A 136,007-nucleotide genomic window follows, 5' to 3' on the forward strand; every position below is an offset into this window, starting at 1 on the left:
AAATGATTTGACCTTTGTGACATGGTGCATTATCCTGCTGGAAGTAGCCATCAGAGAATGGGTACATGGTGGTCATAAAGCGATGGACATGGTCAGAAACAATGCTCAGGTAGGCCGTGGCATTTAAACGATGCCCAATTGGCACTAAGGGGCCTAAAGTGTGCCAAGAAAACATCCCCCACACCATTACACCACCACCACCAGCCTGCACAGTGGTAACAAGGCATGATGGATCCATGTTCTCATTCTGTTTACGCCAAATTCTGACTCTACCATCTGAATGTCTCAACAGAAATCGAGACTCATCAGACCAGGCAACATTTTTCCAGTCTTCAACTGTCCAATTTTGGTGAGCTTGTACAAATTGTAGCCTCTTTTTCCTATTTGTAGTGGAGATGAGTGGTACCCGGTGGGGTCTTCTGCTGTTGTAGCCCATCCGCCTCAAGGTTGTACGTGTTGTGGCTTCACAAATGCTTTGCTGCATACCTCGGTTGTAACGAGTGGTTATTTCAGTCAAAGTTGCTCTTCTATCAGCTTGAATCAGTCGGCCCATTCTCCTCTGACCTCTAGCATCAACAAGGCATTTTCGCCCACAGGACTGCCGCATACTGGATGTTTTTCCCTTTTCACACCATTCTTTGTAAACCCTAGAAATGGTTGTGCGTGAAAATCCCAGTAACTGAGCAGATTGTGAAATACTCAGACCGGCCTGTCTGGCACCAACAACCATGCCACGCTCAAAATTGCTTAAATCACCTTTCTTTCCCATTCAGACATTCAGTTTGGAGTTCAGGAGATTGTCTTGACCAGGACCACACCCCTAAATGCATTCAAGCAACTGCCATGTGATTGGTTGGTTAGATAATTGCATTAATGAGAAATTGAACAGGTGTTCCTAATAATCCTTTAGGTGAGTGTATATATATATATATATATATATATAGGGCCAGAGAAGTTGAGTGGTTTACCCCTGATTAGTATCCTGGAAACTAATACCCAGATTAAATATCCACCTCCAGAAAATTACAATCCAATAAATTATGACAGCTTTTTAATATAGGCTTCCTCTTCTCAACTGAAACCCACAATTTCATGGTTATTGCATTTCTGTTTAAGTTTTAATTTAATCTAGGCCTAAACCACATCCCATCCTTCCAGCCCAGTCCAAATCCAATCCCTGGTCACCAGTTCCTAATTTGACACAATCTGAATGAGTTGACGACACACACTTTCTGTGTGTCTGTTGGCCAGAGACTTCTTGCGTCTACCTAATGGAAAGATGTCGAAGTGTTTGCGTTATGACTTTGGGATTTGCAGATAGAGCCAAAAATAGCCATAGATCTTTGACAGAGGAATTTAGATGACTCATAGTATTCTATGATGTTCAAAAACAGAAAGTAGTGCACAGAGAGGTGGTGGGTGTGTGGGGGGTGGGGTGGAGTTTCCTGCTGACTATTATTTACTATGCTGGAAACTGCTTGCTTTCAACTGACTGCCTCTTAGTGGGCTACAGAGGATAGGATGAATATGCATGACTTGAGACCTGGCGCAGGTATCTTAACCACAAGGGAGATTCAGAAGTCATTTATTCCCCTGTGTTGGCCACTTGCTGGAGTAAATCAAACATCCCTTACAGGTTAGAAGACTCGAGATGAGTGTGCCATAGACATTCTGAAAGAGTAAGGAGTTTATAGCATTAACTATGACTCGGGTTCTTTAAAAAAGGAAAGGAGCGATCATATTCAACCTTTGGAGAAAATACAAAAAAGTCCTGAGAGACGTGATGCTACAGGGTGACATGTCATTCATTTTCCTGCATCTCAATATCGGAAAGATTCTATCATTCCATTTTTGTCAACTGTGTGGTTACAGAGAGCAATGCAGAAGATACTAGTGGCTTTGGAATCTGATTATGGTTCATAGTTTAAAATTTACTGCTGAGTTAAAATGTTTAAAACTGAAATGGTTTTGTGTGCGGGTGAGAGATTGACTCTTGCTGGTTTAGAAGCACAAGATAAACTGGAATGGGGAAGAATTGTGTTTAGGGGATCCCTTCCAATTACATTATGAATTAAGCATAATTTATGGGTATTTAGGATTCATTACACGTGAAAGTAAACATAAAAATACATGAGAAAGAAGGAGATGGCAAGACAATGTTCATATATTGTAAGTTGTTGTAATGTTGTGACTCACTTTTGTTGTGGTCTCACTTAGGTAGTTTATGTTTAAGCGTGAATAACGGTGCTGTTGTGTGGGAGTGTGTGTGGCTATAACACACCATAACAATACCGTTCTGATTCTGCAACCAGGGTGTATGTGTTTTCTTTCCTTTCTTTGGCCTATTACATTGGAGACAAGGATGGAAATTTTCACAAGAACCCAGTTTAACTCATCAATCATTTTAAAAACAATGTGTTAGAAGGTGCCTATGATGCAAGCATTCACACTCCAAGGCTTTCCCCAGTTTAATATCAACTGTAAACCTAGCTCAATAAGCACAAGATGAGGAAAAGGTCTTACAGCCAAGGTATATGACCAATGGGGATTGCGTCTACAAACCAGGTAACGCAATCCTGCAGATTATGTGTCAAGACCCACTGCCTGACTTGTCCCACCAACACGGTGGCTGAAGAATACATTTATTTCCACACAGTACGTAAGACACAACACGACAAGACCTTCAAAGAGAAGCGGCAGCTAACCCTACACTTCAACTACTAATGTGAATCACAAATACTAGACCCAACCATGTCCACAGTAGACCAGAACCTACTCCAGATATCAAGTGGTGGAATTGGTGACCTCCACTTTATCCAAAACTGTAATTCCTCTACTGAACAAGATCTTCCCCTCCTTTGGCATCCCACAAGAACTCAAACATGATAATACCCCACCCTTCACTACTGACTAATTTAAGCAGGTGGGGTTTGGATTCTCATGATGTTTGTGATCTAAGAACGTTTCCGGATATTTTTAGAAAAATGGCCCCTGCAGAGAACGTGAGGCTGTACTCAAACAAGTAACTTCTGCTAGAGTAGCAAGGTAAGATCATGGCTTTATTATACATTCTTGCAAAGTGGTTTGCAAGTTTTATATAATTGTTCATTTAATTATTTAATTAATTATAAAGTGATTTTATTTGGTGCTGTAATAAATTAATACTTGTACTTTGAATCATTCTGAGGTTTGGGAACTTGGGAGGGTAGTTGTAGGTGTTCATTGTGGGATTTGAAATAGAAATATTAAATAGTGAATTTTCTCATTTGTATTCTAAAGGATGCCATCAAAGTATTTTGTATCGAAAATATGCATTTCAAAGGAGTTTGTTTTACTCAAATACATCTAGGTAGTTTTACATTGAAATATCGATTTCAAATTCAAAACATAATGTCACTGAAAATAAAATAAAAGCCTTAATTTCTTAGCATTAATTTTAATTTCTTAATTTGTTTAGATGTATGTTGTTACAATGCATGCCGATAAGGTAGGGTTTAATATGCCTAATTCTGCCATGTGTGTTGATTAGAACTGAGTACTCAATATAGATCACATTATCATTAGATCAGAGCTCACGTTGAAAATACACTGTTGACAATTTGAGAGCCACTCTTCTTCAATTATGCCATCTACTGTCCATAATCTGCAACTTAAATAAAGTTCATATGCTTTATTCTTTGTGGGTTTTTTTATCTAGTGTGGACGTATGCAACATTTCCATAAAGTCATTACCCATATGACTCAGAGCAGAGTATAAATGAACCCCCTAGCACATTCTTGCAAAAGTAGTTCACTAAGATCCAAGCTGGTCATTTATCAGCAACACATAGGTACATCAAAAAACTTTGGGCATTGTATTTATGAAGTCAACAGCAGGTAATTAATATGCATTTCAATTTTGTATTTATGTTTTTAGAACCTTTAACAAGCTTTATCAAAAGTATCTTGTAAATGTATTTTATTGTTTGTTTATTTACTTATTTCTTATGAATGCCTTGGTTGAAGGAGTTTAAGCAGGTACCAATTATTTCTGTATATGCGATTGTCACTGACCTAAAGGTACATTTATCAAGGCAATTTTGCTTTTTCAGGACACTTGTTTAGAGATGTAATTTACAAGGAAGCAAGAGACGGAGTAGCAATTATCACAGTATTAAGGGCCTGCATGTACAATTTATACAATCAACCCGTCTTACATTTAAGTTGTATGAATGGCATTTAGGTGTTCTGTAGACATGTGGTTTCAACACATATCATGTCATATACATCTGCCTTTCTTTCAGTCTAATATATAACAATTGCTGGCAATGGTATTCACAAATATATATGTTTTTCTTTTCCAGATTTTCTGAATGCTCTACTCGCCATGTGTGTGGTGATGTCAGAGATCACTGCCAGTCCAGTAACCAGGAGTTTCTCATGTCCAGAAATCTCTTGTCAATGCAAGAAGACACGGGAGAAAGCTATACTCTTGGCATATCTCATGAAAAAAAACATGGATAGCCTCTTAGAGACATATGTAAGTATTTTATTCATTTCTTTGTATTTCTATTGTGCACAAGCTTTAGACTGGAGACACTTGAGACAGAAGGGTACATTTCAACAATATAGTAAAAGGAGCTCCAGATTTTTTTCAAGCTTTCCCAGTCTCTGCTGCTTATGATTCATATAAATTCAAAACTCATCAGGAACAAATGCCAAGAAGAAGAGGAAGTATTGTTAATCATCATTGTTCATTTTGTTAACATCCTATTCCTTACTTATCAACAGCAATATCTGTTTGTTTTAACAGTTCAGATGTCATTGCAAATTTCATCATTATTAGCTAAGTTTCAAAAGAGTAGCATTCGTGTTATGTTTGCTCAAAAAATACATTGTTCAGTGTACAATAAAAAAAAAAAAAAAAACATGAAGTTTGTATAAAAACACTCAACACAGAGGCATGGTATTTCACACATGTATTTAAACAAATGAAATGTCACCTGGAACTCAAAGTTGGGGTGGGATGGCCGCTCAGATTTGGACATTGACTTGATAGAGACCAATGGTTTAGAATTCGTTCATTTTTATGTCTTCGCCTCTCTGTCCGTCACACCATCATGCGTATCCGTAACATTAACCAGGTGCAGATTAATCACACAACACAGAGTGTCTAGGAACATGTTAGCCTTGCAGCTCTCTGAAGGAAGTCATATGAGAGCTACTTCCTTGATTAGACAGTATTCAGATAAAATCTAGTGGATTGAATGTCTTCAGGTTTACTGATGTTACCCTAGTTTGCTGTAATTGAATTCCTCTTTATTATTTTACATTCAGATTCTGGATGACTTTGCTTGTCAGATTCGATATGCAAGGAAAATAAAACATTCTCCAATACCTATAAACTGTACACCTACTATTCTACTATAAACACAGAAATCCAATTTTTCCTGTTTGTATATTGGGCCAAAAATGACTCATGCTTTTTTGGGGCTATTGAGATTGGCAAAGAAGGATACTTGCTCAACAGTCCCATGACAATACCTTAAATGGAAAGGTCTCTTAGTTTTTGCTAACGACTGATGTCTAATTATTTACCTTCCAGACAAAATTAAACGCAATTGCAAAAGACACATGTACCGAAATGGAAGATTTGCCTGTGCTGCAGCCTGGGGACAGGAATGACACCGAGAGCCACCAGCTGATCCGCCTGAAGAACGGTCTGTTGTTCATTAATGCTGCACTGAAAACGATCATAACAGAGCAACAGGACCTAAACCCTCAAGCTGATGACTTTCACACCAACCTCAACGAGACACAGGCCAGAACAACAGATCTGACCATTCACGTAGACTGTATCCTGTGTGTAGAATTCAATATTTCTGTGCTGGGGAAACTCCCTCATCTCAACTACCCTTCTGCCGTATTTCAACGGAAGAAATGGAGTTGCTCACTCATCAGACGCTCCTCTTTGTTCCTTTCTTGGGCGGCTGCCGTCATGAAGGCACTTGTCTGCTCTCTGGCCACGGCACCGTGAAGCCCCATCTCTTATCCGCAGCCAAGCAGGGTCATTCTGCGGAGTCAGCTCTTGAATGGGATATAACAAAACATAAAAAACAGGTTGCTGCTGATAGTATTAGTTTCATGATATTCCTCTGAAGTGGGTGTGTGCATGTATAAACACCCACATACTGAGGAATATCAGTCTTTTTCTAGACCGTTGGGTGGGTCGTGACGAGGGAGGGGTAGGGGGTATGCTCTTGGTCTCGAGGTTATGCTATGATACAATACAGGGATTTCCCAACATGGACCACAGCGCTTTTTTTCCATTTCATTCACCAGGCATCTTTCAGAAACAATCTACAGGATATACTTGAGACTTTCATGAATGTAAACTGTTGTTTTTATTGACATGCAATGATTATGGTACTTGAGCCTCTATTTTTCTATTTATTGTCATTGTCGAATATTTGCTATATTTATATAATTGTTAATTTATTTGTATAAACTATATTTTCTATTATTAAAAAATATTTTGTGACACTGTCTGTTTCTTTGACTGTACATTATGGGTTCAATTAATTGTTTCCAAGTGTTTATAAAGAGGTGATTTAAAGGTGATTTAAACAAATAGATTTGGAATCTAACCCTGCAGATAATAAGTACACAGGTATATATTTATCAATTAAATTGTGATTCAGTTGCGAAACAGACATGGATTAAGAATACTAATTACAACTTCATCTGCATGCAGAAAAAAAAAACAACGACAACAAAACAAGGCATACTCATTTTTGAAAATTGTAGAAATGGTTGTCAACCTTTTATTACCACTACTCATCTTCCTTGCATAAAGTAATGAATACTGATTAGTGCAAAAAAATAAAAGGGGTTTCTGAGCCGTCACTAGATACTTGTCCAGATTACTCAGAAACTAGTCTGTAGATAAAAATAAGATGCATATTTTTAGCAACCTTTTTGATTCTGACTGAAAGAGGTAGCTGCTGTCACAGAATAGTATTTATATTATTTAGTTATGTATTTATTTTCATATAGATGTTTGTCAGGTAGACCAATCATTTGAAAACTCTTTTAAAGTGTAATCAATTGATATGTTGCAGAATAAATCTTGATATCTCTCTCTCTCTCTCTCTCTCTCTCTCTCTCTCTCTCTCTCTCTCTCTATCTATCTATCTATCTACATTATATAGAGATTATCTAAATGCAGTCTTTATGGAAGTTCACACAACCCATGCTATGCAACAAACGAGAGCGAGTCACTGTTAATACAATGAGTTAACACATAATGCAGGCAGATGAAGGAAATGCTGACAGCTGCCATATTTGTATTGTAGGATTCAATCACAATAAGGTCAAAATTATGTATTTGTTATCCTCTGTATTGCCATTTAGTGTGTGATGATTGAGATTCTGATAACCCAGAGACATCAATGTAAACGCAGCTGAAAGTAATGCAGATATATACACCAATCAGCCATAACATTATGACCACAGACAGGTGAAGTGAATAACACTGATAATCTTGTTATCATGGCACCTGTCAGTGGGTGGGATATATTAGGCAGCAAGTGAACAGTTTGTCCTCAAAGTTGATGTGTTAGAAGCAGGAAAAATGGGCAGCGTAAGGATCTGAGCGACTTTGACAAGGGCCAAATTGTGATGGCTAGATGACTGGGTCAGAGCATCTCCAAAACTGCAGCTCTTGTGGGGTGTTCCCGGTCTGTAGTGGTCAGTACCTATCAAAAGTGGTCCAAGGAAGGAAAAGCGGTGAATCGGTGACAGGGTCATGGGCGGCCAAGGCTCACTGATGCACGTGGGGAGCGAAGATCCAACAGACGAGCTACTGTAGCTCAAATTGCTGAAAAAGTTCATGCTGGTTCTGATAGAAAGGTGTCAGAACACACAGTGCATCGCAGTTTGTTGCGTATGGGGCTGCGTAGCCACAGACCAGTCAGGGAGCCCATGCTGACCCCTGTCCACTGCCGAAAGCGCCTACAATGGGCACGTGAGCATCAGAACTGGACCACGGAGCAATGGAAGAAGGTGGCCTGGTCTGATGAATCACGAGTTCAAGGTGTTGACTTGGCCTCCAAATTCCCCAGATCTCAATCCAATCGAGCATCTGTGGGATGTGCTGGACAAACAAGTCCAATCCATGGAGGCCCCACCTTGCAACTTACAGGACTTAAAGGATCTGCTGCTAACATCTTGGTGCCAGATACCACAGCACACCTTCAGAGGTCTAGTGGAGTCCATGCCTCAACGGGTCAGGGCTGTTTTGGGACCTACACAATATTATATATCTATTAATATACATCATGTTGAGTTTACTGTAAATTTACGTGTGAGTTGTCAAGGGATTTGTTTGTTTATTTATTTGTTGGGTTTTTTTCATGTTGTTTTCACACCCTCGACTGTTTCCGTGGTGGGTATACAATAGGTTTGCCAGTGGGTAGAGGGTGTTAAAGGCAATTTCGTGCTGCTGCACATAGGAAGCCTGTTGAAGTGAAAGTAACCTCTTGTCATCTTCCTTCACACATCAGTTTCTCATTAGGCAGAGCAACAACCACAGAAACCACGTACGTTCTGTAATATAGGCTGCATGTTATTCTTTCAGAGAAATATCACTCTCGGAGGAAAAATGCGTTTGATAAACCGTACAGGGGAAATTAAAGCACTCTGGAATTTTACTCTTGTATTTATGTCATTTTTCTCTAGCAGAATGTTTGGTGGGAATTTTTGATTAGTGGAAACATGAGTGTAATAAACCATCAGGAAGCAAGGCCAACTCAGAGAGAAGCACGTTTCTGAAACAAATCCTCTGCAGATTAAGACCCTCAACACACAGACACGGCACTTATTCTATCATGGACAAAGTAGACGTCTTTCTCAGAAACCTTTCTTTGACCTCTCTGGAATTGCTTGAGGTGTAAACGTCATGTAACATATTGTAGTATTTTTGTTTCTTACTTATTTTTTTGGCATGTCAATTATAGTACCTTCAGATGAGCTGGCAGTTCTAAAATGATCGATTAGTCTCACTAGAATTAAAGTGTTACGTACATGTGATGTCAAATTTTAGGGAAAAAAAATAAGTAAAAGTGGGATGTGTATGACATATTATTACTCATTAACGTCTATTTCCAGGTGTAGTTTGAAAATGGGTCAAAGGGAACTTTTTTTGTATGATAGGAAAGGAAAAAAGGATGGTGTGTGACATTTCAGAAGGTGACTATCCCTCTTTTATTGGAAGGGAGACCCCCCCCACACACACACTACATCTGAGTGGTTTAGAGAGTGGTATTTTGGCATGGGTGTATCAGGGGGAGGGTTTCACGCTATATTGTCTGCCCTCCTGGTCTATTTTTGTCAGAATTACAGTAAACAGCAATGTGTTTTTAATGTTTTTGATTAAACAAAACAGAAAATAGATTTTTTTCAATCTCTCACGGTTTCTCTGGAAATCCCCTTCACCTTTCTGTGTAAATGAAAACTGATTTTCATAGCAGGGCATAGAGTTGGGTTCAGTTTAGGGCACTGGGGGTTTTCACACCTGAGATACTCATCACTTAAAATGTGGTTCTCTTCTGGATTGGCCAACTAATTTTTTGGAAATTATATACGACCTGACAAATGTGACACAGATTCAGGCTGTATCATTTTTAAATTTACTTTTGAGATGCCCTACACTACAGCACATGCATGATTTATAACTTTTGATATAATCTCTATATAAGATATCAATCCAAGATGCTTAAAATGTATACCAGTAGATCTAAAACAGATTATTTTAATTAGATAAAAGTAGTATAGTTTCAAAACACATTTTAGTAATATTTTCATTATCGTCCTACAAAGCACAATATAACCATGTGTTTTTACAATGATTGGCTGGTAAACTAAAGGTATATATTGTGATCATTTAATACCTGTGTAATTACCCTAAATTGAAGGAGGTTAAACATGATTGTCACATTATTGTTGTTTTCTTGTCAGTTTTTATCCATAAAGCAAAAAGGTATTTCATACAATTTGTGAATGTTGCACTGCAAAAAAAACATGCTACACTATAACTGAATTACATCTAGTGATTGTGAAAGGTATGTATTATATGTATTATATTAATTCCATGAAGTGGTAGTAGTTGTTGGGTTCAGCACAGGTTATCACCTCTAACCATAATCATGTTTAACTTGTGTAAAACTAGTTATTGGAAACCTTCTCGGCTATCACGTGTTCCTTTCTCTTGCCAAACAAATAAGCAGTTTGCTTAATTTTAATTTACAGAAAATGAATACAATGAAATGCACGTTAAATTGAAAACTAAGAACTGCACAGGACAAATGTGTTTTTTAAAAGCATCAGTGTATCTGAGATGCCATTTAATGGGATTCACTTTGTTCAGCGCTTGTTTCACACATTTATACTGAGAAAACAACCCTTTAACCCTCATTAATCAAGTTAGTAGGAAAATAAAATTATGGATCATATTTTTAATTATCATGCAGATTATTTTTTTAAGCAATCAAGATGATGAATTATTTTATCTTTGTCTGATCCTCCATGCAGGAGCCTCACTTTAAAAAGAATGCATTCTTGTGATTTAGCAATGTCAAGCCCAGGCCTTTGGCTTTCTCCCCTATAATCAGTAAACTCAACGGCGGTGGTAAGGTTCTCTGAATAAGCACTACTTTCCAGAACGGAGATGTCAGGCCCATTGTTTTCTTTTTTAATGACATGGGGAACTAATGAGCACCCAGGAAATTAATGACTGTGGCCAAATGTAATTCAGAAAAGGGACATTCATTGATTGCTTGTCATTAAGCAATTTTCCAAAACCCCGAAGTCTGCTCGTATACCTCTGATACGCCAAAAAAGGAGCCATTATGCTTTTTAATAGGGAATGTTACATGATTTCTTCAAGTTTCAAACATTGCGTACACTTTCATAACAGGATTACTGAACACCAAGGTATGTGCAAAGCTAAGGAACATGCTGTGATTTTATTGTTTTTGTGTAGTATTATTATTTTAAATAGAGATAAAACACATAATCGGCAACATACTGCTTACAATCATGCATTGTTGTGCACATATATTAATAAATCATAAAAACAAAACATTAACATTGTCCTTGGTCTCTTCAATCCTGTTTTAAGGGCTGAGGTATCGGAGTGAACATCGAATTACTTGAAAAAATAAACATAAATACAAAACCAAACCTTAAATAAACTGTTTTTAACCCAGTACAAAATACAAGATGAAAAGGGCTCTGCTTTAGATAAAATTCAAATAATGAATAATTCAGAGGTTGTATTTTTAGCCTTCTGAACATGATATGAAATTTGAGTTAAAATATGATATTGCAAAACTGGGTTACTGGGTGAGGCTAGTGACGATTCCAACAAAACAAAGTGAATGGAAATGGGCAGTGGGAAGGATGCAGGCATGTGACAGTTAACACAATTCCTTTTTCTGGAATTGAAAAAACATGCTTTACTGAAACAGGTTTTGAAGAGCACAAGGATCAAGGATCTCGCAGCAACATTGAATATGCCTAGAGCATCTAGCACCGCTGAAAATGAACTGTAGCTTCACACTGCACTGCAAGGCAGACTACAAAATCCTAATCTTTCTTCACTTTTTCATGTGAGAACTGAGATGTGTGAGTTTCGGAAACCTGATAATCATCATTGATGAAGTAATGGAGGCTTATTTGCACTTATGAAGTGTAAATTCAAATTCTCTTCAATGTCCCTTTCTGTTGACGTACATTTTTTTAAACACAAGGCTATCAGCACTTCCACATCACAATCTTATATTCCCTCCCAATTAAATAGATTCGCCTCATAAGTGGAAATACAGCAAAGTCCTTGGTTTTGTTTAGTTAATTCAAAGGGACCTTTCTTTCATTCAGTCATTTGACACACAAGGGTGGCTCCTGTAGTGATATTTCTCTTCCATCTTTGCCAGGGTCGAAGGCTGACGAATTATATAGGCAGGAGTTCGGGGGGATTCTCTCCATAGCAGTACTTGGCCTGTGGATTTCTGTAAGTATTCTCATGTTGAACACTCTATTGGGGGTAGAAAAAAGAAGCCACATGTCAGAACTGCTGCACCTTTCTAAATGAAGCTTAAGGAACGGGTTTATGTAGAAAAAGGCCTGAGAGATACAGTGTAGGACACTGATATCAGGATTCCATCATGTCAAATTTAATTATCTCATAAAACTTAAGACATCACTTAATGGCACATGACTCTGTTGCCCCTAAAGCTTTACTTAACCATATTAAATAATCTTAATAGACTGTGTGCCAGGTAACAGATGCTCCTAATATCCCTGTACCAAGCAGGGCTAATAACTACAGTTAATGACGAGGTTCTCATTTAGGGAAGTGCACCACATTAGCTTCATCACCGAGACCAGGGAAAAACAATTAGCGTGGCTGTGGTTGGCGGCTACCTGTGACGAGGTCCGGCACTTCGCCAGGCACAGCTCGAAATGGTCTTCAACTGCGGCGAAGAGATTCTGGAATCCCTCTGCGGCCCGGTTGAGAAAGCGTTCTAGAAGAGGTTGCTGGGGGTGAAATGAAGGCGTGTTGTTTAAGATAATAACAGCCCAAATGATGCAAGGAGCCCCATGCAACCAGAGCACTGGCATCAAATGATGTGGTAAGAATTTCTTATTGGCAGGGTTGACGTTTCCGACCTTTAATTAACCTTCCAAGCAACTTCGCAATGTTCGTAATGAATGACATGGTTCTGATTTTCCAATTTTATGCAATTCCCACAGCAGTAAATAAAACACTAAAGTACCTTATCTGGCTGGAGGCAGCAGGAGACGCAGTACTCATACACACTGCAGCAGCCACTAGCAAGGCAGCTCTTACACAGGAACTGCCTGGTGCTCGGCGCATTCACATTGCAACACCCATTCACCAACAGATCTTCCCTCTCGCAGACGTAACCTAAGAAACAATATTTGCAATTTGTAGCTGTAGAATTCACACAGAATTATATATATCACACACAATTAACTCCAAGTAGCTCCACGGCCACCATCCAACAGGAGTTAAACACCTATACAAATAAATGTCAGTTTCAGACCCAGCAAACAGTTATTCTGATTCATGTATGTTAACAATTAATTCAATTACATGACTAGGCGCTCAGGTGATATTCAAATCTGAATATCATGTGACCAAGGCTTCCTCTGGTTCAATTACTGGCTTTAATTAGGCAACTAAGCAAGGCCAAATAATATATAATCGAAAACATCACTATGATTGGTGGTGGGGTGTATTATTAAGTACTGGAGGGCCAAGCTCAACGGGATAACTGTCTAATGCAGTTAATTAGTTAATTAGTGCAAGTTTTTTTTTTTTTGGGGGGGGGGGTCCTAAATTGATATAAAACTGCTAAGTGGGAGGGGAAACGTGTCCTGTGTCCTGCTTACCCAGCTCATCTGTGAGGAGAAGTTTGCCCTGGATTGAGTTCCTGCACTGGGTTATCTGCCGGCTGCTGTTGCCGAGGCTGAAGCGCACTTTCCAGGCAATGCGATGCTCGGGGTCCCTGGCCTGCAGAAGGGTCCGGTCCCGCACTGCCCTCTCCTCCTGGAAAACACGACAGGAGATAGAGGGTCACCCCAGATAAGGCAGTTCATAAGATCAGTCCAAAATGACCTTGTGTAAGACTTTGCTGACTAACACGTGATTGCACGGCCACCTACTTACCTGCTTAAGTGTGCTGGTTAAGAAGTAGATGAGGGACAATCCAAACACGACCCCGAGGACCCAGCGCTTTCGCAGCAGTCTGCGCAACACCATGGAGCCGCTTTACACGAGTGTATTATCACTGGAGTCCGTGGAAATCAATGCAAATCTAATACCGACTGGATTGTCAATCTCAGCTCAGATCGGGGGCTGCAAACACGACGTGCATCTTGGACGTTTAGGTGTTAGTCTGAAATGTTATGTTTACATTTAGGACATTTTAGATCACATATGCACGCACTCCACAGCTAACCCATTCTACCTAATCATATGATATACATACACACACTGTCTATAAAACGAGTTTAAGTTTGCATTTATAAGAGGGTTATAACCTGGTTTGGAAAAAAAAACTAGCTCGCTAAGTACAGTATTAAATGCATTATCACCGCTTATATGACACGCGTAAGCATGCAGGCTGCAACAAAATAAAAGAACCGCCAATCGAAATCGCACAGTGCTAATTACAGAAGGGAGACCTTAATGTATATATATATAAAAAAAAAAAAACATGCACAATATATCCTTTGTAGAAATGCACGTCTTCATCGTCAGAAAGAGCCCCACTGCAGCGAGCCAGGCAAACACGGAAGCCGTTCTGCACGGAGTCGGACTCGGATTGGTGGAGGGTCGTGTCAATCTCCCGGGTTCTCGCTTCTCATTGGGTGTGGGGAGAGAAGCTTCCTGATTGGCTGCGTCTCGCCGGAAGAGCTGCGCTGTCGTTGAAAACAGGAACATGAGCAGCGCTGTGTGCGGAGGAGAGGGACGGAGAGACCTGGGTAAGGTATTCGTGTAAATCAGTCACCGGACAAGTGTGAATTTCAGTGCCAGTGCTGCAGAGACATCTAGATAAATATGCAATCATATTAGTACTGTTTATGCATCTTCATATTACAAAATCCCCGTATTGTTCAGCTGCTCCATATCTGAACGCATTGTTTCCAGTGGCACGCACCTTGTATGCAACTGTGAGTTATTTGTTATCTATATTCCACTTAGTTCTGCAAATTATAAAAGCAACGTGTCATTTTAAACCTGATTTGTGTTTTGATTGTTATTAATTCCGTGACAGTGATGGCATCCCCCAGGAGTCTGGATGCATTAAGGTTTTGTTTTCACATGTTTCAGATATGTCTGTTTCAGTCACAGAAAATAACTGCCTACATGTTTAGCTGCTTTGAAGCCTTAGTTTGTCAGACATGTTTTTCCTACTGCACACATAAATAGGCTACAGCTAAGGTTCAGATGCTGAATTATGTTTCCCTATGACAGCTGGTCTTGGCTTGGCTGTCACATTGTTAGGGCTTGCAGATAATATTGCCTTGAGCTGTGCTGTGCAGCTGAAGTGATGCAACCTTTGGTGGCCAGTGCTGAATGCTAAATGTGTTATTTTTTGGTGTTACAGTTTTGGACGCAATTGTGAAGAGTTGGAGGCAATGCAGAGGAGACACAGTAGCATCACTGATGGGCTACCACCTGAAAGGTTCATTATAGAAATGGGATATTTCTGAGTTAAAATTCTGTCTTCAGCCAATCCCTTTCAGTATATAAATGGGCAAATATCTCACCTTTTTATGATTTATGTAATAGATGTTAAAAGTAGCTTAAATAGCTTTGAATACTTCAGTTGCTCTGACAGGTCAGTATAATTTAATCCCACACTGGAATTATGTTTCTCCGTCCTATTGCCCACTCACTTAGGACGAGGAGTCAGACTGTTGGCTCAGAGAACAGCCTGGATGAAGGGGGGGTTTTTGAATGCCTGAAACCAGAAGCCCCCTCCCCGCAGCAGCTTTTCTCTGGCCTGGTGGGGGTCCCCTCAGGAAATGTGACGGCCGCCCCCTTCCAGGCGGCAGGCCTTGTCCTGGGGTCCCCACCGGAAGTTTTCATTCAGATGACTTCGTCTGCCAGGGAGGAAGGGCCTCTTCGCCCGGAGAGCACGCCGTACCTGCCCCGCCAACCCCAGCACCACCACCACCACCACCACTACCACCAGCCGCCTTCGCACCGCTCCTCCCTGCTGCATGCCGCTGCCACGGATCGCCACGGGAATGGGGAGGACAGCTCGGAGGACCCCTCCACTCCTGCCCCTGCCCTGTCCGAGCTCCGCGCAGTCATATCCTGGCTTCAGAAAGGCTTCCCCTTCATCCTCATTCTGCTGGCTAAAGTCTGCTTCCAGCACAAACTGGGTAAGGTGTAGGCCAACAGGTCAGCAAGGTGTTTGTGGAACCATATGGGTGTAAAAGCTCAGCTGGCACTAATAACTGAAAGCCCTGCAGCCCTTGAAATATGGATTTAATGAACCCATGCTTTTGAGTTTTCTTAAAGTATTATTCTCCACAGGAATTGCTGTGTGTATTGGGATGGCAAGTACTTTTGCCTGTGCAAATTCGACTGTGATACACCAAGTATCCCTACGGGTAAGGCAAGTTTCACACTTACGAACTACTCTCTATCTCCCCTCCAAAAAAGGCTTGGTAATCTTTTGATAATGGTTTTCACCAAAAAAGCAAGTGCAAACCTTATTGTGGAAACCACAGTGTCAAAGAGGTCGTTGTTCTGCAGTATAGGAAGGCAAGAGATGATGAGACAGATGAGAGGTTCTGTACTTCTGTTCTGGGGTGGGAAAGGAAAGCAAGATTGAGAGGCTTGATTTAAAAGTGAAGTCTGTGCAGATTTATATGATATCCTGTGTTTTATAAATAACTATCTATATATATATATATATATATATATATAATATATAATGTTTGATCACATTTCCTGTTTGTGCATCAGGAGAAGAGATCTGTGTTCGTTACCTTCTGGATTCTGACTTTCCTTGCTGGGAACACTGTGTATCTCTACTACTCGTTTAGCGCGGAGGAGTTATACAACAGGTACAGTTAGTAAGCAAAGGTCCCGACACTGTTCACATAAACGATTTTACACAATTGTACAACCATCTGACTGGTCACAATTGAGGTGTGGAGATCTTTTGAGAAACTGCCTTGAATTCAATTTCACATTCCTTAGAGATTAAAGCTATTAATAATGTATTTATATACAATATTGATCTACATAGCTTGAACCTAATAAACCATTATGAAAATCCATACATCTGCATATATCAATTACTTTAAATGTACATTTTATTTTAAATGTACATAGACATTTTCATAATTATTTTAAGCTATCGTTTTAACATTTGTGTCTTTATGGTTTTTTGTTTTCTTCAGGTTTCTTTTGCATCGTTTACACCGCTTGTCTTGTGAGTACTTTTTTTGCGACTCATTTTTCTTTTAAGCATTTCACCATCTCGTATTTTATTTGCCTTTAATTTGGACTCAAGTTGAAAGTGTGAGTTTCCTCAAGCTTCCTGGAGAATAAAGTAATAACTATACTCTGGGTATAGTACGGCAGCTCTCGAGAAATTCTCTTGATTTGTTATGTAAGGTTAGACTAATGTTATTTAGAAAGTAAAAACACTGCTGGTGTGACTCCAGATAATTAACCACTGTCAAAACACTTTTTTTAATTCGTTTTTTTGCGTTTCAGCTTGATATTTATGAAGCCCAACCTTGACAGCTTTGATTTCTTCGATTTGATCTGGGTGGTTGGCGTCACCGATTTTGTCCTCAAGTTCTTTACGATTGGCCTGAAGTGCTTCATTCTTGTCCTGCCCAGAATTTTCCTTGCTTTCAAATCCAGGGTAAGACGTTTTGTATTTACGTAAGCATTAAACCAAGATGGATGGGTTGCTTAATTAGTGCATCATAAATCATTCTCCTGCTCCCTAATGTCTGAAGCGGTGCCTTTTCCCTGATTACTTCTGCACCGCGGCGCTGTTTAACAGTTATATTAATAAATAAAAATGTGTTTTGATCCTGTTCTCCCACACTGAGGTCCTGGAGTTCTCGGTAGCGGTTGTAAACAGGCCAATCGGCACACAGGCACACCGAGCCAGCTCGAGTCTGCTGCTGTCACTGACCTCATTTCCCCTGGGAGAAGGGTGAAGTCACTGCTCCCAGTAAAAGGCGATGCTCGTGAAAGCCATTACTGCTGTCTGTCCCAGACCGCCCCTGTCAGCTGGGACACTTCTCTGTCCACCGTCCCCAAACTGTGTCCTGAATCAAACCCAAGTGGCCTGATTTCAGTTTATGAAGTAATGTCTGATTTTAACCATTTTATTTAGTTGGGGAAAAAAAAAAGTCCCATCAGTTTCTCATCTAACTCTGTTTTCTTAATTGTTCTATTTTATTAATCGACACTTTTTCTGGAATTTATCTCATAACACATGTTTAAGTTTTTGGTATCGTTAATGGCAATGAACACATAAACCCACGTCATTGAAACATTGTTCCGTTTGAGCTACTGGATGCATAACTGCAATAACAGGTCTGGCTAAAGTCCAATTTGTGTGTAAAAAAAAAAAATCCCCCATGAAATCAGAAAAGCTGCTTGTTGGACAAAAGGGAAGATAAATTGCCACCTTTTCAAGGTTTGCACCCCTGTCTCACTGTGAGCAGGGCCCCTGGGAAGGTGATTAATCCTTGTCAGGTAAAATGCATGAATTAATTTAACAGACTGAGATGCCGGGCCCCACTGAGAATCCGCAGTTGGTGTTGTGTGGCCCAGTGGGTTTACCCGGTTTATGCCTCTCTCTGCTCTCTGCCTCCCTGAACTTTGTATGTGGAGCTTTCCATGACTGAGAGAATCATGATTGAACTGCAATGTGTCTGTGAAAGTTAAATCCGCTGTCTTTAAAACCAAACCAATAAAAAAAAAAAAAAAAAACCTCTGCGATATTCGAGCTCCATGCAGCCACAGAATCGCGTGGGGAGCAGGTGGAGAGACATCTCTGCCAGTTTACTAGCAGTGCAGATAATTTGCCACCATCGTACCCGCCGCCATAAAACATTGGCCCGTCGCCACGCCATGCTGGAGCCTGGTCTCGTCAGATCTTGGGGACTAAGCAAGGCTTGGCTGCCGAGCGAGAGCTTGGAAGGGGGCACTTCTGAAGAAAATCATGTGCTACAGCAAGTCGCGTGGCTATTATTCTCTCACCGAGGCTGAAATGATGGCTCTCGTATGCCTTTATTGGAGGCTGTACTCCCTGAGTCGCTGTCACTAAAGCCAACTGGAGGGTATATTTTAAGAACTGTCCATTTTTGTGCTGTTAAACCTCAGTCACACTCTCTGTATTGCGGTTCCATGTCTATTATTGTCTTGTGCTCTTCGGTAAGGGTGTCGGCTGAGAAATAAATGATTGCTGTCCTTCAGGGTAAATTCTACCTGGTGATTGAGGAACTGAGCCAGCTGTTTCGAGCCCTGGTCCCCATCCAGCTGTGGTACAAATACATCATCGGCGAAGACCCTTCCAACAGTTATCTCCTGGGGGGAGTGCTTATTATACTCTACAGTTTGTGCAAGGTAAACCCAAATTGGAGTATTAAGCATATGTTTAACTCTGGAGTGAAATGGGCAACAGTGTTTTGCACATACCTTACTGTGCCTCTTTGTTTTGTAGTCCTTTGATATTTGTGGGCGAATCGGAGCAATAAGGAAAGCTATCAAGATGCTGTGCAGTTCCCAGGTGACGATGTTTGTTCTTAATTACATATTTATATAAAGACGTGTAACAAGGAATTAAAGTGAGGTTGTAAAGTGATCTGCTGTTGATGTTCACTGGTCAGTGGCAGTGTATTGTTGGTGCCCTTTCATTCCATTCTGTTTTAGTTTTTTGGTACTGGATTGTTCTTGGTCCGTTCCTGACAGAGTTACGGGGTGCGGGCCAGCAGCCAGCAGTGCAGCGAGGCTGGGGACGTCTGTGCCATTTGCCAGGCGGAGTTCAGGGAGCCGGTGGCCCTGATGTGTCAGGTAAGACGAGAACTCGGGGCTTATTCTCACAGGCTTTAGTTAGTTAAAGTAGTGGAAATATCACAGAGAAGAGCTAATCTGTGCATAAAGCAGCCGTAGCCCAAAATGAAATGTTTTGACTAGGTGAGTTGGAATTTGTTCCGTGTGTGTGGGTGATTTTTATTTTTTACTTCTTCCCCTGCCCTCCTGCTCTTCCTCCTCGCCCTATGCGCGTGGCGTGGTCAGCATGTGTTCTGCGAGGAGTGCGTGTGCCTGTGGTTTGAGCGGGAGCGGACCTGCCCCCTGTGCCGCTCGGCCATCATCGAGACCCTGCGCTGCTGGAGGGACGGCACCACCTCGGCTCACTTCCAGGTCTACTAATCCTGCAGCAGAGGAGGGCTGGCAATCAAGTCTAGGGCAGACTCGGCCATTAAAACATGATCTTCCTTCCCCCTTATGCTGGCTTTTTTTAAAGACAGTGTAGTGCATATATCTTAACCCTTTAACCGCCATCCATTGATGCCGGCAGAACGATTCCTTTTCCAATTCCAGTTCCAGATTCTTTTCGAATAGATGTGTTTGTTCCCCCTCTATACCAAGAAGATGAAGGGTTAACATCCATACATAGATTCAGGGCCATCTTTGTTCATGTTCCCTCCATTTTAAAATATTTTCTTGCAGTATTAATGCGTGTGGTTGGCAGATGACCTTGCATTTTAAACACGCTGCAGTGTGGAAAGATTGTGATCAGTTTCTAAGAACACTGTCTCTGTGTAAAATTAATATTGAGGCCCCTCACACACATGTTGCTGGCCTTTTTTGAGGAGCGAAAAGGACATTTCATGTTAAGTGTTCAAAAAGGTTATAACACAAAAAGCAACTTAATTTTGCTGTAGGGATTTGAGTTCGGAATTTTAATGTTATGGTATAGCAAGCGCTCTAAGATTTAAACATCAGATAGCGCCCTCTAGTGTAAGTCTGTCTGAACTGCATATATACTGATTTCCCACGAACTAATTAATAATTTAGATATGCAATATGGTTTTATTAGATTTAGTTTTTTGTCAACTTGCTTTTGTTGTTTTTGTTAGTGCTGATTCTGTACTGAAAATAAAGCCCTAAATATGACCAGAATTATATGTTCTGATTTAATCCTTATATATGTTGCTTATTTGTTGTGGAAATTAGTAAAAGAAACACAATTATTTGGAAACTCTTTATTTTCCAAAGGTGTACAAAATTCACAAGAGAATTCTCAATATTTCGGTCACATCTCAAGTAGAATGATTATAAAAGCACACAGTTTCACAGCTGCAATGAAAATCACAATTCTGCAGTTATACAAAAACGTGGTAGCTTATGTAAACAGTAGTCACATGCCCTGACCCCAGATTCTGCACATCTTCCTTCCAGTAAGAACTCGCAGACTGAACAAAAGTCTCTAAAGTAACACTTTGAAAAGGTCTGAAAAAATAGATCTGTCAATTACCATCCTGTCAGTGGTCAAAATCACGGTTACGAAGCTATAATGTATGATTTTCATTTAAGACACTCTACTTCATATCACTTAAGAAAAGATTTGTTTGCTTAAAAATGACAACCCATTTCTGTTTAGGAGTCATAGACTTTTAGTAACTAAACACAGTAACAAGATCAAAGCATTTGGTAACAATCCTGAATTGCCATATTTAAAACCATGTTATTGTATCTCAATGAAATTTAAATTCAACAAGTATTTACCCTTACACAGTTAACTTGAATGTATTGATCTGAAAGTAGTATTTTACCCAAATTATATTTTTATGCAAAGAGCATAGTAATTAAGGCACCCAATGCAAACAACAAACACGACCATCAACACCTAAAAAGTCTATTTAACAGCATATGAGATTGGAACTGGAGATGTATTTGCATAAATCCGTAACCTGCAAGATTATGAATCATATTTAAATTCCATATAAAGCACCTAAATCAGTTTGCTGGTTTGTGAATTTCATGTATCTCCAAATTAAGCTGTTAGTGGTTTAATCAAATCTTTCAAACCGTGTTGATCAATAGCACCTGCATTTCAATATATCTTAAGACGTTCTAATATATATATATATATATATATATATATATATATATATATATATATATATATAAATAAGTTACATGCTTTTAGTTTGAAATACATTTTCACAGCCTTAACGTTTACTTATTTTTCTAGAAATAAATTAATACAGAATCGTATCCGTTAAATTGGGATACTAGACAAAGTTATTATATATAATTAAAATGGTTTAAATACTCCTTCAAAAGCACATCTGTGGTTGTAATAATCATATTTATAATTGGGTTTTCCAGATCCAAAACATTTCTGCATTTTTGCTGGACTGGGGCAGTCGTTAAAGAGAAGCGCACTGTGAGAAGAGCTGACCCCGAAATATCACCAGATTTCTTTCAATGGAAAAAGAACTGAACAGTCCACCGTCAACCACTGACCAACTTCTTCAATATTCCCCCACTTCTACGCGCTCCTTAATAATGATCATTTCCTTAAATTTGGTCCTTGCTGGCATAAGTTTCTCCAGTGCAAATATAGATACATAGGAAACTGTCCTCTTTGCTTCCAGGCGTTCTTGCTCAGCAACATCTATAAAGCAAACGAATAGGTGTCATATGCAAGATGCAAACATGTGCGAAATCAGACTGGAACACATCTTAACAGTCCGCATCTTAAATGTGGTTTTACATACGCGATTTGTTCTTCTCATGGTTAATGGTACTTGTTGATCTGGTTTAAGTGACTGAATCGCTATCTTTAGCGATGACTGCGCAGTGCAGGTGTGTCCCCGGCGGCGGTGACCTCACCTGCGGCCTCACCTGCCCGTCCGGCGCCGCGCACTGTCGCCTACAGGTGTCGCCGTCCGAGCAGCAGCGCGGCGGCGGCGGCGAGGTGCACCGCGGCGCACACGGCGCACAAGCCGCGGAGGAGCGCCTTCCTGCTGCCCGGCGCGTCCTTGCCGGAGCCGCTTTCTTTAGTTCTGTGTCTTTTCTCCAGCTGGTCCCCGATCCACCTGAGCCGGGCGGCCAGCAGCTGCGCGCCGGAGCAGGGCTCGCTTCCCGGGGCGGCGGTGGAGGCGCACGCCGCGGGCGCAGCCGCATCCGCTGGGAGACACATGCTTTGTGCGCGCAGTGCGGTGTGTGTGCTTCCCCCTCCGTCACGCTGTGTGTGGAAAGCGGTCCCTTTAGCCTGGGAGATGAAATCTTTAGTGTGTTTGTTTCTCAGCGCTGTATTATTTATTAAAGTGTCACATGATGGGGTTTACATCATCTTTTCCCAAAAGAGAAAGGTAACCATTAACTCTTGATGCGCTCGACAGGACTAACTAGCCTTCAGTCATCAAGGCAGGTGTGCTCTGAAGCGCAGCGACGCACTTCCATACTAATGCATATACACACATACTATACATACATACATACATATATACAAACTTGAGGGATAAAAATATGTATGATGTCAACTGCGATTACATGTATACAATTGTTTAATTACACACATACATAATATGCACGACTTTAAAAAGCTGCCATTACACAAATGCATTGCATTAGTACATACATTCAATATTTTATCATATTTAACACATTTGCTTAAACAATGTGGATTTTTCATGTTTTTGAATTCCGCTTGATTTTATTAGATTGTATTATGTGTTCATTTAAAATAATAATAATAATAATAATAATAAAAAAAACTTGTCCTTGTTCGATCATCACGTTTGTCACATTTTGTGTAATTTTCAATATTTTTGATGTCGAAGTCATTATGCACCATACTTTTAAATGCCTCTTATTTAAACACATAGACAAGTAAAGCGAATGAGTATATTCTGTAATAATATGTCTATTGGTTAATAACTATAATAATTGACCTTATTTTCCTAATACTTCGGCTAACAAATCTTACGATGCATGTCAATGACTTATTTGTGCACAAACGAATGCATGTTGCTTCTCCTTAAATATGGGTAAAATAATCGGCTCTATTTATACATGCATAGATATCAAATACAGCATTATTGTAATTAATTTCCAACAAGGGCTCCCATATTCCCATAATAATGCAAGAGTTGAACTGTACTATTTCTGCCCGTAGTTAAAGTTTCGGTGTCTTTATTTGCGGAAAAAATAACCTGAAATAAATCAGCTATGCGGGTCCAGGTCCCCGGTTTGGCGGAACACTCGTTTCCCGCCGGTGTTGCGCAGTCGGACTGTTGTTGTTGCGGGACGGTCGCTGACAGAGCCGCGGACCCAGCTGTGTCTTGCGCTCACCATGTCCACTTTTGTGGACACATAGACATGCTGTTGTCCTCGGTCAACTGAAATGGCAGACGATGATCTCCAGACGTTTAGAGAGCGATGGCAGCAAGAGCTGGGCCAGAATAAGACGAGGCGTGAACACGATGGAGGCGCCGGGGATGAAGCTGGGAAATGCTCACACGGGTCACCGGCTTCTCCGGGAAGGACGACCAGTGGGTCTGTGGTCAGAGAGGACAGAGACACTGTCATCCCCCACCACGAAGAGCAGGGGACAGGTAACCGTGAGGCGCAGGGGACATCTCAGGCCTGGAGAGATATAGACAACCAGGACGCGGGGAAGGGTTTTCACGACAGTGTGTCCTCACCTGTGTGTGCCGGAAAGCAAAGCCCTGGGACAAGTAACTCAGACACATGGGTGCCCCAAACTTGTAAAAACACTGAAGCAAATACCCCCTCATCTCCGCCTGAAACGCACTGCAGTCAGGGGCCACTGCCGGGCCGCCCGCCGGAGTACGTGTCCATCGCGCAGGGGCTGCTGGACGGGAGGACCAGTCCTCTGCTGGGCAGGATGCAGGTGGAGAGGACGCGGAGGAAGAGACAGCTGGACAGTGCTGCAAAGACACAGCCCAGGTCTGATCAGCAGGCGCCACTGCACAAAGTCAATCGGAAAGGCACATTACTGGACCAATTAATACAGGACTTGGTAATTATTATTATTGTTATTAGCAGTGCTAGTGTTTATGTATGTGTTTTAGAATCTGATGCCACGTCTGTTTAAAAGTGCATTTGGATAAATACACCAGCATGCCACTGCTGTCAGGAATAATGTCTTCTGTTCTCACCGCCAGAATGAAATCAATGACATCCCTTTCTTTGACGTGGAGCTGCCCTATGAGCTGGCATTGCAGATATTCCAGTACCTCAGCAGGACAGACCTCGGACACTGTGCTCAGGTAGACGGATTACATGACGAGATGGATGGACATCCAACCGAACATTTCTGTTGTGGTCATGGAAATGAATAGCACCACCCTTTATTTCTTTTGTTAGGACATCAGGAATCAGTCACTGGGCTTCTCTGGAGAAACAGAAAAGCCAGTAAATAATCACTTTAGTAAAATGTGCATTAAAGAAATGTTGTATTCTCGTTCCTGGCCAAAATAATAGCCTCCATTGCTTTATTTAAATGGTTCTTTGAATCTCTAAAGTTTGTAATATATTGGAAGCCAAATGTAATTGATTTTCAAATGTGAAGGGCTAACAATGCATGGGTACACTGGAGCATAAGGAAGCTGGTTCTCGTCTCCTTTAGGTGAGCAGGACGTGGAAAGTCCTTGCTGAAGATGAGGTTTTGTGGTACAGACTGTGCCTAAGAGAGGGTTACCTCACCGGGGCAAGCGTCTCTGATTCCCCCTGCTGGAAGGGCACTTTGCGAGATTGCAGGAAGATGGAAGATACGCTGAGATACAACTGGAAGGTACCAATGTAAAGTTATGTATTCGACATAGAAATGCACAGTAACAGCTGTGGGTCCAGGTTAGCCTTGGGACCAAGAAGAAAGGGTGAACTTGACCATATCCTAATTTAATTCTGTGCTTTGTGTTTGTCATGGTCTGTTTGCCTGCAGAACCGTGTTGGTGCCATCAGCCACTTGCAGTATGAGCTGGGCAAGGTGCTTTGTGATGTCAGCTCTTGTGATGGCCTTGTTATAGCTGGGTAAGACATACACCACAAAAATCCTTTTCTGCCAGCATTTCAGTTTCAGAACATTCACACCTTCTCATCTAACATCTCATTCCAAAAGCATGGGCATCAATATGGAGTTGGTCCCCCCTTTGCTTTTATAACAGTTTCCACTCTTCTGGGAAGGCTTTCCACTAGATGTTGGAAGACTTGGCATCGCGCATGGTGATCTTGGGCTTGTGTGCGGCTGCTCGGCCATGGAAACCCATCTCATGAAGCTCCCGACGAACAGTCCTTGTGCTGACGTTGCTTCCAGAGGCAGTTTGGAACTCGGTATTGATTGTTGCAACCGAGGACGGGCGATTTTTACGAGCATCGTGCTTCAGAGCTTAATATGAGCTTGTGCGTCCTACCACTTCGCGGCTGAGCTGTTGTTGCTCCTAGACGTTTCCACTTCACAATAACAGCACTTACAGTTCACCAGGGCAGAAATTTTACAAACTGACCAAAATGACTGCCACATTGAAAGTCAGAGCTCTTCAGCCAATGTTTGTGTATGGAGATTTCATGGCTTTGTGCTTGATTTTATACACCTGTCAGCAATGGGTGTGGCTGAAATAGCCGAATCCACTAATTAGAAGGGGTGTCCACATACTTTGGCCATGTAACATACATCTCTTTACATATTGTAATAGTGAAAGGGCATGAATAATCTGATATTTATAAAACATAATCTTGATAACAATGAGCCTAATATTTTCAAACGATGTAATGGGAATTAGAGCAGTTTAATATATTTCCTATTGCACCCAGCTGCTTTTATCTGTGTTTGTATTTGGGCAGGAGACATTTATTTTTGCATTCTGCATGTTCTTTAGATGAATAGCTAAATGTTTTTATCAGCTACTACCAGTTGCAGGCTAATTGATCTGAATCTACCGCTTCCTGATCTATCGATGATGAGGTTTCCATTGCTTCTGAATGTATTAAATATTTAACTGATATCCCTCCTGAACAGCGAAGCGAAGCAATTTTGCCGTTTTAATAGAGCAATAAGTGGCATGACCCGGTGTGTATTAAAGCAAGATAAATGGAAACAATTATACAGATCAGGGGAAAAACTTAAGCACACTGTCTTCGCTCCTTCCCATTATTGATCGCAAGTGAGGTAACCCCTCAACTCGCACCAAATGGCAGGGGCAGTGAAGACTTGACCTCTTCAACAAGTCTCATAACCACTCTATCAAGCGTTTTCCCCCTAGAGACCAGCTTGATTAAATTCTCGTATATCAGACTGCAAACATGGGGCTTTATTACTTAGAGGAGGTGTCGAGCCAGCCAGGAATTGGGCTCTTTTGTAAGTGTGAGTGCCCCCTTATAATGAGGTGATGGTAACAGACGCTTCTATCTTAATCGGGAGGAATTTGTCGTTTGTTTTGTGTTCTTTTGTTTTCCACAACTGCTGAAAAATAACATTTTGCTCGGAACAAGTGCGTTTGAGATAAAACCTTATCTGGTGGAAAAGTGTTGACACGCACAGTTAAGGGTGCTTTTGCTGAAGTTAGAACAACACGTATCACTTCGAATGAGCTACTGATACCAGGGTTTCGGCTGACTTCAGTGTAAGTGTGTAAGAAAAGGGGATCTAACGAGATTAAAGATTAAGTTGCACCACATCATTGCCTGTAAGTAAGAAGGCTGCAAACTAGGTTAATTAACGTAGGTGAATTGTAATTCAATGATACCATGTGATAGATTATTTATTTATTTATTTATTCCTTTAATTTATTAGTTATTCTTGAGAAAGAGAAAGACTGAACCCAGGCTCCCGCTTTCTTTTGCAAATCCTCTTATTGTGGTGGATGGCACATATACACAAAGCAGTCACAGCAGCAACACTTATGGTACAAAAGCCTGTGAATGTAGTGCTGAGAGAAGTCAACAAAAGGGATCAGCTGGCAGCCCCCGCTTCCTGCCTGCTCCAGCAACCCAGCTCTGATTTTGAGTAAAGTCCAGGAGGCGTCCTTCCGAGCTGTAAGCATCTGGCAGAGAGGTAGCTTGTTACAGGCCTACTGTGTGGGCCTCAGCTGCTAGCTGGTCGTAGTAAAAGCTTTTACATGCAGCTCCATGCAAACACACACACACACACTCACACTCACTCACTCATACACAATGCATTATCTCACTGTTTTATTTTCACTTCTGTATTCCTTTCTTATTCTTCCTTAAATGTATTTTTCCTAATTTCTGTGGAAACTGTAATCCTTTGTCTAATCTGATCCTAAATGGATGAGTTATTTTTATCCCACCGTCCCCCCCCCACCCCACAGGATCTCTTTTTCTGATTGCTTCATAATAAGTAATTGTCATGTGGCATTTTTCAAAAGTGTAGTATTGAGGGAATATGTGCTTGGGGCAACACACTGGGAATACACAGAGGATTGCAGTCCATCTTTAGGGAGACCTTTCTTTAAACTGGGCATGACATGAGTGCGTATATATACATTTAAAAAAACAAAAAAAAAAGTTCTTACTTGACACACACAACAATCAGAGCCTTGAATTAGTGAAAAGTTTTAGAAAAACAAAATGTTTACAAATGTATGGTTTGACAAACACTGTAGGAAGGAAGGCGCTGAACATCTACTTCGTCTTCCAAAATGTACATATTGAAGACAGCTATTGAGCGTGGGATTGTGAGTAATGGCTGTTTACGCGGTTTGGTTTTTAGGTACACTTCAGGTGATGTCAGACTCTGGGACACTTTGAACTGGGACGCCGCGGCCACCTACTTGCAGCCCAGTCACGTCAGTATGGGAACAGCACTGAGACCACACATTAGCCACGTCCGACTGAATGAAACGGTGGCGGTGGCGGCCTATGAGGATGGTGAGAGAGTGGGGGGGCAGAGCTGAAATCAGAACGCTCATTTATAGCTCTGTATTTTAAATAGAGGCTTAGAAACAATCTGCATGACTTTAAAAACTCGTTAGCCAACTCTGCTTTGCAATTATCATTGATAGTTTGCTATTAAGGTACAAATTATTAGGTTTTCCCGGAGAAAACACTCCGGGGTTGATTTCGGTCTTCTGACAGGTTTCTGTGGTAACCAATAACCTTTTTAGTCTACTACAGTAGTCTCAAATTATGTGTGGGGCTTGATAAATAGACAGTCTCTCTGTGCAAATGTGGCGATCGTGCAGAATGCGTGGGGACTTCTGTTACCCCGTACATGTGCTGGCTGAAAGCAGATGCTGTGTCTGACTTCCTGTCGACATTACTACTTTAAAAATTAAAAGTGCTGGACGTGGCAAAGTTGTGTATAATTACAGATGCCGTTTCTTGCCATTTAACCAGCGAAGCGCTACGGTTTAGGCTTGCGATTATGTCATTCACTCCTTTCCAGAGTTAGATTTGTACTAATCCAAATGTGTTTGGCATATCTCTGTGGAACAATAATTTACCTTAAGAGTAATTAGTGTAATTGCCATGAACTGCTTTTGGCATCTTCCCATTCGAGGCGTCAGTTTCCCAGTTGGGCAGTTTTTTTTCCCTCCGAGTTCATTGTGATGGAAATTAAATTGCACTTAAGGACATCTGCATAACCACTAATCTCTAATTCTCAAAGAAGTGCATGGGCAAATTGAAGTAGTCACCCATATGGGAGGGCAGACCGAATGTTTGTTCGCCAAATTGATATTTTATCTTTTTTTTGCTCTCTCTCACGTGATCATCTTCAAACACTTTCTGTGGTATGAAGATTTTCAGAGTATTTATCCTTTTGCATAAGCAGTATCAATGTAGTGTATGGTTACCCAGACAAATATAACTTTTGCCACGTGTGTCATGTGACCCCTCTCACCTCGGACATTGCTCGGCCCATCTCTCATAGTTTAAAAACACTCCTCTCTTAAGCCTAGCTATTAACCTTTGCTAGCTTCTGAGGGTTAAGTGTTGACTACCAGATAGTTATGGATTATAGGGGAGTGCTGCTTTAATGCACTTCTTATCGATCACTAACATTGGGGAGATGTATTTTTCCTCTCTCCCCTCATTTTGCCTTTGGGGACACAAAACAAAGAGTGGCGCTTTATGTCAACAACTCTACCGCGGCGGGAAACCTCATTAAATATTGAGAGGAAAGCTGTAAAGTAAGCCACAGCTCGTTGTTTGTAACGGCTTTTCCCTCACGGTCTCTTCCCAGGCAGCGTTTCCCTCAATTACAGCGCCCTTTTTGCCACTTTTCTTCTCCTCAATAATGCATGCAACTCATTACTTGTGTTAAGTTCTGTTTACTTGACAATTGTTGCATGGTGTATTGCTTTAAGTAATACTGTCTGGTCACATTAGGACAACTTTACATTTTCAATCTTGTCGTTTATGATTTGTTTGGTCAATCGGTTTAAGTTTTGAGGACATGCTTTTGGAGGCAGTGCAGATTATGAGGATATCTTGTGAGGAAAGAGAGACTTACAGCAAACCCGATTAGGACAGCTTAATGTCAGTGCTGTAGGACTGTATTCATTGAAAGAAACATGCTATGGTCTTTACTGAACTGCATTAATTTTCCTTTGAGCATCATATAATGCAGGCTCAGTGTATGAGGTCATCTGTTTTTGTATGTTTGTCTATCTATCTATCTGTCTGTCTGTTTTTTTTATGGGAGTAAGAACAATATCTACATCTGCCTTCCACTTTTCTCTGTACTGTTTATACTCTGTGTCATAGGCCAGACACTTAAATTGGCCTAAATCAGGTTATAATCTAGGTCTTGGCCAGATTGTTGTTGTGATATGATGTAGGCCAACTTTAAATTGAACCTTTTGGTAATTTTAATCTGATTTCATTATGATCATAATCACACTACAACACTACAATCTAAACCTAGATCTGACTTCAACCCTAACCTGAGGCTATAATGCAAATTTTAATCTGATGATGTTGTGGCCGCCTTCGGGGGCATTTGCGGTGTCCACAGGCATGGTGGATGTGTGGAGCACGGAGGCTGGGCAGCAGCCCATACACCACTATCAGCACCTGCAGAGGGTACAAGCGCTAGCCTTGGGGGCAGAGGGCGCTGCTGTGGTAACAGCATCGGGCACGCAAGTCCGCGTGGACGGCCCCGTCGATAAGGGCTACTGGAGCAAGCTGTGTCAAGTGGAGCTTCAGAAGCCGGTGAGTGAGCTTTGTGCTGGAGCTCTGTGCAGACTTTCTCTCTTGTTGTTTGTTTGTTCTTCACCCATAATGTGAGAAGAGCCTCCAAGTGAGGAGTACTGGGGAATTCTGTTTCTCAACATTTCTGTATTATTCTGTGTAATGTTGTTGCCGGTTAACCCTGCGTCTCCCGGCAGGTTGAGTTTCTCCAGCTGGTTCCTGAGACGGAGGGGGTGCTGACTGTGGCCTCCGCGTGTGAGACCGTGCATCTGCTGAGGCCAGAGCAGGCTCCCTCGGTCCTGCACTGTGTCTATGGGCACCCTGTCACCTGCCTCGATGTGTCCTGCTCTCAGGCAGCCCTGGGGGTGAAGAGCCGTGGGTGGGCCATGAACGATGGCAACAAGGTGAGCTTACAAACAAAGCCAGAGGAAATCCCCTGGGGTTCCCCACTCACTGGCCCTTTGGGCAGGCCCCCACTGAGACCGGGTTAAAATAGCTCGGTTAACTAGGCTCATTACATCTCCCACAACCCCAAACTTCTGCGAAACTCACTTTATTTGTTTTGTGTTCTATATTTGTAAGCCATTTAATTATGAGGTATTGTTTTACAGCCACCATACCCAAACCTGAAATAGTGTGTGTTTAGTGTGTGTGTGAGAGAGAGAGCTAGAAACCTGTGCTAGAAGGATTGTATGATTTATTTATTTTCAACAATGTCAGGGTGAATGCAGGTTTTAAATATGTTAATACATATCAGTATACCGTTGTGAGGCTGTGAAACAGTCCTGCTTGAAATGGAAACGTATTTCAGGTCTGTTATTAAACCTGACTGCATAACTGCCTATGTATTGCTGTAATAGATTTTTAAGAATGATTGACCAATTACCGTGCTCTTAAATAAATTGTATTTTAATTGAATGAATATTAAGACCCTAATAAAAACAGACACCCCTGCAACAGTGACAGGCCTGCAGCGAGACAGTCCGTCATTTATGCTATTCGCCTGTGCCGCTGAGGTTCACCTCTTAAGTAAGACGCACGCACAGCTACTAATCAGATGGATGGTGCGCGAGGGCACCAGATGGCTGCTCTCGGCATTAGACAATGCCTTGGCACCGCTCACACAGTGACATCACATCAATTACTCATTTTCTCATTACTGCTGGTTGGACTGTAATTTCAGTGCATGCAAATGAGGAAGAGACTTGCAAAAGAAGTTGGTGAAGGTAGTCAACTTTTCTGTGCAATCGCCAAGATCAAATGAGGTCATTTTTATCAACTCGAGTGATCTTTTTTTAATGGTTATATTCCCAGCACCTATTTAAATGCAGAGGTCTGAAACTTACACTCACACAAAAACAGTCTTACTATGTCTGTGCGTGTCAAGTTTGTATTTACAGTATGTATTTTTACAATTAATTAGTCATGTTCTCCTTCACTGCAATATATTTACATAACTCTGTAATTGCTGCCACCTTTATTCTCACTAATTAAAGCACCTGTGAAAGACAGAAAATTCATGGCAAACAACCACAATGTATTTTGCAGGCTGTCGACTGCCTTCACAATGTGTGAGGGGGGGGGGGGAAAGGTGCTAATTAGAAAATTAGAAAGAATCACGTGATATATAATGTTTTTACAGTGCTTAATGACTATAAACGTCCTTTAAATATGGAAAAAAAATATAAGCCGAGTACTAAATGTTTTTTGGGGAAATATCTAGCTATATCTCAGACATGGTCTTTGATGCATCTGCAGTAGAAAAACATTCACAAGCTTCCATGTGGCTTTTTCCTTTGAGTTGACAAGCTTTTGGTGTCAGTTCTCCAGTGGGCAGAAACGCTGGCTGGCGTCACATTTCTAAACTGTACAATGTAAGTGCTGGCTTGTCACACCCTGCCTCCAGAAGGGCCGCCTGGCTCTGCCACGTGAGGGCCAGTACAGCATTACCTGATGCTGAATCTCTGCACAGCAGTCGTTACGGTGCTGGGCTGGGATGTTCAGTAGAGTCCCCTGGTCTTAATTATGGCTTTATCCTTGCCGTAATACCTCAAGGACTGTGCACCTGGTCAGCGGGCAGTAGCCTAGTTTTGAAAGCTGTAATTGAAGAAGTTGTTGGCAGCCAAAGGGAATCAAAGGATGAGGAAAAAAACTAAAAATAGAGCTGTGTTCAGGTAGAGGTTTGAAAAATTGTGTCGTTGGCTGTCTGTCGTAAATTTTACCAGGCGTTTTTTGGAGCCACTGCTGTCGTGGAAATTGATGAGATGTCTCTGGGTCAGGGTGCGATTTTTGGCATCCATTTAATATTTCTTTCAAAACTTGTAGTTTTGCCAAGGATTGCTTCCTTCTGTACACCTGGATGAAAAGGGGTGAATATTTGTATTCAACCAATGCCCATGCAAGCATGTAAAACATAATCTAAATAGGAATTTGAGACTGAATGAGTTAAAGTAAATAACAAAAACTAAAACAATCTGGACATATATGTAATTTTAGCCACTTATTAAGAAAAGGGGGAAGCAAAACAAAATCCTGCCGAGAGATCGGCATAATCATTTTATAGAGTCATTTGGCATCAGTTGGTATTTGTCTACATTGTATGTTGGATGGGAATAACCTCTTTGGTCCCAAAGTACCAGTAAATCATCTTAAATGCTTTACAAATTGAACATGGTTACATTTATTTAAATAATACCATTTGGAACCTGTATAGGTTGTTTCAATCCACCTCCTTCATCCTATGATGATTCACTGCCCCCCCCAAAAAAAGAGATTTCTGTAACCAAGACTCATCAGGCAACCATTTACAACTTCTGTCAGAGACTTGGCGAGCTTTGAGCCATCACACAATTAAAGCTGTCTGGCCCAAATACGGGAGATAAAACATCTGGCAGATAATCAAAACTTACATCATACAAAATGTAAGCTGGTTCTTTTTTTATTTATTTCTATTGAGTTTTGAATTATTCATCCATTTTCAGGGTTCTGCTGTACCAAGCTGCTGTAGTCTAGTGCCTACCTTCCCTTCTTAAACACTTATGTTTCATTTCCAGTGTATTCCTGTCAAGAATGCTTTTTCAAATGTTTTTAAAGCCTGTCTTAATGCATTACCAAGTAGGAGATTACTGACAAAGCCATACTGTCATACAATATATATTGCATCCGGAAAGTATTCACAGTTTTCCACATTTTGTTGTTACAGCCTTATTCCAAAATGGATTAAATTCATTATTTTCCTAAAAATTCTACAAACAATACCCCATAATGACAACGTGAAAGAAGTTTGTTTGAAATCTTTGCAAATGTATTAAAAATAAAAAACAAAAAAAGCACATGTACATAAGTATTCACAGCCTTTGCCATGACAAAATTGAGCATCCTGTTTTCACTGATCATCCTTGAGATGTTTCTACAACTTGATTGGAGTCCACCTGGGGAAAATTCAGTTGATTGGACATGATTTGGAAAGGCACACTCCTGTCTATATAAGGTCCCACAGTTAACAGTGCATGTCAGAGCACAAACCAAGCCATGAAGTCCAAGGAATTGTCCTCCAAGACAGGATTGTATCGAGGCACAGATCTGGAGAAGGGTACAGAAAAATTTCTGCAGCATTGAAGGTCCCAATGAGCACAGTGGCCTCCATCATCCATAAGTGGAAGAAGTTTAGAACCACCAGGACTCTTCCTAGAGCTGGCCACCCGGGCAAACTGAGCGATCAGGGGAGAAGGGCCTTAGTCAGGGAGGTGACCAAGAACCCGATGGTCACTCTGACAGAGCTCCAGCGTGTCTCTGTGGAGAGAGGAGAACCTTCCAGAAGAACAACCATCTCTGCAGCACTCCACCAATCAGGCCTGTATGGTAGAGTGGCCAGACGGAAGCCATTCCTCAGTAAAAGGCACATGACAGCCTGCCTGGAGTTTGCCAAAAGGCACCTGAAGGACTCGCAGACCATGAGAAACAAAGATTGAACTCTTTGGCCTGAATGGCAAGCGTCATGTCTGGAGGAAACCAGGCACCGCTCATCACCTGGCCAATACCATCCCTACAGTGAAGCATGGTGGTGGCAGCATCATGCTGTGGGGATTTCTTTCAGCAGCAGGAACTGGGAGACTAGTCAGGATCGAGGGAAAGATGAATGCAGCAATGTACAGAGACATCCTTGATGAAAACCTGCTCCAGAGCACTCTGGACCTCAGACTGGGGCGAAGGTTCATCTTCCAACAGGGCAACGACCCTAAGCACACAGCCAAGATAACAAAGGAGTGGCTACAGGACAACTCTGTGAATGTCCTTGAGTGGCCCAGCCAGAGCCCAGACTTGAACCCGATTGAACATCTCTGGAGAGATCTGAAAATGGCTGTGCACCGACACTCCCCATCCAACCTGATGGAGCTTGAGAGGTCCTGCAAAGAAGAATGGGAGAAACTGCCCAAAAATAGGTGTGCCAAGCTTGTAGCATCATATTCAAAAAGACTTGGCTGTAATTTGTGCCAAAGGTGCTTCAACAAAGTATTGAGCAAAGGCTGTGAATACTTTTGTACATGTGCTTTTTTGGTTTTTTATTTTTAATAAATTTGCAAAGATTTCAAACAAACTTCTTTCACATTGTCATTATGGGGTATTGTTTGTAGAATTTTGAGGAAAATAATGAATTTAATCAATTTTGGAATAAGGCTGTAACATAACAAAATGTGGAAAAAGTGAAGCGCTTTGAATACTTTCCGGATGCACTGTAGGTTTCCAAATGAGTTTTTAAATTATTATTATTAATTTTGTGTAGACTACGATGTGAAAATCTAAATAGGATGAGGTGCCATTTTGGGCTAGGTAGGATTTCCTAACCACCATTAAACTACTAAATACCTTGGTAGCGAAAGGAATCAGTCATACTTTTCTCAATGGTGGGATGGGAATAGAAAGGTCTTCAAAATTGTAGTATAGGGTGTCCAGGTTAATATGGAGTAATAGTGAATCGGGAACCATTCATCATTTCATAGGCAAGTACTCCTTTTCATAACGGCTTATTTCCTGTCAGTGTGGAAATGCATTAGATTTTTGTATTGCGGTTTCTGAAAAAGTTTCCTTCAGGGCAGATTGTGCTAGCATTGAAGTTTTGAGTCATGGGACCCATGACCACCTTTTAAACAGCGGAGCTTCATGGTGGGCAATCCCTGAATGTCTTAAATCAATTAATAAAGCAGCCCCACCTCACGAGCAGCGGAGTTAGGGAGACAGAGGGTGAGGGGGATTTGTAAAGTGTTTTCCGAGGCCTGCGAGCTCAGATGGATAATGCGTTGGTAATTCTCTGCAGGCTTTTAACTCACTATACTCTTGCCCGAAATCTGTAGGGATCTGTAATGGCGTGAATTATTCATTCGTTTAGAGGCCTTTGGAAACTGAGACTCTTTAGGTATCTGCTGGAGTCTGCAACTGCAGAATCCAACTTGAATCGGTGTCATTGTCACCATAGCGGTCTCAGTTAAAGTTGGTTTCACGCGCTTTGTTCAAATAAAGATTATTTTGCTAAATATGCCATATGGACCAAGAAACAGTCTTTGTTCTGAGGAGAAAACCCAAATAGTCAGTGGCCGTTAGTCTGCAGTTAATGACCTAATTATACTAGAACATTACCTACAAAAGCTGGATTTGTATACATCCACAGGCCTATTTTATTCTTTATTTTATTATAAATTTAAAGTGATACAAATGACATTTCCCTTTCAGATCCAGGTGTACAGTTTACACACGGGTCAGGCAGTGCTGTCAATGGGGAATTCTGCGGGAGATTTTACTTGTGTCAACCTGAGAGACAGTCCTAGTAACCTGCTGGTATCTGGCAACAAAGACAGGAGGTAAGAGCATAAGATAACTTTTATATTGAAGAAAGAAGCTCACTTCTCTGGGTAATTCAGTGTGATTATTGAGAAGCTACACCGATGCTTTAATTGATAAACAAACCAGTCTTAAAGAGAAGCATTTCTTTGGGGTGGGGGAACTGTTTTTAAATATCTATATCATGCTGAAAACATCTTTACCTACCCAAATCTCCTCAGGAAAACAGACTAGAATAGTCTCTGTGCCATCCGGTCCCCGATTTTGGCATCACATGAAAGTGCAAATTTGTATTCCCCGTGAATCATCACAGATTGAAGGAGATGGATTGAAACAAGGCCAATGCAGTTTTTGTGTGTGTGTGTGTGTTTTTTGTTTTTGTTTTATTAAAGGGATTGTAAATATGTTTGGGTTTTAAAACTACAAACACACAAAACCCTGTTGCGGCACATTGCAATTCAAAGTGCCACTTGACTCACTCAGGTACTTGAAACTGCTGCGTGGACGGTTTATGTAATTCTCTTTCGATATCCGCGGGCATCTGTGAGAAGACAAAGAATCATTGGAACTCGCAGTTTTCTGTACGGCTGCCCACCGTTCCCAGCGCTGAACTGCGAACGCCCCCAACATCTGCAGCTCGGGACTGCGGAGAGAAAGACCTCTCATCTGCACCAGTGGCTGGCTACTGAACACTGTTTGGCAGGAAGTAGCTTGGCATGCCCTGGAAATTAAACTCCTGCCGTGATTTCCTGAATTCATCAGATCTTTAATAGATAGCCAGATTTGGAGGCCAAGTGTCTGTGGACAGCGACGGCCCTTTTTAAATGGACCCCCCAGCTTCCCGCACCATGAGCGACAAAATATCAAACTCCCCCACCAAAGTCCATTTCCCTAATTAGATAGTTTGTGTGTGCAGAGTTGGAGGCTGCTTAGGCCAGGCCATTTGGACACTTTGCTTTGCTCTTCGGCCAAGAGAAAAAAGACAAGGGGAAAGGAAGGAACAACTCTGGCCTTGCATTAGCATGGACAAAGGCCAAGGACTGAGGCATTGCTTTCTTTTTCACCCCCGATTGTTTTGGGAGTTTCCAGAAAGCAAATTAAGGAGTGACTCCCTTGATAAGGCTGTACATTTGGGAGTCTGGATGCTTCTGCCAAGGGAGAATCTGAACAAACAAGGGCACTTGCTGGGCACTGAGGAGCACAGGGATGGTTCAATGGCTCAGTGTGGATAGAAGACAAAAGTATTTTTCTGCAGTCTAAAGCTGTGTTGCAAATATTAATTCTACTTCACATTGGCTGATATATATTTTTGGTACCATCTTAACCCCTACTAACCCTTGCTTGGGAGCCATTAGTTGTCTTCACTCAAGGTTGCTACACTTACTACACTACTATGTATGTCATTGTTCAATGTTTATCTTCCAAAACTAAGTGACAAAAACCTCCCAAGAAAAGCTATCCACTGCATCTTCTACAGAACAGTTAATGATTTAATCCAAAGTGGATCATTTAATGCCTGCTCTATAGTCATGTTTTGCTCAAATATCAGATTGATGGCAGGAACACTGTGCCAAGATCTTTTTAATCCCCTCCTTAAAAGCCCTTTCTCTTGCAGAATAATGTTGTCCCTTTACAGCCAGATACAAAACCACCTACTTCCTTTCATTAACGCATCAGCCAGATCTTGCTTTTCATTTCTATATGTTCCTTTCAAAGTTAAGTCTTTCGGAAGTTGCCGGACACTATCAGTTGCTTTCTCAGACCGTGATTAGCAATCTTGGATTACTCCATCTAAAACAGCATTGGGTAATCCAAGACTAGTGCTAATCTGGGCCCTAAATGTATGTAGTCATCCCCCAGCTTCATGGTTTCCTCATAAACATTTACGAGAGCAGATGCAAGAATTACAACTTACAAGTAGTAGGCATTTTTGTAATAAGTGGAGTACCTCTTTATTGAAACTACGGGATTATTTATGAGTCTGTAGAGGTTTGAGTCACACAGGACATTGCACACTTCTGCGTTTATTGCAAAATATTGTGACAGGCAATACTACAAATTAAATCCTGAGTTTGTATCTTTTCTCTTCCACAGAATTCTATGCATTGATGTATCTTGTATTCATTTTGTGCACATTGTTGTTTTTTATAAACCTTTAATAAATGTTGAAAGCAAACCATGTATGTAATGCCATAAAGCAGGGGAAATTATGACTGACATTACAGACTCTAAAGAGCACAGTAATAAGTAATTTAATTTCCTATCTAAAAGGAAGCATAAAAAAAAACCTGCCTGAAATAATGTGCATCCATTTCTTTTGTTTTCAGGTTAAGAGAGGATATTTGATTGTAAATATAAAAGCTTTCTTTAAATCTGCACCAGAAAACTTCATCTACTGTTTCTGAAGTAAAACAATGTGTTTTTTGTATCACTAACCAGTTGGTTACAAAGAAGGAGACTTTAAATGAACTGACCAAAGTCACAGCTACTGACTTGGTGTTTTAACTGGTTTTCTCCTCCTTCGTTGTGTGTGCAGAGTGCGGGTGTTTGACCTGCGCACTGGCAGTCAGGTGACCTCCCTGTACGCCCATCACCTGGGGGTGTCCGCTGTGCAGGCAGACGACTGGAAGATTGTAAGTGGGGGGGAGGAAGGACTGGTCTGCGTGTGGGAGATGAGGATGGGAGCCAAGCTGTGGGAGATGCACAACAGGTACGAACATATTTCAAATTGACTTTTTTTGTGGGACTGAAGATCAGTATTCTATGTTGTCCTGCTTCCCTCATGGTTGGTTTTTGATTGGTCGTTGGCTTTTCCTCCCAGACACCCTGTCCGTCATATTCGTTTCCGCACCAGCACACTGATCACAGCCAACGTGCCGGACGAGAAGTCTCCTCGAGGGGCTTGCATCACTGACGATGACCTGACCGCACACCGCAGGTACCTGTGGATTCATTCAACCTCTCTCTGTGCTTTGCTGTGGTGTTTACCAATTTTGCATGTCTGTCAAGAACATGCGCTGGCAAATGTGGCTACGATTGTCAGCTTTCAGTATAAAATGATCAAAAGTTCGCTCTCTTTGATTAAAGGCATTTTAAAACTGACTCTGTCCCACAGCGATCTCCAGCTCATTAATCAGCCTCTCGTTTCGCAGGCACAGAGGGGTCATCTACTTATACGACTTCTCAGTTGACACCTCCGCTTCAGAAAACGTCCTGCCCATCTGCCGCTCGGACTACGTCGAGTCCACGGGCTACAACTACAACATCGGGCTGGCGGTGCCGTATGACGTGCTGGCAGGAGCCAAGCCCGCGCTGTGAGAACCCAGAGGAACCCAGTTAGAACAGGAACTTTGCAAACTTAATATCGACTTCACAATTCCAAATCGGGAACTCCAATGCTTCAAAAAAGGATGCTGCATAGACTGAAACACAAACATGATTTTATGTAAAAACCTTTTTTAAAACGTCCTTTTATTTATACATCACTTTTCTTTTAATATCCACGATTAGCCTTTCTTTTTAGACCAAATGCAGGACTTCTATAATGAAAGGCTATGTCATCAAACCTGTTTGTGTTGGACTTTGGTCTTTGGATGTTTAAAAACCACACTAGCTCATCAACGGAAGTACAGCAGTTCTGCCCTGGACAGTATTTTTTTATGTTATTATAGATATGTATAATTAAATAGATGCAGTCAAAGGAAAACACACATTTTGTTGTGAATTTTTATTTCACTAGACTTTTTCCATTTACAAGTGTTCATTTTAAGGAAATAATCTACTGTGAATATATATATATATATATATATATATATATATATATATATATATATATATATATATAATCTGCTTCATTACTTAAGCTATGCATTACTTCAGTCAGCTTTTCAGTGACTGTTTCTGTTCATTGGTTATCTTGCACAGTGCTTAGTGCTTAGCATTGCTGATATGAGACACGTGGTATATAAAGTTTTACGTGTGCACATGTAGCAATAAGGTTTGTGTGTATCAGACGCATATAATCGAGATTATAGTTAAAGCTGCATTTACATTTAAAACGAAAATTGTAATTGGTCTAAATACGTTTCAATTGTCAACACAAAATAAATTGTGTAATCATTTCTGAAGGATTTCCTAAAATACAACAATTGAATTCCTTAGCATATATATTGACTATCCTCATACTTACAAAAGGCTTCAAAACCTTAATAACAAAATAAATATGAATATCAGTGTAAGGGTGCACAGTTCAGTTTATTGAAGCTTAACATTTTTTATTCTGAATATCTAAAAATTGCATACCAGTCCCTTGAGTCACCCGATGCATTTTTTTTATTTTTAATAAAATGTAATTTGTTACCAATCAATCTTAAGCCACTAGAGGTCAGAGTTACCAAACACAGAGGTGGAGTTGATTGTCAGGACAGTGCAGGAGATGTATGTACTGTAAGTATAAAGCAATGGTCCTCTCCTCACTGTCTTGCAGGCACGTTTGTAGGCTAGCTATGAGCTCCGCTGGAAGATTAAATTCATCTTTGCATTTAATTGAGTTTTTTTTTTTTTTTACATTTAAAGATTCCATTGCACACCCTTTTGGCAGTTAAACAGTTCACAGTGACAAAAAAGGCCTAATTTGTGGCAGGAAAGACGATAATCACTGGCAATCGAAATGCTATAAAGTGCAGCCTCACAAAGTGTTGTACCCATAATGCATTGCTATCTTGTGTGTCTTGACCCTGAAAATTGCTTTTATCCAACATCGGGCACCTGAAAGTCGCGTACAGTTTACACTGTTACACTGACAGCAGGTCACTGATGTAGACTGGAAGGCGGTGCTGCAGATATGTAGTGTAGTGCTCATACAAAGATACCGGTGAAGTGTCTGGGATATGATCAGGAGGTCTTATTTCCTGTTAATGAAAGTTTACTAACAACAAAGTGTATCGCATTAAACCCACACTCGCATGTGTTATGTTTTTTTCACAACCAAGCAAGGAATTCCATGCATCTCCTTAAAACATTTTGGATCCTCTCCAGCGTAAATGGCCTGTTGATCCCAGTTCTGATCTGACCAGGAACAACCGAGCATGTGAATTCCCTCAGGGCAGCAGAGACGTGCCCCTGAGTTGACTGCTGTCGATAGATTTTGGTTTGGTTTTTCATGTGGTTTAATATTCCCTGAGAGAACCTAAATTTAGATTGTATTCCAATACACTCTGTTCCTTGCACTCAGAACAGGCTGCGATATTTTTCTCACATTAATTTAAAATGAGAAGTTCGTGGATATTTTTTTGGATATATGCATTTGTTAGAATCCCACCTCCCAGCTGCTCACTGACCCGTCCCCTTTCCCAGCGGAGGAAAGGGCAGAGCTAGAAAAAGATGACTTTTGTCTGCTGTGTGCAAACAGGGTTGTGTAATTGTGTGTTTAAAGGAAATCCTCATTTGCAGAGAGTGGTGGTGTCCATGTTTAAAAAGCGTATGTGCATCCTTGTTTCAATTTCCAAGCCATTTAAGATCTGTAGAAGAAAAAAAGAATCCCCAGATTAGATTAATATCTCCTAATAAGTAAATGGGAAAAATCATTTCCTCTTGCCAGTAACATTTCAATGAAATGAAATGAATATGTCTGTCTACTAATTTGGCTGAAAATGGGTTAATTTACGCAACTTAAAGCTTGGTTTTGGTTGAAGATCAGAAGACCGATTAGCTCTCTGGAACCAGTGTTAGTCAGTTCCTGATTAATTCTTACACTACAGACCTTCAGAAAATGTTCAAAGGTGATCCCTTCGTAGACTTCATCTGGTGTCTGGGGAAAAAGGTTACACATGTTTTATCTATATGTCAAACACAAGGCACACCCTAATGCTTGCATTCTCTTTGATTCTGTCGTAGGTTAAAAAGTGTATTATACGTCACACCCTTTAAACTACTGTAACAAATGGACAGATCGCTTTACCTGCTAACTGCCTAACGATCAAGCTGTGGCAAATTAAAACTGTCAGAAACTGGAACAAAGAGTCATTTCTAACAGGTCACCTCACAGTATATGAAACAAATCAGAAATAAACCTACTACTGTTGTAATTTCTATTCATATACAGCTTTAAAATATGTTTGTTTCTTTTGTTCAAGAGATGCTTATAATTATACCGAAATAACTTCATAGTTTGGCTTTATAATTTATGAGAATATATAAGGATTAAATCAATGTATCTTTTCGAAAACTATCCCCATGTAGAATACAAAGATCTTTATATATTTCTTGACTAAGTTCTCTGACTATAGCCTAGTGTAACAGCAGCTGAGAATGAACTGGTGGGTGAAATGAGAATGACGGCGCACCATGGGTCCCACGCTGATGCTTGCAACTTCCAGCATAGCGGCGTCTGCTATGGCAGAAGCCGTTTCCATTTCTATGTTGCCACTTTTAGACAGGAGCTCTTCGACAACCTACAGAGCACAGCAAGGTAAGAGAGATTAGCACAGGCTAGCAACACTACACTTGACATGATTTACATATATTTGTATTTCAGTTGACTAGGGTTTTTCTTTCTTGATAAAAGTTAGTATGGTTGTACAATGAGTTCATTTTCTTGTACCATCATTAAGCCAGAGTTACTGCTAGACTGTAGACATGTGACGCAACATGAGCTTTAAGTATTTATTTACTTTCCCTCAACTTATTTTCAGATCTTATCTACTGAGCAAGAATTTCTTAATAGTGCCGTTTCCTTCTTGCTTTTGTGCAAAATGCTAATGGGACACTGTAAGTCATTTGCAAACTTTGTTGCCATACATGTCTGTACTCCTCCAGGGTGATGGTGCCATCGTTGTCCGTGTCATGCATGTTGAAGAGGACTGTGGAGGCACAAAAAAGTACAAATCAAATCACTTTATTAACGTGTACAGGTCATTGTTTCCTTCATAGATTTTTTTTTTTCCCCACACATTTTCCTTCAGATATTTCTAGCTGGGGCTTTGGATTCGGTGGCTGATGTAGAATTAAAGCTTTACATTGGCCTGTCACATATTATTGTACAGAAAATATAATTGTAAATGCTGTAATGACTCATCCTGAAGTTGAAATACATGTTTCCAGCTTCGAGTGAAGTAGTCTTCACCTTGGAAACTGTTTTAAAGGTTTCATTTCCAGTTTTACTGACTATGGGAGCAGCAGTGATGATCAGATCGAACACATTGTTAAAGGATTTTGTTAATTTGGCGGTAGGCAGGTTCTTCCCTCACAACCCGATGAAGGAGATTACAGAAATAACAAACACAAAAACAACCACCCACGGAAGTGTGCATACACCGCAACAGTGAAGTGCTACTGTGATTGTGAACATGTCAAACTTGGCTGCTGCTCTCCACCTGCATGATAAGAGAACTCCGAAACCTTGGCGCTGTCTTAGCACAGACCTAGACATGTCTGAGCTGTGATTTTATCAGCCGCCAAAAATGCCCTCTAGTAGTAATGGCAGCTATAAGGAGACAGGACTCGTTTGGGTCTACACTAGCTTGGAGACCTGCCATGATTCGCTGGACTGCTGTATACTCACACCGAAGCTTTTCCTTCCTCAGATCCTCCCGCTCTTCGGCGGTCAAGTTTATCTGCGGGGGTCTGAAGTGGGCCATGGTTGTGAGGAACTGCTCGAAGCCGATCTCATGCACTTTCCCTCTGCCGTCCTTCTCAAAGTTCCTGTTCAGGTAAGGATCAGGGTTAGACTCCTCAGTGCAACCTCCCTCCAATATCCATTATCTGCTGATATTTCCCCCCAAAGGTCTATGAGCAGTTAGGTGAACTCCTCTTAGCACATGGCTAGAGAACCAAAGTTTTGAAAGGCGTAATGACTGGCCAGTACAGCTAGGAACCACACTATAGACATCTACTTCCTGTTCTGCTGCCATATCAGTTGCTCGGGACTTCCTGTGTGACTCAGCGCAAACAGGCTGGGTACAAATTGTTTAATTTGGATCATCGGGATGGATCAGGTGAATTTGTAATTGGTGGTGTTGTAAATCTGCACACGGCCTTCTTCGCTGTGGTTTTGACTGCAGTAAAACCAGTGACACCCTTACTTACAAATAGTCAAAATTGAATAGTAAACGGCCTCAATATGCTATATCATTTAGGCTGTTCCTATGTATATGACTTTGATTAAGCAAATGTGATGTGCAAGATTGATTACCTTTTGTCAAAGAAGGCTTCCACAATTTGGGTTTTAAGTGGGTTGCACTGCAGATCAGGTATAGAGTGAAGGGCTTCTCTTCTGCAAATGAATGAAATTGGAGAGTTTCTATCATCCATGTTCTTAAATATGCCAGAAACATACAACCTAATTATACAGTAGCATGTAGATGTCAAAACTCTGTCTCCTTGGAATAAACAGAACAATCAATCATCACTTAGCAACCAAAACAAATACCACCACAACCCTCGAGGGGCTTAGTTGTGTAAGAATACACCACATGTTTATCACCCTTACCCAAGGCCACCTGCAGTTGTCATACGCAGCTCCTTTTCCACTACTCTCAGAATTGAAACGTTTAGTCCAATTTGTTTTATATTGTGCCAGACATTTCTTAGAAAACACATGGTTACTAAATTTAAACTGTGCTTGATGGTTACTCCCTGGGCAATGCAACACGTGGACTCAAAGGGGAACTAGCGCAGTTCCTAAAAATATGCTTTTATGCATTTTTATATATTGCTAATATTGGATAAGTAACGGTATATGGTATTTTTCCAGTTCAATTGTATCATATAAGCAACTTTTAACAGACTTGATCTGGAAAATATCCATACACCTTACATATACACTACAGCACCACGTAAAGACATATAAAACCATCATTTTAAGAATATTTCCCCTTTAAACCAATCAAAGTGTCTCAAACCCTTGCCCCTTAAGTAAAGAAATAAGCAGTAGTTGTGTTAACAGATGAGGTCTCTTTGGGCTGCAGTGTTGCGTGGCTGACATACGGTGCTTAACAAAAAGTTGACAAGAAACTTATCGTACTGAAGAGTGTCCTCATTCTGGCTTAGTTGTTTAAATCTCTTGTATAAAATCTCAGTTTGCTCAAGGGAAACTGGGGAGAGAAGAAAGAGAAGGCATACAATGAGTCCATAAATAAAAACGTGTTCAATATTGTTATTTGATGCCATTGTAAAGATTGTGGGTTTCTGCAGCAACACAGGACAGATACAATCATGTCAGTAGAAGAAGAAATTAGCAAGATATAAGCAAAATAACATGACTGCACTCTTTCTCTGTGCTTTTGTCTGTAAGTCATTAATTCAATGTATTGGATTCTACTTATTATACACTTATTATCTCAGCTATCCAACTGGCCTTTCTATAATGATGGGAAGCTAATACTTCTCTATTAATGATTTACCTTATAATTGAAAGAGACGCACAGTGGCATGTGTTCTTCAAGTATAATAAGGAAATTTAATTTAAATGTTGGGCGTATTGCTTTTAGGCAGCTGATATCAAGATCAATTCAAATGAGGTACATCCACAGCAGCCTATATACTGTGTTTTATTGAATTAACCTTTAAACACTGCTTTACGTTTAAAATCCATAGAAGCTTATCAGCTGCGCCTAAAGCAATTATTTGTGTATCAGATAATTTCACATGCTGCATTAAAAACATCTGACCTACGCTAGACTCTCTCGCAATCATACAAGCCTAATTGGGCCAGACATAATCACACAAGACAGCCAAATTAAGAGTCAGACTCTGCTAATGGAATTATCTCTTGCAGAAGCAGTTCAATGCAAACGCAATGGGACATCAAGGAAATTAGCTATTTGCTTACTTCCCACGGAGTTAGGACGATCTTTAAGAGGCTGTTTCCGAATTACATATACAGACAATAATATTCTTAAAATCTAAATCTAAATAATGGCAGCTATACATAAAGAATAAGAACACAGAAAACTATTTTTCAGTACAGGATTTGTTCAATTATAGCTCCAGACACTAACACAAAAAGGTGGGTGGAGTGTGAAAGCTGTGCATGGATTTAATAATATTACCATTGTGTTGATTTAAATGACAAACAGAACTGTTGTGAAATGAATGCAAATGTCTAAAATAACATCACATAATGCCATCTTAGACTTTCACATTCATAAAGACTAGATTCTATGATTAATAATAAAAGCAATACTACTATATATATTGCATTAACATGTCAGATCAAATACATTTGAACATTCACCGGAAAGGTGTTTTGTTTATTCATAATTCCATATTTAAATCTAGACTGACCTCTAGAAGTTTCCAGTCAAGCACAAGAGATGTTCTTGATTATAATATGTAATAACAGTGGCTGTGTGTACAGAAGTTGACGTGAGATCCTGGATTTGGGGTCACGAAAAGCCCAGCAGTCGTACAAATGGTTTTTAGTGGGCTTTCATTTCCCCGTTAATAACCGTTTATTTACACTAGTGCCCAGCTGCATTACCTTCCCCTTTATTACCATCCAAAGCAGACTGCTGAGTTCCCATTTGTCAGACACGGGTTTAGTAAACTGTACTTACATAACAGTGTTTCTCAAGTGTTTAAAAAAATAAACTCCCACACGAACCCAACGCTTGTTTTTCTGTTATTTGGGCACTGCACTGTCAATGTTTTCCCTTTGTTACTTCATCCCCTTCCCCCCACCCTCCAAATAACCACACTTTCCAGAAACATTGTCTACTCAAATAATACACTGTATGGGAGCCATTGTGTACCTATTACAGATAAAGGAAATCAGACTTAAACAATCTATTTCAACCTGAAACATCTCTTGTTTACACCTATTGTAGAGGCAAGTATTCATTCTATAACAATCAGAGGGGATATATGTCTCAAGTAACAGAATATCCTAAATTGCTCCTTGACATGCCCATTATCTCATTAGGTTCTGGCACCCAGTTGAGGGAAGAAGCCAAGAAAAATTAGCTGGGATGTCGAGGTAGGCACAATCTGCCATTCCATTAAGAAATTTGATTTATTGGACTAGAGAGGAGGTCGTAGGAGGACGTATGTGCTCTGAATTTCGACCAGCAGGACGGATATAAACAGGACTGCTGCCCAAGCTGTTTATTCCCATTCGCTGGTCTTGGTGAAGAAAAATAACAACTTGTTGTACAGGAAGTTACTACTCAAATTGGTTGTTCTTATTGATTACATTTTACCTGTCACATTTCCTAGACTACAGCTGATTGAAAATCATCCTGTTATTGTCAACACATAGGCAAGAATGGTTGCTCCTACCTTATGGATAATTAATGTCTCTCTATTATGTTTGCGATGCTAGTAAACAAACTGAAAATTAGTCACCCAGCCACGAGAGAGGAGATATAATTAGTAGGTGTATCCACAGCAGACTCTGGATATAAGCTTGTCTCCCTGTAATTGTGAGCAGCATTGCTTCAGATTGGTTTATGATGCTGTAATTCATTTTCCATTCCTTTATCACAGACAAACAACTGAGTGATGATACCACAAATGGCAAAACAGAGGCAATGGGAGGCATCAATAATACTTTATGAGTCCCCTCAGACTGTCCTTGAGCTTGACATGACAGATCTTACAGCAACACATGATCCCTTCTTCTAACCTTCTGGAGAGGGTATTCTCTCTCTGTGTCTATTTTAAAAATATGTAAATGCCATACTTTAGCATGCACACCTTCCAGAGTTATGTGACCAGACCAACCAGACCAGCAGGCCAACACACATTTCAAGCATTGTCCCTAAGGCATCAATTCTCTCACTATAGGAAGACAATCTACAACATGCCCGACCCCTATTCATAAACCAGAGCATTGTTTTGTGTCTGTGTTGCTCACCAGTGTTTAACTTCAGTTCCCTTCAAGACGCAGTTTTGGCAAGCTTTGATAAACACACTTTGCACAATGTTTCACTTCCCTTCATTTCCTTATGTGTATAACCAAAAAAAAAAAAAAAAACATTTTTATTTTAAGTGAAATAAAAAGGAAGACGTTCATCGCTATCACAGTCATACATACGTGATTGTGTCAGTGTTTTACATGCACTAATATTTCTAATATTATATTTACCCAGTCAGTGCTTGATGTTGCATGATCATTGAAAACACAAGGTCTTAGATATTCAAAGAACTACATTAGAGCAAGAGCTAACAAACAAACAATACCTTAAGTAGCAAGCAAGTGCCATATTGAAATGATGTCCAATATAGGCGCATTTCTCAAAGTTCAATCATGTTTAGAAACCATTCCATTTGAACTTTCCATACAGTGATGCTTTACAATATATTTGCCCCCAACTCGTTTGATTTCTAAACGCTCTTTTTATATTGCATGGGAATAACTGAGCTAGATCAAACATAATATTGAAAAGAAAAGAAAAGATCTCCGTAAACATGCATATCCACAATAACAGTAGCCCATGCAGCGGTCTCTGATACTCACAGCCCGTATCCTCGGCGAGTTGTCCAAAGTCATGCTCCTGGGCTGCAGAATGTAAAGCGCCCATTGGCACTGCTGTGCGTTTCGTGTTCAGCGTGTGCTCTTCGCTCATTCACATGGAAGTTCCCGATGGGAGTGGAGGCTGCTCAGATGATCACACAAGAGCACTTGAGCACTGTAGTCTCCCTCTCCCAGCTCTACTTTCATTTGTTGCAAGGAAAGCTCAGGGCATGATGTAGCTAGTATTATTGTACTTCGCAGAATGATGCTCACACATCTCCCCAGGGTCCTAATGTTGTCTGGGAGCTGCACTGCTGAAACCGAGGTGGCAGATAACCAGCTGACACACGTTGTGTAATATAATATTATAAGGGGAGGCGGGGTGGGGCAATATAGTGCGCCAATTTATATATCATGAATCAAATGTGATTAATGTGACGGTAGTTTAAATGCTATGGCACTGGAATGCTGGTCTTTCATAAATAAAGGCGATATAGTGCGATTTGTGAATGAAATAGTAAAGGTTACTAAAGAAAACAAATCATCCACTTTTTATTATTCGACAGCGGTAATCCATATAACCTAAATGTTATAAGATTTAGTATCATTTATTTAATGTGTATTTAAATGGCAAATAATAGCAATCGATGCTAATAAAATATACATAGGTCTACTGAACTAAGTTTATAAACAGTCAGACCTTGCTTCAGACGCACTTTTATATGTGCAGTGGTCATTTGAGCGGTTTAACAGGTAAATGTACAATATGCATTGCCGCGTGTGTGTGGTATAACATACAAATACAATTGCAATTGTAGTGCTTTTACAAAAGATATACCTTCCACTCCAGAATATACGGATTACATCTTATTGACACCAGCAAAAGCTGCTTAAAATATAATTGATCACTTTGTTTTTGCTTGTTATATTTGCTCAAGCAGGGTTGCATTAAAGTGAAACCCACACACCCACCTGTCTGCACACAAGAGGCGAAAAACCTGACGGGTAACATCATTCAAGACTCTCTGGTTTCGGTGAGTGACAGAACGACTTCAGTGCCACGTCATGAGTGATGACATCAGGAATGCATGACGCCTCTCTGTGATGACGTTTCATCGCTCCAGGGGCCAAGGGGGTTCAAATCTTATAAAGCCTCAATATAAATACATATTTTAATATCATTCTCCTTGTTCGTTATGTCTTGGCGTTCAGAACAAAATGTAAGGCTATATTAGTTTAATTACTATTGATATGCTTTAACATATTGAAATTGATTGGTTTGCCATCTTTGTGTTTATTTTGGGCTGGTTTGGGGCTAGACTTGGATTGATCTTGGGCTACTACTGCATTATGATGTCTTTCAACCCTGAATTAGCTTCCAGAGTTATGGAAAGATCAAATGGTTTATCTTATCTTAAAACCACTTTACTTTTACAAACTTTCTTGTCATTTATAGATTGAACAAACAATGTAAATTGCCATTGTGAGTAAGTTGTATAAAGTGTTTTAAGATTATTTCCTTCAAATTAGGCAACCCAGTTCAAAAGTGCATGGAAAGCCAATGACCTACTGTTATTCCTCAGCATTAATATAAGCACAATGTGATACTTAAGTCAATACACCAGCAGCCTTCTGTTTTCCAAATGGATTTTGCTCAGTATTGATTTTCTGTAATCTTACCCATAGGCCATAACGCCTACTGTATCTGCTGTTCCCAGTTAATATGTTTAAGATTATTTAGCACTACAGTCTGAATACTAAAGGTACAGGCCTAGGGTTGGAAACTCTCTGTACCCTCAAAGTAGATATTCGTAAAATTGAAATAAACTAAATTAAACCACCAAGTTCGACTAGCAGACGAGTGCTATATTTATATTTAAGTCAAACTGAGAACCCTAATTTACGGAACTTATGAAACTTGTGGTCCGTTTTTTGTTTCTTCTTTTATTTGACTTGTATTTACATGTTAAAGAAAGTTTGATTTTATTATCTGCTTAAGTAGTCTTGGGACCACAAGTGTCTCAAATGACTCACATAGAATCTTCCTATTTACTAATGTAATAATCACAATCATCATCATGTTTTTTATATATGCATCGGATGGAGGTTGCCTAACTGACCTTAGCAGGACGCTGTATATTTTTTTATAAATAAAGACCTTTTATTCCCAGTTACTATTTCCCAGGATTCATTTTTTGCAAGATTAAGTTTTACGTGTCAAAATCCTTAAATGAAAAGTGGAATATCTATCCATGGAGGAGTCTTTAAAGATTCTTATTGACCAATTGAGTTAATTGAGTTAGAGCTGTTCCCTTGTTTTGCTGCCATCTAGTGATGTATTTCATAAAAAGCATGACGATGTTCTATTGCCTGTTCGTTCAAGTGTTCTCATTACTTAATACCTCTCAAACAAAAAACATTGTGTTTATGAATTAATACAACCAATATTTACAGTTATAGCAGGTTATAGTATGCATTATAAATGCTACACACATTCTGTGGAGATTGAGAATTGATCAAATATCTCGATAGAATCAGAACAATAATATTTTGAGTATTCCGTTTTGTAAAAGATCATTCTTTTTAAGTGATTGGCAACTCATGTTTTATTAAATAACTTATTTAAGCCAGGGACTTTATCTGAAAAAAAAACATCCATTCTTAGACCTGTGTGCCATAGAACAAATTAACTGATATGCTTTTACACATTATCACCTTTGGCAGCATGTGCACAAACAACACAAGCCTCATTATTTCATTATTAACTACAGGTTTTACTGGTAAATATGCAGGAAAAAAAAACTCACCAAAATTAGGATAATTAGAAGTGCAAGTACAGTACAATATCTTGCACAAGTAACTTTCTTAACTTCATTCCAGATAAGGTAGGAAGGATTGGGGTTCTCTGGCTAAAAGGGAAGTTATTCTTGGCTCTGACTGGTGTTGGCAAGTGACGTCTAGCCTGGAGAGAACATCTTAGTTAGAAGAGGCGGTGCTCGGCTCCAGCGCTAAACTGTCAGTGCGTTCTGTGGCTCCAAGGGCCCCTCATGTCCTGAGTTGGTGTTCAGTTTGATATACAGTTCTTGTACAGTCCGGAGCGTCTCCTCCAGGTCGTCTGGGTATCGGATCTGTAACTCCTCGTTAGCGGTGTAGTGGGTGTCCGAGAACTCTGCGAAGTACCGACCCACTTCGGGATGCGCGATCTCCAGGGGCGCAGGGTGAGGTTCCAGGTTTTCTAGATCAAGGCGAGAAGAGAAAAAAAAGTGGGACTTTTAAAACACAATCTCTGGACAGAGACGTGTACGTTCCGTATTTTTCCTTTTCAGCTTTAATTGGCAACAATAAGAAGGATGTGAGACTAGACCCATGCTAAGGGAAAGAGTCTCTGCAAAATATAGAACATCTTTTCCATGTTTAAAAACAGTCAGGAAGGTTAGCCGTCTAGAATACATACACGGCACTATGACAACACAATAAATCTCGCACCTTGGGCTGCGTATCGGCATGTGCCGTCCTGCACCAGCACATTGTAGAAGGGCTGATTCGGGCCCTTTGGCAGTTGATGGACCCTCATGGTTGTAATCCACTCTAGGCTCATCGTACACTTGGGATCCCAGCCATAAATCACACAGTTGTAGCCAGATCTGCACAGAAAAAAACAAGAACAGACTCAAGACCATGAAATGCAAACACTGTACTGCTGAAGAATGAGGACCTCAACAGTAGGCTACCCTCAGTACCAGACAGGCAGCAGAACGCACCGTTTGTGTTTCATGATGAGCCCCATTGAGTACTGGACCTCGTGGTGCTCGGGGTCACTGCGTTTCTTGACCTCCGGCTCGGCGGGGTGTCTCTTGTGCTGGATGTGCTCCAGGGTGTGCTGAACCAGGTAGCCCACTGCCCCGTGCTGAGAGGGGTCCAGGGCCTGGATGTGTTGGAGGATGTCCAGAACCTACCAAAGAGAAGGAGAGAGAGAGGAGGCCTTCAGCTTCTTCATAGACTGATTCCTTCCATCAGCATCCATCTTTCTTGTTTTGTTTTCCTCCATCAGCTATAAACAGTCTTACCTTCTCAGGCCAGATGCCCAGATGGAAGTACAGCCTGGCTTGCAGCAGTAAGTACTGAACATTGTCAGGGTTAATGGTGAGGTAGAGGTCAAGGGAGTCTCTCAGAAGCTGGTAGGACTTCTCATTGCCTTCTCTGTCAAAGCACAAAACCCAGAGAGCAGGTCAGCTTGGAGGACGAGGAGGAGGAGGAGGAGAAGAAGATGTATAATGTGAAGGAGCTCATTGTAACTGTGAACCTGAAACCTCACCCTCGCTTTCCAATGTTGAGAAGGTTCCCCACCATCCTTAGCAGCACCTCGGTGGTGCTGACGGCACAGTAATAGTCTGACGTTACCTGGTGACCAATCAGGTACTCGCACTCCTTGGCGGTCAGCTGCTTGCCTTTTCCAAAAGCGTCGATGTAAACGTAATCGTAGATATCGGTGCTTCTGAGAGGATAGAAAGAGGTTTGAGTGCGTTTTTTAGATTAGTACAAAGTCACACACTTTTTCACGTCTTTGTATGTGTGATAAATTATGAGACTGTGTTAACACAACACCAGCTTTACTGTCAATGCCAACATTAGACAGTTTTTTGGAAGATCAGCCGGTATTATTTTTGTCTCCCTCCGTCACTCACCCTTTATGTTGTTGACACCAGCGGAGCAGAAAGTGATTGGGGAAGTTCACCGGCTCCATCTTCACCCCTACCTTCCTGGCCAGGGTCAAGTACAGAACAGAGAGGCTGATGGGAATGCCAGTCCGACGGATGAGCACCTGGCAGGGACGCAGATTTACTCATGTCAGGGAGGTAAAACGATCTCATTCGGAAACACGACACGTGCATTGACATCCTGAACGCTTCAATTTCCTTTTTCTTGAACGCGTGTTTTGTAATGGAATGCAATGCAATGGCTGGACACTGGGATGCCGTGTGTACAGAGAATGAGTTCTAGACGTTACCTGGTGGATGTACGAGTTGAGAGGGTTGTAGTAGTCGCACTCGTTGCCTTTGTACTGAAGCTGTTCGAACAGCACAGAGTTCAGAGCACAAACCACCTGCCTCTGCAAGTCAAAATCCTCAACCAGGCAGTTGTCATCTAAAGGCAGGAAGTGAAAGAGGCTCAGAGACTGAAAAGCAATGTCTTCCTAAGTTCTAACCAGGTAAGCCACACACTGCAAAAAGGAAAATGGCGCACACACATGCCATGGCTTTTGCAATTTGTATTCTCCCTCTCTCTATCCCCCAAGACTTCCAAGACATGCTTACCTTCAGTTGCTCTCAAGCAGGGATGGGAGGGATTTTTCACCTGCACTGTTTTTTTAATCTTGTCTGTGATTTCACCCAGCTGAGTGGAGATGCTTTGCAGTGAAATATCTGAGAGCGGGTTACAGTATTGGTCTACCAGTACAGCCCCTGAGAGAAGACAGAGAACCAGTCAGCAATGCAGAGCGGTATTCCAGCCAGGGCATATACTCAGGACTAAACTGGTGGGGAACAAGAAAAGAAAAAGGATTTTGCACATTTACGTTCAAATCTCCTCTTTACAGCAAGGATTCAATCATGCCACACAGGAGAAAATGACAGTATCGCAACATTTCATTCAAACATTTGCAGCATTTAAATGAAGATTGAGCCAGAGTAGGGACACACTTTTACAGGTCATAATCGCTTAATATCTGGATAACCCACACTCACCCTCCAAGGCGGACTGTTGCTCTGGAGGTCTCTTGAGGAAACTCTTTAAGCTCTTCAGGATATTTTGCTGTCGGAGAAAGTAAAGAATTTTCTTTGCATAGTACTTCAACGTCAGGCTCTTCCTGGAGGCCAGAGAAAACAAAGGAGAGAGAGATAGAGAGAGAAAGCCGAGTTTCAGGAAAAGGTGTGAAAGGTGCAAAATCTGTTTTTGGCTGCTCGCACTCGCATGTATCCTGAAACGCAGTGGCACTAATGTGCTCTCGCTCTCGGAGGCGGTAGCAGTTCTTGTCAAAATGAAAAAGACTATGTATGCTTGACTTCACGTATATACAATAAGTCAATTTAAATAAAACTAAGTTGTCAGTTAATCGGCATAATTTCTCCTGTTAAAGGGAGGGATCTTTGGCAGCCATTCGAGGTCAAACCGCATGTTCAGGAGTAGAAGAATATGTTTTAAAGGAATAGTGCTGCGGGGTACCACTCACCTCCGGTCGGAGCTTAATATCAAGATCAGTTCGTCTTCACAGAAATGCTCTGGGGCCCCCAGGGACTCGATCTCTGCGAAGCTGTCCCCCAGAACCTGACCAATGCAAGGCTGTTACAAGTCACTGAGTTAGTGCTATATGGCAAGCCACACACTTACCATATTAATAACTGAAGGAAATGACAACCCTCACAGATGTTCACACACACAATGTATTGCGGACACAGTAAGACTTTCTAATTGCATTAGCAGGAGAAGGGATAAACGGGACATAATTAAGATGTTATGTGAATTTTGATTCAATGAGAAGTACACGTTCACTTCAGATTGATGAAGGTGTATTGGTTTTTCAGCAGGTTTTGATTTAATCTTATAGAACTGCAGACAAAACTTACTACTTCTGCAAAAAATCTCTTGGAAAACGACTCCACGGTTCTTCTGATCTGTAAACCAACGACGTGTCTCGTCCTGTACTCCTTCAGCCAGTCGTAGCTCTCCGATTGACGGTAGTTCTTCTGCAGCCTGGGCCATCTAAGAATTATTCAATTAAAGTTAATTAAAGAAAGGATCTTACACTAATTGGAGAGGGGGACGTTGACTGAGGGTGGACAGGTCCTGGGTAGTGCCTGGATAATGTCTGTGCGAGCAAAACATTGAAATGGATGTTGATTAAATGTCTTCCACATGCAATACTGTTTAAACTCAGCCTACATATTGCAGATCATGACCATTTCAATTAAATAAACCACTGTGCTAGTTACTGCTTGTAATGATGAAGTAGCCTGGGCTTTAAGTGGCATGTCCTTAATCTGCTTTCCAGCAAATGCTTTGCAAGTTCCTGTAAATAGATCAGCATACAATAGCTACCCAGTAGATAGCTAGTCTGCAAATTCTTCTTCACATTATTATTATTATCCCAAAATTGAAATACGGATAGGGGGACGTGCCAAATTTCAAGGCTCTACTGAAACCCTTAAAAAAAAAAAACAGCATCGCCTAAAGGTTTAATGAAAATAAATAATAAATTACGTCATGCAACGCATTTTCAGCACTCAAGGTCAAGGCACATTTACAACCAAGGCTGAATACAAAAATCTGAATAATACACCCATTTCCATTAACGCAGTCCGATTGCACTGTTCTGCTGAAAATCACCAGTCGATTTCTCGATGCATCAGCAGAAATGCCAACATGACACCTCGACAGCCACCCCGATTTACCTGCATCACCCTGCCTGTGCAAATGTGACTCAATAAACCTGGCAGGACACGCCGCCAGAGCCGTGCATCCCCGCCAACACGACCCGCTCGGCTTGCATTCACCTGAGTTTATACTGATGCCCCCAGACCTTGCCTCCCCCATGACAGACGTCATGCAGCCGCTTGCAGGTGCAGGACACGCTCGCCACGTCCCGGTGGTCCAGGACGGGGAAACACAAGATGTACTCCAGCAACTCCGCCGGCAGGTCCGTCAGCTTTTTCCCGTCGCTCTTTGCAAGCTCTCCATTTAATCCGCAGCCCCCTTCTCCTGCACCCGAAGCGGCCATCTTTACTGTTTACTCCGATGACCTCATGCAGCGGCGGCCCAGTCGGCTGCTGCAGCGGGGGGCCGAGCAGTCCTAGTGCCAGGGAGCATCTCAAAAGTGCTCGCTTTTTTTTTTGTTTCGGGTACAAACCAATTAAAGCAGCCTACCTTGCAATGCTGCATATCCAGAGACGTGTATGGCAGTAGGATCATGCACAATAGGCTATGCATTGAATTCATCTTTATTATGGGGAGTTGTATCAGCATGTTAGAAAGCAAATAAATACACGACAACGGATAGTGTTACAGACAAGGCCTTATTCATTTATGGGAATGTGACACCCCAGCTGCCATTGTTCTCAAAGTGGAGTCGTGCATAATTGATATACTTATCTAAAGCTGCACAATTAGACCGGGAGATGGTTAGAGTGGCAGGTCTGCATGATAGACAGAGTATGATTTATAGATGGCAAAGTCTGCGTCTTTAAATGAAGCGCCTCTGCTGCGGAAAGGGGAGGATTTTGTGCCCACCTGAGATCAACTACTATCCGGTGATGGAGGCTGGATGATCAGACAGAGATCAACACGTTGGGCGGAGTGATACAAACCCCGCTGTTGTAGTTTCAGCCCAGCCTATCTAGCGCTACACTCCCTCTGTGGTGACGGTCATGTGGTCGCAACGAGCCAATCGGATGGCAGCGCTGGGGTCGGGGCCTCCTCCACCGCGGGCTCGGAGTGATGTGTTGCTCCTGATGTTGCAGCTTTGTGTGGCGATCAGTGTTTGGAAAGTTACTTTTCACGGGCGCAAAGTGAAAGGGGGATGGTGATGCCGTGGAGTTTCTGGCCAGGGATCCCCTGTTTTACCAGCCACAAAATGCAGGGAGTGTTGGGAAGTAGTTGGAAAGTTGCGTTTTCCACAGAAAAAGCGAACAGCAACTGGGACTAAATGTAGTTTCAATGCAGCTTTTTTTTTAGTATTAGCGGTCAAGAAACCGTGGTATTTTAACACGCACTGAACTGAAAATACAAGAAGAGGACTAGCAGTGGAGACAATGATCAAGAAAGCACAATAAAAAAGGCGAAAAAGTGTGCATAGTGTGCTTTAACTTGACGTCACCACACCGTATCCACGTGGAATGATGTGAATCTTAAATCTGTGTTTTTTTATGGATGTGAAAAGGGATTTTGCATGAAAGGATCACTTTTACAGCATGACATCCTGCTTTTTGAAATGTCCCGTTTAACCCCACGTCATCAGTTCTCTCATTGGGAATGACAGCAACATGTTTCTAAAATGAAAACCATAACACCCGAGTGACTGGGATTGTGTATCCATGTGGAAGAAAACTGGATCAGTAAATAACTGAATCTTCAATCCGCTTCAAGAAGTGCATTTCAGTAATGAAATAAAGGGACGCTGCTCTTATTGAATGACATGGTTGTTTAATACAGTTCTTTCTATAAGAGATGCTCCTCTGAGGAACTTTGATTGAGATCAGAAAACGCTGGGGTCACACATTATCACACATCTGCTCACTGGATATCGCCCTCTGTGCTCTGCTGATGTGATGGACTGTGACATGGCTTCACACTAGAATAATGATCCCAAAGCAGATGTGTACATTGGATTGATCTTTACACCAGTGCATATATTTTCAAGGGCTTTCCAGCTTCTAGTGATCATGGCCAGCGCCATAGCCTCAAAGATGGGTCTGAGCTCCTGGAGGAGAAAACACAGCAAGGCTTTCAACGTGCGGATCGTCACCATGGATGCTGAGATGGAGTTCAGCTGTGAGGTGAGTGCATGGCAGTCATGTGGTCCTGATCATACCTATGTCATCCCTATCTGTTACACGTGTGCTGTTGTGTATGTTGTGAGAGTTAGACATGATGAACTGTGCCACAGGTGTTACACAGAAGTAGTGCTTGAACATCAACACCTTTGTAATGATGCTTCTGTCAAATTAAAAGAGGAGCATAGATGCTTTAGTTGTGGAGCAATAATGTTAGTAATATTTGCTTCCAGTCATTCGAGTTGGTTCTTGCTGTCATTTTGCTTTACATTGATTGTGAATACAAAGGAGTGGGCCTGGGCTGCTTAGTTTGAGCAGTTCACTCCCATGTGGTCACCTACCAAAGTGGTGGGTCAGCCTGCCCGTTGATGGAGAGACCTTCATCCACCCATGAACTGACAGCTCATGAGGATATTATATCAATGTAAACTCCATCCATTCTGCACACATCAGAAACTTCTCGGTTCGCAACAGCTTTGGGGAAAGAGAAGCACATGAGTTGTGCAGATGTACTTGTTTGGACATGAAAAGTATTAGGGTGTGAGGAATTACTGAAATACTTAATTTCATTAGAATTCATCACGTGTATCTATTGCATGTTTTTTTGGATACATATTGCTTGGTATCCTTTACCTTTTAACCTCCTTTACTTCTCCTTTACTACTGCTACAACAACTCTTTCCACAATGCATCACAGAAATATACATTATATAATTACATACTTTAAGCAATTGAGGTGATGTATTTTTTTTTCTTATTCTGAACCTTACAATCACAGGAAAGTTGTAAAAAAAAAAAAATACTATTTTTGCTAACTTTATGCATAGCTGTTATTTTGTATAATTCCATTATCACATTAATTGCATGTATTTCACACTGTATGGATTAATATAACTGGTTTCTTCAATAGAGAAAGTGTAGCTTGAAAATTGCATTTAGTTAGCTGTAAAATTGCATCTAACATCTGAAGAGTTTTTTCTCTGGCAAAGCATCCACTCACGCCAACTTTCTGACAAAATGCATAGTGTCTTCCATTGGTAACTTGTTTCCTGCTGCAGTGTTTACAGATCCCCATCTTTTAATGCCTGTGTAACAAGATGAATTGAATATGTTCAATAAGGGCCCACCGCATTGCTTTGCTAATGCTATCCCACCAAATAATTGTCTGTTGCTGAGGCATGTTGTCAGTTATGTAGCACACGGTACTGATTTTAAGGGGATTAACTGTCTTTTATGAACGTCAGTGCTAAGCTAATTGAGTGAATGTTCAAAAGATAATAGCCTTTTTAGTAAAGCAGGAGTTGAAAAGAACCAGCTTTGGTCGCTGGCTTTCAGGTCTGCGGGACCTCGTGGTAACCATTGACTTCATCATTAACCTTGATTTTATCACCAGCCTCTGCTTTGTAGAAGTCTATATTTAGAAAATTGATAATTAAATATGGAAGTTAAGGATGGCCTGTAGTAGTAACGTTTTAAAAAGACTGTTTTCCCCACTCAGTGTTGGGATGACAGGAAATGGTTTTCTCATGACTGAGGAATGTTTTTAATTTAACAGAAACCAGATGGGGTGAAATGTGTGTGATGGCTTCACTGAAAGAGCCAACTGATAGAAGGCCGTTTTCACAGCACATAGCCTCATCTCATCACTTGTTAATATTCACTTATTAATTGCCAGTGAAATAGTCAATTTTCTTAATTACATTATTTTCAAATAAGTTTTAAAAGTCAGAATATGGCCTTTAACTATTTAGATGCACCCTGTAATTTTAAGTTAACAATATGATAACAAATCAACAGGCATCATGAATAAATAAAGTGTTAATTTAAACGAAGCACCACAGAATAAAGTGGGTCAGTCAACAACAAAGGTGCAGGGGTTTCAAATACTAGTTTTAGTTTGATAAGTAAAATGCAATAGCAGTCAAATGTGCTGTATTCTAACATTTTAAGAGTACTGCGGCCAAACCACATGGTGGAGCCAGTTGCTCAGAAGTGACTTGTCCATGTCAGTTTTATTTCAGGTGATAGTTTCTTTCTTTAAATCAATTTTTAAATAGATTTTCAGAAGGGGGTCTATTTTTCTTTGATTGCATGGTAAATTAATCATATTAAATAGACTGACTGATGTTAAGTTTTAATTCACCCCTTCAATTTAGAAAATTACATTTTTTTCAAAGCGTGAAGAACGCTGGTTAATTCAAGCTTGAATTAAATTAACATTGCACAGTAAAACAAAAATCAGTCCTCTCTGTAAAAATGTTAAACAACCCATGACAAAAAAATACAGAATCTTAATGTTATCCATGGTATGAAATATGATTTATTCCACCAATGGCTTTGGTACCATCAGTTCAATAATGTATGACCTTTGCTTTCATCTCTTACTTTATAATAGTTAACCTTGTGGTTGGAGGTTCGAGGCAGATCTCTAAAGCTTCATCTCTCCTCCTGCTGTGATCTTTGCTATTCACATCACAGAGCTGGGGGCTATATATAAAGTTATATTGACAGCTTGAATCTCTTTGTTGTGAAGGCCAGGCTAGCTTCAGAAATCGGACCCTTTCGGATCAGACAAATTGCCCCCTCCAATAAAAATACTGGAATTTACACCGCGTTGATTTGAAAAGGATATATTAGACTATATGTAGGTCTAGAAGATTTATTTAAAATGTGTAAAAGGACATATTCCCTTATTACAACTTCAGTTGCATAAACAGAAATCACATGGTCTTCAGGTTTTCTGAGGACCACACACAACTCAGATTGGATGAGAAATGTTAAATCCATGCCATTTAGCGGCAGCTTTTTTTGAATGACTGAGAAACTGCAGGTTGACTCTAGGTATGGCTTAAATTGCGGTCCATTAAGAAGATGATGAAAAAAAGACCTATTCTCTCTGTACATTGTGAAGGCAGAGTTATAGAAATATTGCCAGTGGGAATGGTTCCAATGATTGTCGTAAGATACACTACATTACTTGAATTCTATTTCTATTATATTTTGGAGCATTGGTGCATTTTCCACAGAACTCAGTTTTTTTTATTTTCATATTCGCTGTGAAATAGTTTAATTTCTTTTGCAGGCTGTTGTCTGGAGAGCAGCAGCTATGGTGGCAGCTTGTTCAAGGTATAATAGAGCAATGTTGCCCTGAAACTCATTATATTGTAAACTCTGTGCTCATGGCTCATCACGTCTAGGCTAAGATAACAGAAAAAAAAGGAAAGAAAGGAACCTTGATTAATCATTTTCTGTCCAAATAGAAGGTAGTGCCTGTCTGGAGATGTTCTTTTTCTTTTGTAGAGTTTGAACATTGTCCAATATCCAACTCCTATAGCAGGGAATTTTAGCGAGATTTCGTCTCGACCAAATCAAAATGTTGACCTACCTGTGAATTTGCAATCTTTCCATTTGTATTCAATCAAGGAGAAAATGGGGTTTAAGACCTTAAAAGCTTTCGATAATAGAAATGTAATAATTACAATTTCCCCCAGAATTTGTTTGTGTGTATAAAATATGTTTTTCATTGTAAAGCCTGCAGTCACTTTGGGAAAGACATGTTATCTGAACCAACAGAACCTGTCCTCATTGAGCTCCCAGCATATACTTCTCTTCTTTAATACCCAACATTTAGAGACGGATTAAAGTATTATTAATTGAGAAGAAATCTGATCATCTCACAGGATTCGATGCTCAGATGTTCCTGTCTTAAATACATTTAATGCTCAATGCTCTGACTTGACCAAACCTCAGATAACAGATGTTGTGATAAGTGAGATGAGTAACGGTTTGTTCTCACTTTCATCACACGTTTGAATAGTTCACAAACTCCATTTAAGATTGTATTTTTCCACACATTCTTTATGGAAGGTTATTCGCTGATTATGCTCGGATCTCTTCTCCCGCTTGAAGCTACGCCTCGGAGGATTTACATAATAATTGTAATACTGGTAGTGTTACTCACTGAAGCAACTATAATTCAGATTATTATTGTTTCATCTACAAAGCAACATCAGCTTTTGTGACAATTTTAGAAGATGCATACATCCATACCTTACAGCTAGAGTCTGAAAGTAGATCATCTGTGCATAAACCAGCCTTACGTAACATGCAAATGAGCTACTCAATATGCTGATCTAATTTGGAATTTTTGCTGAAACGTATACATTTGTAAGGAGAAAGAAAGTAAGCTTGCTATAGATCATTTTAGAAACTCCTATATTATCAAAAGTTAATTGTTTGGTTTTCAATAAGGCTTTTTTTCTTCTTGTAAAATGTATGAATTCCAGTTCATCCCAAAGGTGTTCTATATTTTGGAGTTCAGGGATTACAGTGGGACATGAAATGATTTTGATTACATCATCCTCGATCGTATTGTTACACTCCCACCTAACATGGTGAGTTACTGTCCTGGTACATGTATGCATGAGGCACAATCCACAGAGGAAGGCTTGTCTTGTTCATTTGGACAGTGTAGTCTGTATGTGCACCAGGGCCACAATACCATCCTCTCAAGGGTTTACTGATATTTTTTTCCTTCCGCTTAATGCAGAGTTATCAAGCGAAGGTAAGTTATGTTTGAACCACAAGAAACTGCTCCACAAACAAATGAGAAGGATAATGTCACAGATCAACGCAAGACATGAGCTTTTTATTACAGTACACCTAACCTCTGTGTTTGATTTCTCATAGGTCAAGTGGAAAGGGAAGGACCTTTTCGATTTGGTTTGCAGGACTGTGGGCCTGAGGGAGACCTGGTTTTTTGGACTTCAGTACAATGTGAAGGACACGGTGGCCTGGCTTAAAATGGACAAAAAGGTAAAACTGTCCTTCCACTGCCTTCAGGGAAATGCAAGCATGTCTTTTCCTGTAAGTTGGGAGTGGCAGGTCACTGCTCCGGTTCATGAATCTTTGCTTTGCTTCCTATTTTTCTCACCACTTAGCCAAAATGCTTGTTCTTTTCATCTGGGGTATTTTAAACAATTTAAATATTTAGTCACAGCCGGGAGGGCTGTCACTTAAAAGTCCTTTTTATATACCACTGACTCATTTATGTGCTCCCTTCTGCTTTGCAAATGTGTTTTAAACTAGTTTATGTTCCCAGTGGAGCCCGAGAGAGCATCAAATTGCTGAAGCCATCCTCAGGATTTGGCTCAGTGGAAGGGACAAGACGGCAGGTTTTCGAGCAAGAGTGTCCACTGGGGAAGAATTCACCTTTTAAAAACGACTTGTATTGCGTCCTAAAATCTAAAACATTTGGTGTCTAATCTGGTACTTGTTAATTCTACCTTGGTCAGGCTGATGTATTCTTGCTGGTACTTCATTAAGATATCGCTACAGGATTTTTGTTGTTTATAATAAAAAATATATATTTAAATTGAGTTACTGCTGAGCTTATTGCTATGTAACTGTTGCTGAACTGGAGACGGTTTTTCCTCTGTACTCTTGACCTGTGTGACAAGCCAAATCCATCAGCATTTCTCCTTAATTTTGTGGTCTGCGGTGCCTGGTGTTTATTGTATTTTGCGGCTATATTTGATGTAATATCCATGCTATACTCACTGCTGTTTACCCAGAGGGAAAATGAACATAAGCTATTCCTTTCAGTGTGTATTCATTTGCTTGAGTCAGGCCACAGTCATGAAAAGAGGCATTTTATTTATTTTCCTCATTGCCAGTTTGTCTCTGCAGGTCTTGGACCACGACGTTCCAAAAGAAGAGCCGATCACCTTCAATTTCCTGGCCAAATTCTATCCAGAAAATGCAGAAGAGGAGCTTGTACAAGACATAACACAGCACCTTTTCTTCCTGCAGGTTGGTGATTGCGTGTTTCAGATTTATGCCTTTTAAACGTCCATATTCCAAGGCAGCTTTAAGAAGTTCTTAGTTTTGTCATTGTCAACTGGAAATTAGTTGACGAGGATTAACAACTGAGCTACAATATGATTTATATTCACAGAATCCATAAGAACTTTACAGTGCGAACATTAAGTTATGATTTTTAAAGTTTTGTTTGGTATTCCACGTTTCAGGACTGTCATCCATTTTCTCCCTCTCTCTTTTGCGAGATTGGCACTATTAATGTGTTTATGACTTTGAAATGGAAATGCCAGGGAGAAACAAAATCCCACTTATTCATTCAGGGTGGTATTACTATTAATAAAAGTGAGTTATCCTTTTTTGTTCCCATACTTCATATTCTCACATCACAGGCAGTGTGTTGGAGATGGGACGATAAGTAGAACTGAGGAAGACTGACAGATCTTATCTGCTCTGTGCTTTCAAACCAAGAGGCTCAAAGGTTTTAACAGCCCCAAGGCAAAAAGGGAAACCAGTAGACAGATGACAAATCAAACAAGATTATTTCCAGAGCAATGGTTGAGACTTGCTATTCCTATTCCAAAGTATCCTGCCTTTTTTTATTCATTAATTCTTTGTGAAACTAAAAGGACGGGCCTTTTAAATAAAAAAAAAATATATATATATACTTTTTTTTTTTTTTTAAACAACACATTTATTTTGCATACTATATATTTTTTATTTCTTAAAAGATAAACTCATAGGGGTCAGGCTGTGCAAGATATAATAGCCATGAAAGTGGTGTACTGGCAGGCTTCAATAAGCACTGCTCAATCATATAGAAATAATGCCTGCAATTTAATATAAATTCATATTGAACACAATGCTAAGCGATGAAACTGACCAGTCCTATTTTCCACACAACATTAGTACGTCCACACTTGCATATAAGCATTGTTTGCAGTTAAAACCTGCTCCAGTGGGTCGCTAACTAACCATCACATTTCCAGTGCGCTGTGGATTGATTCACGTTGTCGCCTGACTGCAAAGTTGCATTTGCTTTCTCCAGTTGAAGTTCTAATGAACGTCACCTGCAGGGGTCAGGCTTCGCTGTGGCTTGTTTAGTCCCAGCGTGTTGCCAATCAATAATCTCCTTCTCACTGCCACTCTGCCGGTGTGCAGCCTAGCAGAATCAATGTGACACGTTCCAGGAATTCAGTCTCTCATTCCGGAATCCTCCAGGGATTTAAAATGGCCCTTCTCTCGAGGGAGAGGGGCTACATTACAAAAAAATGATGCTGAAATTGATTAATCTTGAAGTATCTACTAATTAGGCTCTGAGGGCCATCGGATTAAGCATATTTATGTCTATTCCATCTCTCTTAAGAAAAAAGCACAGGAGTTCTGATGATGACTGAGGAATCTGCACAAGACCAAATAGATTTTTGAGAGAGATTGCCATTTATACATGGATTTCATAGATTTTTGACCAATTTTCTTTAAATGTTTTTGAATCCACAATATATATAATGTATACCACACTTACTTATTCCCATCTAACTGTTGTCCAGTGCTGAGATGATTACATGCTTGTCATTGATTAGATACGGAAAAAAATGTTGTGTTGCTTTAAGAGGATGCAACATAAAACCATAATTAAATATTGTACGTATTGCTTTCAAGGAGGTCAACTTTTACTCCAACGGAGATCACACACATTCACACATAATGGTAACTGTAGCTGTTTATATGAATTCTGACTTAATCTATTCAGAGGTTGTCTTGTCTGCAGGAAGCTTAACCAGACTCTCTGAAAATCCCATTCAGTTTTCCTCTTGGTGTTTTTAATATGTAGTAAAAGGCACATCTGAGATTTCATTAAATACAATCTGTCCACGAGATATGGAGCTGATTTACCTTTAATGCAACAGCACGTGGCTGTTAAATCAGAGAGTTTCACGGCTGTGAGATAATGCCAAACAATTCAGTTTATCCAGAAAAAATAAATTCCACAGGCTTAAATCACCCTAGGCAGCATTGTCATACAACAGATCAAGTTAGTTCTCCCCAAACTGTATCCAATTGCAATCCCATTACCAAATACATGGAAGGAAATTTGCTTTATTTAAATAAACCCGAAACATGAACTTTTGGTTCTGTGCATTAACATCTGTCCTATAGATGTATAAATAACATTGAAGATAAAGTCTCTTTATTAATGGCAGGTAACATGCACGTGTTTTATAGGCAAATTAATGCACATTACCCAGTCTGGAAAACCAGTTATAATGGGTTATTTTGGATTACAAACTCCCATTGCTTGGAAGTTTGATCCATTTGCTGTTTTAAGAGCTTTAACCCAAAATGGTGCTGGATATTTCAAGCTTGCAATGTTACAAGGTTTAAATTGGCACAGATAGATGTGATTTTTAAAAAATAAATAGCATTTCTGTGTATAGTACAATTTGCAGCTGAGTTTACAGCTTGTAAAACATTACATGGATTAAATAAGTAAGCAAAATTAGTTGTATTTATCTGTAGTTTTTGTCTTTATGGTTTTTATGTTGGATTAAAAAAATAAATCTATTTAGTTCAGATTGTGTAATGAGAATTTTTACCAAAGCACTTCTAAAACAAGCTCTGCTGTAGCTCAGGCTGCATTTGAATCGGATTGAAAACACAGCCTTGGGCGCCATAATCTGGACCACTGCCCTTTGTTTCACTCTATTTGTTTGAGACTCCGAGAACACAGCAAGAGGGGAAACGAATAGTACCGCTGCTGCTTAAAATGATATTTTTTTTCTCCATTTTTGAAACGGGCAGCTTCGTGCTACATCCCCCCATTAGCCTTTCTCCGGGGTTGTGTTCATTTCCCCCTGGTGATGCCTGTCACCTGTCAGCTTTGTTCTCTTGGTGTTGAACGCTTTGCTATATTTAAAACGGTAGCAGGAAAACGCAGACGCTCTGCCTGTCTGAACCCCTCTGCCTGTAAACTGTGGTCCTTTGCGTCTCTCTCTTTTTATTAATGTATTGTTTTTGCTATCCACCCTTGTGAATTGAGGAGCAGCTTTCGGTACCAGACAGAGAATCAAATGGCCACATTTGTTATATAGCAAATACAATTTCACATCCTCTCTGGTAAAAGCAAGCCCCCTTTTTTATTTATAAGTGCTAGACACAATGTGGTTAGAAGTGTCGTATTTTTAAACCTAATTACAAATATTTAATTCAAAGCAAAATACTGTTTATGTAGCAAATGGAAACAGCATGGAGAGATTTCAGAAAAGTTGTGTATGCATTATAGCATGTATCATTCATGTTGAAAAATAAGGTATGGTAAGAATTTCTAGAAATTATTAATTCGATATCTTTCAAGATGTATTATTGCTTGAGCTCAGAATTTGATGTGTAGATGTTTCACAGACAGTGAATTGTGTGTTCCTGAGGAAGAGTTATATGGTACTGTATGGTACATAAATCTGTGTATTGATCAATCCGGTAAATACATTTCAGGTTATGGATGTTATTGCTGTCTCAAGATGATCGTGGCGAACAATGATGAAGTAGACTGATATAAAATATGGCGGCTATTAAATAATTTGGCTGCAGAAGGCGAACAAAGTATGAAACCCTCTGTAGATGCTGGTATTACACCATTGATGTGCTTAGATATCAGGTACACTACCCACTGAAGCATTTAAAAGCACTTTTTTTTTAAAATAAATATACATTGAGCATCCTATTTGATTAGCAGATCCTGAAGAACTGAATGGTGATATAGGTCTGTCAAGTTAAAAACTAATTTATTTGCCGTAAGGTGTTGCTGTTAACGAGTTTATTCACTCTTAAATCATTTTATTGTGCTATACTGTTGAATCTGTCAATCTGTATGTCTTTTGGTACCCTTGTGGAGTGCTTTCTTCTGTTTGATCTTCCTGCTACTTTTGCAAGACCCTTTTACTGTGTTGCAGATGGAGTTTATTAATCTGCAGTAAATTAAATAAACATGGCACTAAAATCTTTCTCCTTTTCTCCTTCAAAACAAACCACACCATCTGCTCAATCACAAAGATCAATCAAAGCAACAAAATACAATTGCTTTATATAACTTGTCAGTTTGCTGATTAAAATAACCATTGATATGACATTTGTATTGCTTTTTGCGTGTAGAGATTCTGTACAGTAATATTGTTGTTTAATATCTTTTTATAGGTGAAGAAACAGATACTGGATGAAGAGATCTATTGTCCACCAGAGGCTTCAGTCCTGCTGGCTTCATACGCCGTCCAGGCCAAGGTCAGCTTTTAACTCTAGAAAAAGCTCATGTTTCTGAATCGGTTTGTTACGGTTTTTTCAAATGTATTTTAGCAATGAGTTTATTTGCATAGTCTGTAATCATATTTAAGGAACCTAAAGCTTTTCACAATAGCTGCTCAGATGAGATATGTGACCTTCAGAAACACTGATTGCCACAAGAATGAATCAAAATCAGTAATCTGCTAAACAGATTTAACAGGAAAAAACGTCTTTTCCCGTTTCCTTCATAAAGGTCAAAGTCGGTTGATTAGCCTTGTAGTTCGCCACACTTGAGCGCATCGTGAGGTCTGGGTAACTGTTCTACAGGAGCATTGGGATGTGGAAAGAACACACCAGTTTATTTATTGATTAAACATATATTTTTGTATTTAAAGATTGTATTTTAAGGTCAGGCGTTTCATCGATGTGTCGAAATGTTTCTTTAAAGATCCTCGTTTCAATTCAAGAGCCTTATGAATGGAAGTTGCTCAGCTATTAAGCTCAACAGGACTGAGCTCAACTCCACTGACCTCTGCTGTCACCCACAGCAGGAGATATCACGGCCTCAAGAGTTTAATAAACCCAAATGATTCTTCTTTACTGAACCCTGGCACCAGAAATACCAGTGTGATCAGCAAGCAGAACTCAACAGGTGATTCTCAATCCTCGGCTGACCCGACAACCCTTATGAAAGAGAAGTGCAGTTAAATACACTGTAGGTATAAGTACGCTTTGGTTATACTAAAATGTACTTATAGTATACCTGACTCTACTTCTTTTGAATAAGAGAAATCCTTACCAAAATGCTGAATTTGAAGGTTAATAAGTCATTAATCGAAACCCATGGTTTTGTTAACCCAGCAGAAGGTGAAAATGTTTTCAAATTACTGACAACTACTATTAAATAAGTCTTTTTTAGTTTTTTTTAAAAGTAAATAAAAAATGGCCACATCTTAATATAAGGGTCCTTCTCAAAAAATAAATCAACAAATACTGCCCGCCAAAAAATAGTTTCCAAACCAAACAAGACGACAAACGCGTGTTTGTCGTGTCGTTTGTCTTGGAAACTGTTTTTTGGCTGGCAGTATTTGTTGATTTATTTTTGCAGCCCTCCAGAGAAGCTGCACTCTCTCAATTTGGTTCTTATTTAAAGTCAGTCCGGAGATCCCGGGAGCTACAGGAGAGGCCCGGTTTGTGTCAGGGCAGTAGAGCAGTGAGCTGATTTGCATGCGGCGGGGATTTCCGAGAGGAGTCAAAAGAGACGCGCCGTTCTGCCTCTAGCTCTGAGACAACAGCTGCCCTGAGAGACGCTTCCACAGCGCCGTGCACCCTGCTGGTGCAGAACCCCACCAAGTCAACTCCTTGGCTCAAGTATAGCCGTGAGGTGAATTGTAACTTTTCCACGATGAATTTGCAGATCTGCTTTAGGCAGAAAAGATATATGCGGACGAATTATTTATCCATTCTGAATATTGTGTCCCTCTCATAAACAAAAAGGAGGGATTAGATGAGATTTAGGGAGGTGTAGCATGAGTGCAAGGTTGTAAAATCATGAGCTACAGTGCGGTGCCTGTTCTTCAGGGTAATCTGAGTCATTACTACCTATTTAATATATGGAGGGGAAAAAAATAAAACCTTTCAGTTCTACCTGTAGGTAAGTGATTGAATTGGCCTTTTTTTATGTTAGCGTTCTGATTTGCAGCTCGTATCTTGTTGTACCTCTTCTATTAAAAGCCTGTACCCTTTCCTCACGGATTTCTTCCAAAGTAAATCACCGCGTGCCCTTCATCTGTTTGTCAAGCTGTTAAGCTCGAAAATGACAAACAACAAATCTCAAACCCTTGTTTTATTGCCAGATCATGCTCTCAGTAATGGAAAGGCAGTACTAAGCTGTCAGGCGCGGCTACACTCGGCATCGAGGACAGGCTCGGCTTTGATGTTTATAACATCGGAGTCCCTTTTGTGTATTACTCCAGTTTATTGTCAGTTTTTTGGTTATGCTTTGGTGTCCTGACACGGTGTCTTCTGAATAGCAGCTCTTGCATGGTATTAGGGGGAAATAACATAATTGAATAAGGTAAATAACATCATGAACTTAATTAGTCGGAAAAAGCCTTTTGCTTTTTCAAATTGAGCAAATTTAATCTCTGCACCAGGCTTAGCGGCTGCTACTTATACATTAATTCATGCATTTATGGCTCATATGTAACTATACGGGCATTGCTACCTTCTTCTATATTCATAGTTAAAAATACTGTTACACTTAAATAATATTCAAAATCTTCATTCTGAAATATGGCCTGCATCTGCCAAACTGAGAGCTTTTGTTTACTGGGGACTCAAACCCTAATCCTAGCCTGGACCAACATACATTTCATCACCAAACTTCATTTTACTGCAAAAATCACAAAGTGTTCCAGACCAGTGAAGCTATGGGTGACAGACATTGCCAACGGAAACTCAACACGGCTCAGGAGATGGGCTCCAAATGGGGGGCATAAATGAAAGCTCCCTATTTCTATAATGGTGAAAAAACCCCAATCATTTAAAACTGCTACTAGCTGAAATACTCAATATGGTACTCTTATCAATAATGTATAGGCAGCAAGCATCCTACAGGGGTTGCTTTAGCACTGCATTCTCTGGATAAACCTGGGCTGAATTCGAGCCCAGTCAAGGGCAGCAGTAATCGGCCAATTGTGCCTAAGGGACTGTTGAGTTTCACCCTCAAGAAAATCCTGTTCATAGTCTGTAACGATGCATCACAGACTCAGACCAGTCATGTCTGCTCCACAGTGCCCAACCTGCTCTCTGATTGGCATATTTTGCTATTTTGGGCACTGGGGAGGCCTTAGGAGATGGAGTACATTGTTTTTAAATGTATTTATTTATTTTTAACTGGCCTACACAAATTAGTTAAGTTTTCCTTTCTTTCTGGTGAAATGTTCAGATATCCAGTCCACCGTAGCATACCAAACCATGCCAAAAAGCTGATAATATTTGAGTCACCATTAAAAACAAATCTGCATGCGGATGAAAATGAAAGCCATGTTTCCGTACCGTGTTTCTCAACGGAGGTGTGTGTCAAAAACAGAGGTTGAAGATTGGGCTCCTGTGACCACTTGAAGAGAGTGTTGTCAAGGAGGAATCAAAAACAAGCAAAAATCTTGATTATGTCTGTGCAGGCAGGCATCAGTGATCTGATCCAGCATGAAAAACCCCAATGAAGGACTGTTTTCACTCATTGCCTAATTGCTGATCTGATAGATCTGTCTATCTGTGTGTGATATATATATATATATATATATATATATATATATATATATAAAAATGCGTTTAAGAAATGTTCTTCTGGTGAACTGACAAAAAAGGCAATAACTGATTTCACGGGGACTTGTTCCATCAATTATTCATTGTCCTGTGTTCTTTTTAGCATAACATCTGCAGAAACAGCAAGGACGGCAGATCATTTACAATATGAGCCCAAGCCAAGTCTGGGCTATGTTTTGGATGGAATCTAAATTGAAATTTCTCAAGAGCTAATTTATGCAAATGAAGATATCAAAAAGGTGGACAGTGATTTACTTGCTGTCAGCTGGGCCAGAATTTTCCCTGTGTTTTGTGGGAGGTTCCCCCTTCACACATTACCATTTTTATTTTCATGGCAATGTTTACCTCATGCCACCCTCTTCCTCCACCCCAGTCCTCGGGCCGTACCACCAGACAGGGATGCCGGAGTCCCCCGCGGAAATTATTCCGAGCACACCTAGTCACGAGTGATTGATCATCTTATAAAGATCCAAGATAGCTTGATTTAATGAGACAATTATCTAAAACCTTGGGAGTTTAATATGTACTTAAAACATTTCAGCGTCACTTTCCTCAGATGAAAGATTGACCATTTTAATTTTGGATCATCCCTGACATCTCTTGTTGAACTCGGAAGATGGCCCTGACTGAATAGCCCGGCTGTCATTGAACGATACGGCAGAACGGTTTTGTAATGGAATTGTCTGTGGAATGATGACTGTCCAAGACCTCTTAATTGGATGATATTTTCCCCAAGAATCATAATATATTAACTTGTATTTCTATTGAAAGTGTCATTTATGGGATGGCTTAGTGTTTTTATAGTAAAATGTATGTAAGACACGTGTTCTAATCTCTCCCCCTCTTTTGAAATGTATTTTGCAGTATGGAGACTATGATCCCGGTGTGCACAATCCAGGGTTTTTGGCTCAAGAAGAGCTGTTGCCAAAGAGGGTGAGTTTACCAGGTCCTGTAGCACTTGAGGTTTCTATCATGTCGATAATTGCAGCTGCGTTCCGGGCTGTAATTGCATTCGCTGTGTAAAGTAAGTCACCTTTTTTTCTGTTGGTATGTGTTAAATGGCAAGTAGCGCAGTTTTTAGATCAAAGGCTTTAAAAGAGGATAGAGGGTGGAGAGAGAGAATCTACCAAAGGGTTTACTGTAATGACAGGAAGGGTAATGCATGCTTTCATTTATTTGATTTTGAGGGGCTTTTTTCTTCTTTTCTATGAATGAAACACAGAAGAGAATAAGACGTTCGTAGCTAAATTGGGTTTACTGAAACCACTGTTTGTGCTGTACACTTTTTCCTGGGACCTGCCTACAAGATTGGTGTGTTTCGCAGGTGATAAACCTGTATCAGATGACGCCCGAGATGTGGGAAGAAAGAATAACTGCCTGCTATGCCGAACACAGGGGAAGAACAAGGTACAGACATGTGGATTGCTATCACACTATAATTAATACAGTGCCCGGTGGAATCTCACAAGCACACAAATCTGGGAGCAAAGGAACAGTGTGCTTGTTATTACAACTCTGCAACCTCCTCACACCTTCAGCCAATTAACCTCCTAAACACAGTGAGCAATGTCTACTGATGCTAGTTCAAATTGAATTAAAGGTACAGAAATTGCAATATCCTACTGACATTTTGTCTCTTCTGCTCTCTGCCTTATGGAAATAATTCCTCAGAAAGACGTTTACATGACCCTAAATTAATACATTGTGGCTTTAGATATGTAACCTGAGAAATATTTGGTTCTGCGGCATAAAAGCGTATATATAAATCATGCCTTAAATTAATCAGTAATGTTTAAAATGCGCCTTTTATGAGTGAATGCAAAGAAACCGCATGAGAATGAGGCACGATGACTGAACTATTTCCAAAGCACCACACAATGATCTATGTCTCAATTACACGACCTGACTCGGTGAGAATACAGATATTGTACTCATATTTGTTGTTGATTATAAGCCTCTAACGGCGGTAGTTTACCCCAAGGCAGATAATCAATAACGCTGTACTTGTTCAGCAAAGTCATTGCCGGAGCCCCGAAGGCAGTTTGAACTGTGTGACATGTAAAACTGATGAGGCTTTTAGGGAAATATTAGCTCCACCTAGTAGCATAGTAGTACGCTCTGGAAGATTGAAGAAATACAGATGACATTCATTTTAATATTGAATCCGCTCCTGTTTGACTAACCAACAGTGTTATATTAATAGAGAAACTTAAAAAGAATGAAAGAAGACATGATTTTCTGAAGTATGCCGAGCTGTTAACTTTTAATGACCTCCCTACTTAACACCGCTGACTCACTGGGAGAGCAGAAGAGATAGAATTTCTATTAGGTTAAACTAAGCCATAAGATGGAAAATGACATGTTGAAGAAATTAACTGCCCTTTTAAAAAAAGAAAAAAGAAAAGAAAAAAAAAGAGAAAAGATTGTAAATGTGTGACCTCAGGCAAGCATCAATTTAATTAACAATGGATCCAAAGCCATTTAAATCTGCTTGATAGCTATGTTGCTTCCTTATTTAAACCTACTGACACCCCCCTCACACATTTGCTACAAATGAGGTATAAAAGTAAGTGAAGTAAGAGGTGAATTCCACTCAAAAGCTGTGCTCGATTTCTCGTTTTATTAGGGACGAAGCAGAGATGGAGTATTTAAAGATAGCTCAGGACCTGGAGATGTATGGTGTGAACTACTTTTTCATTAGGGTAAGAAATGCTTTACTACAAAAAGTATATGTTAAGGGTTATCATTTGCACGCCTTTGATCTAATTATATATACAAATTGAATCTCAAACGAATGTTAGGATATCTCGTTTCAATTAGGAAGTGTGCAAGAATCATTTGAACAGGCATTAAAATCTGGTTGCTTCAAATGGAACCAAAGTTCTTCCCTTTTGAATTATCTTTTATGACAGACTAAAGTTTTTGTGGAATATTGTAAGAGTTCTGAATAATGTTCTGTTCTTATTTTGTATTTTTTACATTTTATTTGCACAGAATAAAAAGGGAACAGACTTGCTGCTAGGGGTGGACGCTTTAGGTCTCCATATATACGATCCCGAGAACAGACTCACTCCCAAAATCTCCTTTCCCTGGAATGAAATCCGTAACATCTCCTACAGCGATAAAGAGGTACGCCGACAGTTGTCAACGATTGGGATAGAGACACTACAGTCACCAGCCGGACAGAAACCTAACAAAGACTTCTGATCCGTTTCTTTTCAGTTTGCGATAAAGCCCTTGGACAAGAAGACGGATGTGTTTAAGTTTAACTCCTCTAAACTACGAGTCAATAAATTGGTACGTGCTTTAAAAGAAGAGTTCTGTTTCTTCCTCTTGCTTGTTTTCTGTAACTCAAGGGAATACAGAATTTGGTAGTGATGGTCTATAGATTAATCTACAGGAGAATATATGTTTCTAGTTGAGAGGCTTTCATCTAAAAACATTTCCTGGTGGGAAAATTGTGTTTTTCTATAAGACGGTAAGGGGATAGCACCTTTCTACTCATTAAGTCAAAATACGGTGTTAGCTGAGAAACATGGTAGGGTCAGGAAGGGTTGACTGCTTTTTGAAATTAGACTCAGAGGAAAACACTACAAAGCAGTATTCAACTGAATGAGGACACTGAGAAATGTACCGTGTGAGTTAAGCGATATACAGGGATAATGGGTCCCTGTGTTCCTTGTGGATCATGCGAAATGCTGCCGAAATTTTAATTTGAAACCCTGGCCTGAGCATTGACAACTTGGCAATGAAAATCCCCCCCCAAACATACCTATACAGGAGTTCCTGGAAGTACACCAATGTAAATAATTGTGTGCGTTAATTAGTGTATGTATGTCTGTGTGTGTATGGTTAATAGGTTTACCCCTGTATCCTGTCCCAGCAGATTCTCCAGCTGTGCATCGGGAATCACGATCTCTTCATGCGCAGGAGGCGGGTGGATTCTCTGGAGGTGCAGCAGATGAAGTCTCAGGCCAGGGAGGAAAAAGCGAGGAAGCAGGTGGGAGAAGACCTGAGGAAATGCGCTGAGAAAAGCTAATTTATAAGGATTTAGGATGCATATTCACAATATTCAGGCTATTTTCCCTTGGGTCAGTATGTTAGATGTCTGTTTAATTGGAAGATGGTGATATTGTTTTCATAGATGTACAAGTCTTCACTATCAAATTCCAACACTCATGGCATGAAACTGTTTTCCTTAAGATTACAATATGTGTTGGCAGCCACAAGACCCCCTAAAACGACTCTTTATAGTGTGTGAACGCTGGTATCGTACACAGGCAGCTGCTAGGGTTGTAGCTCAGGGTGTACCTTGTGACATATTGGTGGGAAGGAAATGCAAGTGCAGTTCTGCGTGAAAGTGAGAAAACGTTCTCTCTCTCTCTATTTCCCATCTCTCTCTCCCTCATCCTCTCTTCTCCAGATGGAGCGTCAGCGGCTGGCTCGGGAGAAGCATCTAAGGGAGGAGGCAGAGCGATCGAGAGACGAACTTGAGAGGAGGCTACTTCAGCTGCAGGACGAGGCGCAGATGGCCAACGAGGCCCTGGTGAGCTCCCGTCCATATGTGAATAATAAATCCCATTTTTACCAATGCCAGTATGTGCCTGACATGTTAATGTGCAGCTTCTGCTTCTGCTTGTGACTCAGTCATCAAATCTAGAACATTACAAACGACACATGATTTTTATTATTTTTGAATGATTTTATTGTATTTGCAAAGCATGTGCAATCCTGGCATCACCTCCAATTACTTCTCATCATTCATTTTGGGGGAGTCCCTGTTTTCTCCCCCCCCAGTCTTCATGGTGTGTCGTGTTCCCTCCAGATAAGATCAGAGGAGACTGCAGACCTGCTGGCGGAGAAAGCCCAGATAGCTGAGGAAGAGGCCAAGCTACTGGCCCAGAAGGCGGCCGAGGCCGAGCAGGAGATGCAGAGGATCAAAGTGACGGCCATCCGCGGCGAGGAGGAGAAGAGGCTGATGGAGCAGAAGATGTTGGAGGCCGAGATGCTGGCGCTCAAAATGGCAGAGGAGTCGGAGAGAAGGTGTCTATGGAGATAGCATGTTTAGAAATGTGTAATAACAGAGTTATTAAGAGCATATTATACATTTACCCAATATTTACATAGAAGGACAGTCTATCTTTGTTTTTTTGTTTTTAAAATGTAATTAAAATGCTAAACCTACTTTAGCTTCACAGGCTTTCAAAATTTAAACCTACAGATAGTTTTTCTTTCGTTTCATTTTCTTAAATGTATTTATTGATACACTGATTTCTCTGTCACTTATTTCTGCAAGGTTCACTAGCTAAATCCTTGTGAAGTAAAAGGTGCTTTTGTCTCTTTCCTGCTTACACCCTCCACCCCAGGGCCAAAGAGGCGGAGCTGCTGAAGCAGGACTTGCAGGAGGCCCGGGAGTCGGAGCGCAGGGCGAAACACAAACTGTTGGAAATCACCAGCAAGTCTGCGTACACGGTAACCCCAGCACTCTCGGCTCGATCTCTGACAGCCCAGCATTTATCTCCCTTTGCTGCACAGCACTTGTTTAACGTCGTTTCCAAGGCTGCTCAATCACAAACCCGTCTAATGAGCTCCATCTCTATTTTTTTCCTCCAAGAGAGTATGCTTGTTCAATCTTGGGAGGTCCTGTGAGGTTGTGCGATTTAAATTCGGTTAAAAAAGTTTGAGGATTGTTTTGGCAGGCAATTAGCGAAACCTGTTATCATGTTGTCACAGCCCACCAGTTCGTCCGCGAACGCCATGCCCCCCGACATCCCCAGCTTCAACTTCAGCACCGAGAACCTCACCTTCGATTTCAAAGACACCGACATGAAGCGACTCTCCATGGAGATCGAGAAGGAAAAGTAAGTCAAGGAGCGACTGATGTGAGGAAGATGAATGTGTTAACAATGCTGTTGTTCCCAAATGTCGAAAGTAACATTGCTTGGGTGTCTATATTCATTCCTCACTTGTACATTTTATTTTAGATTTGTGCTAAATATTCCAGCAGTGTTCTGTTTCTAGATCTCAAACCACTGAGATATGTTTTCTTGCTCCAAATTGCTTACTTCAAGGCAATTGTAACAATAAATAAGAATTTCGAGCGCAGTCAAATATCCTCGGGCGCTGTGTGAAAACAAAAGTAAGCCCCTACAGTGGCACTGCTCAATCCTCGGGTCTTAAAACTGCCCTGTGCCAAGGCAAGGGGGTCCTGTCAGCTCTCCCACTTATGGAAAGCGGATTTCTTTGTCTTTTATAGAGTGGAGTACATGGAGAAGAGTAAACACTTGCAAGAGCAGCTGAACGAACTGAAAACGGAGATTGAATCTCTGAAGCTGAAGGAGAGGGAGACCCCTTTGGACATCTTGCACAATGAGAATACCGAGAAGGGAACCAGCAAACAGAGCAACTTTAAGAAGGTTAAAAATATTAATCTTACATTTCCAATCCTATGTTGTAGTTTGACAGCTGCTAGAACAACACAGATGAAAATTGGGGTGGGGGGCAAACTGCCAGCGACGCTGTTCATTTTAATTCAGTTTGAACTTCACCGATTTATCTGACATATATTTTTTTTGGGAGCCTTGCATCTTTTTTTATGCTTCTTTTAATGGTTAAATAGCTTCCCGGAGATTGCTGTGTAATATTGCTGGACGGCCATAGCCTGTTTTGAATGCCAATTTCAGACTTTAAAGCTTCTTTCATCAAGCCCTTTGTGCCCTGGGCTCCACTCATGAGTGGCAAAAGACATAAGAGAGCAATATTAATTCTAAAATAGATCCTGCTGGAACGGCTGCATTCCAGTGCTTACACTTAATTGATTGAGATTAATTTATAGGATATTTTTTTAGGTTGATCATATTAGATTTTCTTCTCTAAAAGCATTAAGCAGGAATATTGACTGAGTCACGTAGAAGTAGTGTAATGTCTCCCACGAAACAAATTCAGGTTTCAGTACATTCCTGTGGTAATTCTCACTTATAAAATATTAGGTTTCTCCATTTTGAAGAATAAATAAATAATCATATTACCAATTCGAAGTGCTGAACACGTAGATCAGATCTACCATTCTGGGCTCTCTCTAATCAGATTTCAGTCTCTTCAGAGTGCCGGCTGAACTGTGCTTTAGTTGTCTGAGTGAGTGAGAGGCAGTAGAACAGAAATTCAATTTAAATGGGTTTGTACCATCAGCAGTGTATTATTTTTATAACCTCACAATTGATTCAGCAATTAATAGAAATCCTGGTGGAAGTGAAAGAACCTAGCAAAGTCATGCCCTTTTATTCCTTGCTATAGGAAATGGTATTTAAGTTAATGATCTTTAAGTAATCTCAATGCAAAGAGAAGGATTTTCTAATTATTTTGCTTGAAAGTGTGCAAACCACAGATGTAGTTTGTGATTCAGTCGCAACTTCCCCTCACAATTTAATACCATCTGTTTTATATCATGGATATATGTTCAAAGAAGTCTGCAGCTCACAGACATCAAAATAAGATGAGAGAGGCTCCTTGCTCCTTTGGAGAAATTGTTTGGTCCCAATAGACAGAAATATTTTGTTTTCATGCCAAATGGAGAGCGAACAATTTTGTTTCCCTGTTCTCCTTTTCATTTTCCAAGAGATATCAATTGGTAAACCACAAATTACATTTTCAGTGCAAGGAATCACATACATCAGTTTGCACTAAAGCCAAAAGCTAATATTCTTTTATAAGGGTGTTTAATTTTTGAGAGTGAATAACTATTTATTTGTTTAGTAGACCTGCACTGATTTGAGGTAACATGCAGTTTATCCATGGTAAATTAACCACAGATATTAAGGACTCTCTAATGGGCATTGTTTTTCTTTTTTAATTTATGTATAGTTTTCAGTTGAGTTAAACAAAACCTTCTGCATCTGGCAGAATGAATTGGTGGTATGTTGATGCCAGGAGCCCTAGGGTGAATGACCGGGATTAGTGATTTTTGCAGGTCAGGTCTACAGAAGATTAATGGTTTGTGTAGAAACTCACTGGAGCCTGAACTGTGCCAGACCTGGGCTTTTATAGCTCAAGAAGATTACCTCCACAAACATAAATCCTATGGAAACGAACCGCTCCAAACAGCGAACCACACTCTGGAAGTGACGGACTGAAACACAAAGGATCTGCCAGGCCTTGCCGCATTGCTGAAGCCTCACAACCTCCGTTCGTGAAAAACGTCTTTGCTGAAACACTCAATATTCTCTTGGTGCGTTTAGTTTCCTCTGCTATTATACAATAAAAGCACAACATAAAGGAAAGGTAGGGCAAGACCAAAAACAAAGTAATATATTCAAATTACATTATTATTATTATGAATCATTATTTTAACTGAGTGTGTTTGGAAAATCTCAATGTGAAACCAGTTGAATTCTGGTCCGCCCAACGTGGACGACTCAAACATACTGGAATTCAAGTTCGAATTGAAATTTTCCTGGTGTGAAACAGAATGAAGTGAAGATATATTTCACCACGTGACAGCGGAGTTGGGAATCAATTTTTCCTTCAGTATTCTAGGATCTGTATCTTCTAGGTAACAGCTCTAAGGCAGAGAAATTCAGAGCAAAGCTGATGATTGCTTGGCAACATGGGTAACAATTTGATTTCCTACTTTTCAAAAAAATATCTTCTAGAAAACCACCACCCCTTACCAGAAAAGATGACTGATCTAAAGGCCAACAGCATATATACAAACTTCTACTGGGCTAACCTTAATCGATAAACATGATTTGGGAGAATGTTTGTGGAAAGCTCTCTTAAATTTTGATGCTAGCCAAACCTGAACTCTCCACTTGTGCAGTTTGTGTATAATTGCCCACTCCAGTCATTTATACAGATTGGCTCACTGTAAAGACAATGCTAAGCAGAAAGACAATATGAAAAGAAAACGGTTCCATGCAGCAGCCCCAATCAATAGAAGATGAAGAGGATCTGGCACAACGCAGTCCCGTGATTAACAACAAATTACATTTTCAGTAGGGCTGATAGAAAATTGATCAGCCAGGTGGTGCAAGAACTCTTAGCGGCATCTCGCGGGTCAGAGTTGCTCTTCCTTATTGATCCCAATAAGAGTCTCTGCCAAGTTGGAGGCAGACACGAGATAATTATCTTCACAACAGAAAGGCCCGAGGCCCAGATCGCGGAGTTGATGCTCAGGGCGTCGCTTCAGCAGGTTCCCCATCTCGGATCTGGCGCCCTGCCGAGCGTGAAATTGAAGAAGATTGGTAAACACGGGCTACTCAAATCCCTATCTCTCCCAGAAATCATGTATTTTGATAAACACCATGCCATGCTTTTAAAATCCACAATTGATTTAACACAAAAAAAAAATTCCCCTTGTTTTATTTGTATTTAAATCAATGTTTTTTTTGCCACCTTTTGAACATTATCAAGGGTGTATAAATAATGAACAAAAAGGGAGTGTGGAAGCATATCAAGGGCAGTTGGTTTCGATCACGGACGTATTACAGCGCTTTGAAAACTATGTTAGCAGAGCGTGGATTTATTGGATAACCTGAATGTACGGCAGAAGGTCCACCAAACGAAAACAATCGTGTACCGTGAATTGCAAACCATAAAAGCAATACGAAATGAACAGAACATTCTCCACAACTCTGGTCTTACAGCTCTGTAATTTAACTAGTTATTTAGCTTAATGAGTCCAGATTAATTTGATCTTCAGCCACTATTAAACCTGACAGATTGGATCTCTCCAGGAATAGGGTTAGAGAGTAGCTGATGTTACTGTGAAACACGTGTACTTTTAATTGCATAATTGTCTTCTCGTAGACTCTTTGAGTCTACGAGAAGACAATAATGCAATTAAAAGTACACGTGTTTCACAGTAACATCAGCAAGTACAAATAATGACAGGAGGGGGGGGTGAAGATCCTGCTTCATTTTCCTCAAGAACTACTGATGCTTCCACCTGTATCCTAAAAAGGTACAAAGAGAAACAGAAGTAAGCATTCATATTTTATCAGCCTTCAGCAATTGTTCTTTAAAACAGGTCTACTTGGTGTTTCAAGCAGGTGCGATGCAGCAGACGTGCGGGTAAAGTATTTTTATACTTGCGTTACATTTAACATCTCTCTCTTTTACGCTTTTTGCAGCTTACTTTACAGAGCACAAAATCCAGAGTTGCCTTCTTCGAAGAACTCTAGGCTCCTAAAGGGACTCCCCAACCCCCAACTGAAGTCCCGGAATCGCAAGCTCTGAAGGCAGAAATGACACCAGACTTGTATGTAGTCCAACGCAAAGACACTGACCAAGTCCAGAGCATTTGGAGGGAAGCATTTTACATTCACAACCACAGTGAAAATCTCAAGACGCACCAAGAGTGTTAAGTTTCTCTAAATGAGTTTTGCATTTGAAGTGGCAAGACTGTGTGAAGCTTCTGAACATAACTGACATTAAGGAAGAACGTCGGTTATATCACTTTTTTTTTTACGTGCGAGTGAAAACAAATAGAAAGGCCGTCGTAAAGGTTATCGTGTGAATTTCATATTATTGGATGTGACAGTAAACTGACAATGTGTTATTGTGTTTATGAGCAGGGACGCTATGAACAGTTTGCAATGTAAAGTGCATTGACGGTTTGATGAACAACGTTGACGCCTTCATTAAATATAAATATACGATGGTCTGTGTACTGTTCTTATTTATTTAACGTGAACGAATGCTCAGTTTAATCCTAAATTAGTGCAACGACTGAAACAAAACCCAACGAACCAACCAAACGAGAAATAATTACTGCTTCACACTTCACTCTGAAATGAATATTTGTGTAGACTTTGTATAAAACAATAATTAAAAGGCAATGAGAGGCTAAGTAGAATATGAGGTGCACATGTACTTTGTTGCTTACTCTCTACGATTCCCTGGAAACAGCGCATTTACAATGCTCCGACGAGGCAGGAAGAAAATAAATGACAAGAAATTAGTTGCTCAAACAGATTTCTATGCATGGGGCTCCCTCACACAGAGCCTGAACAGCAAATGAAAGGGGCACTGGGTTGTTGCATTTCCACTTACTGTTTGATGTAATGCTGTAATGAAGAAAAGATTAGATTCTGTGTTACACTTGGAAAGAATATCCCCGTTAGGCTGGAAATGTTATCAGTCAAGCAAGCCGGGGCAAAACATAGACCAGAAAACTGAAATCCCCTGCGACCTTTGGTGGATTAGCTGTTTATGTAGCATATGAGAATCTGTTATTCAACTGATTTGTTTACAAAACCATACAGTTGATCATTTTAAGCAAGGAAAGACTCTTACAAGACAGAACTCAATAAAATCTCAAATGTGTTGAAGTATTGTATTAAAAGACACAAAAGTTCTCTGTCCTGCACCCCAAAAGTCCAGCACATTGAATTTCAAACTGACATTTTGAGATGATAAAATAGTGCTTAACAAATAAATGCTCATATAAATCTATCTGAGGTAAATCAAGCAGCAGGGGGCAGTCTTTTACCTACAGAATACAATATTTTTTATTTCCTCCCAAGTTTTACATAAGTGAATGAATACAAATGATGGTTGTTTTGTCTATGGGAAATGGGTGACATGATTTTTGTAGCAGCATGCGAGAGACTGGAGTATTTCGTGCAGTCGGGTCCCTACAGCCAACTTGATCTATTATGCAATAAACTCATGTTTCTCAAATGTACCGTCTGCAGCTTCAAACACTTGTTTACTAGGTACAGTATAAGTTTGGAACAGTATGTTATAGGAAATAAAAATTGTGAAAAATGAGAGTGGCAGGACCGTTAAAGAGAAGATGACATTTACAGGCAAATTTTGAAGAACAACTGGATACCTTAGAGATGACCGTAAAGTGGTGCAAACATAATATTCTACAAAAACTGAAGGTGGGCAAAATGCTGCCTCCTTGACTTTTCACTTTTGTAACATTGGGTCCAGTCTTTTCCTCTGCCCTTGATTCTTACCGAAAGATGTAAACTCAAGGCTTTCTGGCTTGTGTGGCCTTGGGATTCATTAATCACCAGGTGTAAAGCAATACATCCTTGTGCTGCACCTTCTGCCCCTCGAGGTAATGAGAAACTCAACCTGCCAAAGATTCTGCTCCTGCATCTTTCATGAATTTCAAAAATCTTTATTCCCTTAAAAGGGAAGTTACTTTGCAGCTTTATAAAGCCATTTTCTGTCCCTTTTACATTTCCTCACCGATACCTCGTCTATCTCTGTTGAGTGGAGCTGTTCATTGTATGTCCCCTGTAGGCATTTGAACCTGCTGTTAGGGGATTCAATATTTGCTGCATTTGTGATCTGGGAAAAGGTGAATCATTAATTGGTTAATCATTAATTAACACAATAATGATGCAGAGTTGAGATAGAGAAGGAAATAAGTTTCTGCTGGCTGCATGGCTTGTAAAAATATATATAATTCTGAGGTTAAGCAAAGTAAATGATCATTAATGACTAAAAAGCTTTATCACGATACAACCAAGACCTTTTTTGAGCTTACATGCATGATTCAATCTATTTAAAATGCTCATTTTTAAAATTCAGTTCATAACAATCCTGCATGAGCCCACAGCACCTTTTTCTGTCGACTTTGGATGTTTCAGACGCACTGGCTTGATCGGTAACACAGATTTGCCGGATCGCACTGCAGCAATTGGAGCTGACACGGATGACTAATCAGATCAAAGTGGAGGGGACGGGTGGCACAGAGGCCGATCTGGATATGAGAAATAAAGTGACTGCATACATTTGGATGTGCCGTTATGCCGCACCGCCACGCTATGCTGTGCCTCCCAAACCCCACCGTATCAATGAGCTGAGATGGGATTCGTTCCCTCCCACCGACACCTTTAATAGAGTTCAGTGTAATTAAGACTAAATGAAAGCCCCCCGTGGGTGAGATGCAGACAGCGCGCTTGTACCAAGTCGCGGCATCACTGCGTTCCTTATGCAGAACTTTTGCTTTGAATACCAATGATGTGGCTGTTGTTTTCCATCAGACGTTCACAGGATTGTTTCACTAGAATCATGTGTTAGGGTTAAGTATCATGAGGGAGAGCAGTGTGGGGTTGTGCGTTTGTACCCACAACTTCAATTTTAGAGAGGGCAGCAATACCAATTTAAAGTGTCATGGGACCAACATTATTATGTACTGAGAACCAGACACTTGAGTGTCTGGGAAAGTGTAATTAGGGGGCTGGTTGAATGTTTTATGAAGTTATCAATTCAGCTTTAAAAACTCAGTTACGTATGTCTTTTTCTTTCCGTCTCGCTCTCCCCTGAATATCTGACCTGGAAAACGACATTGAGATTAGACATTGCATTTGCCACGGCTACCAACAGGTGGATGTTTTTGAAGTACATTGGGAGAGCTCTGAAAAACTTGGTTAAGAAATTACCGGCGCAGAGTTGACAGGGGGGAGTGGGGAAGGTTTGTCAAGAATCTGTTTGGAAATTGTGAGATTCACCTGAGAAAATCTGACAATAGAGACCTACTGCTCGAACTCCCTGGAGAAATCCTCTCAAAGGCTTATTGAAATATATGTGGGTGACTCCCTTCTCCCAGTTTTGGACCAAACGCATTGTATTAGTGTCGTCTACAATGGGCTGCTGCTACGAGTAACCTTTAAGTGACAGACCAGCGTGTACAAGAATCGGTAACTGCTCACGCACACAGGGCTGTTTATTTCACCACACCTATGACACGGATTGAACGGGATGCTGCCTACAATATAAATCTCGAAGGGTGACAGTTTGATTTTAATTACCGGGTAGGAAAACGAGGCCCATATGCCCAAATCTGACTTGAGATACAAGGCATTGTCAGCAGACACAGTTTTACAAATGGGTCAGGTCCCATTGAGTTGGCTGGCTATTAGTCTAAGTTGCAATTTATATTATCTTGGCCAACAGCCTGTAAATGAGTTAAGATAAGGCGGCCTACAGGACATAGTACAAATGAAGGATTAACTGCCAGGTCCCTTCTATCCTATATATTTCTGGGAGTTTAAATTGCCTTCCCCTCAAGCCTTGACTGCTTTTCCAATGCCATTTAAGAGTGTTCATCAGTTTTCATCATGGGTTTAGAAGAGTTCAAAAGTACATTTGAAGACAAGAGGAAGCTGGCATTTATTGAATAACCTACACAGTGTACAACCCTGACTTTCCTTACCTGCTATGAAAGGCACGAACGAGCAAAACTTTGTTATACTGTGGCCTTTTTTTTTTTTACAGCCATTAGGACAAATAAATTACAGACAGTGTAACACAAGGACGCTCTTCTGGCTTTAATCGTGCGGACTTGCCTATGAGGAGAAAGCTCGTGCCAGCAAAGGAACATCTGGTGAGGGTAAGACTCCAGACTTCCATGTTTGGCTGTGCATTTTTTTTCATTATGTAGATTTTTTTTTTTTTTTCCATTTTAATTTGTTTTTACATGTTCAGATTAATTAAGAAAGAGAGAAATTTCCCTGGCAGTGGGACATCGTTTCCCGCTGCTTTAGATTGCAGCTGTGCCTTCTGTTTATGTTTTTCACAGAGACCTATGGAGAATTGTCGTTTTTTTAATTCCCAGTGCAACGCGAGAGCTTTACTTTACCACCTAGTGGCAATGTAGTGGATAACCACTCTTAACAGCACACTTGTTTCTGCGTTTAGTCTACCCAGGCTGTCTCTGAAGAAGGACAAATTAAGTCCCCTCTTGGCTGGTGGATTAACTTTGCAGAAAGGAATGGGCCAAACAATATAAACACCATTTGAAGTGGAACCACAGTACTGCGAAGTATAGTGCCTTCTCTTCCAAAAAGCATGACGGAAGACATTTTAAAATTAGACTGGGGAAAAATACACTCAAATCCTGGTAGGATGGCAGCCTAAATCCAGAGGTGGATCCCAAACTTGTAGGCATTGCTAACTTGTTCCAGTTCCAGAAAATGTTCCCTATGGGATCACCATTCATGGAAAATTAAACAAAGCACTAGTGAAATGTTGCGCTAGGTGCACAACTGCAATAAAATAGGTGCTTTATTTAAAACGGATCAATAAAAACATTCTGCCTGTCGGTGGATGTCGTTTTGTTCGGTCTAGTTCATGCAACCCCCTGTCTAAATCCCCCCCTCTGCGATTGTAGGGAAAATACATACAATTGAAGCAATATATGAGCCATAACAGACATTCATATTGTATCTGTTCCTCTTCTGCTGTTGGATATCCTTTTTTCGCTGTGCTTTGTGCTTTCCAGCATATATTTTGCCTCCGGGGGCTGCCGGCTTGCCGCGCTTTATTCTTGTTTTTATTCTCCTTTCTAATTACAGTCTCACCTCATTCTGCTATCATCGAATCAAGCGGCAATTCCAGGACTCGAGCATGAGATCTCTGCAAAAAGTCTCGGTGAATGTCGGGAAACTCCAGCACATGCATACAAATGCCACGGGCTTTCTTGTGCATCCTTTCTCAGGGAGGGAAGATTTAGTGCCGACCGGGAGCCGTTAACACAGCCGTGCAATACGGACGGTTTTCAATTATTATTTGGACACATGCAGCTTTCGCAACTTAGCCTATTACATGTCAAACACAGATAGACATCAATAGGCCAATGATTATGTTTATTGTGAGAGTTACTCTCGAATGTAATCTTCAAGAGACAAAATAGTGAAAAGGAAAGTCTGTAGTTGAATGTGTTATAATTCTAGTCATTGCCTGACATCAGCATAATAAAAATGCAATATAGAATAAAATGGGAGCCACCTTTTTATTTAGTGGTTGTGCAAGTGTGTATATACATTTTATTTATGTATGTATGTGCCTTGTAGAATCCAATGGCCAAACAATAAAAGTCTATTTCTTCTTTCATAGTACAAATATGCAGGAAATTATGTTCATAATGCTTTCTAAAATCCAAGAATACTTTTACTGCCAAGATTTTTTTTTATTGCTGTAAATCATTTAGAACCCATGTGGTTTTGAAGCCTATTTTTCTCAAAATAAACAAAATGGACTCTGATCGTTCTGCCCTGGCACTCTTCATATGTGTGTGTGTGTGTATATAAGAAAGCTCTTTATGGAAACTCATGGCTTAGCTCAAATTTAGCACATTAATCTCCCTGGCTCCCCACAATACATGGCCTTTGCAAATAATTTCTGTCCCCCCACCCCTTTTGTCTTCCTTGTAGAACCAGATTAGTTTCTCATAGCATCTCTCTTTAAGTAATCTTTCAGGCCCAAGGTGATAAATTGTCTCTGTTTTAACTGTGTCTGCCGGCCAGACTAACGACTCGGCGGGTGGCAGCTGGAGGATTTTTATTTTAGCCCAGTAATTGAAATTGTGAATCTTCGAACGCAATGCTGGGGAATTCATTAGATCTGAATGAGAGAATCTCCGTGACCCAAATTTCTTACCTGCCTGCAACAGTGATGGTGACAGAGCCGGGAATCTCATTTGATTTGCTGCCAGTGCCCTCCCTCGCTACACCAAGGTCGCAAAATTGTGGCAGAAGTAACAGCTGTTGGTAAATTAGCATTTAAACAAACCCAAACAAATGTAAACAAACCAAAAAACTATTCAATTATTAAAACTGCCTGCATTGGTTCACCGAACAAGGTGTGCACAGTTAATCTGGTTAGTATTGGTCAGGTGATCTCTATGGACATTATAAGTACCCTAAACTGTTGGCAAGCTGTATGGGCGAACCCCTCCCGCCAAAAACAAATTATAATAAAAAAAATTATCACGTAACTAATTCTGCAGCACTCCCCCAGAGACGCTACGACATTTACAGCACAGCCTCATTCTTGCTGAAATGTTGATTTCATTCCTCTGTGGCATGTTCTCATAGTCACTTGTGTAAAAAACATGCCAAATTTAGCACCAACCATTTATTTATTTTAAAACCGATTTCCTTTTTATTTTCTTAGGCTTTAACTTTCATGCTTGTTTGCTCTCCCCCCACCATACTCCTAATGTATTCAGAATGGAAAAACAAAATCACCTTCAAAAGGCTACTGTGACATCTGGCATCCATTTTAAATTAAAGCAAATTAATAATATAGGAATATAAAACACTCTCTTTGCAAGCACATGAATGTTCTGTATACCATCTAATTGCAAAGCACTGGCTGTGAACTATGTAGGTCCGGCATGTATGATGCATTTTCTACCCTCCCCCCTTGCATTTTCAGGACTGACTGCTACAGAGGGTGTAGATCTCCTTTCAAATGTAGTTTTCACAGCAGAGAGCACTAAATTCCAGCAGCTTGTTTTTTTTTTTAGGCTCCACTGAGTTATTTTCATTTAGCAGTAAGGGTAGCAAGCTATCAAACGGTTGTGCACACCACATTTTTCACTCAAAGAAACCTCATTTCTTCTCCACTGCTCTGACTCTGCCAATATTTGCTTTACACTTATTATTCTCTCCATGGCACTTTTGTGAAAAGTCAAAGAGTGGAGCTATTCTATGGCTACAGACTCTGTCGTTCTGTTATTCAGTCGGTGATGTTACGCCAATGAATGGTATGAACTGGAGGTTTAAATACAAGGAGGTCCTTTACATTTAAAGACTCATGTAAGTTTAGATGGGACTCATCACAGTCCTACATAAGGATCCACTTCTTTAGTCTATAAATGATGATGTGTAACACTTTCATATTTCTGATAAAAAGTTGAATACCAGTTTTTCCTTTTGCTTGTTCTGCACAAGGTTGAGAGATTGGATGCTTCTAGAAGAAAGCAAATCTGTCTTATTCTTTTTTGGTATTAACAGCTACTTCTCTTTAGTATCAGTGAAGACTAAGTGAAAGATTGATTTTCTTCAGATAGCCATAATAATCTTATATTATGTGGTGGACACCTTCAAAACTTTTCTGCCAAAGCATGAGGTCAACAAACAGATGAGATCAGATGGAATATGTTTATTTTTGCTCAGGGTTCTTCATATTTTACATTTTATTTCTACTTTAAATGTATGATTGTATCCTATTAATGCATCAGAAGGCTGACACCTGCTAATTAAGCACCTTAACTTGACCCAATCCTTGCGGCTCGTTTTCTATTTCTCCAAACTATGCTACATCAGTATCTGTCTATCCGTTCTGCTGCACGATTGGGAGTTTTGACTGCTGGAAGTACCATCTCATTGTAGATTAACATGTTTCTGTATTGGAAAGCAGCAATCATAGGATGCTCATTGCTAAGTAGGCTTTAAACTACCCTTATGGTAACTGCCACAGAATAGAAGCTCTGGTAAATTAATTAAAGGCCTTTCTTATTATAAATAGTCAGCCATTAAAACTTAATAACCGTGAAAGAGAAAATTAATAACACAAGTAACAAGTAACCCTGATTTATTGCATTTTGTTTAAAAAAATATACAGGCAAAGGGTGGCAGAAATAACTATGGTTGGCTTTATTTATCACTTTTTTAAATTGGTGTAGAGTTGTTATTTCTGGTTTACCATTTGGCAGGTAATGAAAGGAACAAAAGCTATCCATTTAAAATAAACAAAATGTTTTCTTGCTGCCTAACAATGCCAATTTAAAGAAATACAGATTTGAATTGTTGTATTCATGGATTTCGTTTGAACAAACTTTGAAAACCGGTCCTCTTTAGAATATGTCCAGTTGGAATCCCTAAATGGAAGCCAATAGAAGGAAATACATTACTTAATGAATAATGGGTCCGTGGAGCAGAATAAAGATTTCTGTTGCTCTATTCAGAGTGATCTTTCCAGAAACAGTTTGCTAATGTTGTAGAATCAATAAAGGCACAAAGACCTGGCCAAGCACAATGAGGAAACTGAGCAGCCTCTTATTTGTATGCTTTCTATGGCACTATGTTCAGTTTGAGATGAGACTTCAAATCCAAAAATCAAAATGACTTTGCATAAACTCTCTTCACCTCAAATCACAATATTGACTGCTATACACATTCAACAGGTAATCGACTACAAATCTTTCTGTCCACATAATTCAGTTCATATTTTATAATGTCCTTTTAAAAGCAAACTACAGTTTTGTCACAGATTTACACCTAACATATGGATGTGATAAATATCCAACCCAATCAATTTTCCAGTGATTACAGAACCAAAGACTCGTCGTTATGATAACAGCGAATGTTTGAACTTTGTCATCTTTTACTTCATCCTTGTTAAGGATGAAAACTGCAGACACTACAATACCCTAGAGCAAACCACAACATATGTTAATGCTGCATCTGTTTCCAATGCGTTAGTTTCAGATGTAAGCAGTGATAAAATACTTTATTCAGTTTTAAATCCTTTCCCTACCTCTTCAGCATAGCAAGGATGCTTTGTGTGGCCAGTTTGATCCTAACATGACAACAGAGCATTGTTTAAATTATTTGCATTAGCAAAGGTCAATTTAAAATGCTCAGATTTAACTTGTGGCGCTCATTAGATGTTAATTTCTTAATGCACATTTTGTCTCTTCCTAAATTATTCACTCAGTTTTCAATAGAAAGGGGAGCTTTTGCAATAATCCACTGCTAATTAGCACAGATTTATGCATAAATATCTCACACTAATTATGATACTATTAATGGATTAATTAAGCAGCTGCTGGTAGGGGCCCCATGTAAACGAGTTGTGTAATCTTAGGAAATCCTGGGCTGTTTAGGTGATTTACAGAGAATGACCGAGACCGAGGCACAGAATGAGATGAATCCTTATGATGTCGTTTTCGAGAGAGTGTCTCATTTGAGTAGATTATGTGAATTGAGATGAATTTACGGGGTATTTACACAGAGTACTAATTATACCCTTAGAAACAGATGAGGGAACATATAAGAGCTTCCCGCTGGAGCACTGAGTCATATTTACAGTGCAGTGTAATATGCAATCCCCCTTGTGCATTTCAAACTTTTAGTTTTTTTGTTTTGAAAGGAAGAAAATGGTTCCTTTGCAGTCTACGGGTTTCCTGAGATCCAAAGTAACACAATTAGAAATTCCTCATGTGGTTTGCAGATATATTGCATTCTGAGCTGCAGTGAAGGCCACCACCGAAAAAAAACCTAAAAACGGTATTAGAGCTGTTACAGTACAGCAGATGAATGAGCTGCAGCAGATGTGGAATCAGTCTGCGTTTGCAAAGAAAGCCATCATAATCACCAGCCTTTTCTGTCAGATGTAATTACCAGCAACCCAGTGCGGTGGAAACCGTTTTAGCTGAGCTACCAATGTCTTCAGCCTTTGTTTGCCAGCATATGCATCAGGTGTCTCTTTCAGCTGTTTATCACCCCCTCGGGATTTGTTCTGTATCCTCGATCTACCTTATCCCGATATGCCTTTTGTATTTACTGTCCCCCGTTTTCATTTGTTACAGATCGTTCCGCATTTATTTTTTTACAATAGAAAGTCCTGCCAAACATAGCTTTTGGGGAGGTTGTTTAATAACAGTACTGGTCAGCTGCAGCGGTAAATCATTCGTGACCAGCAGCGTTCCTTTTTAAGACTAAGGGCCAGCGTACACAAAAAAAAGACCATTTCACCGTTTCCCTTTAGACCGGTTGCTGGAGAACCACGGGGCTTCCGATGGTCTTTTCAAGTAAGCTTTCAGTCAGATCGTTGGGATCAATCCGTGGCTCACTTAGTCAAGATTAGCGTGATCTTCATTGCTCGATTTGCTCACAGACATCTATAAAAAATGAACAATCGGGGCTGTTCAGGAAAAGGCTTGCAAGCTAGGACAAGCTAGACTATATTAAAACACAACAAAGAATCCCAGGTGGCTCATACTGTGAAATGGGCCGAGACCTTGTAAAAAGCCTAAAAAACAGGGTGTGTACACAAATCACCATAATTATGTAGTTCAATATGGAGATTATGTGATAATACCTATGAAATCAAATACCTAAAGAGGTACATAAAGTATACCATATCATTTGCACAGGAATAAAGGAAATAGTCCTCAGAACAAGTAAAAAGCAACGACTCACAGAGATGGAGAGGTTTTCATCAAGCAAAGCAAATTTCTACATGAAATACACTAGTTTGGCTATAGAAGGTGCAATGATGCAAGTCACCATTAGAAAGTGATATAATTACACTTATAAACTGACACTAGAATTCCAGAATGCTGCCAATTGAACTTTTTAAACCTCATCTTGACCACAGAGGCCCTGAAAATCTCTCCACTTCATTAATTGTGTAGATGAACGCCTGATCAATATTAATATTATGAGAGCAAGTAAAGGGGAAACATTAAAACATAATAAAACATACTAGCAAATTCACAATAAAGTCAAAGTATGTTGGTATTATGATAAATTGGACAATCCCTTCCTCTGATATGGATTGGCTATGATTCTTCCATACAGTTTACTCACAAAGTACTATAATCATAGCTGCATGGGTGAATTAATTTCTCCAGTTGAGCTCCATGGCAGATTTGGTACATAACAGTTCATGAAATTCCATTTTCCATTATACATTTTTAAACCATACTCTAGACTGTTTGATGATGTTAGGGGCTTCCTTTTGATGCAGGATGTTGCATCTCCCAGGGCCTATACATATTTATGTAAAGTTACATTACAGCACTGATATTTAAAAATAAACACTGACTTTCTTATATATCAACTAAATTACGTGGGTTTTACTAAAGTAATCACACAGGCTGGGCAATATCTAAGGACAGGCTCTGAAGTTTAACATTCAGAAACTTGAATAAGAAAAAGAAAGCATAAAAAAATGGGGGGCTTTACGTCTTTTGAAATGCCAAGTCATTGAGATGAAACGGGCAGGATTTCTCAAACACGCAGGACTGACGGCACACTAATAGATGCATTTGTCTGAGAGCTATTTGGGAGAGCAATGTGTGTGGGTGGAAAGGAGTCCTGTCTTGCAGTATTAATGCCATCCGCAGGGAAGCCCTTGGTTTCAGGAAGAAGTCTCTAAATCTCCCTCTGGGCCCCCAAATACCTGACAGCAGAAAAGGCAGGAACAGACTAGGCCAAACTGGGCTCCTCTCTGGCAGCAGGAAAGACTCGGCTGCGACTGGAAATCAACCCATTTTAATTGGTAAATATTTTATTAGATAACACACTCATTTTAGGTTTGAGTACTTTCACTTTTTTGTAGGGTAGGAGACTTATTATTTAGTGAATTTAAATTAATGGTGCACAACTGTCAGCTTCCATGTTTCTCTGGGTCTATTTCTATCAACAGCAGTGTAAAGGGGTCAGTCTAGTTCAGTCAAACCAATTTTATAACGAGAAACTCAAATGTAACAAAAAACTAAAGACAGAGAACATTATAGTTTTGCCCTCTTGCAATTGAGAGTAAAACACCACCATTGAAGTGCAATATAAAATAAATCAAGCTTTGTAAGTTAAAATCACAGTGAAAAGAATCCTGTTTGCTCAAGTTAAATTAAAGATCCGCTTTCTAAGAGAAACACATATAATAGAAAAAGCCTACTCTGTCAACTGAAATGAACACGTCGCACTGAAAAGTAATTCAATTCGATACTATCCGACACTGCGTGTGAGTTTTTAATACAGCGTGGGAGGATTTTGACTAGAATGTAATTATTTGAAAATATGTATTAAAAAAATCACAGCAATTATGATTCATATTTATCTTAAATGAAGGATTTATTTATTTATTCTGTTATCATTGTCAACCTGTGTAACTTTTTCAGTGTAGTGCATAACCAAAGACTCTAATAACCCTGAAGGCTAACCCTAAACTGGAGGCATCTACCATTGCGTTATTACCTGTCTGCAAATATGTTTTTATAAATTGATATTTCATTAATTTTGAGTCCACAGCACCGTGATGATTGTCTTATTGTTAGTGCCTGACCATAATAGGTTTGGAAACAATAAGATAAGACAATAATGAGACTAGAGACTAGAGTTAGCCACAAAAACAATACTAATGTGTTTGTTGCACCATTTAAAAATATCCTATCCTTCTTTGTGACTTTAAATAGTAATATTTTCGATATGACGGAATTGTAGCACTTATACATGTAATTTGTCAAATTATATAAACAAAATATAGTAATGTCCAAGAAATAAAACAGAAATAGCCCCACAGATTCCTCCTCCCTTTACCTTCACCTAAAGAAAGACCAGAAACAAACTTAGTGTGTGTGTGTGTAAAAAGAAAGTCTTAATTTGCTAGCAGTAAGGATTTCAATTTACCCAGCACAAAAAGTGACACCGATATATACAGATAATTCTAATTGATCTGAGGAGAAAAATCATGCTCTTATGAAGCAAATGAAACCCTTCCCTGCCTTCATCTTGATTTGACATACAGCTTGGGAACCGATCCCTCTCGCAGTGTTGCCGACTTGAGGGCTGTGACACTGCTTTCAAAAGATTGTGAGACATTAAAAAAAAAAAAAAAATCCTTAAGTGATGCCGGGGTATTTCTTATTCATGGGTTTCAAGGGAGCTGAAAGCTTTATTAAACCTGGTGTCTGGAGAAAACGCTCCCCGAGACTATTTGTCACCCATCTATAAACCATAACTTTTCATTTGGGGGTTTTATTTCTTTGTAGTCTATTAAATTTTAGATTGTAATCAGTCATTAAGCTATCTACATTCCTAATATCTTAAAAAAGAAGCAGTTTTTGAGATGTGTTGGATCTGTTTTACTCCTTGCATAGCATGTTTTTTTCAGGGTTTTCTTTTTTTTGAATGCAGAGATTGCTTTGAGTTAAACCAGTAATGAAAATATAACAGAAAAGTCAGGGGCTCAAAAAGCAGGTAATTACATGAAAGATTGTGTTCACAACAGGGACCATTACCTTGTTAACACCTGAATTGCCTGCTCTATTTCCTAATTCATCAACATCATTAAAATGGCTCATTCAAGACAGGAAGTGAAAACCACCGAACTGGACTATGATTAATAACTTTGTTTCGTTTTAATGAAAACGCAATTGGGTTAAAAGGCAGGTACATAAAAATAAAATAGTAACCGAAATTGAAGGGTCCCAACCATGTAAATCAGTTTGAGTTTGAGAAAACAAATAAACCCCAAATCATTTTAATGGGGGTCAATTCAAGCTCATACCACACATACATTGAAATTGAAACTGTAGTTTTAATGGCATTCCTACAAGTTAGTCCAATTTTATAATATAGATATAGATTATCTGTTAATTATCAATTACCAAAATTAATGAATAAATTAAGTGCAAGAAAATCAGTGATGTATTCAATTCCACCATTATGGGCTGGGGCATATCAGAAATAGCGATCTTTGCCCAGTGTGTGCGTTTCCACCATGTTGTGAGAATATATTGTGAGACTGAGATCCATGCTGGCTATGTCAGCACAAAAACTGATATTTACTCAATACACACAACGATCCAATTTCCCTCAAAATAAATACAAATGTGCCTACAGGCCTTCTCCAATTATAGGCATCACAATCAACATTCATGTGACATTCAGCAGGAATGTGTTTAGTAAATGATTGGCAGCCTACGCACATTGTCATGTTTTACAAGCATATGCATAGCTTACTACTTAATATGTATCGGAGATCAAACAAATTGCCGGCAGCATGCAAATCCCGGGATGTAGTATGCATAACTCAGAGGGATAAAGACTCCAACACATGGAATCCCATTTTTGTTTTCTGAAGTGTTTCATTAGTGGACTCAGTTAAGTGGCTTTCAGTAGTTTTTGCGTGGGGATTTTTTTGGGGGGTTACTGTTGATTATAGTGGAAAGTATAAGACTACAATTCTGCTATGTGCAATGCATATACATCAGTCTTGGGCAGAAACAGTTGCCAACACTCTGAACAGAGAGCAGAAGCCAATTTACATCGGACCAGTTTCTTTAAACTGGGGTAACTGAAGGCGGTTTTTCCATTCATTTCCCTCAACGTTGGTCCCGAATGGTGACTTGCAGATGTTTCTTTTTAACACCTGAATGAGTTTAATGAAACAGCCCTTCCAGTTTGACCCTTCAGCACTCACAGTGCGTCAGCTGCTGTCCACAATCGCGGTGCCCTACACAGTCATGCAAACTGCAAATAGACATAATACCCATTTCAATTACCCCTAAGAGCAAAAAAAGAAAAACCCATTCGACCCATCATGCTCGTTTGGTGTCCATTAAGTGATCCAAGGATCCTATCCAGTCTGTTTTTTAATGTTCCCAATTTTTAGCTTCAAACACATCGCTGGGGAGTTTGTTCCAGATTCTGACAAAGTGTGAAGAAGTGTCTCCTGTTTTCCATCTTGATTTATAAATATTATGTATACTGTTTTAATAGATTAATAGTAGTATTATAGGCTCTGTAGGTTTTGGATTCAAAACAATTTAACTTTGTCCTTTTAGAAAGCAGTTGCCTTCCCATGATTGCAATTGCTTCCTTGCCAGTCCTCTATCACAGTGCATCTTACACAGAGATGGCAATCACACTGGATACAAAAAACAAAACTGCTAGTCTTACAAATCCATATGGACTAGATTAGCTCAAACACAAATGGCTCAGGTCAAAACCCTTCGCATTGCCGATGATGATGATAATATCTGACAATCTGGATCACAATGCTCACTAACAGCTTGCATCAAAATCCATCCAAGCTGCTTGGTGCACTCTTGGTTTCACATTCCTTTTATTGAAAACGTTTCTAAAGCACATGGACATTTTATCTGATGCCTGCCCGGGCTTCAGCGTCCTCTGGGCAGGAAACCTAGAAAGTTCTGGAGCGTGCTGCTGTTTTCTTAGTGAACAGGAGTGTAAATCTCAGGATGCTTGAGGCACACTTGCGGTTATAACAGGCTTTCAAATTTTCGAGTAGTGACTCGTTATGCAAAACCTTTCATCCAGCCAGTGGCAATGATGTAGAAGAGGCTCTATCTTCTCCCTAAATCCCAAAGAAGATGGAAAAAAAAACATAAAACAAAAACGTGCCTCAATATCCCGTCATCACAAATATCGCATCGCCATCAATCATCGGGCTTCTACCGCCAATACGGGATTTGCTTTTGGATCTTCCAGCTCATTAACTGCTCAGCGCACATCAGTCAATGAAACGTAGACAGCATATGACTATCGCTACTTCCAGGGCAATTTCACTTTCATATTGCCTGACAGCTCGCTTCATTTACTTCTCCCAACAGTGCGTAGACCAATCCATACTCTTACGGACAACTCAGAAACGATATTTTCATTTTCCCAAAATAGTTTCTCGCCTTGGCTGAGATCAGTTTATTTATTTACTCGTTTTTGCTGAGAGGTACTTTACCAATAACTGCTAATCCATTTCACTTTACTTTCTTAAATTTACCAGCTACAGAAAACCACCATGAGGAATCTGTATCAATGAAACACAACACTGGAGGTAAGTAATGGAAAATGAAATTAGAAAATGCATTGTTGTATCATGGTCAAAGGCTTTACATGATTACAGACTTATTAAACCCCCAGATATACAATCATGACCCAACCAAGTGCAGGAGTAGAAGAAGAATGGCACTGAACACATTTTAGAGAGTTGGATTATACTGAATAATCAAATATATCCAGTTATGGATAGCAGCAAACCATAATGAACTCTTTAATTTAAGTGTGAAAGAAGAGGGCCGCCATCTCTTCAAGCTTAATGAAATAGCTTCTCTCTCCAAATAGGATACGATTCAGAATTGAACAGCTTCATTATTGGGGTATTGAGCTACCGCGTAAACTGAAAATAATGTGTCTCCAAGACATTATTGATCCAACCAGTGAAGACCAGTGGTGTGAAACGATCCTTAATTCTACTTGATCCAGTCTCTGACTCACTCAGTCATATATTGATAGGCCATGTTTTCTTGTATTACTCTTCCAGTAAACTAAATGCTTTCAGGACTTCAGAGAAAGCAACTTTTGCTAGATGACTTGCCCATCGTAGGCTCACAAATTCATACACAAGATTTTAGCAAAATGCAGAATTCCAACAATCCAGGTCAAATCACGAGTCTAGGGTATAAATCGATTTTTAAATTAAGATTATGCAAGCAAATCTATTGAAAAGCATTGCAATCTGTTCATATCCTTATTTTCTGGTTTCCATTTGCAATTATACTCAGACAACTCTTGGCTGAACCTCACCACATGGGATGTTCATTTTTAAACCATTTCCATACCAAACAGAAGGGTACAGATACTATTCATAGTCTTGCAAGTTGAAAGCATCCCTCATGTCAATATTGGGATGACAGTATCAAAAAGGTTTGCAAAGTGATTCACGGAAGAGAAAGCAAACGTGGCTGGCATATTTATGTCTCCTTAAAATCATATTATGTGAATGAATGCAGTGTGTTGACTTTGTGAAGGAATGAGTCAATGTACAAATCACATAAGGGTTTTTTAATTTCCAAAGAAAATACAATATATTTCGCAAATATTAAAATAGATTATCTTTGAGCAAATGGATGTTGGGTAAATGCAATGCCGCTACAGCAAAGAAAGAATGGATTTGTAACTTATTTTACACTTGTATAATCAGAATGAAATGGGAAATGCTGATTTGAATTCATTATCTGTGTATAGTAAAGCACATGCCACTGCTCTAGAAAGAGCATTAATTACACAACATTGTGGAGAAAAAACATAAATAGCTGTTAATTATATATTTCTACATGGACGCCATGCTACAAAACAAGTCTAATATCCAACACTGATATCCACAGGAAAAATCAAGGCAGGGAAAATATGAGAAACTATGAAAGGCAACTCGACACATGTACCGAATACCAAAATATGTTTTCTACGTGTAGTATGCTTAGCCTGACTGGATCACATTAGCTTTTTCTTCTTTTTTAAACCAGATACACAAACAAATACGTTGAAACGAAGGAAGTTTTGGCTGTTCCCTCTGCAATATAAATTATTTTTGTCTCATTATATAATTTTTTATAAGAAATCATTCTACCCACCCACGCACAAACACACACGCACGCACATCCTCCTTATTAATCACGCTCTGGGACACACAAGAAACTGAGATTCTCTGACATGCTATCCATCATTGTCCCATTTCCCCTGGCCGATACAGATTGGAGCTGCAATCTGTTGCATCCAGACATATGACATTTCCGCCTTTAATGAACACAACATTTTAACAGCTTATTAATATGGGTTACATCTTTCTCATTTAAGGAATAAATATGAGTTGGTTCAAATATCTAATTTGGGGATTTTATAATGCAAAGCGATATAACGGTGGATCAATTAGCATCCCTGCACTATAAGCATTTTAAACGCAGAGTGACAGAAATACTGAATGCGAGCTCACAGGAAAAGGATTACTGTCACGTTAGCAATTATAAACACCAAATCTTCTGAAACATCCGTAAACTACACAAACACCAAGCAAACAAGCTTGAAATTAACTTGATTAAAGAAAAAGTGTCATCTGAAAAAAATCTATCAGTGTTAATCCTATGTTAATTGAAGGAACTCTCATAAACAAGCCCAAATCTTCATTTATAAGGAGAAGGAAAACATTAAATCGTGAATATCAATGCAATCCAATTATGCGCTCCGAATCAACATGCCTGCATTGTAGGAAGGTCTCCCCAATTCCTGTAATAATTCCTCTGGAAGATTTAATAATCTTATTAAAGACAATTGGTTTATAAACCTGTTCTGCGCAGTGACACTTCTAGGGTAGTAAACTTTGATAAATCCTGAGTGCATCGTTCTAAATATGATGTCTCCTAAGGGTCACCTTGATGGAAAACAATGAAGATCGGAGCGGCAGCCACACGCGTCTTGCTCTGTGTAATGGAATTGGAAATGAATACAAGGTGGACAATACAATGGCTATGTGAAGAAAATGACTGATTTGCCTGAGGAATGCTACCTTACATAATGCATTACTGGTGGATAATTGACTCTGATGGTAAATATGACTCCCAAAGGCTATTCCACCCACAAGGTCGAGCATTGAGGTCCCCAAAGGGAGCGGTTGCATTCAAGACATCAATAGATTGAATAAAAGTCCCAAACCCATCTTATCCTACATTGTATGTCCCTTGCTTTCTCCACTCACTGTACCATATTTAACACCAGCTATTGGACAATACCAAGCACCAAACCGAGCAATTTAATCATCTGTGGCTGGCATTTCATCATTTGCCATCGAGCAGGACCTAATGTAGTCGCTAATTCAGGAGGCTAATATCATTATACTACAGTCAATTTAGCAACAATTCGACTTAATGTGGGGTTGCAGACTTGTGGCTCTGCAAATGAAACGCAGACGGTCACTGGAGCTAGACACGTATTTGAAAAAAGATGAACAAATTAAAGCCTAATCCGAGATACAGATTACAGGGACATCAGCACATATGTGAATTAAAGCTCAATTTGGATTTGGGAGTTCATTCCTACACACATCTTTGTGTATTTTAGATCAAACCCTTTTCCCCCAACACCATGTGCTGCTGGGTTGCTGCTATTATGACTCTTGGAATGCTTTAGTTGCTATCTTTCTCCAGAAACGTTGCTTAGACAAATACCAGTATCATTTAAAAGGAGCAAAAGAAAAGATGCTATTTATAAAGGAGCCCCTCCCGCCACTGGCAGCTCTTTTTCGTTGGGCCCAGAAGGCTTCCAAACCCATTACAATAAAGTGGTGATGCTACACTTGGCATTTTTAATCCAGCAGGTGGGGTATTATTTACATTGACATTCGCTATTCTGAAAAATCCTCCAAAGCCCAGTGCTGACAGGTTCAATTCCAGGATGTTTCTGCGGCATTATAATAGGCATGCGGGTATCTTTGATGTTAGTCCATGTGCCACCTGTCCAGAATATAGATGAAAACATCAGGAAAAAAAATAAAAAAATAAATAGATTCCACCAGGATATCATTGCTGACTGGAATCAGCTAAATTAAGGTAAGACAAAAAATAATAAGTGAATAGAAAACCAGACTCTGGACTCCATGGAAATGAAAGTCCTGGCATTGCAGGGGATGCAGGTTCATCGGAATTAAAATGTCATCAGCATCAAATACATATACATTTGCACATATTATATAAACACACACACACACTCATATATAATTGTTTTAATGAAAGTTTTAATTTAAATAGTGCTACATAAGTAGGGCAAGTAATTATTATTATAATAGTAGACGTTTACCTATATCTGTCAGCTGTCAGTTGCAGAGCTATACATCAATCTCAGTTTAAACATTTCATACAGATTTGTAGTTTGAGCACTTCCCCCGGTTTAATTGCTCATCAGCAGAACTTTCGCAATGCATTGTTTAATATGCTTAGCTGTAAAATTGCAGCTTTGCTTCAAACTAATTGCAAGAAATGTGCAACGTTCTTATTCAGAGTTCTCTGTGTAATACCCTGTTAATTGAAATGTCAAAGGGAGGGAAATCCAGCAAGTTTTAATAGAAAATGTGTGCATGGAAACCAGTCGCATCCCCTGGTTGAAAGGCTGCAGTAAGTTATATCCGTATATGGTTCAATCTTATTATGAACGTGCTGGTCTATTGCGGTCTTTACATTAATTCGGACAGCGTTTGCAGTAGGAAGAGTTCAGAGAAGCCCACTCAAAATAATCTTGCTTGGGCTGTGTGTCTATTGCGAGAATGTAACCCTTGTATTGTAAAAAGTCGAGAGCTTCGGAGAGAATGCGTCGTGGTCCCAAAATCCCAAAGAACAACCACAACCCTTGCCATTACTAATAAACCCATCAAAGAGGCCCGGACAGGAGAGCTCAGCAGAATATTTAGCTTCTTGATGGGATGTAAGAGGCTGCTCTTTACAGAGGAAGAATTGTGTGTGTGGAACAAATTACCAAGCCAGTCTATAAATGTTTATTCATTAAGACCTTTCATGAGCAAACTAGATGAGGTCTTTGGATCAATAAAGCACTGACGACAGGTTTCGGAGCCTCTTCTTGCTTATCATGGTTGTTATTATTTTTTTGACCAAGAAGGTAGACACAGTTAAACAGCTATACATATTCCATTCCCCTCGGAAATTCGATTCCTTTAATCCCCCCATTCCTACACACACAACTATGATAGCAATAGATGGTCAGAATGCTTATTATGCCAATATAAAATGTAGAGCTTGAAGCCATTTTGGGGATTATGTTTTCTGTTATAAAATGTAAACACACATGTCATTGAAATCCCTTTGAATAAACTTTCGACCCTTTCCTCTGTAAATGGAACGCGTCCTTGTGAAGCATTAATACAGAAGGTTTTTCGAAATTTGACAAATTACTTCATTTTGTTCTTGTTTCAGACTCTCGGGATGAGCTGTTATGACATCGACCTTGAATAGAGACAATACAGGGAGGTGATAAGATCCACGCTGAAAGCCTCTGTCTTGGGCCCACCCCTCCATTAGAGAATTGAGGAGACTTCCAAGGAAAACATATTGGTGTGACCCTCCGAGCTCCCCAGAAACAAGGAAAATCACTTACAACTTACAAGTCTGGGCAATGTAATCTAGTACTGGGTTCCCTCCATCATATATCCAAATACAATAAGTACCTGCTAAGGAGACAGAAGGACACAATAACTAATTGAGGCAAAGAGGAGTTGAAGTTTGAGTTGAGTTTTTTATTTTAAGAGAGTTAAGAGAGAGAAAAAAATGCTAATTAAGTTACGGGTCTTGGGGCATACGAGCACATTTAAGAGTTAAACAGACTCTTTTCGAAGGGAAATATTCATGTTCATGTAACATCTTGAGAGAGCAAAACTGCCAGATCTGTTTTAGGATAAAATACTTCTGCTGCTACATTAGACAGAAAAACGAAATAATTCCAAATGCACTTTAAAACAATGGAAAAGCACAGAACTTAGTTTGATGGATTTGTCTGTTATTGTTTAAAGTGATGAGCAAGAATACATACATTCATTAGAGAATACATTTTTAGTCCTTTGTTGATTTGCTAACAATCCCTTTATCTATCAGTCCCTTTTATTTATATTATACAATTATTTTCAGGATTTAAATCACTGGTGAAAAATAGCAACAGAAAACCTGCAGAAGGACAGTTTAAATTAGACTTAAATTATTTTTAAATACATGTATATTCATATATTTCTCTATGAAAATAAAGAAAAGCTCTTCTCATTTCATTAAAGTTAATCTGCTATAATACGTATGTTAAAATCAAATATCTATGCAGTCTATCTATAAAAGGGTGTGGGGGTCCAGATGGGATGTGAAATGAATCTCAGGTATTCATTTTTATTATTTGCATCGCCTAGGGAGAGAAGTGGATCTGGCCCTCGCTTGTCTACTGACATTTGATTTATACACACAAAAAATGCCATTTCCTCAGGCACATATCAAAGATATAGAAACAAATGCTAAAAATCAGTGAATAAAGATTGTAATAATAGGCCTTTAAGTGGACTGGTGCTTGTGACAAAATATGACACCAACTCTATAGCAGGTGGAAGAAAAATATAGTGTGTGTGTGTGTGTATATATACACACACACACACACACACTGATGTTGCAGATATAAATAGTGTTAAAGTAAAAAACTAAAACAAAACAAAACAAAGATGGAGAAAATAACATTCTATGGAATTCATGTGTACATTGTTAAAAAAAAGAAGAAAAAAAAGAGAAAATAATGTTTCACCTCTTGGGGGAGACCCTGTAATTGAACGTGGGTTTGTTCACGGCCCATTAGCAGTAGATTTAGTGTCACTGCCCATCGAGCTTCTGTCTGTTCATTGTGCCAGTTACAATGAGTGATTGTTATGAAGTGGGGCTGAAGAACTGCTGGAGAGAATCCGCTCCATTCCTTCTCCTTCCCCGACCAGTAATTTATAGGCAAGTGCCTTGCATTCATAACAAGCATTTGACGTCTTTTTTTCCCCCCTTGCTTGGAAATTAGATTCCTCTAATATCCCCCCTTGGGAGGCATAGATTTGATAAAGGCCAAAACGCTTATTATGCCAATGTGGAGCAACAAAACTAGCATTCCTGTATGCTGGATACACGGCACACACTGCGCATCCCGAGAACCCATTTGTTTTCATAAGCTCAACACTTGAAAAGACACATGCCCCAAATTGCAGTCCAAAGTGGCGCATCTACAGTACATTTCTGAAGCACACTCAGCTAAAGTAATTTCAATCAAGAGCAAGTGATCTAAGTCTATTTTCTGATCGCTACAGAAACTGTTCATTTCATCATGAAACAAATGTAGTGGGTAATTCAAGCATCTCAAAATATCCATAAAAAAAAAAAAAAGTTTAATTTGATGCCCAGTATTTTCAGACACACTGCAAATCACTTTGAAATGTGCCAACTTATTATATGCAGTGATAGTTATAACTAAGAATACAACTCTTCAAGGTTAATATTTAATCGTCTTAAAAATGTCAAATTAGGTTTGACTAACAATGTGAAATACATTGGTACCATATTTTGAGGGGAAAAAAAATAAATACTATACTATTGTCTACACCAAATCAAAACTTTCACCTACGTGCAAATCGATTCTGTACATTATATAGTATAAATTATAATACAATACACAGAAGCCACTTTCTACTATTAATAAAGCAAACTTTGTAATTTGCAATTCTTGGGAGGATCAAAGTTTTGATACAGTCCAGTCCTAAATCAGATTGTCCCCAGTGTGATCCTCACCCATTTTAGTATGTGAGTACATGAGTATATCTGGTATTTATCATGTGACCACTCAAATGAAGTTGTCCTGCACTTAATGCCTCTCTACCTTTGGCGTTTTCTGAGGGAATGAAATGGAAAGAGATGCTCATTTAACTGCTACCGCAAAAGTGATATCCTATTATACGTTTCAGTCACAGTTTAATAATATAAGAACATATCCACACGGCACCTTCGCTCCTCAGATCAGAGACCGAGGGATACTCTTTCTATGAAGCAAATAAAATCTACAAAATGAAATGCATTAGCTTAGAGGACTGCTTTTTGAATTCACTGCTGAGACTGTAGTTTTGCCATTACTATGTAAACCCTCTCGAGGCAATGTCCTGTGCATAAATCGAATTACAAAACAAAAAAATATACTATTAATACATTTAAAGGGCTGCAAACCTTAATACCTCTTCCTGCCTAGTAACTCACTACTATATACTTTTCGTTTAGGTTGGATTGTTAAAAAATGATTGTGTTCTACATGATACAACGAAATGGCAAATGATATAAGGGAGAGGAAATAAAAAATGAACAAACACAAAATGAATCTATTTGAGTAAATAATTATATGAAAAGCATAATATTGTACGTGATGCCTTGCAAAAGTTAATGGGAACCGACATCCGAGACACCAGAATTAAACTGGAAAAGCCACAGGTCTCACCTGTTAGGGTCAATTTACAATCTGGTCGGATGTCTCTGAGAAAGGAGCGAGGTTATATAATACCCCTGGGTGCACAGCGCTATCATTGCTTTCAAAGGAACATGCTCAAAAAAAGCTCCCTCCAGAACTGCACAATAGAGAGAATCTCCCTTCAGATTTGAGAGAAATCTCTGGGAAAGTCATGAGCTGAATTTTAATGGCTGGAGACCTCACTACTGGGGATTTTCCATTAGGCTCACTGTAGAGGCAAACAAAACACCCACAAAAGCAGTGTGCACAATTGCATCGATCGATAGATAGAGATAGGTAGATAGATAGATAGGTAGATAGGTAGATAAGCACGTAGATAGAGCTTAGTTCATGTATTGTTATTCCAAAAGATGACAGACCTTGTGTTTATGCTTTAACATCAGCACCCTTCTGTAAGAAGATTTATAATGGCATACTACACCGTAGGGTACATTTGACATGTAAATACAATAATGCCACTTCACTCTAGGCTCAACCTATCTCTCAAAAACTATTGTATACACGACTACTACTGCTCTCACAGTTCCCCGTGGTGTATTTCTACAGAGCATTTTGCTGCGGCATTATCAATTAATAAGATGGTGAACAGGAACACAAAGGAGATATTTTCAGCACAAATAAATCCTTGAGAAACTGCAGATGAAAGCTGCCCTGTGCTGTCTGGAAGCACTTTTTTTCTGGGAGTAATTGCAAAAGACGACTATTGCAGGTGTTCTGAATGAGACCTTATGTGGGAATACATTTCAGTTACTATGCAAATACTAATTTCCGTGCCCAACACAAACATTTGCTGACAGAAATGAGAAGGAAATTAACAGTTCTTTTGGCACTCAAACCTACCACTGATGAAAAAACACTTGTGGGTATTTACCCTCACAGTCAATTAAGCTACATATTGGGCTGGATAGCATCTGCAAAGCACAATTTAAAGGTGAAAGTTTTTCCACTTAACAGAGAGCCAAATGTACTAATATTACAAATTTATACTACATCTTTGGGTGTTGTTTATATTCTACATGTGGTGCAAATATAATGATGATGGTGTCCAATAATCGTTAGATCTTTCTTTACCAGAAGTGTCAGTTTTCGTTTTTCCATTTTTCAAAGAATGATAACAAAATAACACAGCACAGCAAAAACACTCAACAATCACTCAAAAAAGATCCCTGCATTGTACCAAATAAATACATAAACACAAAATTTGCAGAGATATTCAATCCAATATTTGGACAACATTTTAGTCTGCAAAGTTGATAAAATGAAGACAGACGTGCATGTATGGCACTGTAATACACAAAGCTTTTAATTCAGTATAGAGACTCAAGATCTCCCTAGAGACTAGCCGTCTCTCAAGGCTATGCTATTAAACATGAAGGGTCCCTTAGTGCTGTTTTCCACCTGTCAACATGTGTTCAGTTTAGGAGACCAAAACTGCAAAGCTTCCTGTGAAAAGACACACTGGACAATAGCAGCTACATGACAGCAGGGTTGGGCAACCATCTTGGCCAAGTGTGACTCTAGTTATCAATGATGGTCACATTGTGAGAGTGCTTGTGACAGCGGAGTATATCACATTGTCTATTAATGCAGAATTAAATAAATATCCCGGATAAATATGTTATATATAGCCTTTCTGCGACATTGTTTCAACAAGATTTGAAAAGGTCAGGGTGGTAAAGTGACAACAAGACTGAATTCCCTGTTGTCCCTCAGGCTGACAACTGAAGCCCTCAAAACGTATTGATGGTAGACATTAAATAAATGTATATATATTTTCTTCTCCTTTGTCATAATAGATAAGTAACTGAACTTATACTGTTGGTGTTTAAAACAATGATGCAATATAGTGTTTGCCAGTTTATTCTAAAGTAGATCCTTTGCATTTCAGCCAAATATTGATTTATTGACAGCAGAATAATATCAACAAATACTTTGCATGCATTTAAGTAAAGAACGAGGGATTCAAAAACAAAAGATCTGCTAGATAAAAGAATAACGCATTGCCTTCAAGGCGGGTCTTATTTCAGGGGACTCGGTTTAAAGGTTTCCACAGCACTGGATAATTTACATTTTATTCCGAAGCAGTCATGGTGATAATTAACAGACTTAGGGCTAGAAATTAGATCAAAGTAATTAAATAAGAAGCAGAAGCCCTGATAAGAATAATGTTAGGAAGGAATGCTGAGGTCCCTGTGGACAATAGCACTCCTTTCATAAACAACACCTCTGCCCCATCTCAATTTAAACTACCTTAGCTATTAGTCCCTCAAGCTATCCATCTTGAAAGAGTGCTCTACCTGTATTTGTAACTTGTGATTCTTACAGATTCATACACGGAATGCAAATAAACACTCAGTAATGTTACATAGTTTTTGCTAGTATGAAAAGTTTGTAACGCTTACATTTTTAACTTATGGGTGCAATCATGGAAACAGTTATAACACATTTATAACATTGTTATAGACTATTTTACTATAATATAATGGAAATAATGATCTGCATTCTTTAAAATTCTAAACTAATCCCATAAATTGTATCGCTTATGTGTACCAAGTGGTCTAAAGTATATATTGTTTTGTTTATGAACAGTTGTTCTGCTTATCATAACCTTTTATTTCCTTGTATTCAAAGAGGAAAATAAGTTATTGCTTTCTCCTCTAAAGATTCCTAGCTAGAGTTTTATTTTTTTAAGCATGCAATTCATCTGTTGAAATATCACTTACATAACAAATATCAAGGTCAACTTGAATTAATTTCCTTACAATTGAACTAACCAAAGCCTTCCCATGGGAAAATGAAAATATGCAATTATTGTGGAAGTGTAATTAAAATGCCTTGAGAATAACTGTAATATTTCCCTTCTGTTCATACTGTGTATAAGAATGTGACAGCCACCCCCCCATTATGATCTCATAATGATTATAAACTGGACCTGAATGTATAAAATGTACTGAATATAATAAAATGAAAAGCACTCAGTCCAAAACAATGCTTTTTTGTTCCCCCAGCCATTTTTACCTCTTAATTACAGTTTTCTACAATCCCTGTCACAAAGGATTTCTAGTTCTTCCGTGAAATTTAAGAAAAGTCACTGCAGTTGTCTTTTCAATGCTGCTAGCATCCAAATTAATTCAAAATTTCAGAAATATAGTACATGCCTATAACAATTAGGAAAAAATATTTTAATGCAGCATTGACAGGCTGAAAGTCCACACAATCCAACAGTTATTATTTTTAGTTGGGTTTTAACCAGTGAGTTTCACACAGTACAATCAAAAATGCCAAGATCAGGGTGTGAGAGTGAGAGGAAAGTCACAAAATCCTTGAGCAAAAGGGCCAGAGACTGCTGTGAACGACAGGAGAGAATAGGCAGTGGGGGGTAGAGTTATGAAAGGAACTCTCTCTTTTTTCTTTCCAAGTTATTCAAATATGGAAGGTCTGTACCCTCTAAGCAGAAGAGAACGTGACACGTGTTGGCGGGTGGCGAGACATCCTAAGCAGAGCGCTGAACTCCATTCTTCTTGACACAGCGGAGCGCACCTCGGTAGGCCAGTCTGGACTCACATCATTAGCCGGAGGTTGGAGGTACGGCTCTGACAGCGCCGCTCTTGAAATCCCTGATTCCTTAACTGCGCAGCCATCTGCCTTAATGAAGCCGCTGTCAATAGCTGTTTACCAAGGTGAGATACGGTTCAGCGGCCACCAACTGGCACTGTCTGAGACCGCCTGGAGACCCGTTGCGGGCGCTACGCCACCTGCATTCAGATACCCTGTTTTCTCACAGCCGGTTTTAGTTTCTGCCACGAACACAGCATCGCCTGCTTGTGAATTTGCAATGCTTATGTAATGCATTAAGGGCTTCCCAATGAGATGCAACACTGCTTCATCAGAAGGCGCATTGGGATGTTTGGGGAAATGTAAGCGTGTCGTGCAATGGAGAGGGCGTGGTGGATGTGTTCTGCACATGTGATGCATGTAAATAATGCAGCCCAGAATTCATTAGTGGAGAAAAAAATTAAACGAGGACAATAAGTATCTGGCAGGACACCATCAGTCTCTGACTCATGCGCTCTTCCCATACACCCACTTTGAGGTTTATTTATTTATTGATGCGAGGTTTTTCAGTAACCTCCAAATGCATTCATGCCCTTGACGAAGTGTAATTAAAATGAAAATGCAGGTGTACACTTTTTTTTTTTTATACAAACTGCAGTACTATGTATTTTTCTAAATATAAGATGTTTACATTTATTTACCACTTTTTTGTGAATCCTGCACTGGTTTGGTGACACACAGGATGCTGCCTGTAATAGGTTCATCAAATTCAATCATTTCTCTCCAGCTGCTCCAGGTGCCTCTCTTCTGTCCAATTCACAGTAGACGTCTTCTATTGAATTGAAGCTGGTGATGGGCAGTCAAGAACATGTTTGTGCCCCCTAAACCATTTAGTTGTAGGCTTGGATGAATGCTTCTCACTCGGATCCAGTGACTAAAAAGTTCACATTTTCTTCAACTTGACCACCACAATGGCCCCAGTTGACTTCAGAGTAATTCAGATGTTTTCTGATGAATTCACCTGCATTGAATTGCTAAATTAACTTCCACTCACACTGTATATAGGGTAGAAATGCATATGGGGGGTTCTGCATTTATTTATTTAAATATGTTTTGGATGTATGTGGAACATATGGTTCATGGAAATAAACTGCTTGACCTTCAAAATTAGCTGAGCGACAAGGACATCTGAGCACTGCAGTTGAGCCAGTATCCAGCGGCAACATTTTGGACACCATTTCTGTGTATAAAGATATTAATGATGCGTTTCCTGTCATAACTGGCCAATTGGCACCAAGGATTACAGACATGCATTCCTATCAAGACAGTAAAAGTCTACACTGCAGGGTTATTTTTCTATAGAGCCATGGAAATTCATCACAGTTCCTTATGTATTCCATATATATATATATATATATATATATATATATATATATATATATACACACATACATACATACATACATACATGAATACTAATTAGTAGTATTATTTCTTAATTTGTTGTCAGATTTGTACAGACAGCATGCATGTAGGTTCTCTCTCAAAAGCCAGGAGGGAATCTATTATTTCAGAGATTGGTTGTTAAACTGGAAACATTGTAATGACCGCAAAATGAAACGCCATAGAAAGATATAGTAAATATATGAAGTGATATTAAATGGGCAAGAAATGAAAGATTAAAGAGCAAGGAGCATGAAAATGACAATTTAATGGCAACTCAAACCAGCAGTGCTTTCAGCTCAGTGCGAATAAGCCTGCCTGCTGCGATTTGCCAATATTTATATTTCATATTTATGTATTTAACTGTAGTTTCTAGTGATTCTGACAAAAGTAATGGCATATGCCTAGCTGTATTACTTGCATATGCTGTTAATCACCAATTCATTACATTTTAAAATCTATTTGGAAAGGGTTGGCTCATGTTCTTTCACTATGTCATCCTTTGGAGTGATTCTTTTTTAGTCATGGGAAAAGATAAGAATAAAGCAGGAGAGTAGATGTAGGAACACCTGCTTAACACAGACAGAATAAGACAAAACTGCAATCACATACACACTGCACCACAGTCTTATTTCAAAGGTGTATCTGATCATGTATCAAATAAAAATCCTTAAACCCATCTGGAAATAGAATGACCTAAAAAACAAATAAACCAACCAAAAAACTCCCTCACATTGCGATGATATTGAACTACGGAAGTCTTTTGTCTGCAGATGATTAATATTCAGGGCCAGGCATGCAAAGTAAGTTGGGACGGGACTAATTCATTTACCCTCCTTGTCCTTCCAGTGTGTGATAGGACTATTTAGGAGGAGTGGAGCGGAGCTGGTTGGGTGACTGCAGTGCTTCCATCACTGAGAACGTGATCTGGCAAGGAAGCCGGAGATGAGAATGTGTTTGTGTCTCCTGGTTTTATGTGGAAAGAAACCACACATGAAGGACATACAAGACAAGTATCCTATTACTTATACAGCACAGACAATGACAGAGGACGCTGCCGTTTAATTAGCTGCCGAGATGTTCAGGTTAAGGATGTATTCAAGTACACTGCGTTAGCGCTCATTCACTGTGGTCACAGACTTAATTCGGAAGCCTCCTGCAGAAACATTTCTCAATGCCCACTTGTGTTGCGTGTGTGTGTGACTAAAACAAGTTCCTTTCTCAAAGCCACAGCAATTAGACGTAAAATAAACATCTCGTTGATGACCAGGCACAACAAAACAGAGTGAAGTCCAATTAAGCAAGACGGAAGATTGGGATTTCTCGAGGCGTTCTGAGCTGCGATGAATAGGTTCAGCTGTCCGCTTTCGAGTTTTAATCATAATTATATCCGTTTTCATCGATTTTTTGGTATTTTCTTTTCACGGGCGAAAGGCTGTGCACATGCATATTCATGTGGAGATGAATGCAGACTAATTGTGATTATGTTTCTATACACCTGAGATGTCATGCTAGCTTGCTTTCATAGGATACATCTTTCGAAGATGTTTGTCTTGGGATGTTTAGTCTCCACAGCCAAAGTCACCATAGCAGAGCAAGGGCAATTATGCACAGACACTGGGGGTTCAAGAGAGTGGGTTTCCTGTCCATGCAAATTATAATCCATGTATTAACTCAAAGAAGGGTCAAAGAAACCTTTCACAGGAATATAGCTTTTAAAGTAATTCAATAAGGCTAGATTATAAATGTTGCCATTTTTGTGTGTATGTGTGTGTGTGTGTGTGTGTGTGTGTGTGTGTGTGTATGTATATAATTTATTTACAGTGAATTTGAAGTACATCTTGAAGAGTAAGATTATAATTTCAGATGTGATCCAAGCTGTCAGTTTGACAGTGACACTCATACTTAAAAGCAATGCTTGCCCTTTTGGGATTCCTTCCCATTTTTCTTCTTTTTTTTTTTCCAATTACCTCACTCTGCTGCAAGCAGTGTTAACAGTGGTGCCTTTTAGCAGCAGGTGGAGGTGACTCCCAGCCTTTATTATGAATACACCATTTCTCTGGAGCAGGTCTATTATAAATGTGACAATACGGGCAATGCGATGCTATGAGAACCACAGATGACTTCAATGCATCTGAATGACAAAACGACAACTGAACCAGCCATGAAAAGTAATGGAGAATTGCATAAACTATAAAGATATTCTTTCATGTGGAATTTATAGTTTTAATAGTAGGCCAAAATCTCAAATAAATAAATAATGCACTTCTGACTTTGTCGTTTCGTTTTTTTAACTGAACTTGCTTATTATTTTTTTGTTGTCAGTTTAAGCTATATCATCCCTGCTTATATTACTCTTATTATTGATATTATTTTCCATTTTTAAAGTGGACTGTGTCCCATTAATAGCCTAAGTAATACGGACTCCCCCTAACATGGGAGCATTCATCATCTTTGGCTTCAACATGACACTTCTTGATTACCATTACAGTGGAACATCTCAGCGCTCAAATCCGGACCTGCAATTGCCCGTTATGACTGGCAGATGAGCAAGGCAAAGCGAGGTGGCTAAATAAATTATAAAGGAGAGGCTGACAGGGGGAAGGGAAAAAAAAAAAAAAAAAGTTTAATTTGCGTCTTCTGAGGCAAAAAGAAGAGCACGTGCTACACCGAAAACCCTTTTCTAAGAATCTTATTTAGACACTATGCAAATGCAATCAACTGCTTTCACAAATTGCGATGGACATGTTTTAGAGATTTGAGTGCTTTGATCTACGCATTTGTGAATATTCATTTATTTATTTTGCATAGTTCACATGTGTTGACAAGCCATTGAGCACAATGATGTTGCCTATATGCCAGAGAAAGGATGAATTTATATGCCCATACACCTTTTATCTACAGTAGATGTATACACAATAAAGCTGTAAATTACATATCTTTTGAAATTATGAAGTAAAATATGAATGTCACAAAAACAAATTAAAGGAAAAAGCAACATAAAGTGTCTCAGTAAGGCGTTGGGCACCACAAGCCGCCAGAACCGCTTCAATGCTCTTGGCACAGACTCTACGAGTCTCTGGACTCTACTGGAGGGATGAACACCATTCTTCCAAAAGATATTCCCTCATTTGGGGTTTTGATGATGGTGGTGGAGAGTGCTGTCTAACACGTCGGTCCAGAATCTCCCATAGGTGTTCAATTGGGTTGAGATCTGGTGACTGCGAAGGCCATAGCATATGATTCACATCATTTTCAAACACTACTAGGGTCAAAAGTCTTAGAACAACTACATTTTTCCAGTTTATATTGACATTTACACAGTTTAATGTCTCAATGTCCTCTGAAATTAAAGCATAGAACAAATAAACAATTGGAGATAAAAAAGAAATCATGGAATCGTTTTGTTTAACAAAATTTAACCCCTTAAGCTGACAAACCCCTCTGGTACCTCTGACTCTCAGCTTGGTAGCCAAGAGAATAAGCTTACAAACAATGTGAGCATTGTAGGAATACAGTGTAACTTCTCTGCACAGGAGCTGCACGTACCACTGCCAAATAATGCTTAAGAGGGTGTAGTAACACAGTATATAGCTCTGAAATTTACATTATTTTTCAGTTTTTGGTAACAAACTTTTTTAAAGCTCTGGCAGTTTACCGCTTACGCTTGAACCATTTCAGGTTATTCACGGGACTTGAACTCCTTAAATTTAAATAAAAACTGGAATAATGAGGGTGTTCTAAAACGTAGTGTAGTGTAGGATAGAGGTGATCACTCAGAATAACTTTGTAATGATTTGCAGTGACCCTTCCCTCTAAGGGCACAAGTGGACCCAAACCATGCCAGGAAAATGCCCCCCCACAGCATAACAGAGCCTCCGGACCACCTCATTGTAGGGGTCAAGCAGTCAGGCCTGTTTGGAGGCATCTGCATTCGTGATGTTCCTCCACTCATTTATTCAGGTTTTTCCTTTGTCACCCATCTGTATATACATATACATACATTTAAATTGTGCCATGGTCTCAATATTCACAGGCATTTTTGTACAAACTATGCCTTTTATTTTTCATTTAGGAGGTTAATGTCCTTCACTGTAATCAGGACACAATTTGTTTGTGTTCAGCAGACTTATTGGAAAACAGGAGGGGTGAAAAAAAAAGACAAAGACAAACAAACAAGTCATGTTTATCCTGCGAGTTTAAATATTGTCTTGTCAAGGACCTGCCTAAGGGTAATTCATTCTCTTCCCCTTGTCAGTGTGTGAAACTCTTTGCTGCCTCGCCTCCCTTCCTTCCCTCGGCATCCAAACGCTTTCCGAGCAAAATGTTATTTATGGCCTGCTAGCTTCAGCACACAACTCTGTACAGGAGAAGGGAGCCACACTGGACAGCATATGCCAGGAGAGGGAGGAAGCTAAAAAAGCAGAAGGGTGCCAGCTGGGCTTTTGAATTACTTTGATCCACAATTCAGCCACAGTCTGGTGACTCTCCCCATAAATTAAACTTATATAAAGCCAATACATCCTTTGAAGAGGAGTCCAGCTTGGTCATTCTTTGTAGGCATTTGTAAACTTTAGATACATACTGTTTGGCACTACAGATTTACATTTTGTTGCCTTTTCTCAATAGGATATAACAGCCCTTGGAATGGGCTGGGTTGGTGAATATAGTACTGTCTATTTAACACGGAGATGTGTGTGTGTTTGTGTGTGTGCGTGCGTGCGTGTGTTGAGAACATTTGTTTTATGTGTAAGATGCTCACTAAACTGCTCTATAGTCTTCTGTTGCATGTCTTGTACAGTGAGATACACAATTGCTTTAATTTTGAAAATACTTAAAAAGCAGGAATAGCTTTTAAGATAAGATAAAAGCTAAGAGTGTGTTTTATCAGCAAGGACAATGTTTTACTTGAGTATAAATACTGTCTGATGATTGCAAGGCAACCATTGGTCTGCTATTGGTAAAATAATCTAACATTGAATTATAGAAAAATAAATTTAAAATGATCTATATATCATCAATCTATATATGCATGTGTGTGTGTGTGTAGTTATGCTGAGATCACTTATCTATTCTGCTTCATTCTTCAGTGCCTTTTACATTTTGATATGCTGTATTAGATTATGGACGACAATTAGACTATTTCAATTTAAATATAATTTAATCTTGTTCGGAAAAAAGATGGGTGTACAGAAAATGGAATCCAGTAAAATGCAATAAGATATCCTGACAGCTTTAATATAGCCTATCTGAAATGAAATTCTCCTTCAAAATAATGATGCGAGATCTTTTCATTATCGGCTCATTCCAGTTAACAATGGCGTCAAAGTATTGTGGGCTTTATAAAACACCTCACTAAGATTAAATAATAAACCCTGTTATTTTACACCTGGGATTTGTGTTGCAAAAGTCAATGTCGTTAAAGAAGTAGACAGAGTGAATTGTATAATGAAGACTGAATATGCAATGTGTTCAAGATACATCTAAAAATTTTATTACTGACGTTTGATAATAGATATAGTTTGGCTCTTTCTTGTCCGCAAAAAAAAAAAAAAAAGTGTTTAATACTAAAATACTGTACTGGTCTAGAAGGCTTTGAAAAATAATAAAAAGCATAACAAATTACTACTCAGCAAAGTTAGTGGTGGAATAGTAAAACAAAAAGTCTAACCCATTATATATAAAAGAAATTAATGTCTTTTCATTGCCCTAATAATTTGTTTATTTTTAATAGTTCTCTCATACTTAAAAACTGTGGAAAGACATTTTCTGAGCAGTCTGTCAATGAGACACAAACAGTGTAAACTAAGGATATGTTTTCCAATCCTATATTTTTTTGTAAAGACTGATAGAGATCCTACCGAGTAAAAACTGCATTGTTGTTTGAAAAAGAAGTCATTTATGCTCCGAAATATTCAAATATTCTTTCACCTGAATAAATTTGACTTCTTTACCTATTGCTTCTCATAGAACATAAAAATAAACAACTCAAACAAAAATATTGTATTTTCCCATTCATGCGAGAAGGAAATTATTTGATTTTTATATTTTCATCATGCCTGGAGACCCATTCAAATTTCGATTCCTGGCAATGCCTCATCCACTGGTCAGATAAAAGTCACACTGGGAATAGCCAAGTCCTATAGATGCAAATCAGCTATGTGTTTCAGCATTGCACTTGCTGGTGCTCACCACTCTGCAAATATTGTATTATTTATCTTCTTTGTGTATATAGCAAGAGATGTTTTATACAAGTACAATAACATGCCCATACATTATTTAACAACACCTACTAATGTGTATGAATTATCTAAATGATTAAATTCACAAAGTAGCAGTAAAGGTGCAGGTTACACATACAAACATATATGTAAACAAACCTACATACTCACACATATTTGTCCTATATATAATCTTAACTGGACCCTAATTTAGTCATCTGATATAAACTCTAACATGACATGCATAAATCACTGTGATTTGTCAAGTGCTTCTAGAGAATGGAATTAATTAACTTGAAACTTGTAACGGGCAGAAAAATGTTGCACAGAAATCTCAGAAAGAGTCCAACACCTACAAGCATTGCATCTCTGAACTAACAGGTTTGTAAATACAGATCAGTACAGTGAGGATTCCAGTTATCAAAGTTATATGTGAATGTAACAAAAGCAAGGCTCCAAAAACAGGCAGTTTACTCCTGTTTAATCTAATTCTGTCTCAAGAGACTCTTACAGATGTCTTTTGCGGAGTGACCTTGGGTTTCCGCCTCATATGACTGTTGTTATCTTCTCACAACACTTAATTTGATGCACTGCCAAGTTAGATGAGCGTTTCTGATCGGGGTTTTGATTTATTCTTGGGCTACAATGCCGATTAAAGTATTTCAACATTCAGTCATTTTGAAGTTTTTTTTCTTGAAGCCGTCAAAAGTTAAATACTAATAAAATGTGTCATTCTGCAACACTATCAGATAACATGTATTATAAAATGGGATGCATGGAGGACTGGGCATAGATTCATATTTTGGTGTTGGTTCGGTTGTCCCTATTGTTTGCTCAGCCCTAGTCTACTTAACCGTTGGTGTTAAGGTTGCATCGAGAAAATATTACCAGCATTGACTTTCATAAGCTCTAAAAGACAACTGTATGCATTCAACATTAATTAAGCAATAACCACCTCCTCCAATCTCCTTGACCCATTCCCCCTCAAACAACTGACTCAAATATCTATTATGTACAAAGAGGTGAAAATTAGCAAACCCACTTTAAAATGTGCTGTTCTGTTCTATGAAATATCCTGAAGATTAAAAGACAAGCATCAGGCACAGTTTTAAATACAGTCAAATGTACTCGTGGGCTGTGGACTTGGGGCACACTGCAGTTAAAAGCTAATTAAGATGTTGAGATATTGCACTAGAGGTTCGATAAGCCTGTCCCCTGCTAGTTAACCGAAAGATTTTTATTTCCGCAATTTTGAGCAATTGAGAAACCTTGCTTGGAAGAAACTTGTGTTGGTAAGCTGATCTATCCTGAGATTACTTTCTAAAATTGGTGCTTCACTAAATCCAGGGGGAGGGGGGGGGGGGAGGCTCTAACATAATATTTAGAGGGAATTTCAGCACTGGCACAATATCGGTGTTGATTATTTAGATATAATATTTGCATGTTATATGTTGGAACTGCAGGACTTTAAAAGGGTTATTTAAAATAAGAAGCTTTTCCAAATGAATGCCATCACCTTGTTTGAATCTGAAGGTGCTTATTTGCATCAAAATGGCAGCGGCACCACAGGACTACATGCAATGCCTTTTACTGCACAGTTTCGCTCCAGCCCAAGTTGACTTGGTCTGCGTTTTATTTAACATCCAATGGCATGTGACCTTTAATGGTAAGAGATTATAAAATGGTTTTGCAACAGTCTCATCTCTGTGAGAATTCAGACTGGAGGCTGGCACTGGTTGGTTAAATCTTACATTCAGTGCCACCTTTCTGAAATTCATTGGTTGCCAATAAAGGTGTTTTGCTAACAAAATGCAAATACAAAAAACTACAGCAAACAAGTAGATCTATAACTACAATACAGAATGGACTGGAAACACATGGATGATGAAAAAAATTGTAATCTGTATGTTTGTGTGGATGTGAAAGCATAAACCTAGTCCTTACTTAAAAATTGAGACACGTTTGGATCACTCACAGAACTTAAATGCTCCACAGAAAAAATAAAACTATATATATATACATATAGAGAGATTTTAAAAGATGTTTTCCACAAGAAAATGGCACCACCGATTGAATTTCCTTAAGTGACAGTATTTTCACTGTCCTTCACTGGAAATTATGAGATTGTGATATTTGCTCTCCTGAAAATCCACTTTACTTTCATCCTGAATGCAATAGTAGAAGAAAAAAACACTTTTTATAGATTCTAAACATGCTTTCAGAATGCAAGCTGATGGCCAAGGAAATCCACTGACAGCTGGTGCTGAGTAAAAAATTAAAAATAAAAAAGTCTCAGGGCAAAGATTTATCTGAATTCCTTAGGTATCTGCTGATTTCAAGGCAATGACAGCACCTGAAGAAGTGAAATAAAACGAGTGCCAAGGGGAAACAGCACTCATCCGTCAGTCTGGCACCCATGCTGGTGTTCTCCACAGTTTGTCTAAAGTCCGCCTTTTTTTTCCCCCCACAAAGGCAATATGGGCAGCAAGATGACAAGATAGTTTTTTATTTTTTTTTTATTCTTCCAGGATTCACTTTTGATTAATGGATCCAGCACATCAGTCTCTTCAGGCAGTACAGCAACGTGTTTTAGGTGCATCCCCAAATAATAAGGCAGTGAACACCGAGAACAGAACACAAAGAGCTCATTAAGCTTCAATTAGCTTTAATTAATCCACAGCCACAATTTAATCGGTCTACCTCTGCAAAGTACGTGTGGTTTAGCCTTAATTCTTAAATAATTTGAAGTTAAAATGCCACCATCCCCTTGGCAGGCTGCTGGAGTGAGGAACGGAGATTGTATGTTTGATATATATTTAAACATTTCTATATTTGAACATTTAGTCTTGAGATTATTATTATCATTATTTTCTGTACATATGCATTTGCCTGCTAAACGGTGTTGATGTTTAAATTGACTTTTTAGTTAAATTGTAGTCAACGCATCTCATTAACAGACTGGAATGTAGTCAGAGTACCAAGTTAACAGGCGTCTATGAAATCAGGTAATTGCTGACCTGGAGTTCAATGGCAGAAGTGGCCAAGCATGGCACTGTTCTCAATAACAAGCAATCCTTCATCAGCATCGACACCAGAGGGAACAGATCCGTTGTAGCAATTCAAGTAATTCACTAAACGTGCAGTAGAAAGCTGTGCTCTGCATTGCGTTTTGCTCGCAGGGCTTAACGTCCTGTGCCAGAGCTGAGCCCAGCAGCTTTGGCACCGGTTTGGCATGGGTTTAGCCCTACAGATCTGATAGAGAAGGATCGGCATTAACTTGGTCTGCATTCTGAAAGCAAATGAATAAGTCGTTATACTAATTAGCTCTTTCACCCCTGTGCATAAGTTGCTAATTGTTTTATAGAAAGAGGATGAAGCAGGTAGTACCACAGGTAAGACATTGATGGCAAAACCTTCAAGTCGAAAGCCTTCAAGTAAAAATATTATTTTTAGTTTAGTTAGGGGAAAAAAAATGTATTATTTTTAATTTGAGCAAAATAAACATAACAAAAACTAAAACTAAACATTTTATTTAACTCAGCAGTACGTGGCATATAAAACCAGCCAGAGCTGACAAGAAATATTTGATTCTTCCCATTAATGCAGATTTGTTGCAAGATTGTACATTCAAAGGCTATAATAATTGTAATCATCGAGTGCAGGAGGACTTGGCAGAACCCCTGGTCATCTTTCATAGCTGATCATGAAAGATTTGTAATTGGAAGAATAATGGAAAGCATTTTTCAAGCATCGTTGCCCAAAGGAAAGTAACACATCGCTTTAAACATTTATTACATTGATTGATTCGAGGAATGATCTTCCTAGAAGTTACACAGAGTGCAAAAACAATGACGAGAAGTAGCTTTATAATAAAATAACCACAGCACTGTAATGGCTCGTGTCAGAATTAAATAGTTGTTCTGTTCCTTACTTTGATTGACTTGACTGTAGCAAAAAAGCGGTTTTACCCTCACTGCAACTTAAGATCATAGCTTCCAAAGATAAAACAAATATTCCCACTATAAAATATCCTTTCCTTTATGACACAAAATGTAATCACGCACACACATTTATTTAATCTGTAATAGTCTCAGCTTCAGACACCAAACACAAGGATTTTGCCCTCCCTAAGAGAATAGAAAGCAAGTAAACAAATAAGAGTGTGAATTGTATTTTTAAGGGCACTGAATTATAAAGAAGTGGTGTTATTTCGAAGATACACTACATCAGAAGATTAAAAGGAACGTTATGGTTTGAATGACTCACACATCAGAGAAGGCTGTTAAGCGGGAAAGGTTACCTTCATTTTTACTTGTCCAATTTATTGACACTGATGTAAAGTACAGTCACTGGAAGTGGAATAAAGTTATATCCCTTGCTTGTCAACGTGCATATAATGGGGTACTAAAAAAGGGAATACATATACATGAATACATATATATAAAAAGGTGGAAAAATATAGCTCTGGAAAAAATAAAGACACCACTCCAACTTCAGAAATCAATGTTAAGTGGTCTCAATTTTTTCCAGAGCTGTGTATATATATATATATATATATATATATATATATATATATATATACACACTCACCTAAAGGATTATTAGGAACACCTGTTCAATTTCTCATTAATGCAATTATCTAACCAACCAATCACATGGCAGTTGCTTCAATGCATTTAGGGGTGTGGTCCTGGTCAAGACAATCTCCTGAACTCCAAACTGAATGTCTGAATGGGAAAGAAAGGTGATTTAAGCAATTTTGAGCGTGGCATGGTTGTTGGTGCCAGACGGGCCGGTCTGAGTATTTCACAATCTGCTCAGTTACTGGGATTTTCACGCACAACCATTTCTAGGGTTTACAAAGAATGGTGTGAAAAGGGAAAAACATCCAGTATGAGGCAGTCCTGTGGGCAAAAATGCCTTGTTGATGCTAGAGGTCAGAGGAGAATGGGCCGACTGATTCAAGCTGATAGAAGAGCAACTTTGACTGAAATAACCACTCGTTACAACCGAGGTATGCAGCAAAGCATTTGTGAAGCCACAACACGTACAACCTTGAGGTGGATGGGCTACAACAGCAGAAGACCCCACCGGGTACCACTCATCTCCACTACAAATAGGAAAAAGAGGCTACAATTTGCACAAGCTCACCAAAATTGGACAGTTGAAGACTGGAAAAATGTTGCCTGGTCTGATGAGTCTCGATTTCTGTTGAGACATTCAGATGGTAGAGTCAGAATTTGGCGTAAACAGAATGAGAACATGGATCCATCATGCCTTGTTACCACTGTGCAGGCTGGTGGTGGTGGTGTAATGGTGTGGGGGATGTTTTCTTGGCACACTTTAGGCCCCTTAGTGCCAATTGGGCATCGTTTAAATGCCACGGCCTACCTGAGCATTGTTTCTGACCATGTCCATCCCTTTATGACCACCATGTACCCATCCTCTGATGGCTACTTCCAGCAGGATAATGCACCATGTCACAAAGGTCCAATCATTTCAAATTGGTTTCTTGAACATGACAATGAGTTCACTGTACTAAACTGGCCCCCACAGTCACCAGATCTCAACACAATAGAGCATCTTTTGGATGTGGTGGAACGGGAGCTTCGTGCATCCCACAAATCTCCATCAACTGCAAGATGCTATCCTATCAATATGGGCCAACATTTCTAAAGAATGCTTTCAGCACCTTGTTGAATCAATGCCACGTAGAATTAAGGCAGTTCTGAAGGCGAAAGGGGGTCAAACACAGTATTAGTATGGTGTTCCTAATAATCCTTTAGGTGAGTGTATATATATATATATATATATATATATATATATATATATATACACACACACACTCTTCTGACAGACTTGCACAAATATATTCATTCCATCTTTTTAACAAAGTCTCACAGGAGAAGAAAAATGTGTGTGGTATTTATCTTATCTTAATGATGTCATCATATAACAAAGTCCTGAACCATGTTTCAGGGGAGGTTTGCCGTTTAAAGATGCGCCACAGTACAGCACAGTACGTGGCTCCAGAGTTTTAAATAAAATGAATATTAATATGCTTCTCTGCTGTGAATGTCACAGCTCAAAATATTTAATAAGACGATACTCAACAGCACAGTTTACTACAAATTACTGCAGACATTAATGTCAGTTGTAATTTTTACTAAACTGAAAGAAATGTATGATGTATTCCTATTTTGCATTTAACATCAGTTGTAATCCAGTTATATTAACACCCTAATGCTGTATAATGTTATCAGGGAAGCTTGGAAAACAGCAGGAGTGCCTTGAATTTCTTGAGGTCCAGATGTTCTGTGCTGCAATACCATAGTGACAGGTAGGATGAAATGAAAGACCAATCCACTAATGCAAATGGTTTAACTGAATAGCTTAAAAAAATATTTGCACAATCGAGTGTGTGCATTGTCAAGAGGGGGGAAAAAAATGCTGTTTTTCCTTTTCTGTGCAGTTCAGAAATGTTAGTTGCGCCTGGGGATTTTCAGAGCATTTAAGCTTTGAAGCTAATTCTGCTTCCACTTTTCTTGAATGTTTAAGGCATGAAGCTAGCCGGGGAAAAAGATGGCACTGGAAAAAAAAAAAGAGAGAAAGATATGTTCTCTCCCACTGAAACAGATTTTAAAGCCAAATAATGTCTTGTATTTGTTTAAAATCAATCCATCATTTAAATGATACACACCCTAATATTTATACTTGGGAATTGTATCAAACTCACCCTGCAATTAATTCTAATAACGATATGTAAGTAAGGAGTACGGGGGTGTATCATCTGTGCGTGCCTAATGCCTGCTATTCATAAAAATGAGCATTGCTCTGTCAAGTTGCCACATGCAGGTAACTGCTGCTATAGCGGAAAATACAAATTAGCAATTTTCCTTTTCTGTTCAAGGTCCAACGAATCTGTTCCAAACCTATCGGTCCATAGGCACAGGAAGACGATTTTTGTTGATGTGCCACCTGAAGCCCTCAGCTGGGCACGCCAAAGCCCAATCCAAATTAATGTGCATCCCATAAGCAATAAACTTGTTATTCATACAAATCCACCCTCATATTTCACACCCAAATCCTTTCTTGGTGCCCAATAGCCTTAAACCAGACCCGAGGTGAACTATAAAGTGCTCGAATAGTAAGTAATTACAATTCCAGCGGAATAAACATCAATTTGTATTTGTAATTGTTGTTGAACCTTGGTGCAGTACGTTAATGATAACTGTCATTAATATTAAATCACAGGAAGAATAGAGCTGTCACATGTCAGTTTCCATAAGGATTGCAGGAATCTGACCCTGGACACACCTTGAAGTCATGATTAGGTGATATCATTTTACAGGTCTAGGATCATCAAGGGTACAGGAAGCAGAATAACAATTTAAAACCAATTGAATACCCATGACAAGAAACTGTATACAGAAATAGTTTTGATTCCAGCAAAGTAATTATGTTGACATGCACATCAATAAATAACTAAACCTTATTCAGTTTGTTTTTGTACTGTGATGACTAGAATGTTCAATATGCATGGAGTAGCATTGAAAGTATCGCTGAAATGCTGCTGTAACTTAATTATGAGTGGTTCTAGGTTTTGGGGAAACAAAAAAAACAAATAAAAAAAAAAGATACAAGGAAGATGTCTGTCTGGAAACATGATTATGATTAAAACCAGAGGTAATGTTACTTTTTTGTTTTTTATTCAGGGGATGAAAACAAGTTTGAGCAACCACTTTCTGTCCCCAGGTACAAACCCCACAATGCTGCTGGCAGCTCAGTGACAGCTCCAGTATACTGATGAGGTCTCGACTAAGGAAGGAGCCCTGTGGCACTTTGCTTAATCCAGTGAAGTGTCGTCATGCATTGTGAGGTTTTTAGGTTACATGTTGGAACTTGATAAAACTCATCAAACCCCTGAGGTATCTGGACATACACAGCGGCCTGAGTTTTGGCAAACAAATCATGGGAGGAAAGCACTTTGCAAATACGAATCTGACATAAAAAGAGAGAGAGAGAGAGAGAGAGAGAGAGAGAGAATAGAAGAATTGAGAGATTTTAAAATTCCGCTTGTCCCCTCTTTCTTGTTATTCTAACAGAATCGATGTGTTTACCAATCAGGGACAAGATCAGAAAAGGCTTAGCCATGATAAGTTCACCTGACTAGTTTGCCGATACAGATCCCCGGTAGATGTGCTCTCTGGGAGTATGTTGTGCTTCATCTGTATACATTCGTATGCAGTTTTTCTTCACCAGGACTGTTAAGAACTGACAGCGCTGCATTTGGAAAACACAGTAGGTTCAGTGCTATAAGAAACCCACAACACCCCTTGTTACACAACCTTTGTACTGGGTTTCCTCGCTCTTTGCATCTGTGCATATTGCATTATTTGTACCCATTTATACAGCTGGGCATTTCCTTGCTCAAGAGTACAACAGTTGGGATTGAACCCATAACCCTTCACTCCACAGTCCAGAGCTCAACCACTACTCTACAATTCCACCTTTCCAATTCCACTTCCTTTTTTCAGACCCATTGTAAATTGCTACAATGCAAGAGTCAACGTAAATCACATTAAAAACAGCCTACTTCTATTCAGTTGGAAAAGTTATGTTTTAAGTGTATATTTCTAAAGCAAACTGAATTGCAAAATTAAAACCAAAAGAACCCACTTACCGAGAGACAGATTGTTCTCCATGCAGCCGATACAATCGCTTTTCACACAGCGCACATGTAGAGACTGATGGGTCAAGGGATATGCTATAAAAACCACACCCGCCACTTTGTGTGGGGTTTGTGATCGGGACTTAATTGAACAAATGGCTAATTACCAAAAGGTACGGAAGCCGAGGAGTGCAAAAGCAAATCAAACTCGTTAACAGGACGTCGCTGCGACCACAGAAGAGAAAGGGCTGTAACATTTGAAACACGTCAGCGGCCCTCACGACAGATCGGCCCTGATCGTCAGACAGGCCGCTGGTCGCGCAGTGAGAGCCGGGCTGACGCGTCGCTCCTCCGGTCTGATCGTAAGAGTCGGAGCCGCTGAGTTTATTAAACCGGTTTCATATTTACGACTCGATCGGCGCCGACCGTGGAGAGTGACGTCATCCGCAGCCAATGAGAGCCGAGCCGACTGAAGAAGAGAAAAGAAACCAGAATAAACATGACAGGAGAATAAGATTTTCATACGTATTTATTAAAATAATTAAATAGCAAAGGTTGTTTCGGCGCAGGTTATTTTAAATACTATACACTGTTTGTGTTTGTCCGCACAGACGAATACGAACAGCAGCGGCTTGTGGTCGCGTTTTTCCGCAGTTCCGCAAAAGACACAAATTCGGTGCAAAATAGTGCGCATTGTGCACAACATCGGGTCGGGTTGTAGAAATCGTGTAGTGTGACCCCGGCATAATCTGGAGCCATGGTGACCCTAAACATAGCAGAGATTGTGCACAAACACCGAGAGCGATGCGTCTCTATGGCAGACATGGGAAACTAGGCGAGCGTCTTGGAATGTGTCTTTGCCGCCACACAATCCTATTTCCGCCTCAGGACCCTGTTTCCGCCACACAATCCTATTTCCGCCACACAATCCTATTTCCGCCTCAGGACCCTGTTTCCGCCTCGCGTTTTCTAAATGTCGCTGCTGTTTTCAATGTCGCTGTCATGTTTCAGGTGTTTCCAACTCTTTCTCTCCACTGGTTGCTGACATGTTTTCAAAGTTTGCGCCCCCTCTCTCTCTCTCTCTCTCTCTCTCTCTCTCTCTCTCTCTCTCTCTCTCCTGTAGCAGCAGCGCCTTCTTCTGACGCCGCTGACGTGTTTCAAATGTTACAGCCCTTTCTCTTCTGTGGTCGCAGCGACGTCCTGTTAACGAGTTTGATTTGCTTTTGCACTCCTCGGCTTCCGTAATTACGGTGATTATAAAAAGGAACTGGCTCATTCGGAAGGGGGGGGCAAATCTACAGTTAGCGCTTCGTTATGTTGGAGAGACTGGTCTGACTGGGGTAAAGTTAGCTTCACTTTTGACACTAGTTTGATTTTCGACTCGCACTACCAGCCATGAATGAAAAGAGCTGGATCTCCCCAACAACAGCTAGCGTCTTCAAATCAGACCAATTTTGAATTCTTTCACAGCCTTTGTTTTACTTGTGAATCATAAGAATAATTTGTGAAAATCAATAGCATACCGCATATGTGCACATAGCTCTGTGTGGAATGGCTGTATCTCCCAACCATACTAGGTAGTGTGTTCAAACCAACTTTCAAGTTACAAGACAGCTGTTGTATGTATGTATGTATGTATGAACGTTGTTCTACACTTTGTTTTGTTTTGAAACGAATTTTGTGCCCCCACCCCCATATATCAGTAAATAAAGAAAGTTATAGAGTACTTTTCAAAGGTTATATGGATAAAAAGGTAAAAAAAAAAGTACTGTTAGACATTATCTTAGTTGATTTGTGGAATACACACAGACACACACACACAAAGAAAGAAAGAGCTTTAAATGACAGGTATATATGTGTGTGTGTATATATATATATATATATATACACTCACCTAAAGGATTATTAGGAACACCATACTAATACTGTGTTTGACCCCCTTTCGCCTTCAGAACGGCCTTAATTCTACGTGGCATTGATTCAACAAGGTGCTGAAAGCATTCTTTAGAAATGTTGGCCCATATTGATAGGATAGCATCTTGCAGTTGATGGAGATTTGTGGGATGCACATCCAGGGCACGAAGCTCCCGTTTGATTGGACCTTTGTGACATGGTGCATTATCCTGCTGGAAGTAGCCATCAGATGATGGGTACATGGTGGTCATAAAGGGATGGACATGGTCAGAAACAATGCTCAGGTAGGCCGTGGCATTTAAATGATGCCCAATTGGCACTAAGGGGCCTAAAGTGTGCCAAGAAAACATCCCCCACACCATTACACCACCACCACCAGCCTGCACAGTGGTAACAAGGCATGATGGATCCATGTTCTCATTCTGTTTACGCCAAATTCTGACTCTACCATCTGAATGTCTCAACAGAAATCGAGACTCATCAGACCAGGCAACATTTTTCCAGTCTTCAACTGTCCAATTTTGGTGAGCTTGTGCAAATTGTAGCCTCTTTTTCCTATTTGTAGTGGAGATGAGTGGTACCCGGTGGGGTCTTCTGCTGTTGTAGCCCATCCGCCTCAAGGTTGTACGTGTTGTGGCTTCACAAATGCTTTGCTGCATACCTCGGTTGTAACGAGTGGTTATTTCAGTCAAAGTTGCTCTTCTATCAGCTTGAATCAGTCGGCCCATTCTCCTCTGACCTCTAGCATCAACAAGGCATTTTCGCCCACAGGACTGCCGCATACTGGATGTTTTTCCCTTTTCACACCATTCTTTGTAAACCCTAGAAATGGTTGTGCGTGAAAATCCCAGTAACTGAGCAGATTGTGAAATACTCAGACCGGCCCGTCTGGCACCAACAACCATGCCACGCTCAAAATTGCTTAAATCACCTTTCTTTCCCATTCAGACATTCAGTTTGGAGTTCAGGAGATTGTCTTGACCAGGACCACACCCCTAAATGCATTGAAGCAACTGCCATGTGATTGGTTGGTTAGATAATTGCATTAATGAGAAATTGAACAGGTGTTCCTAATAATCCTTTAGGTGAGTGTATATATATATATATACAACTCTGGAAAAAAGTGAGACCACTTAACATTGATTTTTGAACTTGGAGTGGTCTCAGTTTTTCCCAGAGCTGTATATATATAATCAGCTCTCACGTCAAGCTCTTTCTATATGTTCCTCAGTGACTATGATTCCATGTATATACTTTCTTTCAGATACAGTGTGATAGTCAGATAGCCAGAAATCCAAATGACTCTAGATTAATGTGAAAAGGCAAAACAACAGAAAGATGTCTGGTGGTGTCCTGTTTGTTTATAAATAAGCACTAGAGGCCACCTAGGCATGGTAGCAGTGCAGTGACTCATTATATACAGATCATTACTTTCATAAAGACAAAATGGAAACTAGCTTTTATGTAATTAGATAATAATACCCACATTTTGAGTTCATCCTAAATTCCTTGTCAATATGAATCAGATTTTATTTTGTTATGTTTTATTTAAATCAATGTGTTGCTTTTATTAGGGTTCTATTTATGTTAGGTTTCCTTCAAATGTCTTTGGAAAATATTAGTTTATGAATATGTTTTGTTATTGTTCTTATTGTTTTTGTTATTCATGAAGACCTATGTGTGTGAGAGATGTTATTGCTTTTCGCAACAGATTACTAGGCATACATAAAACAGACAGTGATTCCCAAGGAGGCCAGTCCGCCTATGCCTGTCACCTCCACACACAAACTAAACGGGGCTCAGTGGCCACAAATTAAACATACTCTGGGTTTGATGAAAATGTTTAGAAAGTGCTGAGCTGATGTCATCAATGTGAGTCATTCTCTACCACATCTGCTGATTTTGGGGGATCGCCAATTTTGGATGGTTCCCCAAAAACTGGGTTTCAAACGGATGTCATAGGTGGGTTCTAAAAACCAGTGTAAGAGATGCGCTACTGTAATTTTATTGTTATAATATTATAGATATAACTGGCACCTCCTTTATATTGTTATAATAACATTTGACTAAGAGTCCTTCCTGCTGTCAGTTAGGAATTATTCCAAATATATAAAATGTTCACACATATGAAACGTGAGAAATTCCCATATGGATGAGTGAGATGTTTTTTTTTGACGTGTGTGTGTGCAGGAGATCACAGGACAGGTGACTGCGAATGGATGGAATGGATTTGAAAGGAAACAATCAAGATGTTCTTTAAGTGTAGACTTTCATCTTTAATTTGAGGGTAGTTATGCCAAAATTGGCACTCATGGTTACAAATGCTCAAGTGGTGAACCTATGGGGGCGAATTGTTGTGGGGTGGAATTGTCACAGACCCCCACCGGGTAGGCTGCTGTTCAGCTATAACTGCAAACTTAAGCATGACATTCATTTATACAAAAGTGAAACCTAAACTATATCCCTTGGCCAGGGGGGATAAAAAAAATGACTTGAGCAAACTGGAAGGGCAGAGATAAATTGATCCTTTAATAGAGCTAATATTACGCAAGAAGCCTCAGCGAAAGCCATCCACTGTGGGAAGCAGCCATTAAAACAAATCCCAGGAAAATGTAAAACCCGATTCCCCTTGAGTGAACTGTGAATAATTGACTTTGCATCATGGGATTGTGACACTTCCAGTCACATTTATTGGATACTCTCATAATAAGTGAGGCTGGCAACATGGGGAATCTGCCTGGAAAAAGCTCTGCCTTCACCTTTGGACAGACCTGAGACAAATCGTGGTTAGGCCTGGAACGCAATCAGTTCTGGAATCGTGCACTCAATATTTTTCCTGTCCTTGCAGTGATTTATTGACAGTTATCACCAGTGAATCTGCAATATTACAATGTCTTGTGGAACTACTTAACTTGGTCATAATACAAATATTAATCATAGTAATAGCAGACATGCATTTCTACTAGATATCTATTTTTTCTTTCCTTTTTCTGGACGGTATGTATTTTTCCTGCCTGTCAATATGGCCCTGTGGTTATTTACAAGTTAATGCCAGACTTCCCTGTGAAGTGCAATGCTTTAGCATGCAGAATGCAGGGCAAGTCAGAATACTGCATCAGGTTTGATTTAGCAGGGATTACTCGTTATATATCTAGGATACCAGAAGTACAATTACCTAAAACTACCAGACAAAAATGTGACTAAGAGCTGAAAAGCGATAAAGGTTATCTGAATTTCCCAGGGCATGCGGGTGATTTTCCTGAATACTACAGCACAAGTAAGCCTCATGCAGCATGAAAACATGATAAAAATGAAAGTTACAGTACAAGGACGATGTGTGCAAAAACAATACAGCATCATAATACAAAACTGGTGCATCCTTGCATTGTTAGCATATTCAACGTGAGTGAAAGGAAACAATCTACACTGTTATCAGGATTTAACAAGTACCATGTTGCACTAGGATTATGGAAGCAAAATAATTAGACCTTTTATAAAACAAGGCAATCAAGCTATTATCTTAGCTTTAGGAAGCTGTGCCAGAGTTCAATAGAGTGTAATGTAGGCAATTAAATCACAGGCTTGTAAAATACCTAACATATTTATTGTATTTTTCTTAGCAGACACCCTTATCCAGGACGATTTACAACTGTTGCAATATATCACATTATTTTTACATACAATTATACAGCTGGCTTTTTTCACTGGAGCAAGCTAAGTAAAGTACTTTGCTCAAGGGTACAACAACAGCACCTCGCACCTGGGATATAACCCAGACCCTCCACTCAGAAGTCCAGAGCCCAAACCACTACACATGCTACTGCCAGAACGCTATCAGGCTTGATCTAGCAGGGATTTAATCCTTCTATATCTATGATAGCAGAAGTACAATTACCTAAAACTGACAGACACAAATGCGACTAAGAGCTCAAAAGCGAGAAAGGTTATCTGAATTGCCCAGGGCATGCGTTTGATTTCTCTGAAAGCTACAGCACAAGCAAGCTTCATGCAGCATGGAAACATGATCATTTCCATCCGTCATTTAAAACTTTTGAATGATCTGCAAATTAATGAGCCACCATACTAGGTACTTTTAGAGTGCAAAGAAGATGCCATTTACTCGGAATGATAACCAGGAATCTTTGCCTAGGTATGTGCAGTGAATACACATGCATAGAGCTAATATTGAGAGAATGAATTTGGTCCTATTATTATTATTATTATTACATTTCATTCTAGGGTTTAGAAAAGCAACATTTTAATTGATATTGCCTGTGATTTTGCTGTAATCCACCTAACCATTCATTTTCTTAACAGTGCATGGTAAATGCAGCAGTGTTTCAGATGAGGACATAATCCTGAAATATCTAGTGCTTCTTCTCATTCTTCTTATATATAGTGACTTTACAATAGTGGTCTTCAGTCTTACTCCCGGAAGACTTCTCTGTCACGCGATTTTGATTAAATTCACCCCTTCATGACTTTGAACCGTCCCCTCCGTTTGCTTGACCAAACCCCTTTACAAACGTTTGCAGCTGACAGCGCTAAATATAGGTCAGATGGGGCACTGTATCGCTTTAATGAAGGTGTCAATTGCATTAGTCAAAACAAAAGACGGAGTCCCCCAGGAGCAGGTGTGGAAACCTCTGCTTCTCTAATGCCTGCAATAGAGAGAGGTCAGACTCAATAGCCTGCACGGGCAAAGAGAAAAATAAACTCACAGCAACTTCATGTTGTCAATTGTATTAATTCACATGGTCAATTACTTTCGGAGCCCTTCAGCTTTCCTTGGCTTGACCAGCGGACAAATTAATCAAATAACCGCGGCAGTAATGTACTTTTTTATGACTTGATTAGGGCTTTGTGGATCAAATTACGTTATTTAGCCGCACAATGAAATTAAACAGAAATAAAATGACAAACTTTAAAGCACTCAAAGAAAACAAACAAGCTTAATTTTGTTCTTGTGATATATTGTTTGCTTTCACATAAATCATCCCCCCCGCACTCAAAGATTATACTGAAGGACCCCGTTTTTGGCAACACAGACCCTCAGCACGTTCTCAGCTCTAATTAGATTTGACTTAATTGCCTAAGTGTGGTGATGTTTACAGTTTCTACTCTTCACCTTCTGCGAAACTGATATAGGCAGGAGGGACTTTGCTCCCCTAGGTAGCTGCCTGCCAGAGCACCAGAATATTAAGCTGTTTGTTTAAGATATACTGCAGACAAAGAATATGAGGCCCTTTGTGCCTCGGAGACACATCAAAAGGCACCTTGTGGGAAGACTTGCTTTTGGTGACATTTCACAGGGCATGCCCCATTTTACATTCCCAATCATAATATTCCATCATAACGTTTATTTGCATCAAGAAACACAATAAACACAAATTACTGCAGAATCCCCAGAAGCATTTCCACCTCATTTCTTATTCTGAAATCAGCCTGCATTTATTTTTTAAAAATTTTCAAATTCATTTGGAAAGACAGACATATTTTGGAGTATAATATACATTTTGTGTCGTATAGTTAGTATATGTCCTAAACAAAGAAGGGTTTGGAGAGAAGGAAAGTGAATCTGTAATAGGCAAGGAAATTTCTACTTGTATTACTTGAAAATAGTTTTTTCAAAGTCAAAAATAATAAGATTTTAAATTCACAGAACTGCTCAAAGGTCTTCTCCCACTGCTGGATGGTAGTTTAATTTAACTATGTAATGGTTACGGCAGAGTGTTTAATTTAATGTCCCTATTGACATCCACAGTTTTATATATATATATGATAATGCAACAGTTTCATGAATGTGAAACTTTAATTATTGAAAACAGACCTTTCAAAGAAGTTCCTTTAATAATTCATGATTTGAAGCTTGGTGAATTGGGACCAAACGTTCAAATTACAGTTTTTAAATGAACAATGTATCGGCACTTTCGACTTCCTAAGGATATTTCCGTTAGGAGCTGATGAAAGCTACACATTTTGCTCTTGAAGAAGCCCTTAATGTGTCTGATCTATTTCACATTTGATTTGGTATGAATGGCAATCACCTCATTTTCTTAATTATGTTGAAATAAAAACAGATTTTGGCACTTCTTGCCGTACATCGTGTCCAATTAACTTTACCCTTTCTTAGAGGTTTCCCATCCTCTGTCACAACAGATAGGGTATCCAGTACTAGACTCTCACCTCAAACACAAACCATCTACAGCCCGGATACAATATGCAAAAAGCATCCCACATCATGTGTTCATACTGTATTCAATCTTCTCCATTGCTGTAGGAATCAGAATCATCTTATCTTCCTATTTTGGTACTTGACTATTTATTTATTTATTTATTTATCCATGTATGAAATATTGATATTTAAAATAACTTCACGGTATTATAGCACTAATCCACTCTAATTTGCGTAAGGATCTCACCCCTTTGTTGGTGAAATTAGTCAGTATAGTAACACTCATGTATCTTTGCTTCAATATGATAGTGACTGTACTTCTGCATTACCTACTTTTTAAAAATAATCTTTCTTTTTAAAGATTAATTTCGGAGGAGCTGAGTCACTTTTTATCTGTGTCAACTGGATATTATAAAATTCAGTCCTCGGTTCATGTTCACTTTAGTCTGGATGTTATTCCAGTATTTGAATGTGGGGCTGGGAATTCATTCCTTTGCACCAAGTACATCCCCACGTCCCCAAAGAAATGAGCGAATGAAGACCTTTTCAAACCGATAAGCAGCACTTCAGACTGACCACCATGGAATATATTAAGTTCAAGTGTATTGTCTCTCTTCACCTCATTTGTTAAAGTTTATTTCTTGCATTGTATTCGGCTTCTCCGTGCAACATTACATTATGTTGTTTTCCACATTCTTGTTCAACCACTTTAACCTATTTGAATTTTGCATTGTGTAACATGTGACAGCTCCTTATGAATGTATAATGCATTCATATTTTTAGAAATCAGTTCAGACTTACAGTTTTTTTGTTAATATGGTTGGATAATATTTGGAGCCAGAAATGTAAAGGTAACTGCCTGACAATTGCAACTCTATCCTGGCACACGACACCAGGATTTCATAAAGAAAGCTGCAAATTAATGTATACCTGAGAACAAGGGTGTCTACAATTAAGTCCACTAGGGCTGCAATACTTTTGTCTATTGCGGTGCCCTCTGAGTTCCTAATCACTTCATTTAATTGGCATGCACAAGTTACAAACCCAATGCAATCGCTTTATTTCGAGACGGCAGCTCACAATAGTCCAGGTGTCGCACGTCCGAGGCCAAAGTCTGTCTGAAGTGGAGCAGCACGTCCAGGCACCTCCACCACAGACAGGAGATCCACCGGCCAACGCCACTGACGTCAGACACAGGGCAGCCTCAAGGACAGCCTGCATAGTTGACATCTTGAAAGTGATTGCATTAGACTTACAACCTTACAAACTGGTCAGGATGTGATCGATGACAAGAAAAAGGGCAGATACATTAATTAAACAGCCAAAGAGGACACGGTCCAGTCAATGCAACTGCTCTGCATTAGCTGTGTTTACTTGTGCTTTGAGATTTTTTTATATTCTATTTTTTTATAAATCGTTATTTTGTGTGTGTCTAATACATCTGTATAAGTCAAGACTTGCGGGAAAAGGGTGGTATGCTAAACTGCACAACCATGAGATCTGCTGTCAGGCAGTGCCAAATGAGCTTGTATTCAGTCTCTGCTTCACACACTGTTTATTGGGTAGGCTAGGATGAGAAATACATTCCGGATTATGAAAAGTTCAAGGTACCTGCCATTTCGGATTAAGAATTTGAGAGTTGTCGGCGTCCACTACTCTGTCATGCACG

General features: G+C 39.6%; 6 protein-coding genes and 1 long non-coding RNA gene across 11 annotated transcripts; 4 read left to right on the forward strand and 3 right to left on the reverse strand.

Annotated features, from left to right (window-relative positions):
* Positions 1-3,793: 3,793 nt before the first annotated feature.
* On the forward strand, positions 3,794-6,522 carry LOC136712627 (uncharacterized). Its single transcript, XR_010804865.1, has 3 exons — positions 3,794-3,876; positions 4,344-4,519; positions 5,585-6,522. It is a non-coding gene; the product is annotated as an uncharacterized LOC136712627 (long non-coding RNA).
* A 4,343-nt stretch (positions 6,523-10,865) lies between these two features.
* spring1 (SREBF pathway regulator in golgi 1) lies at positions 10,866-14,344 on the reverse strand. Of its 2 annotated transcripts, XM_066689727.1 has the most exons (6): positions 14,161-14,344; positions 13,733-13,961; positions 13,456-13,612; positions 12,816-12,967; positions 12,463-12,576; positions 10,866-12,073 (listed from the first exon to the last, which is right to left on the reverse strand). In XM_066689727.1, exons 2-6 carry the CDS (start codon positions 13,823-13,825, stop codon positions 11,990-11,992), a joined length of 600 nt encoding a protein of 199 aa, XP_066545824.1. In that variant the 5' UTR covers positions 13,826-13,961; positions 14,161-14,344; the 3' UTR covers positions 10,866-11,989. The 2 variants fall into 2 exon arrangements, with proteins under 2 accessions (XP_066545824.1, XP_066545822.1); XM_066689725.1 differs by having other exon boundaries at positions 13,733-14,344.
* Positions 14,345-14,350: 6 nt separating this feature from the next.
* On the forward strand, positions 14,351-20,737 carry rnft2 (ring finger protein, transmembrane 2). 2 transcript variants are annotated; one of them, XM_066689723.1, is made up of 10 exons: positions 14,351-14,550; positions 15,177-15,254; positions 15,473-15,960; positions 16,115-16,191; positions 16,550-16,650; positions 17,309-17,462; positions 19,034-19,183; positions 19,281-19,346; positions 19,529-19,630; positions 19,856-20,737. In XM_066689723.1, the coding sequence occupies exons 2-10, from the start codon at positions 15,208-15,210 to the stop codon at positions 19,988-19,990; spliced, it is 1,320 nt and encodes a 439-aa protein (XP_066545820.1). In that variant the 5' UTR covers positions 14,351-14,550; positions 15,177-15,207; the 3' UTR covers positions 19,991-20,737. The 2 variants fall into 2 exon arrangements, with proteins under 2 accessions (XP_066545820.1, XP_066545819.1); XM_066689722.1 differs by lacking the exon at positions 14,351-14,550 and adding an exon at positions 14,571-14,739.
* Positions 20,738-23,228: 2,491 nt separating this feature from the next.
* On the forward strand, positions 23,229-40,294 carry fbxw8 (F-box and WD repeat domain containing 8). The gene is made up of 11 exons (XM_066689721.1): positions 23,229-24,617; positions 24,763-24,867; positions 25,227-25,391; positions 25,542-25,630; positions 28,329-28,486; positions 30,576-30,772; positions 30,949-31,155; positions 36,479-36,606; positions 39,123-39,296; positions 39,408-39,524; positions 39,739-40,294. The coding sequence occupies exons 1-11, from the start codon at positions 23,979-23,981 to the stop codon at positions 39,902-39,904; spliced, it is 2,145 nt and encodes a 714-aa protein (XP_066545818.1). The 5' UTR covers positions 23,229-23,978; the 3' UTR covers positions 39,905-40,294.
* A 527-nt stretch (positions 40,295-40,821) lies between these two features.
* tesca (tescalcin a) lies at positions 40,822-49,333 on the reverse strand. The gene is made up of 8 exons (XM_066689724.1): positions 49,044-49,333; positions 45,609-45,678; positions 44,778-44,858; positions 44,148-44,287; positions 43,385-43,446; positions 42,931-43,038; positions 42,348-42,395; positions 40,822-42,105 (listed from the first exon to the last, which is right to left on the reverse strand). The coding sequence occupies exons 1-8, from the start codon at positions 49,150-49,152 to the stop codon at positions 42,028-42,030; spliced, it is 696 nt and encodes a 231-aa protein (XP_066545821.1). The 5' UTR covers positions 49,153-49,333; the 3' UTR covers positions 40,822-42,027.
* Positions 49,334-51,061: 1,728 nt separating this feature from the next.
* On the reverse strand, positions 51,062-56,844 carry fbxo21 (F-box protein 21). Of its 2 annotated transcripts, none has more exons than XM_066690117.1 (12): positions 56,591-56,844; positions 55,664-55,799; positions 55,270-55,364; positions 54,785-54,906; positions 54,356-54,502; positions 54,049-54,185; positions 53,726-53,862; positions 53,356-53,535; positions 53,108-53,240; positions 52,802-52,992; positions 52,527-52,684; positions 51,062-52,275 (listed from the first exon to the last, which is right to left on the reverse strand). In XM_066690117.1, exons 1-12 carry the CDS (start codon positions 56,812-56,814, stop codon positions 52,049-52,051), a joined length of 1,887 nt encoding a protein of 628 aa, XP_066546214.1. In that variant the 5' UTR covers positions 56,815-56,844; the 3' UTR covers positions 51,062-52,048. The 2 variants fall into 2 exon arrangements, with proteins under 2 accessions (XP_066546214.1, XP_066546213.1); XM_066690116.1 differs by having other exon boundaries at positions 55,270-55,379.
* A 655-nt stretch (positions 56,845-57,499) lies between these two features.
* Positions 57,500-82,664, forward strand: nf2a (NF2, moesin-ezrin-radixin like (MERLIN) tumor suppressor a). Of its 2 annotated transcripts, none has more exons than XM_066690118.1 (16): positions 57,500-58,588; positions 63,275-63,400; positions 64,274-64,396; positions 68,594-68,677; positions 72,872-72,940; positions 73,332-73,414; positions 74,634-74,709; positions 75,002-75,136; positions 75,230-75,304; positions 75,891-76,007; positions 76,431-76,553; positions 76,833-77,050; positions 77,374-77,479; positions 77,741-77,868; positions 78,264-78,423; positions 82,135-82,664. In XM_066690118.1, the coding sequence occupies exons 1-16, from the start codon at positions 58,475-58,477 to the stop codon at positions 82,183-82,185; spliced, it is 1,788 nt and encodes a 595-aa protein (XP_066546215.1). In that variant the 5' UTR covers positions 57,500-58,474; the 3' UTR covers positions 82,186-82,664. The 2 variants fall into 2 exon arrangements, with proteins under 2 accessions (XP_066546215.1, XP_066546216.1); XM_066690119.1 differs by having other exon boundaries at positions 57,501-58,588; positions 75,894-76,007.
* Positions 82,665-136,007: the final 53,343 nt, after the last annotated feature.

The sequence above is a fragment of the Amia ocellicauda genome, chromosome 17 (assembly GCF_036373705.1).
Source record: "Amia ocellicauda isolate fAmiCal2 chromosome 17, fAmiCal2.hap1, whole genome shotgun sequence".
NCBI lineage: Eukaryota > Metazoa > Chordata > Actinopteri > Amiiformes > Amiidae > Amia > Amia ocellicauda.

Coding starts and splice junctions, on each gene's coding strand:
- spring1 (XM_066689727.1), bottom strand. CDS start 13,825: ATGGTGTTGCGCAGACTGCTGCGAAAGCGCTGGGTCCTCGGGGTCGTG. Junction 12,968..13,455: donor TCTCCTCACAGATGAGCTGG/GTAAGCAGGACA, acceptor ATTGTTTCTTAG/GTTACGTCTGCGAGAGGGAA. Junction 12,074..12,462: donor AGTGCCGGACCTCGTCACAG/GTAGCCGCCAAC, acceptor TACCCCCAATAG/AGTGTTCAACATGAGAATAC.
- nf2a (XM_066690118.1), top strand. CDS start 58,475: ATGGCCAGCGCCATAGCCTCAAAGATGGGTCTGAGCTCCTGGAGGAGA. Junction 63,401..64,273: donor GGCTTAAAATGGACAAAAAG/GTAAAACTGTCC, acceptor TTGTCTCTGCAG/GTCTTGGACCACGACGTTCC. Junction 72,941..73,331: donor AAGAGCTGTTGCCAAAGAGG/GTGAGTTTACCA, acceptor TGTGTTTCGCAG/GTGATAAACCTGTATCAGAT.
- rnft2 (XM_066689722.1), top strand. Junction 16,192..16,549: donor TACACCAAGTATCCCTACGG/GTAAGGCAAGTT, acceptor TTTGTGCATCAG/GAGAAGAGATCTGTGTTCGT. Junction 19,347..19,528: donor AGATGCTGTGCAGTTCCCAG/GTGACGATGTTT, acceptor CGTTCCTGACAG/AGTTACGGGGTGCGGGCCAG.
- fbxo21 (XM_066690116.1), bottom strand. CDS start 56,814: ATGGCCGCTTCGGGTGCAGGAGAAGGGGGCTGCGGATTAAATGGAGAG. Junction 54,186..54,355: donor CTGCTTGAGAGCAACTGAAG/GTAAGCATGTCT, acceptor TCCTGCCTTTAG/ATGACAACTGCCTGGTTGAG. Junction 53,241..53,355: donor CTCAACATTGGAAAGCGAGG/GTGAGGTTTCAG, acceptor GTGCTTTGACAG/AGAAGGCAATGAGAAGTCCT.
- tesca (XM_066689724.1), bottom strand. CDS start 49,152: ATGAGCGAAGAGCACACGCTGAACACGAAACGCACAGCAGTGCCAATG. Junction 44,288..44,777: donor GAAGCCTTCTTTGACAAAAG/GTAATCAATCTT, acceptor TTACCTGAACAG/GAACTTTGAGAAGGACGGCA. Junction 42,106..42,347: donor CCTTTGAACATTTTCTGAAG/GTCTGTAGTGTA, acceptor TTTCTTCTACAG/ATCTTAAATGGCTTGGAAAT.
- fbxw8 (XM_066689721.1), top strand. CDS start 23,979: ATGGCAGACGATGATCTCCAGACGTTTAGAGAGCGATGGCAGCAAGAG. Junction 28,487..30,575: donor GGTGGCGGCCTATGAGGATG/GTGAGAGAGTGG, acceptor CGGTGTCCACAG/GCATGGTGGATGTGTGGAGC. Junction 39,525..39,738: donor GACCTGACCGCACACCGCAG/GTACCTGTGGAT, acceptor CTCGTTTCGCAG/GCACAGAGGGGTCATCTACT.